Source organism: Esox lucius, chromosome 17 (genome assembly GCF_011004845.1).
Source record: "Esox lucius isolate fEsoLuc1 chromosome 17, fEsoLuc1.pri, whole genome shotgun sequence".
Lineage (NCBI taxonomy): Eukaryota > Metazoa > Chordata > Actinopteri > Esociformes > Esocidae > Esox > Esox lucius.
In genome coordinates, this window is record NC_047585.1 from 15,829,664 (window position 1) to 15,973,842 (window position 144,179).

The following is a 144,179-nucleotide window of genomic DNA, read 5'->3' on the forward strand; positions in this document are numbered from 1 at the left end:
TGTACTGTACTACTAGCATGAAAACAATCATAAATGACCAGAAGACATCTGCAGTTAATGTTTTAAGTTAGTGTTCCAAATATAATTTGTTCCAAATTCCTGAAATTCTGCCTGAGATATTCCCCATTTTAACTACCTCACCGGTCTGTCTATCAGTTTGCAGTGATTTGTAGTCTCCTCATACTGGCTTTAGAAACAGTAGTACGCAGTAGTTTGCAGTACTATTTCCCCACACATAACCACCCTGGACTAGATAATACTATTCCCCCACCCATAACCACCATGGACTAGATAATACTATTCCCCCGCCCATAACCACCCTGGACTAGATAATACTATTCCCCCACCCATAACCACCCTGGACTAGATAATACTATTCCTCCACCCTAAACCCTCCTGGACTAGATAATACTATTCCTCCACCCTAAACCCCCTTGGACTAGATAATACTATTCCTCCACCCTAAACCCCCCTGGACTAGATAATACTATTCCTCCACCCTAAACCCTACTGGACTAGATAATACTATTCCTCCACCCTAAACCCCCCTGGACTAGATAATACTATTCCTCCACCCTAAACCCCCTGCTGGACTAGATAATACTATTCCTCCACCCTAAACCCTCCTGGACTAGATAATACTATTCCTCCACCCTAAACCCCCTTGCACTAGATAATACTATTCCTCCACCCTAAACCCTCCTGGACTAGATAATACTATTCCTCCACCCTAAATCCCCCTGGACTAGATAATACTATTCCTCCACCCTAAACCCCCTTGGACTAGATAATACTATTCCTCCACCCTAAACCCCCTTGGACTAGATAATGCTATTTCCAGTTTCATTTGGTAAGGGTAGAGGAGGAGGCGACAAGTTGTCTTATTTTTTTATGTACACGTTAGTCAGGATTCTACGCAGTTCCCCTGTAATTAAACAATTGCTGTATTACTAATATAAAAACGTGTTGATGAAAGAATGTAAATGGGAAAGTTTTATTAGGAAGCTACATCTACTTGAGAACAAGGTTGACTTTCCCCTCCCCATACTTTGTATGTTATGATTAACAACATGATTACACCACAGTACAATAATGTGCCAGCTCAAACTTTTCTTGTAGTAGTAACTTTCTTTTACCCCTCAAGGTCAATGCAATTGAGCACAGAATGCCTTGATTGTAGTGCTCTGAAGCTGATCCTCTCAACTGTGAGGGCTTTTTAAAGTAGCAATGTAGGACTTAAGGCTCACAGCTTATCCTGGCCTAACTGGTGTGAAAAATGTGGTCAGAATGTTTAACAGCTTCTGTTCCTCCGGCGTGGTCCGCAGACCCAGGTGGGGAGCCTTGTACAGGTGGCTGGTTGAACAGCACAGCTCACAGCGGATAACCTCCTCCTCATCTGATTGGATCAGAGAGAATCACTCCTCTTGTGGTCTCCTCACCAGCTGTGAGCCAGAAGCCAGAAGCCCGGAAGAGGTGGCGGCTCTGTTCACTCAAGTCATTAAGTTGTTAGATGTATAGTGCTTTATATAGGTGTTCTGAAAAGCCAGGGACATGGCTACGTCTCTCGTCACAACATATTTTGAAGATCCGAGATTTGGATCCTTGCAGTGATACGCAGTTGTACATTTTGGGAAATGACAACTGTGTAATTTCCCAAAAATGTGGGACGCTGCGTAAAATCTAAATAAAACAGAATGTAATGATGTTCAAATCATTTAAACTGTACATTCAATAGAAAGTAATACAGCATATCAAATTTTGAAACTGGGACATTTCATTGTTTCTTGAAAAATATATGCCCACTTTGAAGTTGATGTCAGCAACTCATATCGCCCAGGTGGAAGGCTGTGTCGCTAACCATTACACCACAGAGCTCTACGTTCGAAGGGTGTAGTCTTGTGTCTATCCTGAACACATCCTCTTTTGCCATTGTTTTAACAGCTAATTGGCCATTTGTGAATGATATTCATACAGTTAAACTGACTAACGTTTCTTACTAAGTTTACCTTACAAACAGCTTATTAGCCTGTAATAGGCTTTACCAGTATCTACTAACTGATTGGACTAGTCATAGGAATTGAGCAAAGCTATTTCATTTCATGGCATAAGAACGTAGCTATTTCATGGCATAAGAACGTATATTTTCTTTCATGGCGTAACAACATACTTTTTTCAAATTTTTTGTCATTCGTGAATGACATTGATACAATAACTATCAATAAAGGCGACGAGAGAAAAAATTATGCAAGTGAAACAACGAGAGAATTGTGGAAATAAAATAAATAAATGGCGTTGTTCACAATAAATTCTAACTTGAGTTTTCCACGTGAGAGGCACTGTCTTTAACCACAACACCACAGCATTATGCATTTCAATAGTCGCTAAACACTATTGAGCATCGTGTTAAACTGACTAACATTAGTTACTAACTTTACTTCCACCACAAATAGCATCTATGAACTGTTTGCTTTTGCCACTGGCCATTTGAACAGCTTATTAGCCAGTAATAGGCTTACTAGTATCTACTAACTTCTTAGGAATAATCATAAGAATTGAGCAATTGCTAGCGAGACTGAAGGTGAACATTTCCATGCCAGAAACAGTAATATAACTGTATACAGTTTTAGTCTCACTATAACATAACTACTGTATGTTGTATCAAATTATTGTCTATCTCTAACCACTGTGCTATTTAACAAGAGTCAGTCATTCAGTCAGTCAGTGACATTCGCTTCGTTTACGCGGTCTGGCAAAAAGTATCCTAACATTTGCCCAATGGACAAATCGAGGCGAGTTGAGTTGAGCCAGTACCATGTAGTGCAAAAGCTGCCAAAGTGAGTTAAGGCGAGTAGAGTCGAGCCTGTACCATGCAGTGGAAAAGCGCCATAACATGTAGGGATTCTAACACACGTAGGGACGATCGGCGTTAGCAGCTTAAAAGTTTTAGAAGGTCCTTAAAAAAGTTATTGGCAGAGAATTCAAAAACACCAGCAAAAGTGCAACAATTTAAGAATAACTTTTTCAATGTAAAATTGCAAAGAGTTTGGGGATCTCATCATCTACGGTACATAATATACTTACAGGAGTATCTGGATGAATATCTTTATGCAATCTCTTTTCGATGGCTGTGATCTTTGGGTCCTCAGGCGGCACTGCATTAAAAACAGACACGATTCTGTAGTGGAAATCACTGCATGGGCTCAGGAACACTTCTGAAACCAGCGTCTGTGAACAGTTTTTCACTGCATCCACAAATGCAAGTTAAAACTCTACCATGCACAGAAGAAACCATATATAAACAAGATCCAGAACTGCTGCCGCCTTCAATGGGCCCAAGCTCATTTAAGATGGACTGAGGCAAAGTGGATAACTGCCCCCTGATCTGACGAATACAAATTATTTAATGAAATTATTTTTGAAATTATCATGGACACCACATCCTCCGGCCTAAAGATGACAGGCTTGTTATCAACAACAGCAGACTTTAATTGAGGAATATAAAGGTAGAGATCATTTTATACATTGACAAGATGTCAGACAGATGGAAGAATTATATTTCGATCCCTGATACAAATTTACATTTAAATATGTGTTAGCATGGTTACCTATTGGTTATAGCATCTGACCAGTGACAAAAAATTTGCTAGATCGAATCCTGAAGCCAACCAGGTGTAAACTATTTTGTTGTTCTGTCCCAAAGTAATGCAGTTAAACCTAAATTTAAACCTAAAGTCATTGATCTTAGTTATTCCAGGTAATATCCTGGTAAATAAAAAACTTACCTAGAACAGCTTACAGTGTGTGCATACATTTCCATACTTTTTATACTGGCCCCCCATGGAAATCAAACACATTCCTGGTGTTACAATCATAATGTTCTTACCAAGTGAGTTACACAGGAGACTAGTTTATATCTTGTAGTCTATACAATCCATAACCAAGCCTGACATTCAACAACATTTCACCCTTCAGCAAATTGGCTATTCTACATATACATTGATGGCATTCCAGGCTGTGTCCTAAGGGGGTGCGCTGACCAACTGTATATGGATGTTTTCACCTCCATATACAATCTCTGTCTGTAGTCCCCTCCTGCTTCAACCAGACCACCATTATCCCTGTAGCAAAAAACCTTCCATCACCTGCTTCAACAACTACCACCCTGTAGAGCTGACCTCCACCAACATGAAGTGCTTCGAGCGGCTGGTCAGAACTCACATCTGCTCCACCCTTCCTGACACTTTGGGCCCCTTTCAATTTGCATAACGCCCCAGTATGCCATCACCCTGACGACACACCCTCTCCCACCTGGAAAAAGGCAACACATACGTGAGGATGCTGTTCGTGGACTACAGCTCTACTGATGGTCAGACCTCAGGTGGTGAGAATGGGCAACCTCACCCCCTCTACACTGACTCTGAGAACTGGAGCCCCATAGGGCTGCATACTCATTCCCCTCCTGTAGACCCAGTTCATACACGACTTCATGGCCCACAGCTCCAACTTCCATCCATCCATCTTCTTCCGCTTATCCGGGGCCGGGTCGCGGGGGCAGCAGTCTAGGCAGAGATGCCCAGACTTCCCTCTCCCTAGACACTTCCTCCAGCTCTTCCGGGGGGACACAGAGGCGTTCCCAGGCCAGCCGGGAGACATAGTCCCTCCAGCGTGTCCTAGGTCTTCCCCGGGGTCTCCTCCCGGTGGGACGGGCCCGGAACACCTTCCCGGGAAGGCGTTCAGGAGGCATCCGGAATAGATGCCCAAGCCACCTCAGCTGACCACTCTCGATGTGGAGGAGCAGCGGCTCTACTCTGAGCTCCTCCCGGGTGACCAAGCTTTTTACCCTATCTCTAAGGGATTGCCCAGCCACCCTGCGGAGAAAGCTCATTTCGGCCACCTGTATCCGGGATCTTGTCCTTTCGGTCATGACCCAAAGCTCATGACCATAGGTGAGAGTAGGAACGTAGATTGACCGGTAAATTTATTCACCACGACAGACCACATTACTGCAGAAGCTGCACCGATCCGTCTGTCAATCTCCCGTTCCATCCTTCCCTCACTCGTAAACAAGACCCCTAGATACGTAAACTCCTCCACTTGAGGCAGGCACTCTCCACCAACCTGAAGTGGGCAAGCCACCCTTTTCCAACTGAGGACCATGGCCTCGGATTTGGAGGTACTGATTTTCATCCCAACCGCTTCACACTCGGCTGCAAACCGTCCCAGTGCATGCTGAAGGTCCTGGTTTGAAGGGGCCAACACGACAACATCGTCCGCAAAGAGCAGAGACAAAATCGTGCGGTCCCCAAACCTGACACCCTCCGGCCCCTGGCTGCGCCTAGAAATTCTGTCCATAAAAATTACGAACAGTACCGGCGACAAAGGGCAGCCCTGCCGGAGTCCAACATGCACTGGGAACAAGTCTGACTTACTGCCGGCAATGCGGACCAAGCTCCTGCTTTGGTCGTACAAGGACCTGACAGCCCTTAGCAAAGGACCCAGGACCCCATATTCCCGAAGCACCCTCCACAGGATGCCGCGAGGGACACTGTCGAATGCCTTCTCCAAATCCACAAAACACATGTGGATTGGTCGGGCAAACTCCCATGAACCCTCCAGCACCCCGTAGAGGGTCCAGTGTTCCACAGCCCGGACGAAAACCACACTGTTCCTCCTGAATCCGAGGTTCTACTATCGGCCGTATTCTCCTCTCCAGAACCCTGGCATAGACTTTCCCGGGGAGGCTGAGAAGTGTGATCCCCCTATAGTTGGAACACACCCTCCGGTCCCCCTTCTTAAAAAGAGGGACCACCACCCCGGTCTGCCATCCCAGAGGCACTGTCCCCGACCGCTGTTGCACAGGTGTGTCAACCAAGACAGCTCCACAACATACAGAGACTTGAGGTACTCAGGGCGGATCTCATCCACCCCTGGTGCCTTGCCACCGAGGAGTTTCTTGACTACCTCTGTGACTTCAGCCCGGTTGATGGACGAGTCCACCTCTGAGCCCTCATCCTCTGCTTCCTCAATGGAAGACGTGACGGCGGGATTGAGGAGATTCTTGAAGTACTCCTTCCACTGCCCGACTTCATCCTCAAATTTGCAGATGACGACCATCCTGGGTCTCATTTCCAACAAAGATGAGACCACTTACAGAGAGGTGGTAGGTATCCTGGCTGCATGGTGCCTGGACAACAACCTCTCTCTCAATGTCTGTAAGACTTTGTGGACTTCAGGAAACAGCGGGGGTTGGGGGTGTGGGGGGGGGGGGTTATGCTCCCATACACATCGATGGAGCTGAAGTGGAGAGTCTCCAAATTCAAGTTTCTCAGTGTGTTCATCAAAGATGACCTCACTTGGTCCAGATAAGTGAACTCTCACTAACTTATACAGGTGCGCAATTTAAAGCATCCTCTCAGGCTGCATTACTGCCTGATACGGCAGCTGCTTCGCTGCAGATCGCAAGTCCCTCCAGAGGGTGGTGAAGTCAGCAGAGCACATCATCGGCTGCCATCTCGCCTCCGTGCAAGGCATCTACCATACACGATGCCTTAGGAAAGCATGGGACATTGTCAAAGATCACAGCCACTCAGGCTATGGTCTGTTCACACTGCTGCCATCTAGTAGACTACATCGGAGCATCGGAGCCCCCGCTTCCAGACACACTTTTTATTTTTTCCTCAGGCCATAAGGCTCCTCAACCAGCAACACTGATCCATGATCATAATGATCACCCACAAACATAACAGATACTTTGATGTCCTTTCAGTTACTTATAATGGAAATTAGAATATTCCTTTGTATGTACCATTCATAAGCATATTACACTCATATGTATCTATTATACTAAATACTTCTACCATACCGTTCATACTCCCCATCCAACTCTTTCAGAATTGATACTAGTTTACATTTTTATGTATATTAATGCCAGACTTGCCATATCTATAATATTCAATACTACTACCTATAGTGCTGCTAGTTTACAGTGCTCTTTCTAAACTGCTGCTAGTGTACAGTGTTATGTAAAATATTACTTTATCCTCTCGCTATATTTTTGCAGTGTGTAAATTCTTCTTCTTAAATTCTCACTACGTAGTTGTAGTGTGCTATGCCACCATTCATAAGCTTATTGCACTCATTTGTTTCTATAAAATTAATTAACTTTACCAATTGCTGCTAGTTTACACTGTTATGTATATTACTGCCATCCTTGCCACATCTAAATATTCAATAATACTACCCAGATTTCTGTCAGTTTACAGTACTCTTTTTTTAAACTGCTGCTAGTGTACAGTCACATATATTTGCTTTATTTTATTATTATTTTCTGTTTAACTATATTTTTGCTTATATATTCTTATTTTTACTTCTCACTATGTAGTTGTCGGGTGCCATGTCACAAGAATTTAATTGTGCATGATGACTCTTTGTTGTTCGGGTGCGTTTGACAAATAAACCTTGAACCTTGATATTCATTCTGTAGAAAAAAAGGTTGCACTGTTACAGAGATCTTATGTAGATTTTTGAATTTAGACCCATGGATCCAGGTGTTTTTGCAGTCAATGCCATAAATAAATTAAGATCAAAGGATTTACCTGACTTTCTTTTGCCTGTGGGGACTTCACTTGAGTGCATTTGTGCCACACACGTTTGAGTGGGGGCTTTCTGTCGTGGGTCTCTGTTTGGTTGTCTAACGTCATTCACGTCCCTGTGGAGGTAGGCTATCTGTAACAGCACCATCTTCAATGTTTCCTTCATCTTCTGTCTCCTACAGAGATAGAGGAGTTAGGGGGAGGTGCTGGGTGCCGTGATGTCCGTGTTGGAGGGCAAGTGTGCGAGTATTGGCATGTCCCCTCCAGGGGCCTCTGCTGCCACTCTATGGTGAGTGAAGGCGTCTCGGTTTTCATCCTTATCTGGTGCAGCAAGATAAATAATGTCCTGCCATGGTGGAGTCACTTCTGCATAGCTCGCTTTCTTTAAACAGCAAATGAACACGTAGATGGCTGTGAGGCAGTTTTCACACCGGATCTACATTACAGAAATGTCCACATTTGCAGAATATTTACGTGGCCACAACCTCCATCCTCATATTCAGCGTAGCACAGTGGTGGAAACACATTGAACTTACAAAGTTTCTTCTGTCTCAGACATCATTTGTATGCTACTGTGGCGGTGTGATTCACTGCTCCTTTTACATTGTTGCTGTATAAGAGGTGATCTCATTGACTTGGAAAAAGAAATAGCACCATGAGGTGTGTCACCAAGTCTGTGATTTTCCCCATTGAATCATTTCACTAACAGACCTATTAAAGAGGCAGTGAGAGAACAGAACTATATGTTATGTTATTTGATTTTTGATGCCACTGAGCCAGAATTGTCACAGAACACACGACTAGCGTACTGCAATGCACTCATGTGACCTGGGAAGAGAAAGGGAAAGGTGAAAATTTACTTAATACTTAGTTATACTACTATCTATTTACTCTATTTCCCTTACAGAAATGTACCAAGGTAGTACAATGAAAGAAATACTGTGGTACTTTCATGGTATTCCTATCACTACCATGGCTGTAAAACAGCATGTTATGTGTGCAAACTTCAGGGTATTTTCCTGTAATGGTAGTGACCAAAAACTATGAATTATCTTGTTTGTTGTTTTTCAGTTAACATGATAATTTGGCTCAGGATTCATGTGCTCTAAACCACCAAACTGCCTGCCAGCCATACAATGCAACAGCATGGGAATATTAGAAATATGAAAGTGCATGGCAGTCTCAGACATCAGAACTAAAACCAATGGAAGTTTTCACCATTCAGTTGTGCTGTTCACCACAGGTTAATGTATGCAATAACATTGTTACTTTATGAATAATGGTAGTACCCCAAGTCTCCGGTGCTTTAGTGGTACATACAGTTGTTGGATACTGATCACAGTGAAAATAAAGATAAGGTTTGCTATACTTTGAAAGCATTTTTCCACAACTGGTGAGTACTCTTTACTTAATTTATCCCCCTCTGCACCACTGTCTTACAACACTAAAACTACGAGACACGATTTCATTCATTCCAGAGTTCTATCGTATAAATGATAGTACAAAAGCAGTAATGTGGTGCCTGTTTCTAAAGGGTTAGCTGTTGAAAAAGGCAAGCAAATTCCAGAGAGAAATACATTATTTTCTGTATTTGGAATGCTAATTAATCTTTGAAAAAAATATATAATTATCATTTGGGGTGTTTACGTTTAGGGCTATGTGGCACTTAGTCCTCTGTGTACACACCAAATTGATTTATTGTTCAATAAACCAGGACCTGTTTTGCTCAATTAGCTCTATTTATCGGAATAATAGTATTTCACTTGACTTGGTCAGCCCACTTTGTTGTATCCTGAAGCTGTACTACATGTTTCATTGAAGCTTGACTTCTCCATTCCTTTCCTGTAGTAAATCAAACAGATTAAAATAAAAGAAATCCTGGACAACTGAAATATTAGGCCATATATTATCTCCATTGCTTCTGACTGCAATGTAATGAAACAATTTGGGATTAGTTTCTGCTAACACATTTGTCAAAACACGTTCATTGATTGAGCATGAGCCTGTGCAGTTTAAATGTACTAGCAGTATTCACAATAACCACTAAGAAGTGTTATTGCTCATAAAATTAGCAGGCATGGTGCGCCTTGATCCTTGAATGTATGGAAAATGTGGGTTTAAAAACCATTGGGAATTTACCCATTTGTAAGACAGTCTGGCACAAGTAATAACCCTAATCCTGAGTACTCTGGTCAGGGATTTGCAGAACACCATTAGGGCAAAAATAAGACGCTGTTTAATGCCCCTTGTGAGCATATAAATAAATAAAACAGCGGCTCCTTAAATTGCATTCCTTTTATTACATTAACGTCTTGGCCATTTCTTTGATTACCCCATTCCTATTTGTCATTTCCACAGATTGAATGTTCACTTACAGCAAGGTGTATCTGTCCTTCATAGTCCTAATTAGGTGTGTATTTGAACTTCAGCAGATCCAGAAGTGTAGGTACACAGCAAATATTTCAGGTCGTTCATAAAGACAAACAGACAAGAGATGTACAAGTGTAAAAAGCGTTTTGATTGCATTGTGCATTAATAAAAAATACGATTAAATATGCAAATGCACTTCGAAGCATGCATCCCCTTGTACATTTGTGATAAGGGAAGGTCTCTGTGGAATTGTAATGTTCCTGTTTATTTATTTCACATGTTTTATCATTCATGAAACCCATGGATAATAGAAGCACAGGGAACAGTATTAGAGAAGGCCAAACTCTTAGCAATGCCTGGAGGACAGCCACTCGGCAGCCTAGGAGACCATACAGATGGAAGAAGAGGACGATGTGTCGAGACTTGGCCTCGAAGATAAACGGAGATTCCCGGGTCAAACACAGAGTCTTCCCAGTCTCAACTGAAGAAACCTCTGCCACTGTGCTCTGACCTGACAGTGTTTGGCAGCGTCCAGAGCAGGCCCAGAGCCATTTCAGATGTGCGATATGCCCGCATCTGTCCGCCTCCCGAGGGGAACCGCTTACCTTTGCCCCGCCATGTGTTCAGCCGTACCCTACATTCCCAAATCATTGCTACCATAGTCACAGAACAGCATCTGTCCGTGCTCGGTGCATCAATTCAGGGATGGGTCTCTTCACAGCTTCTCCGTAAATACTGGGAAGATCTAGTCCTCGAACTCATTGGTTTGGAAGAATACTCAGTGCACATTACAATTTCAAATACCACTTTTACTGGGGGTGGGGGGGTTCTAAAACATTTTAGATTGCACGCTATCAAGAACAAGTATCAGGCATTTGAAATCTTTCTCTAATCATCATTAGCCTCCGTGTTGGGCCACTATAAAGTGAACGCTAAAGCATCGCAAATGCCTATGCTACGTTTCTATGAAAAAGAAAAGTGTGCAAACAGCCAGTGTGTGGATAATTGGATGGAAATGCAGACATCTAGCTCCTCAATCACTGATTTGAATGATTACAGAAATGGTTTTGGTTCTCTCATAACAAAGATTACATCCATTCTTATGCCAAAAAGAGTGATATATGGTATTGGAGTACTTAAATATTTCAACAACATCCATCAATATGTGATAATATTATACCATTAGGCGGTTTTATCTGACCCAAGCATGCATACTAACTTTTGATATTGCAGGAATCTAACCAACCACCATGACATTGCAAGCACCATACTCTATCAACTTGACCACACGGTTTTTCATATTTTGAAAAATCCCTTAGAATTGCAAAATAACAGAAATAGAGTTTTCAGAAGCCTGGCCAGATGTATTTCAGATCATCTGGGACAAGCTCTAACTGCCTCCTGTCTATAATTTGTTTCTTAAAATGTCCAGTTGTGCTGGCAGCAGGATTTATGCAAAAAAAATAGGACAGGGCAAAAAAGTTTTGCTCATTTTTTTCCCTCCCATAAGTTGCTGCTCACACAAAAATGTATTGATGAATGAAGGCCTCATACAAAGTGAGTTGCTGACAGCTCCAAGAGACCTGGGGACCAATCCATTTGCAGGGTAAGTGCAATGTGTTGCGATCATTCCCTTAGATGTCCCAGCTGCATCAGAGCTTCGAGAGACTCAGAGGCCTGCACAGAAATTACCATTTTCGCCGCTCTCCAAATGAATCACCCCTGTTGAGCTCTCTGCACTGGTAATGCAAGCTCCCCTTATCTCAATATAAATATGGACTCACTTATTCTTGTTTAATATGAATGTTAATGGTAACTTCCTCTAGTTTAGTGTGAATATAGTTTCTAATTATTTTATATGATTATGGACTGTAACATACATTTTATAAGAAAATGGACTGTAACATACTATTTAATATAAATAGGGACTGCAACATACCATGTTATACGAATATGAACTGTAACATGCTATTTAATACGTATAGGGACCGTAACATACTATTTAATATGAATGTGGACTGTAACATACTATTTAATATGAATAGGTACTGTAATATACTATTTTATATGATTATGGACTGTAAAATGCTATTTAATAAGAATATGAATTGTAACATGCTATTTGATACATATAGGGACCGTAACATACTATTTAATATGAATGTGGACTGTAACATACTATTTTATATGAATATGGACTGTAACATATTTATAATATGAATATGGACTGGAATATGCTATTTAATATGAAACGAGACTGTAATATATTAGTTAGATTATATTAGATTCAACTTTATTGAATCTAATAGTTAATATGAATATGGACTGTAACATGCTATGTAATATGAATAGACTGGAACATACTATTTAATATGAATGGACTGTGACATACTATATAATATGAATATGGACTGGAATATGCTATTTAATATGAATCGAGACTGTAGCCTACTACATAATATGAATATGTACTGTAGCATACTATATAATATGAATATGGACTGTAACATAGCATTTAATATGGATATGGACTGTAACATAGCATTTAATATGGATATGGACTGTAACATAGTATTCAATATGGATATGGACTGTAACATAGTATTTAATAAGGATATGAACTATAACATAGTATTTAATATGAATATGGATAGTATAATAATAATAATAACTTACTCTGGCTAAGAAAAAGGAAGATAGTTAATTTGTATTCAGAAAATACTGAAATGATCCCAGCTAGATACACATGAGGAAACTTAATTTGGAGAACAACCTTTTAGGCACAGATTATGTTTGTTTTGATTTGACCAAATTACCTTTAAGTCAACGGACATTATTAAGGAAGACCATTTGACATTTTGTCAATTCAAGCACCAAAGACTATTTCAACTAAGACTTGCATATTTGATTCAAAGGATTACTTTCCTGGCAGTCTTTGATAGTGTCTACTGTTCCAAATTGTTCCACTGTAGTTGAATAGATATAATGAAATGGAAACAATGAATAAATAGCTACATAATGTTCTCGATTATTTCACAAATTGGCCTGTTAATGAGAATGCCAGTATATCAGCAAAAACATTAGTCAGGTCCAACATTAAGGATTTAAATAGCAATCCTATGAGGTAATAATCGCATCTAATGTTCCTTTGGTGGCTGCAACCTGGATATCAGAAAGAACCTAGAACTGGTGACACGGGAAAGGATTTATAGAGTGGGAGAGACCATTTTTCCTCTCTACTTAATCCAGCCATTTGTCCATGTGCTGGGCCTTCTAGGCAAATGCTGACATTGACCCAAGTTTTACATCATTTATAACTTTGCTGGTGATTTAGATGAAACGCTGTGGGAGTGCTTTGTCTAAAAAATGCTCTCTGGCGTCACTGGAGCTCTTAAAGGTTCACCTTGTGCTCCAAGTCATTGACCTCTCCTTTCCTGCATTCACTCCACAATAGCCACAGAAACAGTGGCGCAGGGGTTCAGTCCTGTTCCCTACTGTCAATTACATTACACTGAAGGTACAAGAGCACATATAGTGGGTAAAAAACTGCTAAAAATCCTTTTAGCAGAACTTCCAAGGGACCATACTGTTGACTGATATGTCGCTCGTGTAAGAAATGGCTTTCTTTTCCCCTCTTTAGCATATTCATTTTGTCTGCTGAGTCCTAAAGAACACTGTCATTTACACAGGAGAAAATATAACTTGTAAAGTTAGTCAAATGGAAAAGGCCAGCCCATCCTGACCTGAGCAGCCAGGGTCCTCAGCGCGATACTCTCTGCCGTCATGTGATTATAGCGCCACTCTCTAATCCACTAACTTTGCCCGCCCTAGCGACTTCCCATTTCCGTCTCCCGTGGCACAAGTTGTTTTAAACAACCCATTAACAACCTTGGAGCCAGGCGTCACGGGGCATTCACAGTAATGTCCCCACGGGTCTTATGCATAGTGTACAACAAAATGTCGGTCATACCAAACACTTGCCGCATTGAAACAGATGCAGAGTATTCCTTCGCATCACAACCAGTAGATGCATCGAGTCGTAACTGTAACACAAAGCTTTCTGCAGGATTCCCTGTTTATTACGAAGTCCAAGCACCAATCATGCTGGAGTGCTCTTTCTTTACAAGGTTTAAAGGCAGCGAGTCAGTCAATCGATGGCCAGTGTTTATGAGAAATAAAACAATTTAATAACACCAATAACATCCACAAACATTCTTAAACATGCAATAGCTGTCGAGTATTTGTACAAAGATGCAATCAAAGGCAGCTGTCAGGTTTAGGGTGACTTTACAACAGACCTACTAAGATTAGTTTTTCGGAGTTGAACGGCAGTGTCTATGATGGCAAGTTGTAATGAACAAGTCAGTATTAAGGACATTGAAACAACATTAAGCCATGGTAAATTGGTATGTTGATGAGCTAGATAGAACAGACAATCTAGAATAGATTAAGTGGTAACTCAGTTGATAATTGTATGCATGTTGTAGCAAGCTGGATGTTAAAACCATTGAATCACATCCTCACTGCGGAAATCTATCGGAAACTTCTACAGCAACGGTATAATACTTTTCCCGGTATCAGCCTTAGTTCTTTTAATATAACTGAGGCATATATTTTTTATTCTTATTTTGTCAAAACCAGGAAATAAGATAATGAATCACCCCTGTACACATATTAAAATCATATTTAATGAACGCATTTCAAACAATGTCAATAATATTTGCTTTAACTGAAATCTGACATCATAATACCACATACACATGTAGTTTCCTAACACGACTGGGCATGAGAGCACTGTGGATTGGAGATTTCTCCTTTTACATTTAAGTGGTTTACAAACAGTTGCATTTGCCAAAAAATGCAAAAGCGTCAAAGTTTTTCACTGATTTCTGCAGTAATATAAAACACCCCACACATATAAAATAATATATACATTTGGAAATAATGCATTCTGTTACACTTTGATAAAAACAAAGAGCTTTAGAAAATGAATGATGACAGTGCAGCTGACAATGACACATCACATTTCACGTGAGATTGTGCTTGGTATGGATTATGTCACATATTTTCTTCCCGTTGCCCCCATCCACCAGTCCTAAGGATGGAAGAAGGCCCTTTTCACTCCTCTCACGCTGTGCTCTGCTTGGTGGTTCCTTTGACTTCCATGGACACACGTTTCTCCTTGCGTCCGGCGTACTCACCGATAAAAGAGCCGTCCTCATTGAACTGGACGTCCTCGTCCCCATAGTCCACCAGACTGTCCCCACTGTCCTCTGCTTTGATCTGTCCACTCAGAGAGTGCTGGCTGCCCTTCAGTGGCTTCTCGTCGTTGTCACTGTGCCACAACACGACAGGAACAAAGACAGGGGATTTGAAAAGCACCTCATTTCACTCATGGCTTAACTCTGTGGGCTTTAGTGGTGAAGACAAGGACATGTGCGGGTTTGAACCTATAGAGCTCTAACAAAGAACCCCAGTGATTCGGCAGCAATGTTAAGCGACAGTTTGAAATTTAAAGCTGGCCTGAGGTCCAACTCAGGTGTCATAGAAAAGAAAGTCAAAAATGCACCTGCTTCTTTGACGTTATAAATATGTACTTTGCAATATTTACTTTGTATTTTATATTTACTGTGCCACTTCGGCATGGCTTTGTGGTATCCACAGTTGATACCACTAAAGGGCTACAGGGCAGAATCTTCAGGATTTGGTGACTATCATGGATGTATCTTATTTTCCCTGCCGGTCTCATTACACTCCGATCAGTGCCGGATGTGGACAGCTTTGGGGACATTGAATTTGTTTATATATTGATGCTATATCTCTAATTTCATCAAATATATGGAACCCGTTTTCCACCACCCAATTTCTGTGCCAACACACCACACAAACAATAATCAACGCATAACTGCATGATGTCAAGTGACTTCAAGCGATGTGCATTTTCAACCTTCAACAGTCTCTGAATGGAATTAAAATGTCTAGCTTTTGTAACACTGGTGTTGTTCACAGTTTGAATGCTGAAAACTGTAGGCTAAGTGGAGTGGACAGACATGGAGTAGTCTCCATTTACAAGTAGTCAAGCTGGATTAAATCATTGTGACGGGTTGTTTTTATGCCATACACAAAGGAAATAAAATGAAATAGTTAAATTAAAAGTATGTATGAAAGTTGCTGCTCTGACCATGTATATAACATTGGCCACACTATCCTGCACAGAAGAACTTAAAAGGGAAGCATTGGTAACAGTAATATTTTATGGATGGACAATTTGTAAATGCTACACATATCAAGAGCAACATTTAAACTATAGTGACCCTAATCCTAAACCTAACATGAACTCCTATCTTAACCCTAACCTTACCCACAGCAAGCAGTTGCTTATCAACCAACCTGGTCTCATTGGAATACATAAATTATTATACAAAAACTTTCGACAGACACATTTGAGAGATATATTACGTTAGGTGAAGTAACGTGGGGAGTAATAATCATAAAAAAATTTTCTAATCATAACCCAAACCTTAACCCTAACATTAACCCCAGTGCTGTGATACCTAAGGTTAACTGTAAGGTTAAAATGCATTTATTACATATTGTAGCGACCTTGGTAAGGCCTTTAAATGTCCACTGAGATCCGTTGTCCCTGTATAGAGCTGTGAGTAGGACGCCCGCAGGCAGAGCTGAACGTCGCCGATTTGTTTTGTGTAAATTTGTAATATTAGTAGCGTTGATAACATATGATATGTTTTCGTAGCATTTGTAAAATATGATACATTTGTCTAGCGTTCGTAACATGTGATATGTTTTTGCCAATTTGTAATATATTATGTGTTTTGGTAGCGCATTGTAATGTAGCCTAACGTAACATAATATATATGAAATTGAGTGCCACAGATTTACGTATAATAGTTAACGTATTCCAATGAGACCCGGTTGCATCAACAGATTGTTGACAGGATGTAGTATCTGTAGATGGACTATCTGGACTATCCAACTGAGGTTTGACCTAATAAACCCTAAAAGACAGCACAGCTGTTTTATCAGAAGAAAAAATAAGTCCTGCTAATTATTTTTATTTTTTTACATAAAAATCTGTAGACAGTAGACCAAATTAAACTGGTCCAAATGGAAGGATCAGAGGGTGTATAGTGCCATTAGTGAAATTACATTTTTAATGCAGTTCACCCACACGTCTCACTTGCCCTCACTTGAAGCGAATAATGCAATTATTCTTTGCATATCAGTGTTGTAGGCTAGTCAAGGTAAGATCCTTTGATGCTCTCAAAACAAGATCAATAGGGGCTTTTTGAGTTGTGTGTCTCGTCCTCACTGCTCTATCATGTGCAATGATGCACCTGGCCTCTTAGCTTCCTGTCAGCTATTCCTCAATGTCCTTGACTTTTCATAAGGAATCAGTGCAGATTTTAGTGATTGTACCTATGGTGGGATTGCTGGTTCACCTATTTTTGATCTAGCAAGCAATGCTATCGTCAAAGCCCCAAAAACACGACCATAATGGATCATCCGCTCCACTCTACTTAATAGCGTTACACAAGGCAAGGTGTCTAGGCTAACATCACATTTGATTGATAACATCCATTTAGGTTCTGAGTGTGAGACTACACAGATCGGAGTGGATCTCGGAGTTGCACTCTTCCAGTGTGTTCAGAATCGGACCGGCGGAGGATTAATGAATTGAGCGCAGATATTAACGCCCCGGAGATGAGCCCCATTCAATTACACAGATTGGTTTTAGCCTCCTGCTGGGTTGTGTTGCAGCCAGGCGGCTTTTATTCATTGAGCTCAATTCAGAAACAAATGGTAACATCTGAACGACAAGGCTGTTACGGCTAACGAGCTCTACCACCACACATCTACCTAATCACAATGCCCCGTTTAGGACGACACCACATTCACAAATACAGAAACAACAACAGCCAAGGCTGCTGTTTGCCACATACACATTAAGCCTACATGTTACTCAGCCCGTCACATGTCTCGAACAGGGATGTCTGTGTGGGTCCGTGTAAACCTCATGCATGTGGGGTTCTCTTTTCGGTTATAGGAAATGCAAGAGATAGAATCGTGAAATTTGACACAATTCAAGCCACCGTGTGCAACATGAAATGTTTGAGGTTTTACTAAACTAAATGGGCTGATGTTTAACTTTGTAAAGGAATGGTGACATGCTGGGGATTGAAAGTGTGATTTACCTGTATTCACAGAAGGTGTCATCGTGCATGCCCTGGGATTCTAGGTCTGGGTGGAGGTCCTCTTTCTCCTTTACTACTCGAGGAGAAAAGATCATTCAGGACACCTCACACATATGTTACCACAGTACGACATCAAACAGCATTTTACACAGACAACATTACGTTCAGTTCAAGTACGTTGCAAGTTCTCAAACAACACTTAGTAACAACAAAGTCTGAGCTTGATGTCAGCAACATTTCCAAGAATATTAACGACTGAATGCTAATATGCGATGGGAAGGCGAAACTATCAGGGAATGTGCAGCAAGCTAGTGTTTAATGAAGGCAAGACAACAAAGCCCTGAGATTTAGACTGTCTGTTCGACATGATAGGCGATTAGCTGGGCTGAACCTGGCGCCCAGTGAGTGCATGAAGATGAAAGGTGCGGAAGAAGGACCCCCCGTCCCTTACAGACACTACTGGCTTTAGGATTCCCGGGCGGGTGTTTATAGCATCATCCTCATCGCTTTCATGGGACTGCAACAATATTGTATCTTCTGTGTACTTCGCACATTGTGTGCTTTGTTATTCAAATTCCGCATTTACCAAATATATTGCATTTAAATAATATGAATAGAAAACTCACGTTTCCATTTATTCAAGATGACATTATGCAGTAAATATATCCAATTTGAAATGCTGAGCATTAGTGTGATGAGTATATTACCAAATATAATATTTCAGTCCAAGTATGCATAAAATGTTGTCCATAGTTACAGTGGATATAAAAAAAGTCTACACACCCCTGTTAAAATGCCAGGTTCTTGTGATGTAAATTGAAAAACAAACCTTTGAGGGGGAAAAATAAAAAACTCACAATAACCTGGTTGCATAAGTGTGCTTTGTTGAAGCACCTTTAGATTTTATTACAGAACTCAGTCTTTTTGGGTAGGAGTCTAATAGCATGGCATATCTTGACATGGCAATATTTGCCCACTCTTCTTTGCAAAAGCGCTCCAAATCTGTTAGATTGCAAGGACATCACCCCACATATGTATAATTGGATTCAGGTCTGGGCTCTGGCTGGGCCATTCCAAAACGTTAATCTTCTTCTGGTGAAGCCATGCTTTTGTGGATTTGGATGTGTGCTTTGCGTCGTTGTCGTGCTGAAAGGTGAACTTCCTCTTCATTTTCAAATTTCTAACGGATGCCTGAAGGTTTTGTGCCAAAATTGCCTGTTATTTGGAACTGTTCATAATTCCCTCCGCCCTGACTAAGGCCCTGGTTCCAGCTGAAGAAAAACAGTCCCAAAGAATAATGCTGCCACCACCATGCTTCACTGTGGGTATGGTGTTCTTTGGTTGATGTGCAGTGTTGTTTTTGCGCCAAACATACCTTTTGGAATTATGGCCAAAAAGTTCAACCTTGGTTTCATCAGATCAGAAAACATTTTCCCACGTGCTTTTGGGGGACTTGATGTTTGTTTTTGCAAACTTCAGCTGGGCTTGGATGTTTTTCTTTGTAAGAAAAGGCTTCTGTCTTGCCACCCCACCCCACCCCATAGCCCAGTACTTGCCAGCACACAGCCAGTACTTGCCAGAAATTCCTGCAGTTCCTTTAATGTTGCTGTAGGCCTCTTGGAAGGCTCCCTGACCAGTTTTGGAGGGGTGTCCAGTTCTTGATAATGTCTCTGTTGTGCCATATTTTCTACACTTGATGATAACTGTCTTCACTGTGTTCCATGGTATATCTAATGCTTTGGAAATAATTTTGTACCCTTCTCTTGACTGATATCTTTCAACAATGAGATCCCTCTGATGCTTTAGAAGCTCTCTGCGGACCATGGCTTTTGCTCTGAGATGCAACTAAGAAAATGTCAGGAAAATCCTACTAGAACAGCTGAACTTTATGATTAATCAGAGTCACTTTAAATGATGGCAGGTGTGTAATGACTTCTATTTAACATGAGTTTGAATGTGATTGGTTAATTCTGAACACAGACACATCCCCAGTTATAAGAGGGTGTGCACACTTATGCAACCAGGTTATTGTGGCTTTTATTTTTCATTTTCCCCCCTTGAAGTTTTCGGTTTGTTTTTATAGGTCACGTTAAAAGTGGAAAAAGTTCTGACATGATTTATGTTTGTCTCATTCTTTTACATCACAAAAACCTGGCATTTTAACAGGGGTGTGTAGACTTTTTATATCCACTGTATGTATAATTTCTCTTTGGTAATAACAAGTCTAAATGGATTTAGTGGTATAATGATGCCTATTGCGATAACTATTTAGCATTCAAAAAGTGCAGTGTTTGTGTGTGCTTGAGAGTGAGCCCCTACCGGAATATTTCCCTCCTTTATTTCTGTTGACAAAGCAGGCGATTAGAACAATGAGTGTAAGTAGAGCCACGGCACACATCAGCCCGATGAACCAGCCCTGGGTGGAGATTCCTCCGTGGATGCTTGCCAGACCTGAGAGGACAAGAGACAACAAGACAACGCTTTTGACTTTGACTTGACTCAGCCTTTCATGAGGACACTTGATTGAATGTTTACATCGTCAACGTTTATCTGATGCCGAGGCAGAGAGGCAGCAGGTTACACTGAAATGGAAATGTACCAGCATTAATATTAAACAGCTAATCCCCTTGTCTAATTAATCAACTGAGGAGGCTGTTCAAACAGAATTCGTTTCACAGAGTCACAGAAAAAAGGGGAAAAAAAACATCTTATTGACAATGACAGAACTATGCATAATACCTTGAGACCTGTTCAAGGACATTAGGAACACCAGCATGGGCCTAATACTCAATCAGACATCAGCTGTTATATTGCCTGAGTGAGTGGGAGGGATGAATGTGGTTGGGAGGGCTTTTGCTTTTTTTCTTCTTGGCTTCCCTACTCACCTTGAGCCCTGGTCGTGATTACATCTTCAAAAATACTTTTTAACCCAGCTGTTAGTCATAGAGCTCACAGAGAACACAGTCCCAGGCGCCAACCCCTCAATGATGCGGAAATTCTTACAAATGTTAATTCTTTCCGATATCTTCCAGTTAACTTTACCTACAGTATAAGGTGCACCTTAGGGAGGGTAAATATCCAAGAGAGGTAAAGGGTCAAATGGTTATTTACAGAATGTCTGATAAAATAACACTGCACACAATTTATTACATGTAACAGTAATGTGTAATAGAGTGAGATTTCTCAGATGGTGTCAATGCATTGAAAACCAACTTATGTTTATCAATATGAAATTGCATTGAAATGGACAGGAAATTAATCTTCGGTTAATGTTGTTCATATATGCCATGTAAAGCTCTAAATCCGTTAGTTTGCTTGCCAGAATTCCTCTGATATTTGCTAAGTTGTCACTGACTAAAGAACTAATATTGAACAGGGCTGGGATGAACAAACTGATGAGTCTGGGAGAATGGAGCAATGCAGAACAGGCTGGTAAAGGATCGGACAAATGGGTCATTCTTACTATGCATTGCCATTTCTGTCCGCAGTAAAATAGAATTTCTTATTGAGTGTGAAATAGTGGAAATGTAAATTGAAAAAGTTTTAAAACATGAGGGCATACTGTTTGTCCTTTACCTTGGAAAAAGTATAATGACATTGAAAGGGAAATGTATGCATTTTGGATTTGGTTTTCTTCCCAGTGAATGTAAGTGATTTTGCCATGTCCTAAGGTGTTACTCATCGACTTCTATGAGACATGCAAGAAGTGAAATATTAAAAGTCTTCCTTCATTATTTTGTGGACCTACTTAAAATCTCTCCCATTAAAAACACACTTTCCTATAAATATTGTATGCATTATTATTAAATGCTGAAATCTTTCCACCCTGTACATTTGTATGAGTTCTGATTTAATTTCAAAGCTGCTTTCCACAATGATTTTCCGTTCTGTGAGTATCATATTCTTTAGGTGGAAAAAGTTCAAAGCTAGGTAAGGACTAGTATTTTGGTTAAATTTTTTTTCAATGTATGTCTCTGTTCGGGTAAAATACAGAGAAAAATAAATCCAGTTTTCCAAGAGAAGTTAAAATCTTGACAAAGTGTACATCATCTTTCAAACCCAGTCTTGCTCACTCACAGGGCTATAGCTAACTTGGCCTCAAAATATTCACACCACACGGCAGGCTCGGGAACTTTCTTTCCATCCATTGTAACCCTGCCGAAATCTGTGACCCACCACTAACCATACCCACCCACCCACTGCTTAGTACTGCCTCTCAGGGACCTTGTTGCAATACTCCCTTGTACTACTGGTCTCTGACACTGCTTTGTCTGATAAAGAAGTACCAGTTCATACATGTACGTGTCTACCTCGGGGACCCACATTGCTGCTATCCCTCCACTTCAGTTGCACATGCCACCTTGCACCTTCAATTTGCCTGTACTGCACATTTAGAATTGCCATTGTACTTGCATTTTTCAGTTGTTACATGTACATATATAACCCCAGGAACTTCATTGCTATCCCTACATTTCAGTTGTATTTTGTTGTACTGTACTTGTACTTGTTCAGTGACAATAAAGTTAAATCTAATCTAATATACAGTATATAACTTACACATCTACTCATTCCATTGTATTGTAAAATTATAGGGTAGATATCAGACCTATGAAGTATCACATATGGAATTATGCCGCAACCAAAAAAAAGTGTTAAACATATCTAAACCTTTCATATTGTAGATTAATCAAAGTAGCCATCCTTTGCCTTGATAACAATTTAGCACATTCTTTACATTCTCTCAACTAGCTGGAATGCATTTAAATTAGCAGGTGTGCTTTATTAAAAGTTAATTTGTAGAATTTCTTTCTTAATGTATTTGAGCTAATCAGTTGTATTGTGACAAGATATACAGAAGACTATCAAGAAGAGCTCAGATAAGCAAAGAGAAACAAGAGTCCATCAATACTTTAAGACATGAAGATCAGTCAATCTGGAAAAACTAAGAACTTTAAATCAGGTCTGCATCGTTGAATTGCTGCAAAGAAACCACTACTAAAGGACACCAATGAGAAGAGACCTGCTTGGGCCACGGAACATGAAAAATTGACATTTGACCTGTGGAAATCTGTCCTTTGATGAGTCCAACCACCGAGTCTTTCTGAGATGCAAGGTGGTGGAACAGATTATCTCCACATGTGGGTTCCCATTGTGACACACAGAGGTGGTGTGATGTGTGGGGGTGCTTTACTGGTGAAACGATCTGATTTATTTAGAATCCAAGGCACATTCAACCAGCATAGCTACCACAGCATTCTGCAGCAAAAACGCAATCCAATCTACCAAGAGTGTGCAAAGCTGTCATACTTTGCAAAGTGTGGCTACTTTGAAGAATCCAAAATCTGAATACATTTAACACTTTTTTGGTTACTACATGAGTCCATAGTTTTGAGTTATTTCAAAGAATTGTATGAAATATTTGAAAATGTAAATCTATATAAAAGCTTTGAGACTTTCAGATAGTTGTGATATGTCTCTATCAGGATGTTAATATAACATACCATAACAGGATGGGAACATACCATAACTGGATGTCACGCTTTAAGGTGAACAATCCACCTACACTTATTAGGGTTTAACTCTCATTTGATATACAGCTCCGGAAAGAATTGAGAGACAACTGCACCTTTTTCTTTCCTTTCCAAAAAACTCTAAAATGAAGGTTTTGAGTGAAGAACAGAAGGGTTAAAATTAAGGGACCAGTGCACCTTTTTCTTTCCTTTAAAAAAAAAAGTAGAAAAGAAAAGTGCAGTGGTCCCTTAATTTTAACCCTTCTGTTCTTCACTCAAAACCTTCATTTTAGAGTTTTTTGGAAAGGAAAGAAAAAGGTGCAGTTGTCTCTCAATTCTTTCCGGAGCTATATATTTGAAATATTTGGACACACCAGCACAATGGATTTTAAATGAAACAACGGAGATGCAATTGAAGTGCAGACTTTCGCCTTTAATTCAAAAATGTTGTATTAAACGTTTAGGAATTGCAACCATTTTCATACATAGTCCCCTTATTTCAGAGGCTCAAATGTAATTCGACAAATGAACACAATCATAAATAAAATGTACATTTTTAATACTTCGTCGAGAATCCTTCACAGTCAATGACAGCTTGAAATCAGGAACGCATGGACATCACCAAATGCTGGGTTTCCTCCTTTGTGATGCTTTGCCAGGCCTTTACTGCAGCTGTCTTCAGTTGTTGTTTGTTCCTGGGTCTTTCGGCCTTAAGTTGTCTTCAGCAAATGAATTACATGCTTTTTTTTTTTTCGGGTTGAGATCAGGTAATTCACTCGGCCATAACTCAAAAAACGCCTGGGTTGCTGTAGAGTGAAACACCTTACAAACAACTTTGCTGAATTTGTCTGAATCTGAGTAGACAATATATCCCTATACACTTTAGAATTCATCCGGCTGCTTCCGTCTTCTGTCACATGATCAATGAACACTAGTGACCCAGTGCCATACATGCCCATGCCCTCACACTGCCTCCACCGTGTTTTACAGATGATGTGGTATGGTTCAGATCCAAGCCTTCTCCATACTTTTCTTCCCATCAGTCTTGCACAGTTTGATCTTCGATTCATCTGTCCAATGAATGCTGTTCCACAACTGGGATGTTTTTTGGCAATGCCTAATCTGGCATTTCTATTCTTGAGGCTTATGAATGGTTTGCACCTTGTGGTGAACCCTCTGTATTTGCTCTTGTTTAGTCTTCTCTTCATGGTAGACTTGGATAATAATATCTCCTGGAGAGTGTTCTTCACATGGCTGGATGCTGTGAAGGGGTTTTTCTTTACATGGAAGGGATCCTACGATCATACACCACAGTTGTCTTCCATGGATGTCCAAGCCTTTTTGTGTTGCAGAGCTCACCAGTGCATTCTTTTTTTCTCAGAATGTACCAAACTGTTCATTTGGCCACTCCTAATGTTCTCTCTTATGGATTTTTTTCTCTTTCTGCAGCCTAAGGATGGCCTGTTTCACTTGTATTGAGAGCTCCTTTGAATGCAACTTTTACATATTTAATTATTGAAGAAATAAAGGAGGAATAGCACACAGTTGTGAGACTACACATTAAGCCCATAATCATTATTTAACTGTAATATATAGTGGTAAACAGACAAAATATCAAAACTGTCATTGTCCAATTATTTGAAGACCCACCTCTCAGTGGCCCTCATTTATCATTCTTGCGTAGAAACGGGCGGAAATGTTGGCGTAAGATTTTGCTTACACTCCTCTCACCGCCTGATTTATGAAGCTGTGCGTACCTTTAAAATCCAGGTGTACGCAATACCTGCCCTTGATAAATGCCGCGGCTGAAAACGATCGTCATTAGAATAACACGCCCCTATATATTCAAGTCTCCGCTTCCCTCACGCCCTCATTTTACGCCATGGACACAAGGAAGACGGCAAAAAAGAGAAACTTCTCTGACGTGGAGATTGAGACGATCACCAGGGAGGTAGAAAGAAATTTAAAAAAAACATTTGCCAGTTTAAAAAGTGGAATAAAAGATGATGATGTGATGTGGAGTACCATTCATTCACATTAATAATTGCATGACAATTTGTAATATTCGTCTTATTTTATGATATTTATTATTAATGACGTTTATTGTTTTTTAGAAGAAGAATGTTGTTATTATTATTATTTTTATTATTATTATTTAAAAGAAGAAGAATGTCATTATTATTTTGTCAGTCTGAATTATATTTTGGTCATTAAAAGCCTTTTATTACTGAACCCAGTCCGTGCGCAACTGCCGGGCCTAACCCTGAAACGTCATGTAAAGTGCACAGGCTCGCATCTGAAGGAATACATTTAATCAAATGCTTTGGTAAAGTCACACAAATTAAACATTGAAGTCCATGTTGCACAAAAATAAACACTGAAGTTTGTAATTATTATGTTGTTGTTTTTTTTACAGTGGGTCATAATATATCATATCTTTTAGTTTGTCAGTGCGTTAGGATTTTTTTTCTGCGCATTTCCGCACTAACTCAAAACGTGCGTACACCACCTCCTGAGCTGGCGTAGGATTTGAGAGTGCCGTACGCCAACGTCTATATTGATAAATCTCAAAGTCACCGAGGTTTTGAGTGTACGCCAGTTGTACGCTGGAAATTTGGTGTACGCACTTTTGATAAATGAGGGCCATTGTGTGTGTGTATATATATACACACACACACACACATATATACACACATACAGTGGGGAGAACAAGTATTTGATACACTGCCAATTTTGCAGGTTTTCCTACTTACAAAGCATGTAGAGGTCTGTCATTTTTATCATAGGTACACTTCAACTGAAAGATACAGAACAAAAATCCAGAAAATCACATTGTATGATTTTAAACAATTTATTTGCATTTCATTGCATGACATAAGTATTTGATCACCTACCAACCAGTAAGAATTCCAGCACTCATAGACCTGTTCATTTTTCTTTAAGAAGCCATCCTGTTCTCCACTCATTAGCTGTGTTAAGTGCACCTGTTTGAATTTGTTACCTGTATACAAGACACATGTCCACACACTCAATCAAACAGACTCCAACCTCTCCACAATGGCCAAGACCAGAGAGCTGTGTAAGGACATCGGGGATAAAATTGTAAACCTGCACAAGGCTGGGATGGGCTACAGGACAATAGGCAAGCAGCTTGGTGAGAAGGCAACAACTGTTAGCGCAATTATTAGAAAATGGAAGAAGTTCAAGATGACGGTCAATCTGCCTTGGTCTGGGGCTCCATGCAAGATCTCACCTCGTGGGGCATCAATGATCATGAGGAAGGTGAGGGATCAGCCCAGAACTAAATGGCAGGACCTGGTCAATGACCTGGAGTGAGCTGGGACCACAGTCTCAAAGAAAACCATTATTAACACACTATGCCATAATGGATTTTAAAAAAAGGTCCCCCTGCTCAAGCCAGCGCATGTCCAGGCCCGTTTGAAGTTTGCCAATGACCATCTGGATGATCCAGAGGAGGAATGGGAGAAGGTCATGTGATGAGACAAAAATAGAGTTTTTTGGTCTAAACTCCACTCCGCCGTGTTTGGAGGAAGAAGAAGGATGAGTACAACCCCAAGAACACCATCCCAACCGTGAAGCATGGAGGTGGAAACATCATTCTTTGGGGATGCTTTTCTGCAAAGGGGACAGGACGACTGCACCGTATTGAAGGGAGGATAGATGGGGCCATAGCGAGATCTTGGCCAACAACCTCCTTCCCTCAGTATGAGCATTGAAGATGGGTCGTGGCTGGGTTTCCAGCATTACTTCTACATGCTTTGTAAGTGGGAAAACAAAAAATTATTGCTTTTCTTTTGAAAACAAGGACATATCTAAGCCACCCCAAACTTTTGAACAGTAGTGTATGTATCTGCAATTTCAATGAAATAAGTTGTATGAGCCATCTCAATCTAAACCATCACTGTCATGGTTCTATTGGACTATGAATCTGAGCATCCCTAAATGAAGTCAGTGGGTAATTCCAGTCAGTGTTATTAGCATGACCTACAGACATTAGAAAAAGTAAGTACACCCCTGGAATGTTTTCTGTGGTATTAAACAATGCATGTTTAAACCTAAGACTTAGCAACTTCAGAACTGCCTTAATTCTACGTGGCATTGATTCAACAAGGTGCTGAAAGCATTCTTTAGAAATATTGGCCCATATTGATAGGATAGCATCTTGCAGTTGATGGAGATTTGTGGGATGCACATCCAGGGCATGAAGCTCCCGTTCCACCACGTCCCAAAGATGCTCTATTGGGTTGAGATCTGGTGACTGTGGGGGCCATTTCAGTACAGTGAACTCATTTTCATGTTCAAGAAACCAATTTGAAATGATTCGAGCTTTGTGACATGGTGCATTATCCTGCTAGAAGTAGCCATCAGAGGATGGGTACATGTTGGTCATACAAGGGATGGACATGGTCAGAAACAATGCTCAGGTAGGCTGTGGCATTAAAATGATGCCCAATTGGCACTAAGGGGCCTAAAGTGTGCCAAGAAAACATCCCCCACACCATTACACCACCACCACCAGCCTGCACAGTGGTAAAAAGGCATGATGGATCCATGTTCTCATTCTGTTTACGCCAAATTCTGACTCTACCATCTGAATGTCTCAACAGAAATCGAGACTCATCAGACCAGGCAACATTCTTCCAGTCTTCAACTGTCCAATTTTGGTGAGCTCGTGCAAATTGTAGCCTCTTTTTCTTATTTGTGGAGATGAGTGGTACCCGGTGGGGTCTTCTGCTGTTGTAGCCCATCCGCCTCAAGGTTGTGTGTGTTGTGGCTTCACAATTGCTTTGCTGCATACCTCGGTTGTAACGAGTGGTTATTTCAGTCAAAGTTGCTCTTCTATCAGCTTGAATCAGTCGGCCCATTCTCCTCTGACCTCTAGCATCAACAAGGCATTTTCGCCCACAGGACTGCCGCATACTGGATGTTTTTCCCTTTTCACACCATTCTTTGTAAACCTTAGAAATGGTCCTCAGTCGGAAAAGGGTGGCTTGCCCACTTTAGGTTGGTGGAGAGTGCCTGCCTCAAGTGGAGGAGTTTAAGTATCTAGGGGTCTTGTTCACGAGTGAGGGAAGGATGGAACGGGAGATTGACAGACGGACCGGTGCAGCTTCTGCAGTAATGCAGTCGATGTATCGGTCTGTCGTGGTGAAGAAAGAGCTGAGCCGCAAGGCGAAGCTCTCGATTTACCAGTCAATCTACGTTCCTACTCTCACCTATGGTCATGAGCTTTGGGTCATGACCGAAAGGACAAGATCCCGGATACAGGCAGCCGAAATGAGCTTTCTCCGCAGGGTGGCCGGGCGATCCCTTAGAGATAGGGTGAGAAGCTCGGTCACCCGGGAGGAGCTCAGAGTAGAGCCGCTGCTCCTCCACATCGAGAGGGGTCAGCTGAGGTGGCTTGGGCATCTGTTTCGGATGCCTCCGGAACGCCTTCCTGGGAAGGTGTTCCGGGCCCGTCCCACCGGGAGGAGACCCCGGGGAAGACCTAGGACACGCTGGAGGGACTATGTCTTCTGGCTGGCCTGGGAACACCTCGGTGTCCCCCCGGAAGAGCTAGAGGAAGTGTCTGGGGAGAGGGAAGTCTGGGCATCCCTGCTTAGACTGCTGCCCCCGTGACCCCGCCCCGGATAAGCGGAAGATGATGGATGGATGGATGGATGGACATTCAGTTTGGAGTTCAGGAGATTGTCTTGACCAGGACCGCACCCCTAAATGCAACTGCCATGTGATTGGTTGATTAGATAATTGCATTAATGAGAAATTTAACAGGTGTTCCTAATAATCCTTTAGGTGAGTGTATATACATACACTGAACACATTTATAAACGCAACACTTTAGTTTTTGCCCCCATTTATCATCAGCTGAACTCAAAGAGTGGACCAACATTCCATAGGCCACAATCAACAACCTGATCAACTCTATGCAAAGGATATGTGTTGCAAATGGTGGTCACACCTGATACTGACTGGTTTCCAGATGCCCCCGGACCCCCCCCCCCTCCCAATACAGTGAGACTGCAATTTTTAGATTAGCCTTTTATTGTGGCCAGCCTAAGGCACACCTGTGCAATAATCATGCTGTCTAATCAACATCTTGATATGCCACACCTGTAAGGTGGATGGATTATCTCGGCAAAGGAGAAGTGCTCACTAACACAGATTTAGACAGATTTGTGAACAATATTTGAGAGAAATAGGCCTTATGTACATGGAGAAAGTACAAGATCTTTGATTTCAGCTCATGATAAATGGGGGCAAAAACAAAAGTGTTGCGTTCATAATTTTGTTCAGTGTATATATATTTATATACATTTTTCTTTTCTTATATGCTTTCAGAAAAGGGTCATGTTTTTCAATCAGAAAAACATATTGGTCAAACTCAGGCTCTTAATAGAGGTACCTGGAGAAAGAGTGAGTTTATAGTTGTCAGGGAAACAATACTGAACATTCTTCGTAAAAAAGTTTTGGAATGTTTAAGTCAAAGTGACTCTTCTTTGGCACAGAAAGGGGGTCCAAAATCTGGCCTTTCTAGTTAAGCAATACCACCTATTGCTTTGTTTTTTTAAATCACATTCAGGAGATTTACACTGCTGTAGTATGTATGTGCCAGATATAGAGACATAAAAAATATAAGATGTTGAGTGATACATGTAGTTCAACTGGGTTTTAGCACCAAGTAAACAATTAAATGGAAATACATACAGTACGGTGAAAATGTCTTAGGCACTTGAAAGTCAAAATAAGGCCATTTATATGGGTAGTAAGTGTTTTAATTAAAACATATATATATATATATAATGTAATCTTGTTTTTTTCCCAACAAACACCATCCAAATAAATAACTAGTTTGACTAGATTAGGTGCCTAAGACTTACAGTACTGTAAGTCCATGTGCATTACTGCATTTTCATCCGTATACATAGTGGTGAATGTGGGTAGCAAACAGCCTAGTGGTTATAGCATCTGACCAGTAACTGAAAGGTTGCTAAATTAAATCCCCACACAGGCAAGGTGAAAAGCTCTCCTTCTGTCCTTATCCCAATTGCTCCCGTACAATGTTAGAAACGAGCATCTGCTACAATGCCTACACTGTAAATGTAAAACGAATACTTCAGAGAATAATAACGTCTCCGACACTACAAGATATCAAAGAGCCTCTGGAGTTGTGGATGAGAATGCTAGATTGATCCACATTACTAAACTTAGTATGGGGGGATTGGATTGGACGGATTTGATCTGGGCCGATCAACGTCAAACAATCCCTGTAATTTCCCTCAGGGAAAGATGCAAATCTTCGACGGAGTCTCCTGCTCAGGTGTCATTATTTGCTTAGGTGATAATTCAGTACACAGGGACACCTGTGTCCGCGTTAGCCGTCCCTGTGAGCACAAATGACACACCGTGAGTAATGCTGATGCATGACTCCGTAACTATGGTAATTCCCATCATTCGTCTAGCATGATGACGCCAACTGACACTGGACACGTCTAAAAATATCCCAGGGCTTGGCGTTTTTGACGTGGCGCTGCTCGGTCTCGTATTAAAGGCTGCAGAAAGCATCTGCCACCACAGCAGGGAGTACAGGCCCAGCCCCGCCACAACGCCTGAAAGACGTCTCTCTTCAAAGCCAGGGAGCTCTTTAAAGGCAGAGCCCGGTACGCCAGAATATTCCGATCCACAGCTTTCAACAGCTTTCCACTTATCCACTTACTGTCCACTTAAATATCACCCTCTTCCTAAGAGCTCACACCTCCTTCTCCTCTTCATTCTTCCAGGCCGGTTTCGACATTTCCCTCAGCTCAAATGTTGCTATGGACTTTTGCTTGTCCCAGGACACGGTTGTTGTTTATCCGGTTAAATGTTACACAGGAATGTCAGGTGACTGTTCGGTCAATATTCTGCCATGTTAAAGCAGACTGGGGCCCAACAAATCAATCGTCGACAATTAAGACATATTTGTCCTGTTCGAACTACACCTGGCTACACTTACACCAAGGGGTGTGGGGATGGATTCAATGTAACTGTCCTTCTAGGAGTTTGCTAAGCTGCGTGCCGGAATTTAACTCAACGTCAATGCTCAAGCTGGTTTGCACTGTTCCAGGTTCAACTGAAAATAGAGTGTTTGAATCCTACTCCATCACTACGGCGTTTTCACCTAGGACTATAACCGCCACACGAAATTCAAAGATAACATGTGTTAAGAATTTTACGTGTATCAGAATTTCTGAAGAAGGACAAGGCTTCGGTCCAAATGGAAATTTAGCATGTAGATGTATTAATGAATTGATAAGTCAAAATACATGAAATACACTGCAGTGGTCAAATATTTGCTCAACCCTCGAGCTTCCACAAAATATTCGCTCCGAATCAAGATCGAACATTGGTTTTCATACTCCCGCCACAGGGGCGGTTACTTTTCATTCTCGAGAGTAAAACCCATCCTTATTGGCTCTTCGTTGGCATGGTGACATGTTGGACGAATCTCTTTGTTTTCGCTGTCCAATGAAGAAGGACATGCTCTAAACTTTTCCCATTTGGGGGTTACTCTCGGTCATAGATCAACAGGTTCTTTGCATACAGGTGTGAAATCTTAACCAGGTTACAGTAATTTACATTCTATTGTCCTAACCTAGACTAGAACATCAGGGGGTTGGAGACAGAAGGTCTCTTTGTGCTGTATAGGGGGCAGTTTCATTTGTATGTTAATTGTGGGGTTTCAATCCTGTCTCTCTATCTGAGCCAGGTGTAAAGTCTGAGTGAGTGTGGCTGAGTGTAATGTATGGAGTTCTAAACTTTTTATGGTTATTGTATTCAATCATATTTCCCTAACCTGGCTGCAGCATACAATTTAATAAAACAAAAACAAGAATACATGGTTATTAAATCAGCGTTATTTAAACTTCATTTATCTCAACACATGTACATAATTGAAAGGGTGGCATTGGTTGCAGTGGTTGAAGGTTAGGGGGAAGTAGACAGACCTGAAAAGAAAGACGGATCTTGAGATTATTGTCTTCTGGCCATGGCCAGGGAGGAGTGGATATATTGTCTACTGAGCAGGCTAGCACAATTGTTAGTGCACTACAAATACGGCCATAGTGGTTATAACATTGCTCAGGGTGGTTACTACAACAGAGTAATGAAAACCATTAAAAAAAACTGCAGAATAATGTCTGATTAGTAATAATTGGCAATACAGAAATGGACTATTCCACTGTTCAGTTTGAGGCAAAGACATGATTATTTGAACTTTTAATGACATTAAAATACAATGAAGATCTGATGATAGTCTTTCTGTATGGTGCAGTTAAAGCTTAATTTGATCCCAGTTTTTCTTTGAACAGAAGTACATTTTAATAAACAGCCAGGGCTGTCATTTTTAGAATGCCCTTTTAATGTAAAGGTGTTTTTAAGTCTGGAATTCCAGTCAGTTCATGTTCATAAACGTTGGTCTACTTTAAGCTGTTCTGATTGTTATAGACCAGAGCCTATTAATCTGGGCATGGGGGTAGGCTCTAAAATGTCCTATCAACCAGTCGGGGCTGTGTATGTAAATATTGTGTAATTTCTTTCCTAACAGGATCAAACAGAGTATTCCAAAGGCCATCCGGGGTTCAAGGAAATACATCCCCCCCTTAAATAAACACAGTCACTTATTAGACTTGCTATGATGACTCAAAAAAGACAATTATAAGGACTGCATGGGGGCTTTAAGAGATTCACTAATGAGATTGGATTCATGTGAATTAATAATTGGGATACTCATTACCATTGTTATTGCAGAGAAAACCACAAAGTTGTTCAGAAAACAGGGGAGTCTGTATTACCGTACTAATGAAAGGAGGCATCTGAGTGCTTAGCGCTGATGGCAAGGGTATGCAACAGACAAGGGCAATTATTCACAGATGAGGTGAGTATCGGCATCATCTTAGTCCCATATTTGCGTGAAATATTAAGTGTCTTAATTGTTGCTGACATAGGATTCAGTAACTTTTGCTAAACGCCTGCTTGACCTGATCAACCATGCAGGCAACAGGGCCAGGAGCTGCGTGATCCACCCCCCCCCCCCCCCCCCCACATCAACCCCATGTCCTATCAATGCACTCCCAGCTAGTCTACGTTAAAGAACATACACGTTACATGAAACACACAAACGGGCATATCCAAAGAGTAGCCTTACTCCGTCTCAGGAACTGAATGAAAATTGTAGCCTAACTATAACCCTAACTATCAATCAGGGATATTATCCAGTTAATTAATTGCACACTCATAATAAATTAATGTTGTTATTTCGAAGAGAAAATACCTGAAGGCATGTTTTACAGCATTGTTAGACTGGAGTAATTTTTTCCCCCCTGCATATAAACAGAATCCTACACACTGACATTGTCAGTACCGCTGTTGAAGCTGGTGAGGGAAGAAAATAAAGTATTGCCAAGCAGACACATGTATTTAACGTGGTGTCAGCTTCCACAACACAGCAAATGTACCAAAGGATGGACACTTGAGCCGGCATATATTATTTTCAGTTGCATAAAGATAAAAGCCTTATGTTCATTAGCATGGCACAGCAAAAGCATATGCAGACCCCAACTGCCCAATAAGCATTAAAAAAAAGAGGCTAAATGTTTCCCTGTGTGATCGGACACCCAATCGTGTACATAAAGTGGATTTACATTGGAGTCTTAATCTTTAACTTGAATTTACAGGATGTATTGTAGGTCCAAAATAATACTATCACACGATAATGCACAGAGAGAAAACTTTTCTTTTAGTGTCACACTATATAATTTCGTAATGGAAACACATCTAAACATGCATTCTTGTTTGAGTGAAAATATATTTATTTTTTTGTTACGATTCATATCATAGAATGTTTTTAAATCAACGCCAATGGCCTCACCATGACAGAGGACCCATGTCAAATCCTCCTATTGTTGAATAGGGACTGTGTGTGTCCTGGTGCCACAGAGTATAGTACAAACTCTCCATTACAAATTCAAGTGCACTTGCTTATTTTTTATTAGATTCTAATATGGTGCCACTGGCTTATCTACACTCCAACAGCCTCACTTGAATTGAGCTTGAGAGTACATATCTAGTACGTGTCTGAAGTAGAAATTACATATACTGTAATTCATAAAATGAAAATATGTCAAATGCATGAATGAAACAAAGCAATGCAATTCACTTAACTTACCAATTCTCATATCATTATACAATACCGGAAATCTACAGTATCACATGGCAAAGCCAATTCTCTTTTCCAGCTCATTGTTTCATAGCTTGCATTCTCCTTCAAATCAATAAGCACTTGCTCATGACAATGACAAATGGAACCCTTTCTCACACCATTATGATATTGTTTACACACAAAAAATTACTTACCCGGAGATATGAAAAGCCTGCCAGTATGTTATGCGCTGAAATGAAACGAGCTAGCGCCTTATTACATGGGCCGGCTGCGGCGTCCAAGCGTGGTCATCTACAGAGTACGTCCTCCTTCAAAAACCAACATCCCTCTACCTAGCTGTTACCCGTAACCCTGAACGCAAGCCCCCTTCCATCCCCATGAGTACTTTCCTCAGTGCCCTAGTATGCCCCGCCCAGCCCAGCCCGGCCTGCCTGACTTACTCGCTTCAGGAGTGGTGGTGGTCTCATCGCTGACCTGGGGTCCGCAGCCTGCCCTGGTGCAGGAACGCAGGTAGAACTTGTACCTGCTGACGGGCTCCAGGTCACGCAGGGTCCACGCGGTGGTTCCCGGATTGCTGATATTCACCAACTGCAGGACCCCCACCTCCTCCGTGTTATTGACTAAACAGAGAGAGAGAGAGAGAGAGATGCCGGACTAGATGCGTGCTACAGTACAAATAAGTCCATTCTTTTGAAAAGGACACTCAATATTCTAGGGGTTTTGTGAAAATACCACTGCATTATGTAAGCGTGCGTAAAGTCTAATCTGTGTTGTGTGTTGGTTCGGCACTCCCAGGAGATGGGACTGGCCTACAGTTTAACAGAGCAGGACCTGTGAAACATAGAGTTTGCGAGGCCCTGCAAGAATCCGGTCTCGGGCCCTGGAAACAACTGTGCCGCAGCCTTCAAATTCCACAGGCACTTCCGCCCTGCGCCACACTGACAGCCACGCGCATCATCTTCAACATTCCGCACATGACTTCCTGCGAGGGGAGGAACCTCCCACACTTTAAAAGAGACCGTTGGCTTTGTCGCACTCGTACGATAAAAGCTTCCAACCACAACCTGTACGGCCCTGTCGCGCAGGATGCCAAATCAGAAGCCCATAGGGAGTGCCGACCTTGTGATGCTGTCACAGAAACGTTACCTCAATCAATCAATCACATTTATTTATGAAGCCCTTTTTACATCAGCAGTTGTCACAAAGTGCTTTTACAAAACACCCAGCCTGAAACCCCAAGGAGCAAGCAACAACATTGTTCAAGCACAGTGGATAGGAAAAACTCCCTAGAGGGGCCAAAATATAGGAAGAAACGTAGAGAGGAACCAGGCTCGGAAGGGGTGGGGGAGGCAGACACATACACCGTGGATGTCCCGTTTCTTTTTCCTCTGGGATTAATCTGGACGAGGTCACTGACAAAGGGGCAGGAGGGGGTCAATTACAAAAGGGGCAAGACACTGACAACGACCTTAAGAGGCTGTGACACACTGTCCCTGGTTGGCGCTGCTGGGACACATGGCATTTCACCTGGGTCAATGTAGTCTGCTTCCTCTATGTGTTTCATTTACATGCCCCCTGACACCACACCAACCGCCTCAGTCACAAGAACGACCCGGTCCAGGGTAAAACGGTCTTTGAGTCGTACCGGATACCTGCTTGCACGCTGTCTCTGGCCGCATTCTTTTCCCCAATGGTCTTTTATCCAGGTTTTTTCCCCCTTATGTCTATATTTGATCATATCCTCGTGTGACCACTGCCGAGGCGTAAACCTGTGAATCTTCACGATCACAGCTCTGCGTGCATTTTCTCACATTTCTATAATTGGAAATAACTTGAACACAGATTGTAGGATCTAAAGTACAAAACACCCGGAGAAAGCACACACGAGCACAGCAATGCTCAAGCGATCGCTAGTAATACAGAATAAAGGAGCGGTTTGTTTGGCGCATGTAAGATGCTCCGGTTTAATAAGAAAGAGAAAAAGAGTCCATACTTAGCTGATACTCAAGCTTGTATCCTGTGAGGACTCCATTGGTCTCAGTTGGTGGTGCCCAGGTCAGGGTGACAGTGTGCTTCTGGACATCCTTCACTCTAAAAACTGGGTTTTTCTCCGGAACTGGGGAAAAAACATACGAGGATTAAGCAGGGTATGTTTTCTTGGTCTCGTCTGGAGTGCTATTTCGTTTTTTAGTAGAATGGCACAGAATCAATACATCCCACTGCGCCCCCCTCCCTCCCTATCTTACCTCCCTCGGGGGTTTTGAAGGTGACAGGGTGGCTGCCAGGCCCGCTGCCTCGCCCGTTGAAGGTCATCACCATGAGGCTGTACTCGGTGAATGGCGTGAGACCCGGCACGACAGCGTGGTTGCGCTCCCCCGGGACGGTCAGGGTATGCTTTTCCCCGTGAGTCTTCTTCGAGTCCAGCAGACTACGGAGCTTCCACCAGTTTATCTGTCACCGCCGAGACGTTGGGAGAGAGACAGTGTTAGGACACTAACACATCACGCGGGAGAAAATAAAGGCAGGGGATAATAGCCGTACAAAAAAAAAAGAAAACTACAGTCTGAATGGTTCTTATTCTTCCCCAGCGGCCGGCGTGAGGGAACAGCGAGCTGCCAGCCGCAGGAAGGGGAGGTGGGGCTGAAAGGCCCAGAAGAACCAGGCAAGGTCAGGCTCTATCTCCCTATAAACTGTGTCTAAAAGCTCCCGGGCCATTTTTTTTGGGGGCGGGGAATTACCCTGTAGCCTCCCAGATGTCCGTGCAGCTTGTCCTTGTGAACTGGCGTCCAGCTGACCTTGACCAGCGAGTTGTTCATCACCTCCACGGCTACATCGTCAGGGGCCGCCGAGGGAACTGGAGGGCCAAACACACAGCACACTGACCGTTCAGACCATATGTCACGCTGAGTAGTGGATGGGAGCAGCGTGTGAGAGGTGTGCTAGCGTTTGCAGCGATCGACCCGCCAGGTCAGAAGGGTGGTGCTGGGCGGGCTGAGTATGTAGGCCCTTTTTAAACATGCACATCTATAACACAATAATCTAGAGGTCAGTGACCGCAATGTAATAAATGGGATTAACGGCTTCCAGACCAGCGTGACTAGCAAAGCGCTCGCTACTACCATCTGAAAGAGGATACGGGACTGAATGACAACAAAGGAGTAGAAGAGCTCTAAAAGGAAGGCAGACGGTGTGTCTTTAACAAGGTGTTTCTGTATCTAAAGGGTAACGTTGTATTTGACCTGAGGTTACATCCTGAGGGCAAATCCAAAAGAAAGCTAAAGATATGAAGAAGAAAAAGAAGAAGGAAAAACATGTGTGAAATGGAATGGTTTATGACTTCTCAAAGATACTTTTCACTTTAGCGTAAGAATACATAGGCTCAGTGAAGCTACTGCCATCTACTTTAACTGGTGGGTTAGGATTCTGATGAAACTATTTAGGACTTTTTCAGAGCGCAGCTTTTATAGGCTTGCACCCTGCCATTCAGTGCTGAACGGTACCTACTGTACAATATAATATACATTTGCCTAGGGTTGTCTCATATGCACTCACAGTCCTCTCCCGAGTAGCCGGTCACCACTTTGGGCTCAGGCGCCCATCCCTGGTAGTTCCTCGCCTGGATCTGAATCTCATACGGCACAAACGTGGGGGTGTTCTTCACCACAAACGAGTGTCGCTTCACCACATGCTCCTGCCAGTCTTCCTCCACATCCTGCCTTTTATAGCTCACCTTGTATTCAAGGCCTGGCCCATTGTGTTCAATGGGGGACAATGGCTGCAACAGTAGGGATTGTCAGAACAACAGTAACACACAGATTATTACCATTTCACAGGAAGTTGAACACTGGAGCTTGGCGCTTTTGATTTTTTCCTTCTACGTTGTAGGCTATTGTGGGGTTATCATGTCAAGCCCATACACTTGGATCTCAGTCTTTGATAATATGAAATCTGTGAAACAATACGACTCAGTTGAATCCGGGCAGCTCTGAGGCAACCCTTTGATAACAGAAGCGGGCGAGGACTTCACAGATTATAGAGAGATCTAGAACTTTCCTCACAATGGCCTGACCACAATGGGAAATAGAGTAAGATACTATTATCCACAAAAGCAAATCATTAACAATGAGTGGAGCTTATGAATTCAGAGGCTAGGGCAGGAAGATAAGTGGGGGTGAGATTCATCTTTTTACAATAAAGTTATTACTGTACATTTCCTCTCTGCTCCATTCGTTTTCACTTCCTAATCAAAGCAGTACAATGAGGTTAGGGAGTTTTACAATTCACTATGCTCTATCAAAAAACACAAGTTAAACTGAGCATTACAATAAGACCGATCAAAAGCAAGGATACAATATTTCATTTATTTCTGAGGTATTCTTAATGACACTTAAATAAAATAGACAGCACTATCGGTTATTTTCCTGTTGAATGATTTGATTTCTCTAAAATGTAACTGCAGTGAAATACTCAGAGAGGTGTGTACATATGCAGGGAAGGAATATTAAACCACATTCTGTTCCTTACCTCCCAGTTGATATCCAATTCATGTGGTAAATGACCTTCGATTTTGATATTTTCAGGGTTCTTGTCCGGGGCTGGTGGGAGAGAAGAAATATGGATTTTGCCAGAATTGAAATTGTTAGTGGAAGAAATCTACTGTGAAATGTGCACATTAGAGACCGTAGTTTCAACAAGAGTGGAATCAATTATCTCAGACGGTTGAGTGTTTTAAAGTTCACAAGCGGCAGAGGAGGTAGGGCTGTGTGAAGGCGGAGGATAAGACAATGTGAGCGAGGACGAACTTCCTACCTGAGGGAGGGGTCTTGTATCTCTCTGTGGGCTCACTGGGCCGTCCCCTGCCAATTGCGTTGACTCCTGAAACTCGAAAGCGGTAGTCGACATGTCCGTAAAGTTTGAGGACTGCCGAGTCGTGATTTCCAGGAACTCTCTGAAGCTCGTTCCAGTTCCCGGGCTCCCACTGGCTCTCCTCATATTCAATAATGAAATCTGTTGAAAGGGTAAGACACAGACTGGTCCCCAATCTGACAAAGTCCTTTGCCAAAAAGGCTGCTTATCTAACAGCCGGCTGTGCAGGGAACTCGTCAGGACCTGCGTTAAGCTGGAAACTTGTTTCAAACAATGATGAAAAATGGGATGTTGACATGAGACTTACACAATAAGATTGCTGATGCCATTTTCTTATAAAATATTTTCCCTGGATTTATCATTGTGTATACTACGGCCCTGATGCATGTCAGCTGCTGAGTGGGTTGGTTGTGTTTTGTAGGGCCTGACTATTACCAGTGATTGAACTGTTGTGGTCCTTCCCAGGGATCCATTTGAGCTTCACACTTCTGCCCTTGCGTTCAGACAGCACCAAGTCCTCTGGCGCATCCGGGACGTCTGCAAGACAACACCAGCACAAAAACAACGCTGTGACAACAAAGGTGTAGCGTCCCCGGGTAGTGGAAAGGGCCCGAGGATAAACGTCAAAGGCACAATGAAGCTGTACACAAAATTGACGGACGAAAAGGAATGCGAGGTTGTGACGCAACCGGTGTGAAGTCTTTGTGGCGTTAACGCAGACAAAAGGTCTGAATTGTGGTGCAATCGCGTCGCGCTCTACTAAGGGTGACAAGCCATGATGTGCTCGGTTTCCACGTTTGGATCCATATAGGCATGGGCATGAATAGTCGAATATCCGAAATGTAATTAGTATTCGAGTACTTGTGTGTGTTTTTGCCCCACAATGTTTTTTACATAGCATATGTATTTTTTTGTTGTTGAAATATATAGACTTGAATACTATCAAAATTGCACTCATTAATTTTTACATATGATGATATGCCATGACATTTAAAAATATATATAATTGTTCATGTCATTTTTATAACCCACATGTTTATTGTTTACCATCGTCAGTTAAATCAGTAGTAGTGTGTTCGGGCCCAGTCAGGCAATACATAAAGCATAGCCTATTGTTAGTGGATTAACTGTAACTAATTCAAGGGAATTAATGTTACCTAAAATATTTAGCCACAAAACACTACGTACATTTCGGATCTGGAATCTAAAGGTGGTTGAGAGTGCAGAAAACGGTGAGTTACGCAAATAGCATATATGTGGCTAGCTTAGCTAACTAGCATTTTCCATCCAGTGTTCATGGGAACTACACCCACTCCTTTGCGCGTTATGTTGTAGCGCTCATGTTGTACCGGTCGTTTTTAAAAACATGTATTTCGGTTAACTGAATACTATTTGAATAATAACACATTTTTGGGATTGTAAAATGTTGTCCAATGCACATAGACAATCCATACTCTGACAAGCTACAGTGGGGTGAACAAGTATTTGATACACTGCCGATTTTGCATGAAGAAGTTAGAAATTGTTATCCTAAGTACTCTTCAACTGTGAGTGACAGAATCTAGAAAATCCAGAAAATTACATATGTATGATTAAGTAATTAATTAGCATCTAATTGCATGACATACGTATTTGATACAGCAGAAAAGCAGAACTTAATATTTGGTACAGAAACCTTTGTTTGCAATTACAGAAATCTTCTTCCTCCAAACACGGCGAGTGGAGTTTAGACCAAAAAGCTCTATTTTTGTCTCATCAGACCACATGACCTTCTCCCATTCCTCCTCTGGATCATCCAGATGGTCATTGGCAAACTTCAGACAGGCCTGGACATGCGCTGGCTTGAGCAGGGGGACCTTGCGTGCGCTGCAGGATTTTAATCCATGACGGCATTGTGTGTTACTAATGGATTTCTTTGAGACTGTGGTCCCAGCTCTCTTCAGGTCATTGACCAGGTCGTGCCGTGTAGTTCTGGGCTGATCCCTCACCTTCCTCATGATCATTGATGCCCCACAAGGTGAGATCTTGAATGGAGCCCCAAACCGAGGGAGGTTGACCGTCATCTTTAACTTCTTCCATTTTCTAATAATTACGCCCACAGTTGTTGCCTTCTCACCAATCAATCAAATCAATCAATCAAAATTTATTTATAAAGCGCTTTTTACAACAGCAGTTGTCACAAAGTGCTTTACAGAGACACCAAGCTGCTTGCCTATTGTCATGTAGCACATCCCAGCCTTGTGCAGGTTTACAGTTTTGTCCCTGATGTCCTTACACAGCTTTCTGGTTCTGACCATTGTGGAGAGGTTGGAGTCTGTTTGATTGAGTGTGTGGACAGGTGTCTTTTATACAGGTAACGAGTTCAAACAGGTGCAGTTAATACAGGTAATGAGTGGAGAACAGGAGGGCTTCATAAAGAAAAACGAACAGGTCTGTGAGAGCCGGAATTCTTACTGGTTGGTAGGTGATCAAATACTTATGTCATGCAATAAAATGCAAATTAATTATTTAAAAATCATACAATGTGATTTTCTGGATTTTTGTTTTAGATTCTGTCTCTCACAATTGAAGTGTACCTATGATAAAAATTACAGACCTCTAGATGCTTTGTAAGTAGGAAAACATGCAAAATCGGCAGTGTATCAAATACTTGTGCTCCCCACTGTATGTGTTTCTGTTGTGTTGTGGGCTGTACGTTCAGGCTTCAAGGTATTTTACTCTGCTCACCAAGCACTATGAGTACTGCAGAGGCAGTATCCAGGTCCACTGGAGTTCTGGCGACACATTTGTACATGCCCTGGTCTCTGTGGCTTACGTTGACGATCTGCAGCATACCGTCCTCTATTAAATATCTATCGTGGGAGAAAAAGGCAGACAGCCTATTGATCTGTGCAATCTAAAAAGCAAGTGAACTTTCCGGCTAGGCTTGGATCTGTGACACCGCACGAAAGGCTTCATCTTACCCGGAATTCTCTGTGCGGTTTAGTGCTATCACCGTATCGTCTTTTTCCCAAACAATCTGAAAGTCGTCACTGAAGGAGTTGTCATACACTGACAGGCAGGAGAAGTGAGCAGTGCTTCCTACTGGGACCTGCAAGTCCTTTGGGGTCTGGTATATCTTTGTGGGATCTTGGACAAAAAAAAAAAGGAATGTTACAGTAAATGACTCAATATGTCTGGGCATGTGACTTAAACAGAAAAAGCCAGACAGTTCACCCATAGTTTTTTCCTCATTGGGTCACAGACTATAGTCAGAAAGATCACATGGTTCTATACGCGTGGAGCTATTTCGCCATACCTTTAACTTCCAGCACGGCAGTGATTGCAGACTTCCCTTCGGTGTTCTCGGTATCACACGTGTATTGGCCCACATCCTCCTTCTCTGCATTATGGATCTCCAATGATCCATTCTCGTGAACTGTAAACCTCGGTCCCTCCACAGACCCTGTTGAGTCATCCTTGTTCCTGTACATTTAAAGAAATCAATTCAAGTCTCCACTTCCAATTTAATTTCAATTACCCAGGTGCCTTGTTAAGCACAACAACACAACGTTGCTTTAATAAAAGATACTGGTAGGTGGAAGATGTTTTCCTCTGTCTACATTATTTCAGCTAACAGCGGTGGCCCAAATGACAAATCCATTCTGTCTATTGACTCATTGATATCTACTGCTCTCTGCTGGAATCTGAGAGGACTGGTCAGAACTGGAGCAGCTTGGCCCAGCGTTTTTTCATGGGCTTCAGCCAATGACTCTTGGCATGCCAACTGAAGTAGGATGAGTTGTCAGAAGTCGATTCTAGTCTGGGACCAGGCCCGTTCACTAACCAGGTGACGGTGGAGGGCGGAGAGCTGAACACCTTGCAGTGCATGACCACACCCTTTCCCTGCACTGCTGAATACTCCAGACCGTTCTCTGTCAGGATCATAGGAGGCTGGTCTGCAGGGAGAGACATTCCAGGCAGTGATTCAGCATTTGTGACATTAACGAGAAAGATAACAGATTAATCTTCTAACACTGACGGATGTGATGACAGACAAGAATGGATTTAAATGATGTCCTCTGCCCGGACCGACTCTGTCTTGTAGAATTTCTTTACAAAGATATGGAAAATGTGGATAATAAAATGTTTAATAAATGAGAAGACCAAGTGGGGTAAAAATTTGATTATCTTTTTTGTTAACAAACAATCCCTCTCGAAGAAGGGCTGGACTGGAACACTAATCATTAAACAATTTGAAGATAGAAAAAATTAATAAAAGAAAGTGTAAACAAATGGAAAAACGAGTGCCAAATTAAAAATAAATGTTTCTTATCATTTCCAGCCAAACCATCCGCCAGTACGTCTGTCTCGATTCATTATTCAAAACAGCGGGTGCTGTGATTTCGGATGTTGAGGATCTGCTGAGAGTTTGCATCCAGAAAAAGTGCAGTCAATAACTTTTTGTGTCACCGGTGACAAACTCCAGACGTTTCGGCAAAAAAATACCCTGTTTATATAAATCTGCTTTCATAAAAAAAAAAAGAAGCCTTTGTTAGTCTTACGGGACTTAATTCTGAATGGACAAGAGAAACCTGTTGTCGTGCCAATGCCTGGGAGCAGACAGGTTGACCCGCAGGGACGTGGGCGGGTTTGGCCATACGGACGGCTGTGGCGCTGAGACAGCCATCAGTTCGCCGCGGCACCGGAGCTGCAGGCGCCACAGACGGCTCTCGAGCCAGACACAACACCACTCACACAGTCTTTCGCCACATCACGCCGATGTCTTTCAATTACAGAGACACAGATGCAGCCCGTTTCTTTGCCAAGCAACCGCTCGGATTCCTCAACGCGCTTTCCTCCTCATAAACCGCCACTCTTAATGGGTGACTAAATGAGAGGGCACATCTGGTAAAACCCAATATGTAAGGGACAGATGTAGAGCAACTATTTATTGCCAACCGTTAAAACCTAGTAAAACCTCAGATGGTGGAACAGGATTTTTGGTAGTGGAGAGTTAAACCGGCGAAATCATGTGGACTTACTCATGATCATGATATTGGCGTTAGCCAGGAGGGTCCCGTGTCGGTTGGAGGCCTCGCACTGGTAGACGGCGCTGTTGGCAGATTTGGCGTTGTGCAAGACAATGGCGTTATCGAACTCTTTCCTGTTAGACGCTGGGACCTCTGCAAATGATGACGAAATCCGTTAACTGTGAACCCGTTGGCGGTTACCCGAGATATGACGTCCGTGTCTGCTTGGGGTGGGTGAACGTACCTTCGAGGGGCTTTCCATTCACCATCCATTGGATAGTGGGTGGAGGCGTGCCAGAGGCAGAGCACTTAATGTGCACGTCTGAGCCGATCATACTAAGCTGGCTCTCAGGCTCCGTCACCCACCGAGGAGGTTCTGGGAAGAGCAAAGACAGACCAGGGAGTGAACCAGAGCTCAGTTTACACATCTCAATAAATGCCCCGGCTTTCAATCAGATTCTGCATTGAAGTCGATTGTCGGATTGTAACCTTCTGCACTTGAGGCCAAATGAATAGCAGTTCATGCTATGTACAGTAGATGGCAGTCTGACTTCTGAAAACATGTTACTGTTGTGAAGTGGTGGTCTCTGATTTTGTACAGTAACACCTATAAAAGCATTTAAAGCCACACAGCAGTTTGTAACAAGAGTAATCCAGTTATATATTAAACCTTTTTGGACCCCCCTTTCTGCCAGGAAGAGTCATTTTGACTAAAACAATGTTATATTCTAATAGACATGTTTATAAAGGTAAATATTATTACGTATTCTTTAGAATACCTAATAATATCACTTATGATAACAGAATATAATATACATGGTTCTTGGGGAAAAAGTGAAATAGAGCTTATCTCACATTTTTTTGGAAACGTCAGCCTCCAAACTGCATATGAATGTTGAATATAATAATTTAGGAAACATCCTTTACAGAGCGGGGGGGGCATGACTTTCAAATTGGTCACGATATTTACATTTTTAATTAAGTCAAAAAGGTTAACTTGGTCTGGTTAATGTCCTCCACTTACCCTCCACTGATACATCAAAGTTGTGGACGGCCTCTCCATGGATGTTCTTAGCCTTGCACCTGTACTTGCCACTGTCCTCCTCATCAACATGGTGAATGGTCAGTAGTTTGCCATGGTTTTCTATTGACACTTTGTCGGGCAGCCTGTGATCGATCTTCACCCATTCAATTTTGGGAGTTGGACTACAAGGTACAGAAAAATAAAAGATGTTTCTATATATTCCTGAGTTTCTTCATTAATTATTAAATGTTTAGAAGATATGCAGTTCTTAGGAATAGGGAGAGAGAGCTTTACTTACAAGCCTTCTGCAATGCACTCCAGTTGTAGTGTTTCCCCTTTCACCAGCCGTGTCTCTGACTTGACACCAGAGGGCACCAGAAGACTAGGTTTTCTCTTCAGGATTGAATTGGCTTTAAGGAACGAGTTGAAATAATCAGTGTCTTTTCAGTGTCTGCTATCCTAAAATGTAAAACATTTTGAAGCCCATATCCACCCTGATATAAAAGAAAAGCCTATAGGGTGTACTAGACTAGGGTTTGTCATATAATGTAACTTGAAGTCCAGTATGGGGTGTTTCAGACAACGGTACGGTATTTGGAATGTAACTTAAAGTGCGGTATGGGGTGGTTTGGACAAGGGTATGGTATATGGAATGTAACTTACCATCACTACTGCTACTTGAATTTCCTGAAATGAAGGTGAGTAACATCAACATTTAAAAACATCCATAAAACTAAACAAACATGACAGAATGCGGTGGTTTAAATTCATGAAAGCATCAGTGGTCTTGACAGTAAGGAAATAAAAACCGGACTCGACAAACAAAAACCAAGCCAACCCTTTCACCGGAATCTTCCCTAGACTGAGTGACCGTAACGAGCCGTAGCTGACACCGTAAAGTAATCGTGTCTTTTAGTCGGACACCTACTGCTCTTGACTATGAGGGACATGGCCGTCTTCTGTACGATGGTGCGGATCCTGGGGAAGGCGGCGAAGCAGCAGTAGTCCCGACGGCTGTCCTTCCACAGTGCATTGGAGAAAAACAGGTCACCGTTCAGTCCCATGGACACTCTGTCATCCTGCTCAATGTGCCGAAGGTCTGGGGGGGGGGGGACATGCCAATTAAACCGCAGGGTGGTAGCATTTATTTGAGCTTTTGTGATTCAATATAACCGCAGATGTCAACACAAAGCCTTGGACATAACTGGGACATGCCTCTCCGGGGGTGGGGGGTGCGATAGCCTGTTCGTCACTCACCAATGGTCATCCAGTAGATCTGCAGGGGAGGGATTCCTTTCGGAGGGTTGCACTCCAGAATGACGGGCTGACCCTCCTCCACTTCAATGGGATCAATCTTCTCCTTAGGAAACTTCGGAACATCTGATTAAATAAACAAAACAAAAAGAGCGTGACACGCGGTCGAGTGTTCGTCACGCGGCGTAGTTGCCGGCCTATCCAGTAGGTGGCGAGTCCTACAGCGCTAGCATTTCGGAACCCTTGACGTGTGGATGTTCTCTTGACGCGACCGGTGAATTGGGGTTCTACAGCGCATTGTTCAGATCCCGGCTTGCGGGAAGAAATAGATGTCATTACCGCATGTCAGCCACACTGAATGGTTGAAGCATGGCCGCATTTAGTCACTGTTCCCCTCGGTCTGGGTTTCTGAAGATGTATGTACTACGGTTTCAAACTAAATGAAAAATGTACCGAGGGAAATGATGGAGAATCTAGATGGGTCTACCTTCCGCCACACACTCTATAGGTACTCATGGGAGGCAGCTGAGGGGTGGAACACTGACTTTCTGCCGTGGCCAACACAACGATGAGGTCAAGATGGAGCGACTCGGTCACTAGAATGGGTCCCAGGCTCTGAATCAATTTGAAAGAACTATACGGAGAGCACCTCAGAGCTCTGAAATGTATGAATGGAGGCTACTCACGGGGCACGATGAACTCAATCTCCTCCGTTATGGCTGTTCCCAGTTTGTTGGTGGCGTAACAGCGGTACGTTCCCTGGTACTCTGTGAGGTTCCCAGTGTTGGGAATCACAAATGTCCCCGAGTTGTCCTCTTTTATCAGCCTGGGGTCCTGGTAGGGGTCAAAGTCTTCCCCGTCTTTTGTCCATCGGAATCTATAACAAACGATTTCAACCATTTCGATTCACTTGCAGCAAACCATTCCATGTCAACCGTAAAATGGGTTTCCGACAAATAAACACTGTTTAGTATCTGAACTTGTTCCTCAGTAGGTCCAAGACTTCACAGCATGACATGAAACATCCACACTCTCTACACCGTTTCACCGAGCGGGCGACAGGCGGATAACAAACCCTCCCGCGGTGTCCCTTCCCCCAACCGGGCCCGGTGCGTGGTAGCACAGCCAGTACTCACTCTGGTTCGGGGTTGCCTTTGGCCTTACACGTCATGGGGAAGCTCTCGTCGAAAGGGAAGGCGATCATGGAGCCAGGGGATGCCTCTGTGATGGTAGGCAGCTGCTCAACTGGACAACAAACGACAGACCCAACGCTTCACATTCAAACAAATCTCTCACACAAGGGTGTATTGGCTGATTCATTTCCACCACGGTGATATTTCATTGTGTAACAGTAAAACTACAGTGATAGACAATATTCAAACAAATAATGACCCCTGGTGAGAGTTAAAACGACATGCAATTAAATGGTTGGTAATTCATTTCTAAGATGTGGACTGTGTTAATAAATGGGTGATGACACATGAGTTGCTGTACGTGGCGGTGCCGTGGAACAACAACTGTGGCGCTGACCACTGAGCCAAGAGATTAAGCAAGGGACAGACAGCCGCTAACGTAGGATGGAACAAGGCAATAAGAGCGAACTTACTGTTTACGTGACCTAAGACTAGGTATCCACGGCAACAGGAAGGCAACAAAAACAGACAAAGGTTTACACATGATCCGCTTCTTTTGTCTCAGATATAACCCTTTCCTATTTATTTTTTACAAACAGAAGTTTGTGAATTGCATTTGCAGAGAATAAATCTGCATCAACAAAAGTGTGCTTTGCATTTTCAAAAACCTTTTTTGGAGCTGTGTTTTTCATACGGGCCCTTAAGAGATGTTTTCTGAATAATTTAGAAGGTGAAAAAACTTGGTACTCGTTTCCAAGGAAACTGTAAGATACATAGCCCCAATACAAGAGAATGAGGAAACCTGATTTAAAACAAGATGGAACATAGCAACCTAACTAAACCAAGGAAGTGTTCCATTCATGGATATTCTGTGGCTGAACAGCTTTTGGTATGACACCGAGTTACAGACTGTAATATTGCAAAGAATTGGCCTACCTGTGGATTGCCCTGACCATTACATGCATTGGAAAACCAAATCAATATACTGTACTTTACAAAGGTTTATTATATTCCACCCAGGTCACTTACCCTCCAGAGGGATGTCTATGGCAGCGGTAAGAGTGAAGGCACAGATACTGGTGACCACGCCCATTAGGAGAGCCAATCCGGGGCTCCACTTTGACGACCTCATCCTCATCGCTCTGCAGAAGACGGAAATCTCAGTGTTCATGGAGGAAGTGACACGCGCTGATCCCTTCCCGCTCTCAGATCATCTCTACGGCGTGCAGAAAACACGGGACCTGCAGGTGCGACACGGACAGAGGGAGAGCCACGGTGAGAGAGGCCTCCAGATCGGCCCACGCAACAGGCAGCCAGGCGGTCCGGACCGAGGCGAGCCAAGGCTGGGGATCCTCGGTGACTGAGTGGGAAGCTTCACCAGGTACAACACACGCACTCGGCGCAGCAGTCGCTCGCATCGAGGGGGACCACATTCTGGGCTCCATACTTAAAACGCTACCTCAGCAAAGATCTCCATACCGAACCACTATATCACCCGATTCCCTTGAGACACAAATTGTTTCCTTGTTTGTTGTCTGTTGGAGTGTGTTGGCTTGGCTGACAGAGAGTAGTTATTCATGCACGACAGAACAAGAGTTTGAATAAATAAATATGAGGCAGCCTGTGGTTATATTAATACGTGGCAGATGTTCCACTTTTTCAAAGTGAAAATTAGGAATTCATCCCACAAAGGAGCGAAAGATTTACATCATTAAGACACAACGATGCTGCAGCGTCTGTTATCAGGCTGTTGCTCTTCTGTCTGCGCCTTCCTCTGTAAATGTTTAAAAAGACTTCACAATGTTGATCGGAGGAATCTGCATGCATGGTCCGCAGACATAGCAGCAGTGCCCCACTGAATGATTGCAACCGTTTCTTCCCACACAAGCACTAGGCTGAACAATGCAGAACATACTGCTGAACAGACCACGCTAAGCTCCTCCAGTGTCACTATTCACCCCATCTGAACTTCAAGGTCCCAGAGAGCACGGGCACTCCTGTTGTGTACAGGTAAATCCTGAGAAAATCTCTGCAGATGTTCCAGCTCCCCCTTTCCATATACTGTCGGTCTGCTAATCTGTGACCTCACAGGAGTACAAAAGGACTCGACTATCTCCCCGTCAGTCTAAATATGTCTTCTCTCTTATCCTTGTCTTCTTTGCCCTTTTCTGTGCTCAGCTATTACTAGGATATTAGGGAAACCACCTTTTAAGTAACAGTGCCTATTCAGTATAAAGAGCCTGATAATTGAACACATTTGGACACAGCCTCTGGAGCTCAATGAAAGAGCCTTCGGGCAAAGAGACTAGAGCAACAAGACCCCATGTAAAGGAATTCACAAGGAACCCCCCAAATCAGAGGAATCCAGAGTAAACAGCAAACTAAGAGGATCCAACAAACTAAGAAGAGCCCCCCGGAACCGAGGTTAAAGGAACATTCACAGGAGCCACCAAATCAGAGGAACATCCACCCGAACCACGCAACTCAAAACAGAAGACCAGAGCAACAACAATGGGCAAACAGCCATCAGGTCAGGACCAGAGGAGACACAGCCCTCTCCACCATTTGGCCTAACCAAGGGTCCTAGACTTTGCCCACAGATTGAAAATAATTGCTAGTACCTGTAACACTGAGATATCTTAAGGTTTCTTAAAGGTCTGCGCCATAGATGCGATCAGATTGGCAATCACGGCCATGACATCACAACAACTCCACTGAGGGCGTGGTTTGAAGATCCAGACGTAGAGGCGTGGCTAGGATCACAATACATTTGGGGCTTAGCTCATCCCCCCGTCCCCTGGGACAGAAAGTACTGCGTTTTGAATGTACATGTAAATTTGATGGCCTAAACGTCTACATTGTCATAATGTGCAATCGAAATTATAGATGAATAGATCAGGGGCAAATTTTCTTTTTTGGTCAATTTGAGTTGAAAAGATAACAAAGATCCGGGGCTATAGCCCGGATGCCCAAGCTTAACGACGCCACTGTCCAGACGTATCCTTCTAAAACATCTCACCACGCAGTCATTCTTTTCATCACACTACTTGTTTAACTGTGAAGTACTTGGCATGGAGTACAGCAAATTCCCCGGCCAACCGATTCAGCTTGCAGGCAGTCACCTGCTTGATATCCACACATTCATCCGGTTGCACTGAGCCACTCCAGTTTCCTGTGGGACCCCTAGGCATTTTGGTGATGCAGTGACCAGGATTTGAACTCCTGATTGCAGTGACAAAGCGGTACTGCGAGTCTGTGACTTAGAACACTGCACCACTCGTAAGTGTACTTCACCAAGTATTCTTATTATTCCCTATTTTACAGCTGACTCAGAGCAAGTAGTGCCCCAATTTAATTGTTTATATGTTCTCTCAGCGTTGTACGTCGACACTTGCTTCCACAGGGTTGGCAGGGAAGCGGTCATCCCCCACAGAATGGCTAATGTTAAGCAGTTATAATGGATCATAATGCGCTACACAGTACTGTATGACTAGAGAAAAGGATGCTGGGGGAAGAGGTCTCTGCAGTAATGTCCACCTTGACCACAGACTCTACTACATTATGTAGTAGTCTCTGGGGTGTTCATTAGCTGCATTCATGCTGGCTTTGACCCAGCGCATTGGGTCATTCTAGTCAGGACTCTAATTATTTCAATAGCACAGACAGACTACATAAAAAGCTAAGATCACCTTACCAAATGATAATGCTCATTGGTCTTTGGGGAGTCTCCAAAATGTCCACACACAGATATGAAAATAGGTGAAAACACCTCATCCTCAAGCATCTAAATTTAGTAACAACGGGTTAGAACTGGTGTCTTTTGTGATGATGATCCAATTAATGGTAAAACAATATTGTTACTGGGAGATGGAATCCATGTATGTTAAGCTTGTTATTTCAGTAGTATGGAGCGAGAACCAGACGCAAGAGATTTCCAGTTAGCCACACTCCAACAGGCTCGCTCGTTTTAACAAAGAGCTTGCTTTTTACTGATGTGTTCAACATATTGACTACAAAACCTGCTCCTCTTTTCCGTAATCTTCTCCCTCAGTTACCAAATTCAATAGGAAACACAGAGGTCAAATGGCAGTTCATGAGAAGTAATTGAATAATTGACCATGGAGTGAAAGAGTCGATTGAATTCATTTCATTGCGAGGCTCTGTTTTCAGATGGAGACGAGCCCTGAACCCTCTTCCCGTGCCTCATGCTAATGGTATTAACTCTCTGTGGCCTTTGCGACTCCGTCCCGGTTATTCTGACCCACTGCCTGACCTGCCTGATGGCACAGACAGAGCCCCGCACAATGGAGTATGTAATACACTCACCCCACTTTATCACAATTTAGGTCATATACGTTTCCTCCGATCTCATATTGACATTGCTTTGATATGATCCCTGAGTCTGGACTGGGAAAATGCCTCGGGCATTATTTGTTGCTCCCTTTCCGCTCTTTTCCCACACACTGTGATTTATGCAAGCAAATGACAGATTAGAATCAAGGTAGGACGCTGTGCTGTGCTAATTGGCCTGTGCTTTGTTGGAATTTTATTTCCGGTGAGTTTAAAAGCGACATTATGTTCCTCCCAGGGACCTTATCAACCTAGCCCTACTTAGATGGATTATGTCCTGTTCAATCTGTGCTTGATCATTTGCCATCGGATTTAATTTGGTCTCGCCCTCGCTGAGCATTTACCCAGATCCAACTTGGCCATCTGGCTGAGAGAGGTCCATAGAAAACACAGGGGTTAGACAAGCGGGAGATTGCAACGCCCAGTTCGAACCTGGCATACTGTACGGTCTATATGAATCGATTGAATTGGCTCCAGGCAAACCTGCTCTGAGACCGCGGGCTGTTCTTAATCCTCTCCTTCAGCAGCAATAGCCTGAGCCTGAGACTGATGAAGCTGGCAGGAGGTTAAAAGCTGCTCGCCGCGGGAAGACCATTATGAACTCCGACCTCCCTTAGCAGCAGCTCAAAGGGAACAGAAGCTGTTCTGGTGTGGAGGGAGAAGGACAGGGGGATGTGGGCTAAATGTGGGCCATGTGCAATCTGGAGCCACGCTTAAGTTTGAACTCAAGATTCTGTCGAGTGCTGCTCTTACACTGGTCTCCTTCATTTCAGTGGGCTACTTGCCAAGATGTGTAAGAAAACATATCTCACTGAGAATGAACAGCAGGCAAAGGCCTGATAACAGTGGAAATGTAGGAGGCAAGCAGAGATGGAGGGTTTGTCTGCCACGTCCTCGATCTACCTGCAGGTTCATTTGACATAATTCAGGCTCCAGACTGACTCCAAGACACCCACTTCTCTCTTCATGCAGAGATGTTGCTGGCACAGTGTTCTGGTTGGCATGCTCGCTGTCCCTTCAGTCTCCTAGTTCAGCCATCTGGGCTGGCATAGAATCCTAACCTTGACCTATACACCAAAGTCAAGGCTCTGTTCACATACTGCAGAGTAGATTTTTTTGATGGCTAAACAAGGATTTTTGGTTGGTGGGATTATTCCACATGTTACTCAACACTTTACACCAGACTTTACATGACATTTTTCAGATGTGAGTTTAGGCATTATCAAGAAAATATAGACACAGCAGTCAAGTTGGCTAAAGGAAAATGAAGTTCTGATGGCCAGCAACGTGCAACTGTTGCCAATCCAAGACCCTATGTTGTTCCACCTCTTGCCGTCTGCTTCTTTCACATGCACAACTCTACAGGCTCTGCAATACAACAAAGAGACAGGCAGGCAGGAGAGTGTCTAGTCTACTGTAGTGTGATGTGCTGCAAGCCTGTAATGGGATTAAGCAGGTCCTCGTCTTGTCAAAATGGATACAAATATTTTCCTCACAAAAGACCTGCAACGGCAGGAAGAGAGTTTCAACCTGCTCCACACAAAACCCTGGAAAAGGCTCATCAGTGATTCCCAGTCAATCACAGAATCACAACTCAAACAACGGAATACGTTATTAATGTTAAACATAAACCTACATTTCTGTTGCTAGTCAATCGCTTATTTTGTAAAGTGACTTGAGACCAAACATATACTTAACAGATTTAGAGTTTACTGGCAATAGCAAAACATTGAACAGGTTTTCTGTTAAGTATAGCCCTCGACGAATGTTGATACTCATGTCATTTCAAATTAATCTTAATAATGAACTACTTACAGACTTCAAGTATATCCACAGGACTGTAATTAAAAAAGTACCTTTATTTGGGGGCCTGCAGTTACTGCATGTAATGTAATCATACAAAATATCATGGTGACTTGCAATTGGTTACATTCTGACCTTTGGCGAACAAAGGTGGGGACAAGATTCAGATTACTCTACATTCTTATGAGCAAGAGGACCTCATTCATTATTAAAATGTTAGTAGCAGCAACAGCAGGAGCAAAACAGAAACAAGGCCCCTAATGAGATTAGGAATTCAGAGCAATATTAAATAATAACCTTGTCTAATTGAGATTTGGCTCAATTTCACTCTGCTTCGCCATGCGTGCCAGAGAGTGAACAGTTCAATTACTAAACCATTAATATTGCAGGAGTCTTTCTGCACAAGATGCAGGTAGAGGGGTACGGGGCGGAGGGGAAAAATGACAGGAGGTAATGGGACGTAGAAGAATGATGCTATTGGTCCATCGATATGGAGTGGTTCCTGAGATGAACTGCAGGGTCACCGACCTCTGTACCAAGTGGGTCAAATGACCTTACTGACCCCATATGAACTACAGTGACCAGGGACCGAGAGAGACACCAACCCAGGTTACACCACATGACCCAATATGGATCCAATCATCATTATTTCTATACCTATTTTTCTGATTGGTTTCTTTTTCTTAATTGGACAGACACAATAGGGAGATATAGAGGTGAGAACCTGTGCTCGAAGGGTTCACGTGCAGCAAAGGCAGCGGCTTAGTTCGTTGGACCACCACCAGTAGCATGGATTAGCAATACGCTAAGGACAAACAGAATAGTGAGACATTAAAGAGCAACATAATAGCTTTAAGGAGAAATGTAATAGCAGTAGAAATACAGTATGTTGACACTGAACATAGCCAGGTTTTACAAATCATTGTTGTGCATTAACATAATTCCGAGGACACAAAGTTGTCTTTAAGACAGCCTCAACAATCCTGCATGAATGAATTGTTTTGCTGTATCTATTGTGTCTAAAGCATTGTCTTTTTTTGCATTTCCTCAACTGTGTTTCTTTAATAATTGAATAAATGATTATTCCTCCTATATGGTCCTGCTATGCACATCATATTAAGCTGTTAGGGTTCTTTCCAGGAAGTTCTCTCTGGCGCACACACGCGAGGAGGTGAGCGCATTCTCCGGCCAACAAGCACCCTTGAGCTTGCAGGTACTCTAACTACAACAGGAGTAGCTTGAGGGCAACAAGCCCAGTTGTTATGCTGTGGTATCCAAGATATGAACTGCAGGCCGCAATGACTCAGCTGCAGTGTAAAGCAGTGACTTAGACCACAGCATCACTTACAGTATATTTCATGAGTCAAACAGAAGTGGGTATTTTCCTCCTCCTCTAATGTGTTTTTCCATTTTGAAACTCCGCTCTGCTTCCTCCTGAAAGCTCTGTTTGTCTAAGTGAAATATTGAGACCTGTTGCACATAATGGGACATCCAATGTAAATACTGCTGCAAGCTCTGCTGCAATTGCCCCCAACCACCTAGCGTCATTATTCTTAATTTAAAGATATGGTGATTTTCTATCTACAAGTATGGGCTAGCTGCTATAGTTTGTTATTTATTTGCTGAAAGGCACTTCAGTGGATTTGGAAGTGAATTTGGTTTAAATTGCGAAACAGGCCATGTTACACAACAACTTATGGTTACTGGATTATAACTGAAGTGTTCATCTGAGAGTTTGAGCAACGAGTCTGACACTGTCACAGTGTTGGGACAACAGCATAACGCCTGATAGAATAATGTGTCACATTTTAAGTACAACTGATGCGAAAGGTCGACTTCTCCCATCTCTCTGACTGTCCATCCCTCTATATCCATCTGCTCAAATGTAGAAAAGCCAAGTGCTTCTTTCCTGCTAACGTCTCTTTGAAGTCCTGAGCCAATGATGGACGCCCCATGCCCAGGACAATCCTCATATTAGTCCGTGATCCTCAACGAGTAGCCAAGAGAGGATCGTAACGAATTCACAGCCGGCACCGCGGGGACAGGGATATTATTTTGTGTGAACTAGCGCAGCGAGGTCCTCCCCACGTTCGTTCACGCCATCTGACTGATGTTGGCAATTTCCCAGGACGAAACTGTGGATGAGATGTTGCCACAGCCTGACATGATGGATGGGACTTATATACCAAATCCCCTCCTCCATCAAACCCCAACGCAATTTACTTCCGTCCAACACTAGGAAAGTATGATTCCCTTGATGCAAATACAGCAGAGTAATATACTGAATTGGGACAGGGATATAAAGAATACTAGGTTGGTTGTTACCCTTATTCCTGTCCCTGAAGAGACCTCTTCACATTGATATTCCTGCTCCCACCTGATTTATGGGGAATGAGGTGCGCACAATCCATTTCGGATTTCTCAAGCTCCTACAGCAGGACATCTGGACAGTGTTGGCGGGGCGAACTGTTTGACAAAGCTGTCGGAAATATCCCAGTCCTGGTCTTGTCCGTCATTTTATGGTGTAATGGTGTGTAAGTGAGTGTGTGTGTGTGTGTGGGTGGGGGGGGGGGGGTGGAGTGTTAAATAGACAGATGAAGCTATGGAATTCCCACTGTATAGAGAGGTTTTAGGGGTATCTTACTCCTGACATGCTGCTGTTGTGTATTTGACATAATGTCTTTTGATATGTCCCTTTGTATTCGCACTGTCGGGTTGGAACTTGACAAAAACAGTCAGGCTTTCTGTAATTTGCCTTGTGTATTCTTGCGTAAAAGTTGAAACATTAACTTTAGCTTTACTAAGTAAATGTAATACAGACGGTCAGGGTTGAAGAACACCAGCCATGCAATCTGCCTAAACTTAACAGAGGCTAGACTGAAATAGTTATGACTTATACACAAAAACACTACCTGGAGGTACCTAGAGAACCCTGGAGGAGACACTGACTGAGAGTCATTACAAAAATGGAAGCACATATCATATAAAAATGCAATGTACATGTCAGTTCTATGTCGTACAAAATAAAAAAAATTACTAGGACACTGAGCACATTGATATGACTAGCAAAAAATATGTTTTCCTGGTTGAAGTTACAACTGGTATAAGGCAAACCAAACATTAAGCAGGACATTCATATGACCCCTAAAATCCTGTTACGATCCAAAAGCATTGTGAAATTCACTCCTAACAAACATGTAAACAGAGGGTGCTTTTCACTGCTGCTCTGCAAAAAGTCTCTGGGATCTCTCACCAATACGCAGTGTATTGCTAATGTTTGCAAACAGGCGAACAAGGTTTATATACTAGTTCACAATCCAATTAGATTGTCCTTGTGTTTACCAAAGAATGAAATGGATACAAAAAATATATAATCTAACCGTGATCACAATGTTGGCCCAGTCATTTCCCCTGTGAATTCAACAGAACAACTTCAATATGACCATATTTATTGTACTACAACAAGAGGTTCTATTCAAAGAGATTCAAAAAGTCTGATAGATTCAAAGCATGAACGGACTAGCTCCTCTCTTCTCTTTGAGGGGGATATTCGATAATACCTCCCGAAGCGCCTCAGTACACGTGCAAAGACCAAAACATCCAACAGGCAGCTAAAGTGTCGCACGCACACACACACACACACACGCTGAAACCTCACAAGATAAGACATCACTTACAAGACTTAACTTCATTCTCTGTGCTGTTCCCTCGCAAGACACAAATGAACAACCATTCCCTTTAGAGGCAATCCAATTCCGTTCAAAGGAAAAATCTGAAAATAGAACAGTGAGGGTTCGTCAAAATCCCAGTGACGGCTTTAGATGTGTCCACTCAGACTGGATCCTGTCACACTGACTGGAGAAGGAGTGAGAGAGGCACTGTAGACACATACGTTGCCAAAGCCTCAAGCTTGGCAAAGTAGCTCATTAAGCTACTGACAATCATTCTCACAAAGCTTGATCTAAAGGCTATTCACTGGCTGTGTATGAAAGAGAGAGGAGGAAATGTGGAGGAATGCAAGTTCCTGACCAACAATGTATATCTGCCACACCTGAAGCATTGCTTAAAGTGCTGTTTGAAAAAGAGTTAAGAACATATGTTTTACAGAATACACACAGTTACAGGGCAACTTTTGACGGCTGTCTGCTTGGCTAACAGTTTTACATACAGATCTCAAGGAGTGATCCTCTTTGTAGGCAGGGACAATCTCCTTATTTCCTATCACGCTGGTTGAGATTGTCTTTCAGGCATTACAGAAGACAAAGCCAGCACTATCCCTTGGTTACATCTGCTCCCAGGCCTGCTCTTGACTTCGCCCACCCAGTCAAGGGAAGCATGATCTGTCCGAAGATGATGTTTTGTTTGTTTGACCATAAGAACCAACGAACCTGTGTAATGAAAACAGGGATGTTCTGAGCGAGCGGTTTAGAGACCTTGATTGACACAGATTGATGAGCACAGACATGGGTCCAGTAGCCCACAGACCGGGGCGAGCAGAGCCCATGTGACCTGTGGGGAGGAAGCAGAGAGAGCAAGAGAGAGAGAAAGAGAGAGGGAGACAGGAGCAGAGAGAGAGTGCTGAGACTGCCGATAAGGGCCCTCCACAGCCCAACAAAAGCACCGCCTCCATCCCACGGCGCCGTGGGAGGCGGGGAGGCGGGGGCGGCGCAGTCCGGATGATGTATGGCGTGGACCCGGTCTGAGACTCAGGCTTTAACGGGGAGAAAAGGGAGAAAATGAAAAGGGGGTGGGGCAGAGGGTCATGCTTGAATTATGCTGATGCGGGTTGTAAAACTGCAGTGAAAAAAGAAAAAACCTTGGCCTTTTTAGTGGTGAACTATTTGTGCAGGCCTGTGCAAGGTTATTATTGCCCGTGTTTCCATGTGCTGACAGCAGGAAAATGGTGGGAATTGGATTGGATACCTGGATTGTATTCCTGCTTTGAATGGACACATTAGATAATTGTTACGGTTTGCCACTAGATCAATGCACGTCAAATACAACAGCCATCAAATAAATGGAGGCTATTTACCACATATTCATTAGAAAATGAAATTATGATTTGGTGCATAGTCCATTCTGAGGTCAAATACATTGCCTCTCCGACTATTACCATTATTATGAAATTGTGTGAGGCCTACATTAACGGTTCAGTGAAATGTTTTGTGGTAATTCACTTTCATCAAAATGTGTATTTCGGTTCTTATCAAACTGAAGTTATTTTGTATGTGTGGTCTAGGTAATTGAAGTATTACCTAACAACATTGCTGAAAACAACCATCTGATGACTAATCAGAAGACCAAGTAAACGTGTGAACCTTAGTTTTTTTTCTTTGCTCATTTCCAGAAAAAAACGAACATGAATTAGCCCCAATTCAAAGCCGACGTAATGATCGGATGTGTTCTGGACAGTCGGAGGAGAACATTGGCCTTTTGGATAATTCGAGCAACTGATTGCCAGCGCCAGTCACGGAGAACACTCACACGCCAGAGACAGCGCCAGCCGAGCCCTCCAAGGCCCTCCGCCCTCTCTCAGAGCAGCAGCGGGATGAAGTCGCCATTATGGCAACACAAACAGAGGGAAGCCTTATGAACTTTACACAAACACTTACTGCTTTGGAACTGGACCGCTCTGGAAACAACGACGACAGGAGGGAAGGTACCGGGGCGAGCTGCCAGTTCCGAAAAGCTTAGTGTTCACGCACTCAGGCCAGACAAACCTGCCATTGTCCCGGCCAATGCACCCGGGGGTTGCCTTTTCCCCTCTGCCTTTACGGACAAGTCAATAACACATTCACACCTCGTTCCCCACACATTACATGAAGCGGACCTGACTTGTTGTGCAAAAGCAAACGTTCATTTACACCTAAAGCAATAAAATGTGTTTGTTAAAATGCCACAGAGAAGGCTGTGGTGGACATAGGTCACGTGAAGATGAACTAGCAACGTAGCGACAATTTTAGGGAGATATCAGCGTGACAGACATTCCATTTGCAGGAATATTGGAATTGCTCAGGAAAGAAAATCAAAATGATTGTTTCAATGAGACTGTGTCATGGTCTTGTTGGCTGGGTATGATTAGTATAATTTAGGTGGAGTGAAAACTGACTTGTAAATATCGTAATGTTCTAAAACAAAGTAAATTAGAAGCGGCATGGATGCTATATTTATTGGAAAAGCATTTTGAAAAGATCGAACATTTTAACGATAGTCTGTGTGTTTAAAGGGTTAAAGCGAGCATTGCTGAAGTCTTAGGTTTAAACATGCATTGTTGTTTAATACCACAGAAAACATTCCAGGGGTTTACTTACTTTTTCTAATGTCTGTAGGTCATGCTAATAACACTGACTGGAATTACCCACTGACTTAATTTAGGGATGCTCAGATTCATAGTCCAATAGAACCATGACAGTGAAGGTTTATAGATTGAGATGGCTCATCCAACTTATTTCATTGAAATGCAAATACATACACTACTGTTCAAAAGTTTGGGGTGGCTTGGATATGTCCTTGTTTTCAAAAGAAAAGCAATATTTTTTTGTCCATCAAAATAACATCAAATTTATCAGAAACTGAGTGGGGAGAACAAGTATTTGATACACTGCCGATTCTACAGGTTTTCCTACTTACAAAGCATGTAGAGGTCTGTCATTTTTATCATAGCTACACTTCAATTGTGAGAGACGGAATCTAAAACAAAAATCCAGAAAATCACATTGTATGATTTTTTTATAATGAATTTGCATTTTATTGCATGACATACGTATTTGATACATCAGAAAAGCAGAACTTAATAATTGGTACATAAACCTTTGTTTGCAATTACAGAGATCATACGTTTCCTGTAGTCGACAGTGTATCGAATACTTGTTCTCCCCACTGTACAGTATAGATATTGTTAATGTTGTAAATGATTATTGTAGCTGGAAACAGATTTTTCATGGAATATCTAGATAGGCGTACAGAGGTCCATTATCAGCAACCATCAGTCGTGTGTTCCAATGGCATGTTGTGTTTGCTAATCCAAGTATATCATTTTAAAAGACTAATTGACCATTAGAAACCCTTTTGCAATTATGTTAGCACAGCTGAAGCACAGCTGAAGCAATAAAATTAGAGTGCGTATTTTGCGAAACAGACGCCTCACAGGTCCTCAACTGTCAGCTTCATTAAATATTACCCGCAAAACACAAGTCTCAACATCAACAGTGAAGAGGCGACTCTGGGATGTCGGCCTTCTAGGCAGAGTTGCGAAGAAAAAGCAATTTTTCAGACTGGTCAATAAAAAGAAAAGATTACGATGGGCAAAAAACACAGACACTGGACAGAGAAAGGACTCTGTCTAGAAGGCCAGTATCCCGGAGTCACTTCTCCACCGTTGACCTAACAACTGGGGTTTTGAGGGTCCTATTTGGAAGCTGCCAGTCGAGGACCTGTGAGCAATACTGTGCACAGACCTTCCGTTGGGCATGTGCTGAAAAAGTGGGCGGAGTTGTCGGATCACATGCACAGACAATGTGTTGGAGTGAGTGACACAGTTAAAAAAGATGGGCGATGCATACCTGTCGGGTTGCGTGATGCGCGTCACCAAGGCAGACGGGTACATGTCAACTGCAAAGGGCACTAGATAGCAAAGGAGCATGTGCCCTGCACTGGTTGAGCCTTACCTGTGCATGTGCCGGCCTGTGATGCATCGGTTTCTCAAACTAGACACTCTAATGTATTTGTCCTCTTGCTCAGTTGTGCACCGGGGCCCCCCGCTCCTCATACTATTCTGCTTAGTCAGTTTGCGCTGTGCTGTGAAGATAGTACTGTTGAACATTATCTTCAGTTTCTTGGAAATTATTGCATGGAATAACCCTCATTTCTCAGAACAACAATAGACTGAGTTTCAAAAAACGTAATTTGTTTCTGGCCATTATGAGCCTGTAATCGATCCCACAAACACTGATGCTGAAGAGACTGAACTAGTATAAAGGCCAGTTTTATTGCTTATTTAATCATCACAACATATTTTAGCTGTGCTGACATAATAGCAACAGGGTTTTGTAATGATCAATTAGTCTTTTAAAATGATCAACTTGGATTAGCAAACACAACGTGCCGTTGGAACACAGGAGTGATGGTTGCTGATAATGGGCCTCTGTGTCCCCATGTAGATATTCCATTGAAAATCGGTTTTCAGCTCCAATACGTCATCTACAACATTGACAATGTCTACAGTACACTGTATTTCTGATGAATTTGACATTATTGTAATAGACAAAAATTTTTAAAACAAGGACATTTCTAAGTGACCCCAAACTTTTGAACACTAGTGTATATTTGCGCTTTGTGATATAGTTACATAGATTGTACACACGCACAGCACCAAGAAGATATCGGTAGACCTACAGTGGATATAAAAAGTCTACACACCCCTGTTAATATGCCAGGTTCTTGTGATGTAAAAGAATAAGACAAATATAAATTATGTCAGAACTTTTTCTACCTTTAATGTGACTTACAGTGGGGAGAACAAGTATTTGATACACTGCCGATTTGCAGGTTTTCCTACTTACAAAGCATGTAGAGGTCTGTGATTTTTATCATAGGTACACTTCAACTGTGAGAGACTGAATCTAAAATTAATTTGCATTTTATTGCATGACATAAGTATTTGATCACCTACCAACCTGTAAGAACTCCGGCTCTCACAAACCTGTTAGTTTTTCTTTAAGAAGCCCTCCTGTTCTCCACTCATTACCTGTATTAACTGCACCTGTTTGAACTTGTTACCTCTATAAAAGACACCTGTTAACACACTCAGTCAAACAGACGCCGTGTTTGGAGGAAGAAAAAGGATGAGCATCTCAAGGTCCTGGAGTGGCCTAGCCATTCTCCAGACCTGAACCCAATAGAAAATCTTTGGAGGGAGCTGAAAGTCTATATTGCCCAGCGACAGCCCAGAAACCTGAAGGATCTGGAGAAGGTCTGTATGGAGGAGGGGGCCAAAAACCCTGCTGCAGTGTGTGCAAACCTGGTCAAGAACTACAGGAAACGTATGATCTCTGTAATTGCAAACAAAGGTTTCGGTACAAAATATTAAGTTCTGCTTTTCTGATGTTTCAAATACTTATGTCATTCAATAAAATGCAAATTAATTCCTTAAAAATCATACAATGTGATTTTCTGGATTTTTGTTTTAGATTCCGTCACTCACAGTTACCTATGATCAAAATTACAGACTTCTACATGCTTTGTGAGTGGGAAAACCTGCAAAATCGGCAGTGTATCAAATACTTGTATAACGTGAACAATTCAATTAAAAACAATCTGAAATCTTTGAGGGGGAAAAAGAAAAAACTCACAATAACATGGTTGCATAAGTGTGCACACCCTTAAACTAATATTTTGTTGAAGTGCCTTTTGATTTTATTTCAGCACTCAGTCTTTTTGGGTAGGAGTATATTAGCATGGCACATCTTGATGTGGAAATATTTGCCCACTGTTCTTTGCAAAAGCCCTCCAAATCTGTCAGATTGTGAGGACATCTCCTGTGCACAGCCCTCTTCAGATCACCCCACAGATGTTCAATTGGATTCAGGTCTGGGCTCTGACTGGGCCATTCCAAAACGTTAATCTTCTTCTGGTGAAGCCATGCTTTTGTGCATTTGGATGTGTGCTTTGGGTCGTTGTCATGCTGAAAGGTGAACTTCCTCTTCATCTTCATCTTTCTAACGGACGGCTGACGGTTTTGTGCCAAAATTCCCTGGTATTTGGAACTGTTCATATTTCCCTCCGCCCTGACTAAGGCCCTGGTTCCAGCTGAAGAAAAACAGCCCTAAAGCATGATGCTGCCACCACCATGCTTCACTGTGGGTATGGTGTTCTTCGGGTGATGTGCAGTGTTGTTTTTGTGCAAAACATACATTTTGGAATTATGGCCAAAATGTTCCAACTTGGTTTCATAAGACCATAACACATTTTCCCAACATGCCAGGCTTGGATGTGTTTCTTTGTAAGAAAAGGCTTGCGTCTTGCCACCCTGCCCAATAGCCCATTCATATGAAGAATACGGGAGATTGTTGTCACATGTAGCACACAGCCAGTACTTGCCAGAAATTCCTACAGTTCCTTTAATGTTGCTGTAGGCTTCTTGGAAGCTTCCCTGACCAATTTTGGAGGGGCGTCCAGTTCTTGATAATGTCTCTGTTGTGCCATATTTTCTCCACTTGATGATGACTGTCTTCACTGTGTTCCATGGTATATCTAATGCTTTGGAAATTATTTTGTACCCTTCTCTTGACTGATATCTTTCAACAATGAGATCCCTCTGATGCTTTAGAAGCTCTCTGCGGACCATGGCTTATGCTCTGAGATGCAACCAAGAAAATGTCAGGAAAATCCCACTAGAACAGCTGAACTTTATTTGTGATTACTCAGAGTCACTTTAAATGATGGCAGGGTTGTAATGGCTTTTATTTAACATGATTTTGAATGTGATTGGTTAATTCTGAACACAGCCACATCCCCAGTTATAAGAACACAGCCACATCCCCCTCGAGGATTTCAGTTTGTTTTTCCATTTAATTGTTCACATTATAGGTCACATTAAAAGTGGAAAAAGTTCTGACATGATTTATTTTTGTCTCATTCTTTTACATCACAAAAACCAGGCATTTTAACAGGGGTGTGTATACTTTTTATATCCACTGTATCTGGAAAATAAAGTGTAGATGCGCTCCACAAATGTTCTCCAATTCTCTTTTATTTATTGCACATCTCTTATCTCCTTCAGGCAGTGACCAACAAATAGTGGGGTGAGATATAGACCTATTTATCCTATCTTGTCAACGTAACGGAATTAAAAACAGGATCCAGACCCCAGGTCCCTCAGGCCACCTGAAATTAAACAAGAGAGGGGAACAGAGGCAGGAGAATAGCTTCCATTAACACTATTCACATCATACACCAAGGTGTGTTCATTAGCAGTGTCTCGCCCTGGCTTTACCCCCATACTCCAAGACATTTTAAAACAATAGTTGATTTATGAGCAGATGGGTTTTAAGCAACTCGTTCTGCACCGTCTATTAGAAACATGCTTAGGCACTTCAAAATCCAGACTTTAAGTTCGCTGGGGTCAAAAAACGATCAAACCATTAAGACGAGTGATCCCGATGAGGCGTAAATGAAGCTAATTTAGACGCTCAGATGCTTGGCAGATATGCAGAATTGCACACAGTATGTCTCATTCAACTTTGGGCAAATAGCCCAGTGTTGGTGTCTTCATTCCAAACTTGTCAGCTAGTCAGTGTAAAAAATAAACACATCCTAATAATGGAATCTGACATCCGCAGAGCTGTACGCAGTCATCTGAAAGTGACTACAAGAAATCTGAAACAGAATACGCTCAAAGTGTTTGCCCTGGACGTTGATACAGTGGCATTAGAACAGCTAATGAAATCACAGTGCAGATCACTGATCATTGTCTCTGCGGATAATGTGTATGGACAACTGGCCGTAATCCAGTTTAGTGGATGTTCTGTTCACGGTTTGTATTTTCCATCACAAACAACCCACACCTCTCTTTGAACCTTCAGCAATCACTTCGCTGGGTATCTGACTGGGTACTTTGCATGACCTCTGACTGAACATGAAAACCAGATGAAATTCCACCTATTCAATTGCCCATGTTTATGTGCAATTCTCCATTATCCCTGGCACTTTAATGGTCTCTCCAATTGTTTCCAGATCCAGGTTGAGAGTTGATTTATCTAGCACAACACTACAAAAACGGCATCCGATCAGACCAAAGGCATAAAGTTAACACAACGTAAATCCTCTAACAACCAAGGGAGAACACCCTTTCAACATTGCACTTATAGTACAACCAGTACCTATTATAAATCCACAATATTACAGGTATTTTCTTACACTTAAAATATATCCTCGGATTCAGGAAGTGCATAGTGTTGTGAAGTTAAGTGCTTCCAGCAGGTGGTATACTGTGCTGTGTGTGTGACACCGCGGGTTCAGCAGCAGGTGAGTCCGTGAGTCGATCACTGCAGCCATTCTGATGGGAGGACAGACAGGACAGGACCAAGTGAGCCAGCAGGGTAGGAGAAGCGTCCGTCGCCCTCAGGAGACACAAGGCCAATGGAGAGACCGGCAGAGACACACAGATGGTGCTCTACGTGATCACGGCAGCCATTATGGCATCACTCTGTGTGATTAGCAAACCTACTGAAAGCTGTGCGCGCAACCTTCTGTTGCGTATGCATCCCTGTCTGAGAGACCGCAATGGAGAAACTGGAAATGATTTTGTACCAACAGAAGACAACATTTCCGTATGAGTGCGTGCTTGCTCGGCATTACGATTTCAGCCGCTTGTCTCCGGTTGAAGATTCTTTTCACAGTCCTTAAAAAACATGCGTACATATACTGTATGAATACTGTGCGAAAACAACAAAAGCGAACACGATAGAGCAGACGAGGACAAAAAGAAAGAAAACAAAATCCTGTACGCCTGTTTGCCGAAAGGCGCATTGTTGACAAGTTCAGAAGAAATGTCCACTTACACCCCATTTTAATCATGTTACCCCAGGAATCAATGAACTATTTCCCCGAAGGTCACTACTAACAAAAGAAAGGGTCCCCAGTGCCAAGATGTTTTGTGTGTGTGCACAGCTGATTGGGAATACAGTGCAAACAGAAGTCTGAAAAGACAAACTCATTAAAATAACCGTGCTGTCTTTCAGTCAAATCTGTAGGCATGGCAACCCGGCTCCCGTGCTTCCCTCAACCTGGAGTACGAGCACCCACAGCAGTCTGGACACACAGCATTCCAAATGGTTTGAGGGCTCGGCAATCACTCACACACAAACACGCGCACACACGCGCACACACCGCAGACTGCCTTGAATCAGCCTGCCTCTAAATGGAGCGGGTCAATTGTAATTTAATGGTTGGATCCTGCAGGCAGAGAGCTGTGAAGCCCAGAACATCATCACCATCTACAAAACCCACCTGTCTGTCAGACTGAGGGGTTCTCTCATAAACGACGTCAAGCAGAACCCCTCCACCCAGCCAAAGGCCACTATTGTTCTCTTCTATCTGATTCAGCCAAACAGACAGATTAATTATTTCCAAAAAACAGACCCCCCCCCCCCCCCCCCCCCCCCCCCACCCCCAGTCCTATTAAGGGAAAAACATTGCGGGTAATTTACTTAAGCTAGAGGCCTCATGATAAGCAGCGAACATGTCAGGCCATTTAAGGTGTGCCTTAGCCTGACTGCCTGCTGCCCTCTGTCCAGACAGACAGCTTGGAAGGCCAGACCACAGAATGAGGAGCCTGTCTTCCATGGCACACTGCTTAATCCTCCCGTGGAAAGAGTCCCAGGGATATGTCTCACATGAACGAGTAGCTGGAGCTGAGGAGGTAGTTCCATATTTCTGGGGAATTAATAGTGTGTGTGTGTGTGTGTGTGTGTGTGTGCGTGTGTGTGTGTGTGTGCGTGTGCACATGCGTGAGCGTGTGGACCTGGTAGCTACAGCAATGAGACAGGTGGTCTCACCAAAAGCCCAAATTCACAAACCCTCTGGTCTCAGAAGAGTCCGGTGATGCTGACAATAATGTGTTTTTTGCGCTGCACCAAATACGCCCAACGGTGTTGTGGGGGGAGGCCAGTGGGACGTTCACATCTTAGAAACGTGCTCCCCGATTTAACCTCTAAATGGAGTTGACCTTTGCTGGCTCGGTCCTTAAATACCAGCCCCTCGTGTTATGTTGGACCTAAACGGTCTTGGGTAACGGCGCAGACTGGGGAGTCCCTGCCATGCTCGCAGGCTGATAGTTTGTGGCCTCCAGGATGCAGCCCTGTCTGAAACCAGGGCAAGACAACCAGTGAGGTACCACACTGTGTCAAAGGTCACAGGCAGTCCAGCGGTAAAGAATAAGTGCTCTCAGAACCCATTGGTGTCAGTTGTAATGTGATTTATGGATATAAATGAATCATATAAAACGTGTGAGTGTAAAGAGAGAGCAAGAGAGTGAGAGTAGGCATATGTCTCTTCATATCTACAGTCCTTCAAGCTGCACGGCTAATGTCAGTAGATGAGCAAATATGATCTGTTTTAACGTGAAGTCAAAAACATGTTTAGTCATTCTTTCACTCTCTGCAAGACTGTTAGAAACATTCATGGCCACATTAGAAATGGAGGCCGTGTCTAATTCACGGGGTACCAAACGGTCATTTGAATTGTCAGCCAATGTGTACCCCAACGTGGTGGGAAAGGCATAGCTTTGCTGTTCTCAGTGATAGGCCATTTTAACTTTCCCGTAGCCAATTAGCTATTGTCAGGTACAGGAGCCCAGAAGCACAATTCAATGAAGTTGCACCGGGAAACTGCTTTACCATGCAAATGATGTCCCATGTGGCTTCACGTTCACCTAATGGATTGCTCTAATCGATTGCTCGTTGTGTATTTTTATTACACTCCAAGCATGTTGTTGGGGAAATGATGTGGAGAACGGCTAAACGGACTCTCACCATAGAGCCGTATTGTACACTGACTTTAAACCAACAGCAGTAAGGCACTTGAGCCTTTGTCTCTCAGGGGTCTTGTTGCGATACATGCTGATAGCGTGGCAAGATATTGAGTAGCACATTACTAGGATAGTTAAGGAGATACAAAATACCACCGAATGAATGTATCGAGGAGAAAAGAAATTGCACCCACAGGTTTCAGGTGGATATGATGTTTCAGAACCCTATGGACCTGTGTTGTATTTCAAATAACTATGTCAGATTGCATGGGCCTACAATCTGAGCTGTTATACCTTACAAATGGATTATATTAGAGAGCAGCAAAGAAACATTTCACACTGCTGGAATAGAAGATGATTAATATTGCAAAACATCCCTACTAATGTGTTATGTACTAAAGGCTTTGTAGTAAACAACCAATCATCTTATATTCCCACTTGTTCACAAACAATAAATCTGTTTTCAAAATATATCCACCCATACATCTATTTATCAGGCACAATGTAGAATATAATGTCAGATATCAAATGATTGAAAAGGCTTCTAGTGTCTGAGAGCCTGTACCACTTAAAAGCATTCTTAACAGAGATGAAACAAACTGCTGCAATGAAAACCTATGCACACCCGTTTAGCTATCTTCTTGAAAAGTTAAAAGGACAAAGAGGGAATGTAGTCAAAGAGGCCTGTTAGAAAGATGCCTTTGTCAAGCTCACATCAAACGCCCCGTCTGGAAAGAGAATAGTATTGCTTTGTGTTGTCTGTCTTCACATAGGTGGAAGTTAGCTGTTTCCTATAGTGAAACTAGTTACTTTTCCCACACATGCTGTATTTTCCACTGTATTGTTGATAGGATTTGTAAGGACATTTTAGTCCTTATGTGTATCAGAATTGTAATTTCTATAGCCTAGTCTATTTCTCAGTCAGACAGATGGCCCAAACTGTGAGTAAGGAACAGATACTTAACTAATTGTTTAGTACCAGTGCACAGGCCATCTAGAAAATGATTTAAAATTATACAGTACTGTGCATTCTGATGTACCTATTATCTGCCAAATCAAATCACATTATATTTGTCACAGGCTTGGCGAACAACTGGTGGAGATTAACAGTGAAATGTTTACTTACAGGCCCTTGTACAACAACGCAGTGTTGGAAACTAACAGAAAGAGGTACTGTCAGAAGAATTGCAGAAGATCGAAAAATAGTAATGTACACAATGAATAACAAATAATAAAATATGGCAACACTTGACTGTATACATGGAATATGAGTACAGAGTCAATATAGCGGAGTGCGAGGTGGGGGAGGGTTACTCACATTCAGGTGGTGGTGGGTGAGGTTTATGCAAATTCAGGTGGTGGTGGGTGAGGTTTATGTACATTCCGATGGTGGTGGGTGAGGTTTATGTACATTAAGGTGGGGGTGGGTGAGGTTTATGTACATTCAGGTGGTGGTGGGTGAGGTTTATGTACATTCAGGTGGTGGTGGGTGAGGGTTATTTACATTCAGGTGGTGGTGGGTGAGGGTTACTTACATTCAGGTGGTGGTGGGTGAGGGTTATGTACATTCAGGTGGTGGTGGGTGAGGGTTATGTACATTCAGGTGGCGGTGGGTGAGGGTTATTTACATTCAGATGGTGGTGGGTGAGGTTTATGTACATTCAGGTGGTGGTGGTGGTTGAGGGTTATTTACATTCAGGTGGTGGTGGGTGAGGTTTATGTACATTCAGGTGGTGGTGGGTGAGGGTTATGTACATTCAGGTGGTGGTGGGTGAGGGTTATTTACACTTAGGTGGTGGTGGGTGAGGTTTATGTACATTCAGGTGGTGGTGGTGGTTGAGGGTTATTTACATTCAGGTGGTGGTGGGTGAGGTTTATGTACATTCAGGTGGTGGTGGGTGAGGTTTATGTACATTCAGGTGGTGGTGGGTGAGGGTTATTTACACTTAGGTGGTGGTGGGTGAGGTTTATGTACATTCAGGTGGTGGTGGTGGTTGAGGGTTATTTACATTCAGGTGGTGGTGGGTGAGGTTTATGTACATTCAGGTGGTGGTGGGTGAGGTTTATGTACATTCAGGTGGTGGTGGGTGAGGTTTATGTACATTCAGGTCGTGGTGGTTGACTAGGCAACAGGATGGATAATAAAAAGCATTCTTACTAATGTAAATGTGTTCTTACATCGTCAGAGGGCTAACTGCTTTGTCAAACACTTTCCTGTCTGTCATTCAGTAGTCAAGTAACATTTGACCTTGTGAGGACATTTTGTCGATCCCCATGAGGAATTTGGAGGTATGTTTAGGAGAGTTAGTTAAGGACATTAGTTTTTGGGGGTTAGGAGTTACAGTATGTTTGACATTAGGGGTTCGTGGTCTTGTTATGGGGTAGGGTTAGGTTAAGGGTTTAGAATGGGAATATAACTTTTGGTCCCCTGTCCGGGGCACCAGTTGCCATGCCTACGATGTGGCAGTATTGAGAACAGTGTGGTTGGTGCGTCTGACTAGTTACTGAAAGGTTACTCGATCAATTATCCAAAGCTTGTAAGATGGTGCAGCCACTACAGGCAGCATTTGACAAGAGTTGTGCAGACAAAATGGAAAAAGCATTATCTATTAGAGTTGCTTTTGACCCAAATTTAAATGTGAACAGTCGCATGACTTTAAAAATGTATAGGCGCCCCCTCCAAAAGAGACAGGTGTAGAAATCTTGGATGACAGGGAGCTTGGCCAATGTGATGAACTCTGCCATTTGCATCACGCTCCAAAGCCCTTGCCAGGTGTCGCACAGACAAAATTAAAAAGTCACTGTTTATCAGTGTTGCCTACGACATCCACGAAACCTTTTGTAGTATTCTGCCTCCAGCGTTCATTGTTCTGGGTGGGTGCTTTTTGCTTTCGCACAGAGACACTGCTTTGGGTTGACATAACGTGCCAAAATACTGGGAGTACTGTTCCAGATTCTCATTCAGAATTCATAAAACGGATATCAGGATCCAAGTGACATGGGGCATGTATTAATCTGCATAAAAGCTGTTGATGATAGGGGCTGTACACTTTCCACCCGTGTGTCAGTAGAAGGGTTAAGAGGGTGGAGTTAAGTGGTGTGTTCAGGGCTGGCCGTTCAATCGAGGCCTCTAGAGGTTTTGTAGTGGTTAAGTAAAAGGACACTTATGTCCCTAGTCTCAGTGTAAATGTTACAGCAACAGCCAGTGTAAAAAGCACTAAGCTGTTTAGCCCTGATATAGAATCTGAGCTTTAAGTGGCATAATCTTGTTTAGGAAATAATTGCTTAAGCATAAAATCGAAACTAGCAAAAGGTCACGGTGGGCCTGGGCTGGGTTCGGATATCATCCTATGCCATCTGTAGAGATAGCTCGGCCATGAAAAAACAGGGCAGGGTGCGGATATCATACGGTACCATCTGTAGAGATAGCTCATTCATGAACAATGAAGCTGGGTGGGATAAGTCATAGTTGTTGCAGGGTATACAGACATTGTTAGAGCAGTTAAAATTTGCTTTGAAATACAGTATTAGGCACTTCACTTGCCTGAGGTCAATTACCTATGAGGGTTGGCTAGATGGCAGTGGCATATTTACTGGGAGCAGCTGGGTAATCACATTAGCTAAGCCTAGTGACTGAACAGGAAGCATTGTGAACACAAAAGGTAATCTTAAAGCAAATACATTTAAGATATGTGATGCAGAAGAGGTTTCATGCAGGACACTTCATAGTCAGTTTCCTAACAAAAGTTTAAATAATAAGGTAGATTATGTATTGTACTGTATGTATTAATGGAACTCTGTCACAATGACAACAAAAAGAGTTCTAGTGTAAATGTAAATGTTAAGGACCATTTTCTCTACAATGTGTTAAGTCTGGGCAGAAGCCACAAGTTGCTGTGAAAGTGTGTTTGATCATGATGGCATCCTCAAATATTTGACTGAGCCACTCCTGTAGAGGTTACAGATGCATTGAAGCAGCAGTGTGTGGGAATGAACACATTGTGTCCACAAACCAACCAATAACATTGGTTTTGAGTGAAACTCTGAATCACATAATAAACATCATTCAGAGAATTCAGAGTTATAGTCTCAGTTGAGCTTTTGAAACTTGTAAGGTAAAATAGATATTAAGAGGAAGAAATAGGTTAGGTCCCCTGACGTTTCTCATGAAAAATTCATATATGCTAATAGCGAGGGCTTTGATCCGTTTTTATTCATTGAATAAAAACATTCTAGATAAAATCAGAGGCAAATGTGTTGCATCCTATACTTCATCATATGGATTGACAATGGAACTGAAATATAAGAAACATTTCAGGAAAACTTGAAATACAACAAATATATTTCTGGGACTCGGGATTTGGGGGAATTTGTTGGGAGATCAAGGGGGAAATAAGTGGAACCCCCCCCACTTCCCAGCTGGCACTGATGACAGGTTTTCACTCTGTTGCTCGAGAGAAAACATTCCATTTACCCTAATGTTGAGTGTGCAGAGGATCAATCAGGACACTGTTGTCAGGGCTACATCCCCTGGAGCTGTAGGCTTCTCCAATATTCAACCCCCAACGTTAACTCAATAAACAGCCAGTTCAGCACTATACAACGAATAAGGACTGCAATGTAAGCACATGTATAAAACTGAGGAAATGTTCGGGGGTTTTTGGAATTTTAAACACTTCCATAGTGAAAACTCACAGTAACACAGAGAAAGGAACGATGACCCATCATAAGGTCATCTTGGAAAAGTTTAAAAGCCTCTCTGCTTGCTTCTGCCTAACAAAGCACACCAGCATCTCTTTAACGACCAACGTCACCCATATTGACCAGGAAATACGTAATGATTTCGCCCTGCAATGGCAGTTCCGTTTATCACATGCATTTCACTTCAAGGCAGAACTGGTAGTGCTGTGGTTAAAGACAAAGAGAACACAAAGTAGCTGGTATTACATTGCATCTTCAGAAAATGCCTTGGGTCTCAACAACAGCACCTGTTCTGTTGGCTCTGAATCTCCATTTTCCCCCCATCTAACCATCATACAAGGTCCCACGACACCTGGGAAATATGCCGAGGTTGTTATAGCGACAAGGGGCCTCGATGCCAATAACATCTACTGCAGATTTTAAATGTCAATGCTCTATACTTTAATATTCTTCCAAACATTCTAAATGTTCGGGAAACCAATTTAGGGCCTCACTTCAAGAACCTGTCAGTCCCTGTGAATTAGACATATAAAAAGGTTTCCACAAACCTTAGACTGTCTGTATTTTGTTGTCAAAAACCTCTTCTGCTGCATATCCATGTTTTGAACGAAGCACAGACCCGACCAGTTGCCACCATCAAGGCAAACCGTGCCGCGTTGTGACATGGGAACCCCAATAAAAAATGTTAAGAGCCAGAGGCATTAGCATTTTGGAAGAGGCTGAATGGGGCCGTTTGTTCCTCTTCCTGCACCTCCCTGAAAGACTATTAAAGGGCGGTTTAGAGATCGCACTGTTTTGCTCATATTAAAGTTGGGATTGCAAGGGGAGAAAGTTTGACAGAGTTTCCCTCTCAGTTTTTTTTTTCATTTACTAAGTTAGAAAGTTCTTCTTTCAACGGTCAGTGAAGTTCCCTTGGTGATCTTTTGAGGTCCTTAAGAAATGGGAAGCTTTGTCTTTAAATGAGGTGGAACAATAATTGTTTTCCTGAGGTTAACAAACCAAGGAAATCATGAATGAAGCATCTGTCATTCTTTGTAATCTTCAAGGATATATTTCTCAAGAATGTGCGATGCATTTTTCCTAATTCCAAACAAGGATTGTTCAAATAGTGTAAAATATTTTACAATTTGTTTCCAAAAAGGTTGGAACGCTGTGCAGAATGTAAATAAAAACAGAATGCAAAGATGTGTAAATAATTTAACTATTAATTAAATAGAATGTTGAATCTGGGGCATTTTATTGTTTCTTGAAAAATATGTGCCCACTTTGAATTTGATGTGAGTAAAGAAACACATTTCAAAAAAGTTGGGACAGAGGCAACAAAAGAAAAGAAACGTTGTGTAATGTTTAAAAAAATGTGGTGGAATATCACACAACTAATAGGTCAATTGGGAAAAGGTCAGTAACATGAATGGGTATTAAAAGATCATTCTAGAGAGGATGGGTCTGTCTGGAGTGAGAATGGGGAGGGGTTCACCACATATTTAAACAAGATCCAGAACCGCTGTTGCCTTCTCTGGGCCCAAGCTCATTGAAGATGGACTGAGGCAAAGTGGAAAACTTCCCTGTGGTCTGACTAATCAAAATGTATCGAAATTATTATATACACATATTATATATTTTTTTTATTTCAATTTTATTTTTGGGAAACATGGACGCCACGTCCTCCAGGCTAAAGAGGCGAGGGACCATCTGTCTTCTTTTCAACACACAGTTCAAAAGCCAGCAACCGTGATGGTATGGGGGTGCATTAGTGACCATGGCATGGGTGCCTTGCACATCTGTGAAGGCACCATTAATGCTGAACTAAATATACAGGTTTTGGAGCAACATATGCTGCCATCCAGACAACATATTTTTGTCTGGATGGCAAGAGAATGACTTTCTTATTTCAGCAACACAATTCCAAACCACATTCTGCACATATCACAACAGCATGGCTCCATAGTAAAAGAGTCAGAGGGCTTAATTTGTCTGTCTGCAGTCCAGACCTGTCACCTATTGAAAACATTTGGGTCATTATGAAACAATAATATCACAAAGGAGATGCTCAAGCAAGAATGGGAATACATTTCACGTTCAAAAATACACCAATTTGTCTCCTCAGTTCCCGAACACTTACAGAGTGTTGTTAAAAGAAGAGGTGATGCAACACATTGGTAAACATGCCCCTGTCCCAATTATTTTGAAACGTGTTGCTGGCATCAAATTCACAATGTATTTTTCCCAAAACAATTAACATTTCTCAGTTTCAACATCTGATTTGTACTATTTTCAATCAAATATAGGGATGAATGATTTGTACATCATTGCATTCTGCTTCAATTTGCATTTTATGTAGCGTCCCAACATTTTTGGAAACAGGGTTCCATTATAGTCTTCACCTGGCGTATGTATGGTTATGTGGAGGGTAGGAAGTTGAAAGTGAACTTTTAAATAAATCAATGAAGAAGTAATAAGCAATTTTTTGACATTTTCTACTGTGCCACTGAGAATAAAAACATTAATAGAATCTATGAATATACACCTGACCGAAACAAAATTTGCCCTCAACATAGCCTTTTGGCATTTTATACTTCAATCTGACATGTATGAACCCTACTTTTGCATACACCAAAGGATGTGAAATTTCATCGATTTTAATCTTAATTTCTTTAAAGGGGAAATATACAGAGGCAAATTCCCTACTGCTGATATCAACACTAATGAAAGAATCCAGGCGATCTCCAGTTTGGGCTCCTGCTGCGGACCCAGCAGGATATCTGGTCATTCAAGGACATTACCTGAGCTGGTTATCACTCACACTTTCATCCTGGTTACACCAAAAGCTTCAATGGTGGAAAACTATGCACTGGTATGACCACATCATGCATAATGCATACACCCTTTAGATACTAGACGTCTGGTGTAATTATGGCAGTGCTACGAGCACTGTGCTCACGAGTCCAACTCACAGTGGGTGGGTTTCAACCAGCACTAATGCCTCACAGTATATGAGACAGGCCAGTTCATCCTGAAGGGAGGTTACTGAAAAACAGAATTGATCAGAACTGAATATGAACTAGATTCCTCCAGAGAGCCAGTATAGCCTGATCCACTGAGTTTAGGATGTTGTCCATTTTTGATGTGGGCAGGGGTTCCCCCAGCGTGGTTCTCTCTTAGTTTTAATCAGATTAACATACAGGGATGTCCATGCATAATTCAGATGGTATCAATGTGAAGATTACAATGGTATCCCACTCATCCTTTAATCCATAGTCATTGATAGTATTATATTGTATCCCTGTCTAACTGGAAACATCCTGACAAATAGGTAATTCAAATGAGTCCATAGCGAAGGAACGGAAGTTATGAACGATCAGAGAGATAAACAAAGAAGCAAATTTTAACACTCACTTTTCAACGTTGCTATGTGAGTTGCTATAAGGTCAAAATATTTAGTTCAATGGTGGAAATGTTTTCCCTTACAATCTTTGCTTACAGTCAGCTGAACATATAAAAATGTGTTAAATCAAACTAAGTTTGTTTGCCATCATTGTAAATTACCCTCCAAAAAAGAAGCGCAGTTCAACAACATTAAATGTTAATGAAACATGTTCATTTACACCCTAGCTGTGAAGAATGGTTTTGGATCTTTGAGTGGGCTGTTTTTCTTCCAAAGGCCCTGGACAACATTTTGGGATACATGGTACCATGGACTCAATCAAGTACCAGCAGATATTAAATCAAAACCTGACAGCCTCTGCCAATAATATTAAACTGGGTCATTTTGTTAGATCTTCCAGCAGGACAATGACCCAAAGCACATCTCAAAATCACAAAACACAAAAAGTATTCACTGACCACAGAATAAAGGTTTTTCCATGGTCATCCCAGTCCCCTGAACTCATCCCCATAGAAAAATCAGTATGATGAGTTAAAGAGGAGTCTGCAAGTGTGGAGCTCAGGATCTGAAGGACCTGGGGAGAATCAGTATGGAGGAATGATCTCAGACCCTTTGCCATGTGTTCTCCCACCTCATTACGCATTACAGGAGAAGACTCAGAGCTGTTATCTTGACAAGGGAGGTTGCACACGGTATTACATGAAGGGGGGGGCAACAATTGTGGCACATATCTATTTGAGAAATATGTATTCCATTATAATAATGTATTTTTTCTTTCAATTGTTTTACTTTAATTGAAGATAATATTTTTTTTTACATTTTGAATGATAGATCAAGAGGAGAAACAGAATATTATTTTTTTCCACAGTTGGTTTTACACATATTTACCAAGAGTGCCAACACTACATTTTGCTTTTATATTTTGTTCAGTTAAATTCTAATTTAACTCACCAACATTCAAATCTCTCACCAACATTATGTTTCTTTAGAAAAACACTATTCTATTTACTATGTAAATGTTCAGACCGAGAACAGTGGTTCCTAAAATAACTCCCCCGTCCTAGTACAAATTTTATGTGCAGTTATTATAGTAATTTCCCGAGAAAGGTGGGAAGGATGTAGAATAAGTTATTTTGTGAAAATTCAATAGCAATATAGTGTGGTAAAACAATTATTATTCAAGCATCACTTTGTGGTTGAATGATAATTCTAATAATAAATAAAACGTGTCAGTTTTGTCCATGCACAGACTCTTCACAGACTGGTGTACCATAGCCAATCAGAGCTACAGCAGACATACCAAATATGCAAATAAGCCATTTGCCACATGGGCCATGTCATCCCTTTGAAATGAACTGTAATTTACTGGCCAACAGCCAGGCTCTTGCCTTCACTGAACAAACTTTGCTTACAGTAAAAATTCCAATTCATACTTGCTTTTGGAGGCAACACTGTATATTAGTCTTGCTATATGTTTTAATGTTGAGCAAACTCACAATGTTATTACACCTGGTGGTATGGCTGTCAACTTTTTGAATGATAAACAAAGTCGGCTCAAAGTGAGCTGAATTTGGACAGGCTTGTTGAGCAAAGCTACATTTGGTTGCTAAAACCGCCCAGAAACAGATGATTATTTCCCAGGACGTTTGATTGTAGGTTGCTTTTTAGATATTTTTTTCTATAGCTTGTATTTTTCCACAAGCATTGGTAAATGAATAATTTGCTACACAAACATGAATAACAATGTTTCCAAATGTTTCCAAACAAATCTAATTGATACATTTTTGGAAATGTTGCACCTGTTCCAGGACACAGGAGTTTTGATACTCTCAGACTGTAGTACTCTCAGTCTGCACAATCATGTCATTTTTACCCCCTAAGCCCTCACCACTTTCACTCTTGGGAATCACTTTCAAAACTGGATGCAGTTTTGATTGCCAATCTCAAGTGCTGGTCCAATTCACAAAAGCAGCGCCCCTCTGGCCTTGATTTAGCTCGAGCGGAGGAGTGAACAATTTTGCTCACTTGCAGGGTCGCCAACAATTCAATGCAAACTGTAGTCAAGTGTCAAACCCAGTAGCTGCGAGGTATCAAATTTAATCAACACGACTACATTTTTGTGTGAGAATCAATCAAACCTTATTGGTCAGACACCTTGTGAAGTGCATATCTGGTTAGCTTGCTAAGGCAAGTGCACTCACAAGTACACTCTGATGTGACAATGTAACATTTTCATTCAAGGGTTTTGGGTGTAGGGCTGAAGAGCTGTCTACTTCGCATTTGAACTGCAGCCTTAAAGTTCAATCTTTTGTTCCGAGTTGAATCTAATTTCCAAACGGGTCATCAAGAAGGCTCAACTAATGAAGTTGGAAGTGTTTTTTGAATAAATTAAAATCTTTAATGCCTAATCCCAAATAAATGTACCAACTCTAGACCCTATGCACTTGTGAAAATCTGACAGAATTTCAAAGGTGTAGGCAAACTGGTAATAACTCTACTTGAACTGCAATATTTTGGCTAATCACCATATGGATGGCATTAAAGAATACCTATATCAATATCTATTTTACCTGGTACTCGTCTTACATTTAGATTTAGAGGTTTCGTGCATTGTACAGAAAAAACATCCTTGTGTTCCAGAAAAGCGATTCCGTTGAAAGAAAATAATTATGGAGTTTGTCACTCCATCAGTTAGGCTGTACTGTTTGTTTTTGTGACAAGACTTTCAGAAAACAGTTGCCATTGACTCTAAAGAGATTTGTACTTACTGTGCAACTTGCTGTAAAAATAACTGTGCTGTGAGTTTGATCAACAAAATGTCAGGTTGAGTCAACATACGATTGTACAGCTACACCAACGATCGGGTTCTGGGTTTGCTCAACATTTTCTCAGTAAAATGTGATGATCTAAGGAGGCAATAAGGAGAAAAGATAAACAGAGAGGCAGGGAGTTAAAGATTCACAGCCTTGGACAAATGAAGGCTCCCTCATGTCAGTGCACCTAAAGGTTTTACCACAGAATATAAACCAGGCCGTTTTAATAAGATTAGACCTAATCTCTGGTCAGGAATCAAAGGGGAATGCCATTAAAAACAAATAAGCCAACGAGAGTCAGGGATCAGAACCTCTGTTCTGCATGACAACTCTGGACATCGATCCGTGGGATTGTAAGTATTGATCAGCATTAGGTTGGCCACAGTACAGCCACAGGCTAACAATTATGAACGATGCCCCAGATGACAGATAGAAATCATGTCAAGACTCAGCCTGAGATGACCCATTCACTGTCAGAGGGCAGTCCCAAGTTGATCGAGAGCCAAATCAGGAGCAACAGCCTCATGTGTTTCTTTCATGGCTGCCTGCAATTTCAATCACTCCCTAATATAATACATACACAGAGAAAGAAATGTTGGCAACTGAACATGTTTCTTCCTGGTACTATGGAAAACCAGCCTCTTCAAAAGCAACAACAGTAGGTTAAACCAAATTGACTCAATGAGTACCTCAATGACCATGGAGTGAATTGACCTCAACCTCTCTGGAGCGAACAGCGTTAAATTACTTTGAAAGGTTATTGATTTGTAAAGTGTACCTTTGGAGGAGGGGATGAGTGTGCTAAAAAGGGAAGGCAGCTAAGCACAATGATTGCAGACTTTGCAAACAGTTCATTTCGCCAGGTAGAAATTTATATGACTACTTCCTTCACAAAGATGACAAAAGTGGGGAAATTATACTATACATCAATCTCTGGAATTAAATTAAGTAAATGCATTTAAAGCATTTCAAAATGACTAACAGTTGACTAATGCGCTTTGTTATGGCGTTGTATTGATTAAAAAGAAATGGCAATCAACAGAATCCTAATGAAGGCGATAGATCTTTGTAAGGCAATATCAAAGAAAATAATCATCATCTTAAAGGTTTATCCTCAAAGTACACACTTTTTTTCAGATGCTTCTCAAAATATTTTTTCTTCAGTCATGAAGCAGCATTAGTGTTGCCATGGTCAATATATTCCAGAGAAAACATTTCTATCTTTACTGGCCTTTTGGGCATTTTTCTCTGTCTCTGACAATCTAATGAAGAGTTGTCAGAGCCTGTCTTAAAAGAGCATCAAAGTGTGGGTTTTGTTGTTAATATTAGTTTTAACAGCACATTTAGCATGTTGGTTGAAAACTTACTGTAAAGACAAAATGCTATTTGTAAATTGAATAGACTATGGTAACGACTATGTAACGAGTATATAATTTATAATTTATATCATTTTTTTTAGAAAGATTAAATGACTACAGTATTTGACGTTTTAAAATGTTTTTTGCAAAATAAATATGTGCATTACCAGGTGGTGCAGCTGTCCATCAAGATAATGTTTTTATATCAATGCTATGCCGTAATGGACATAATGATGAAATATTGTTATGGATTTTTTTTGTCTGCCAACACAAAAAAAAAGAAAATCCATATTTTAATGTCTGCCTGTTATCTTCAATTTGTTTCATAATATATTTTTTCAATGCATATGTAATTTTACTGCTATTCTGGGTATAAACCTTTAACTGATTTCATTCATTCCTATTTTCCTATTCATATTTCACTTATCTTTCATTTAACTTGGCCTATCTTCCATTATAAGCCACTGAAGTGGTGTTTGAAGAGGTATGTTCCACGATATTTGAAATCTCTTCCAATGTAATTAGGAGTCAAGGGATAGCGCCTCCTTAAGCTCACCAGCAACTTCCAGATCCCCTTCCCCCAAGCCAAACACTGGCTCCACTGTCCACCCCTCCTCCTCCCCGGCCCGCTCCCCCACTCAATATTGAAACCAGTAAACAACGCCATCTTCTTTCCAGTCATTAAATGAAGATAAATGAGGACAAAAAGCTCCAATTAGCCGCCTTTGAGGATGTGGGTTTGGTGGAGAGAGGACATTACCTCTGATCCACTCACTGTGGTTTGTTCCTCTAGGAGCTGTTCCGTGCATCCTAAAAAGGGTCGAGGAACATGGCATACACAGCTGTGATGATGACCCAAAAAGGATTTACGTGCAACGCATTCATTTGTCTAATCATTCACTCCTATACGTAGTGGGTGCAATAGAAATGTGACATTTGAAATGAAGTAAACCTGCTACTACGTGAGATTTGTTGGTGGAACAAATGACAACAGAGCAATACAACCATGAGCATTTGGCGCAGAGTAATATTACAAAGGTATTGTTCTATTTATCGTTATCGTGTCCATTTTGAACTGTATTGCAATATGGATTTTTGTCCATATCGCCCACTTTTAATAGCCCATTTTTGTCCATATGGCCCACCTTTAATAGCCCATTGATTCATGGCTTCACAGCGGCCTTCAGAAATTGCCGAGGTGGCAGAAGAGAACAGAGCAGGGAGAACATTATAGTCTGGAGCCACAGAGCTCTAATGATGATGGCTGCTGGAGTTCTAGAATGCTGCGCTCTGCATTTTGGTCATACTGAGCCCAGAGCCTCAAGGCCCCTGACAATGGGATCCTCCTCTGGGGTCTGTGCTGCAGATGGGAATGTCTCTCCACATTCCCCGGCCCAACAGCCAGGAACCGGTCAGCCAACTGTGTCATTGCTGTGGCCAGTCAAAGCACCGGCTCTCCGTTGACGGTATTGACCGGCCAGACCGTTCGTTCATTGTCTGACCCAACCCTGTTTGATCAAGTCGGCTGCTGCCTCCTCAATGTAAAGGCCTGGGTTCTTTTAGGAGTAGTATATTCACCACACCGATGCACTCGCACTCACTCAATTCCAAACCCCGAACAGTAATCCCCCCACCACTCTCCATCACATCAAATCTAGAAAAAGAAATGCAATCTTGTACACTTCAGTGTCTGGATTCCACAAATTGAACAAATCAAAGCATCAGACTGAAATTGGCAACCTCCCCCGACAGCAAATCGACAGTGCCCAGTGGTGACTGAGAGGAGCGTCTCTCTATGTCAGCCTCTTCCCTCTTGCCAGTAGCAGCAGGGAGCTGGAGAAACACAGGCCCGCGTGTCGGGCGCTCCGTGGGGGGAAACCATTTTGATATTATTTGCTGCTCTCGTTGAGGAAAACAAATCCCCTTTGGTTCCTGTCTGAGCCGAGAGCAGAATGATCTCCCTGGCTGAGCGAAGTAATGGAATTCCCCCTTAGCATGCAGCACCAGTACTAGCACTCTGTGTCTGCTCACACAGTCCCAGCTCCACTTCACAGCCCCGCAGCTCACTGACAGGTAGACGTGACTCCACTGACAACACGGAGACACTCAACAGGACACCGATTTGACTCATCCTCTTTGTAGTACGCACGCACAGGTACTCTGAGGCGCGACGCTGAAATAGACACAGAGCCTCTTCTCGTTGATTTTCTCAGCTGAATTCATGAGGTGGAATTGAACCAAAATCGTACATAACCGATTTCGCCCACTGAGCTCGTCGGCCTGGAAGCCCGCTTCCGCGTTTCTCAATGAGCTGGCACTAAAATGGAGGACACGAATGTCACACGGGTTCGGTCAGAACAAACTGGGCTGAGGGGAACATCGTGTTCTAAACCTCATCATCACCTCAGATGCTCCATCAGAACTCGACAAGTTTAAAATGTTAACTCAAGTACCCCCCCCCCCCCCCCGATGACACACATGTGGGGCCAAAGGGGGTGAATTTACATGTTGTTTACTTCATGTTTTGGGCTGTGGGGCCCATTGCCAAGGAGGAGTATATTTGTTCCAAACGAGGCTGAACCATGAGGGTTATGTATATGGGGGCGAACAGTGGCGCCACTGTTCAGAAGCACAATTGTAACGAAAGCTTTTCGAGGGCCAGCAAACCATGTCCATGTTCACTGGAAGGAATGCGACCCATTCTCTAATGAATGGGGAAGAGGTTGCCCGAGTGCCCTTGATACACTGGAATAGAGGAAACAGGATAATGCAGGGTTAATGGGCGCGCTGGCACACTTGAAATCAGAAGTCCCAAGCTCTACTCACACCACAGGTGGCAGGATTCAGTGCGGTGGGGTGATCGGGGATTGTTGTTTCACTCTCAGATGCAAACAGAGGGAGGCTACTGAGAAAGCCTCTGTGAGTCGGTAATGACATTAGCTATGGACCAGCGGGTGGGTGGGGGGAGGGGGTGACCATGGTCATGGCGCCCTCCACAAAACTAGTTCCGCCTCCAACGATGGTGGGTGAACCCCGACAGGAAACGGGGGGCTTCCTAAACACAGGCCCCTTGCTGCTAGAGGGGGCCATCAGGTGGTCCAGGGAGTATCAGGACATGCTCCTAACATGTCAACTGCAGGTGAGTTAACCTAAGGGAGGGGACACTGGGGCAGGAAAGTGTCTGATCAGCAAGAAGGCTGTCCTCGGGGCAAACACACAACAGCATCTGGGCTAAAGCTACCGGCACTGCAGTCTCTGATCGTTTTATCACGTGTCCCTACTGGCACATGTTGCCAATGGAAACTGGCTCAGCTGCAGCCAACAGTAGTAAGAGAGAATTACTGAGGTGTAAAATACCTTAAAAACAGGAAGCCTGAATGATTTAGTTAGGCTGTAGAAGAAGGGAAGAGGCCAATGGGTAATTGCCTTTGGGAATTGGCAAGTCCCAGAGGCCTTGGGTTGTCAATCATACCTGCTTTCTGGTGATAAACTCAGAGCTCATCCTCCGTACAACCTGTCATCTTATTGTAAGGGCAACGCGCTCTCCCAATTATCATGACCCCCTGTCTGGGAATCTCAACCCGTGCGTTGCTTACTATGTGCATGTCGAAGGGGTTCTGGAGCATCTAAATGTCAACTGGTAACGAGAGCTGCAGACAGAGCCCGGTAACGCCTCTGGTCTCAGACATATTCTGTTCACGCAGGATTTTGTGTTTAATTCATTCATGAGAAACTCCTTTGTGTTTGACGCTGAATAGATATAATGGGTCGTATTCAGACAATAATTGGTGAGACTGTATGATTGCCTGAAACGGCAGAATACAGTTTGATCTGAAATACAAAAGACAACTGAAGATGACAGCACTGGATACAATGCCGGTCTAATCCTGATCATTATGCTAATGACAATTGGACATGTACTGCATCGCCATGCCTATATTTCTCTCTCTCTCTTCAAATGGGAATGACATGAACAAAGTAAAACTTTGGAAATTCCTTTCATGGATTGTTATCATTCGGAAGGAGACAACGAAGACCTGCAAATCGGGAACTGCGTCCTTATTTGATGTAGCGTCTGAGGTGAATCATGCAACAGAAGTCCTCCCCGCTGCTCCCACCGGAAGGATTCTACACGGAGCCACTCAGAGAGACTACAGGAAACTGGCAATGTCAAAGGAACAGCACAAAGCAAGCGCAGGCTGCCCATCCAATGGGGGACTGTCGCTCTCACCAAAGACTGATGGGAACATTTCCTGACCTTCAGTAGCCCCAGATATCAAAGTGGGACTTCTCTTAGATCAACTCTGTTGATCAGTTGTTGTTGTTTTGTTTTTCAAATCCACAGCCTGGAGCTTCACAGCTATTTCGAATAGCCAAAGCACTTGATTGAGTGAGGACTGTCAGTGTGCTGGCTGTATGAAAAACCGTTGAGCCCAGAATTTTAATACATTTGGAATTAAACAGGTTCTCTACAGAGTGAGGCAAATCAAGCATCCATTTTCCATCTACAGTATATCTCTGCTCATTTCTATATTTACATTTATGTATCATTGTTTCCATGGCATTACTATTCTGTTTTTGATTTCGTACCCCTCCCCTTCAAGAGGTTTCCTTCTTGGTTGGTGCACGCTGTTGGATCGCTTCTCAAAACAACGAATGCTTTTATCTACAGAGCTCCAGTGTAAGCGGTTTTTAAGAAACTTTGCAGGGAAAATATAAGCAACAACTCACAAGTATCTCTTGGGGCTTAGACAGAATGAAATACCTCCCAAGCTCAATTCCAGCGAGAAATATGGCACAGATGCTACTTATAGACCGTTTACTTTGAACAGAATATGAAAACATAAGGGCACGTGTAATTGCTAATTTAAATGGACAAACAGAAAGCAAAGCATTAAAGTCTTATCAAATTTTGTTAAACAGTACTATTCTAGTAGATGCTCATTTGGTACACTTCTTTGTTGCATGGACTCCAGTAGGGTCAATCTGTTGCAATGTTCAGGGAACCTGCATTGCACTGATAAGCAAATGCCATTTACTTTATTTATCATTGAGATCAAACTTCTATGCTATTTGCCAATTTGTGACTAGAATGGCACATTTGGGTGGCAAATATATATTTGAACTATAGCGTTGTCATGACATAAAGCCTTTTTCTCAATTCTTCTGAGGAAGGAAAATGAAGTTACAGTCTTAATAACAACAGATGGAACTCAATGTGGTTACTGTCCCAAATTCTTATCATTATGCAGGATTCGATTACATTTTATTAAGTTTATTTGGAAGAAGATATGTAAAATGAAAATGAAAACATTATGAATAAATCTGAATCTAATCAAAAGTACTTACAAATTACTTAATCGAGGGACAGAAGGAAATATAGTTTAATGGTTTAATGGAGTCATCCGGTATCAGTTTGCATGCTTTGACTGTGAGAATAAGTCCCACAAAAGATGTTTATCTTTCCACATGACAATGACCCTGAATGACCCTGTCATTCCACACTGACACAGACAGTTGAGAACTACTTGGAGTGTACTGGAAGCCTGTAGAGTTATGTAGAGTTGGTTTATCTCTTCAAACAAAGAAACACTACTAAATTAAAAGATTTTCTCGGTTTGGAAGTTTGGACGCTGCATAAAATGCAAATAATAACTGAATACAATGATGTGCAAATAATCTATCCCTATATTTAATTGAAAATAGTACAAAGACAACATATCAAATGTTGAAACTGAGACATGTAATTGTTTTTGGAAAAATACATTTTGATGTATAATAAAAGTTGGGACAGGGGCATTTTTACCACTATGTTGCATTGCCTCTTTTTTTAACACTACTCGGTAAGCATATGGGAACTGAGGAGACCAATTGCTGTAGTTTTGAACATGAAAAGTATTCCCATTCTTGCTTGATATAGGATCTGCTCAACAGTTCACAGTCTCCTTTGTCGTATTTTTCATTTCATAATGCGCCAAATCTTTTCAGTGGGTGACAGGTCTGGACTTCACAGTCTCCCATGCCATGTGCATAAGGCACCCCTATAACATCACAGATGCTGGCTTTTGAACTGGGTGCTGATGAAGTTTCACCATGGCACTGACCATATCCATAAATTGCCACAAAATATTAGAACATAATGAATATATTCTTATTCCTAATTATCAGCTGTTTTTCACAACACAATTGAAATAAATGCAAACACACTGGCGATGGCTGCATCTATTTTCTTTGCACATTTTCAAAATGTGAAAGGAAACAAAGCTAGTGATACATTTACTATCATCACAGAAGATAACTGTGGGCCCTGCCTAGAGGGGTGATAATACTGAGATGGGACATCATTGAGAATATCAGAGTAACTGCTCGAAAAGTAAAACATCATGGAGTTAAGTTAGTGGTGGGTCCCCTAATCTATAAGAAACTGAAGACCTACTCATTCTGGAACACCTATAGCCAATTCACACAAACCACTTCCATGTCACTAGCAAAAATCGAGCAGTAAATTCTGGAACGTGATAAGTGGCAGGCTCACCCACTATCCAATCCAAAATAGTGTCACAGAAATTAATGGTTACAGCAAGGAATGTTGTTATTTACCCAATCTGGAGTTGGAAAAATAATGAGGTCAAAGAGTCTTCAGTACTTACCAGGTGGTCCCACAGATTAATTAGTTGAAATGGGCAGGAGAGTTCCCCTCTAGCTGATAGATGGTGCTGAGTCTCAACCAGTTTGGCAAGGCTTTTGCTCAACATTTGCTGTGTCTGGGGGCCAGAACATTAAGAAATAGACTGTAGTTGTGTTCTGGCTATCAGTGCAGTTTCCCCCAAGTAAAGGACAGGCTATCAGATAAGAGAAAGATTTTCAGATCCCCCAAATATTTGACAAAAAAGCAGTCAAGATACAAATTGTTGGCAGATAAAATGTACTTAAAAATAAAAACTGCAACCCAACATTCAGCTGAGAGATAATTAGTCCTAGGGTGTCATATAATCGTGAACTGAGCTGATAAATCAATCATTTATCATAGCGAACATATCGCTATGATAAATGAGAGAGCACTCATTTCGGCACTGAAAGCACTCACTCAGCCAAAATGATAAAGTAATTTACTTTCAGCCGTCGTACCTCAGCAAACATTAACCAACCAGCAAAGGATAACGGCTCAAAGTGATCCCTGGACCTTCCGACTAAGAGAAGATTAAGGTAACACACACACACACAGACACACTGCAGCCGTGCACAATCCAACCGCTTCGCATGCCCCTGTTTCATTAGTCTAATTACAGTTGATCTACGCCCTGATCCTCTTTTACAGGAGAGGCCGTGTTTCAATGTGTGCGCGACTGGGCTGATAAACATGCTCTTGCCATGCAGAGCAGCAGATGTTGGGCTGCTGTATAGCTTAACCCAGTGATCCAACATGGGGCTTGTAGCTCTGTGCCATAACTGGCTAAAAGAGTCCCAGGCAGCCGGGCGTCTGCTCTGCTTACAGGCCCCCCCGGTGGAACCCCCCAACACTGCATAATGAGGGCCCCGAAGGACGTGACGTGTCGGGTATAGCGCTGCCCTCTCACAGGCCCTGCCGGAGGGACAGACATTACATCGCCGTCATTGTCCCCGGGTCCGACGTCGGCTGGGACTTTTATGAGGAACATACCTCATTCCAAAGGAAACCAGAAGTTGTATTTTAACATTATGGGACGCCGCCAAACGGCAAACGCAGGTGGGTGAGATGGTTATGGGAAACACCTGGTGTGTGTGCAGTGGGATGTGTGGGATCTCTGTGCAAACTGCTGTTGTTTGTCGTAGTCTGTCAACCCATCGGGCCGCTCAACAACAGAGCCATATGCTTGCGCTCACAACACGGAAATATAATGGCTTTGCCCAAACTCAACGGATAGTAAGTCTGTGAGGTCTATGACGCTCTATTTCCTCATAGAGTAAACGCAGAGTTAAACCATGTTAAACTCTGTGAGGTTTATGACGCTCTATTTCATCACAGAGTAAACGCAGAGTTAAACCATGTTAAACTCTGTGAGGTTTATGACGCTCTATTTCATCACAGAGTAAACGCAGAGTTAAACCATGTTAAACTCTGTGAGGTTTATGACGCTCTATTTCATCACAGAGTAAACGCAGAGTTAAACCATGTTAAACTCTGTGAGGTCTATGACGCTCTATTTCATCACAGAGTAAACGCAGAGTTAAACCATGTTAAACTCTGTGAGGTCAGTTCGCCCCTGAATTACACTGTCTTGCTTTCACTAGCAGTTTATCTTGAGCGGAAATGGGGGGACGGTGTACAACCTGCTCTTATCATGACTCTAGAGACAATGGCTGTTTTCCGTCTCTGAATCTGCCTGTCCCATGTCTGTCTGTTCCATCTGCCCCGTCCTTCTCTGTCCTTTCCATTCCAACGTCCCGAGGGGGTCCTCGTAACCTTGCCACGCAACAGCACAACACTCCACGCCAGGACACACGGCCAAGGACAATGGGATCCCCATTATTCAATTCAGGATATTTGTCACTTTTATGTCTTTGCTCTTTTATTCAGTTTGCTTCTATATTCATGAGTTATCCGGAACTCAGACGCCAATTGAAATGGGAATAATGGTTATATTCCCATGGCTTTCATTCAGGAGCATAACTTCTTACTCTTAGCGCTGTCAGGTTTTGTCGTGCCTTTGAGGACCTTATGGATGCTCTGCGCTTTCATTGTGTAGAGTTTCACATATTAGAGTCACTGGTGAAAATTCGGACCACCACAAAGGCACCATAAATCTGGATGAAAACAGGCATGCAGGCACTGCGGGGCTCAGTGGCACATAGTAAACCGTGTTATTTCAGAAAGGCACAGTTGGCTCCAAACTGCCTCCAATAAAACCTAATCTCGTGGTCATGGTTCTCATTCCAATAAAAAAACATTGAACAAAGATGAAAAACGCTGTGGATTTGTTTATCATGAAACAGTTAAAGAAATTTGATTTGAAGTCGCCATTTTTACCATGTACTGAGGCAGATTGAATAAGATGCTTTCCTGTTTCATCGAGCACCACAAGAGAAGACCAAAATTGCCACGGAAAAGCTTTTCACAAATGGCCCAGGGCAGAGGGTAAACCATAAAGAAGAGACTTGTATAACACGGAGCTAGGAATGCCTCAGCACTGACACAACAAGAACGGCACACTGCCTTCTGTGAATGATGACTAATAAACACATAACAACACCGGATATACAGCAAGACTGGCCTGTGAGCCCGTGGCTACAAGTAATTACTAATCTGGACTTCCATAAGACAAGAGCACTTCAAGAAAAAATATGAAAGACGGCTTTACTCTTTGACATGATGTGTCCTTTGGTCACGTCACATGCTAGTTAGTACCGTGGTACTAGAGAATGGGCGCAGCCATTGCCTGAAGCACCGAGGTGTGCAGGGGAACTTGCCAGATAGAGAGACCAGCCTACTGTGGCCCTCCCACTGGCTTGTTCCAGCAAAGGAACCTCTGAACATGTGCGATAACATTGACCTCATTGCAGGGTTGTCCTTCAGTATTAACTTTGGAGATTAATTGTCCGTGCAGCGCAGACCGCCATTGATCACGTTCTGCCCGAAAATACTGTGGTCTGTTAAATAAGATAGGAAGGTGAATTCTGGCTGATCACCACCTCGAATCATTACATCTTTTTCCTCCCCCCCACCAACACCCAAAGGCTGGACGGAATAATTCCTTTGCTATTACATCTCCCCTGAGTCTATTTTACAGACATTATAATAAAATCAAATACAGTACGCACATTTCTAGAAAAGCAGGCAGGGGTTGCGGAGAGTGATAAATGAATATTTGATGTAAGCAAACATGTTTCCAGAACACACAGGGCAGGCTGCTCCTTCCGTCTGTCACCAGCAGTAAACATGAAAGAGGAGGGCTCAGGTAGAGCCGCAGTACTTTGAAAATGCCTGCAGCAAAGGGAACAGGATTGTCACTGTAATTGCTTGTACCGACAGAAGCCTGAGCTGAAGTTCAATTAGGGCTGGGCACTTGCAGGCTCCAACACACACCTTCCAACACACAGTTGATAAGATGCAGTCTCCTGTCTGGAGTATAACTAGGTGTCACAAGAGTTTGTGTAATCGGTGTTCATGATTTATGTATCTCTTTTATTTAATCAGGGCAAACCCCATGGAGACCATGGTCTCGTTTTCAAGTGTTTACTAAGAAAAACAACACAGAACACAACCATTAAAAATGATCACCTTAAGAAACGTTTATTTTACAACTTCTAGGATATACAGTTTCAATGACACAAAACATCCCCAAATGCAACTCACATTCAACACATCAAACTCCAGATTCCTAAACTGTCCTAGAACCAAGGAATCAAGATGCCAGCTGACAAATAACGCCTTTTACCTTAATCAGTAGAGACTAGTAGGACCTCAATAGTTAACCAACAATATGACCATGTTTGAAACAGCAACACAGGGTGTGATGGAAGCAGAACAGTGCAGGAAACAAAAATGGAATAAGGCCATGATGTACAGGAGGTCAATGAGAACCATCAGACCTTTTGATAGAGGTAGCGATTAGTACTCACCTGTGATCATTTTAAGAACGCTGTGGTAGCCTGCATCCAAAGGTTTTGGGCTAGTTGCGCTGCATTCTGATAAATGATGTCACTGTACTGTCAACAGCTTTACATTAACAAGGGCTGTACACAAGAAAACTAAATCTGATTGCAGCTCTGAAATAGCCTGTCTGGGCAATAGCCCATCCATAACAGTATTGTCTTCATAAACATTAATGCAACAGGTAAAATGGATTATGACAAATATATATAGATTTATGTCCACTTCAGTTGTCAAGCTCATGTGTAAATAAATACTTATTAGTCCATCACAGGAGAGTCTCTCTCTTTCTCTATGTCCCTCTTCTCTCCTTCATCTTTTTCTCTGATACACACATATGTAAACAAACAACTGCACACGCAAACGCAATGTGCAATGTCTAAGATTCAAAAGTAATTCTGTCTCTGTTTGTATTAGGGATTGCATGACTATGAAAAAGAAATGCGGTACATTATTTTACAGTTGCTGCCAAAAGTATTGGGACCCTTGCACTTCATGCAAAAATGTGCCGTTTCTTTGAAACATTTTAAATATTTTGGTAACCACATACAGGTACTCTTCAACTGTGAGTGACGGAATCCAAAACAAAAATCCGGAAATTCACACTGTATGATTTTTTTATATTTAATTTGAATTTTATTGCATGAAATAAGTATTTGATCACCTACCAACCAGTAGGAATTCTGGGTCTCACAGACATGTTAGTTTTTCTTTAAGAAGCCCTCCTGTTCTCCACTCCTGTATTAACTGCACATGTTAGAACTTGTTACCTGTATAAAAGACACCTGTGTACCCACTCAATCAATCAGACTCCAACCTCTCCACAATGGCCAAGACCAGAGAGCTGTGTAAGGACATCAGGGATAAAACTGTAAACCTGCACAAGACTGGGATGGGCTACAGGACAATAGGCAAGTAGCTTGGTGAGAAGGCAACAACTGTTGGCGCAATTATTAGAAAATGGAAAAAGTTCAAAATGACGGTCAATCTCCCTTGGTCTGGGGCTCCATGCAACATCTCACCTCGCGGGGCATCAATGATCATGAGGAAGGTGAGGGATCAGCCCAGAGCTACATGGTAGGACCAGGTCAATGACCTGAAGAGAGCTGGGACCACAGTATCAAAGAAAACCATTAGCAACACACTACGCCGTCATGGATTAAAATCCTGCAGCGCACGCAAGGTCCCCCTGCTCAAGCCAGCGCATGTCCAGGCCGTCTGAAGTTTGCCAATGACCATCTGGATGATCCAGAGGAGGAATGGGAGAAGGTAATGTGGTTTGATGAGACAAAAATAGAGCTTTTTGGTCTAAACTCCACTCGCCGTGTTTGGAGGAAGAAGAAGGATGAGTACAACCCCAAGAATCATCCCAACCGTGAAGCATGGAGGTGGAAACATCATTCTTTTGGGATGCTTTTCTGCAAAGGGGACAAGACAACTGCACCGTATTGAGGGGAGGATGGATGGGGCTATGTATCTCGAGATCTTGGCCAACAACCTCCTTCCCTCAGTAAGAGCATTGAAGATGGGTCGTGACTGGGTCTTCCAGCATTACAACAACCCGAAACACAGCCAGGGCAACTAAGGAGTGGCTCCATAAGAAGCATCTCAAGGTCCTGGAGTGGCCTAGCCAGTCTCCAGACCTGAATCCAATAGAAAATCTTTGGAGGGAGCTGAAAGTCTGTATTGCCCAGCAACAGCCCCGAAACCTGAAGGATCTGGAGAAGGCCTGTATGGGGGAGTGGGCCAAAATCCCTGCTGCAGTGTGTGCAAATCTGGTCAAGAATTACAGGAAACGTATGATCTCTGTAATTGCAAACAAAGGTTTCTGTACCAAATATTAAGTTCTGCTTTTCTGATCTATCAAATACTTATGTCATGCAATAAAATGCAAATTAATTACTTAAAAATCATACAATGTGATTTCCTGGGTTTTTGTTTTAGATTCCGTCACTCACAGTTGAAGAGTACCTATGATAATTACAGACTTCTACATGCTTCTACAAGTGGGAAAACCTGCAAACTCAGCAGTGTATCAAATACTTGTTCTCCCCACTGTATGTATTTCTTTGGTTTGCAGTAGAACAAAACCAAAACATATCTGAATAATTTACTAAATTTGTATTCTACAAAGAAATCATAATGTCTAGACAATAATATTGGCACCTTCAAGAAGTAGTTACACATCATTATAAGCAGGTGATTCTCCATTACATTGGAATGAACTTCTCTGTTACATTTTTATATCTTTATGTCACTGTGTGTATCCTAATTAGCATTAAAAAAAAAGATTTGTCTGAGAAGGTCAGACACAAGATGAACAGTAGCCAAGAACTGAAAATGTCAAGACTACAAGTCCATTTCCAGAAGCCCTGCTGTTCCTGTTTCCAACATACGTAATGTTATCAAGAAGTTTAAGGCTCATGCCACTGTAGCCAACCTCCCTGGATATGGCCGCAAGGGAAAACTTCATGTAAGATCACAGCAAAGGATTGCTTGAATGATGGTGAAAGCACCTTGACAAACAGCCACAAAGATTCAAGCTGACCTTCAAACACAAGGTACGAAACTTTCAACACGCACCGTTTTCGACCACCTCAATGAAAGGAGGTTGTATAGTAGGAGACCCAATGCTGAAAAAACCATAAGGAAGCCATAATGCAATTTGCCTAAAGACACCATGCACTGTTTACCTTGAACGTACTCATGCCATCAAGAAATTACAAGAATACCAAGGGATTTTGGAGTACAATTTTGAACTCAGTGTCAAGAGGCTGGGTGTGTCAAAGGTCAGGGGTCTTCCTGCAGGACAACGATTCCAAACAAATTTTCAAAAAGACCCAGGAATTTTTCATTATACAATTCTGGGCTATTCTGTCAGCAAGCCAGCAAAGCCAGCAATGACTACAGATCAAAATCTAGATCTAAATCATTAGAAAAATGTGAAGAGGACTGAAAACAGCAGTTGGAATGGATGCTTCAAATCTGGGAGAAGTGGAGCAGTTTACACAAGAACAATGGGCCACATTGGCAGCACAGAGGTGCATGAAGTTCTTCCATGGTCATACGAAGAGCTTGGTTGCAGTTCCATTTTTAGTCAAAGGCTGTGCTACCAATAATTTTGTCTAGGGTGTCAATCATTTTGTCAGTTAGTTTCTGAATCCCTGAAATATTTTGTAATATTAACATTAAAAAGAAATCTGTTCAGACCAAATACTTTGGACAATTTCAATGCCTTTTTTCAAAACAATTTCGAGTTATTTTAAAAAAGAGCAAGGGAGCCAATGTATTTGGCCAAGATGGCATTCACATGCACAAGTATGTTGTGCAGTTGTCAAACTATTTTGAAAAACCCTGAAAGTAGCCTGTCTCTCTAGCCTCTCACCATATGATATTTTGTATGCTAATTCGTTACCTCAAAAGAAAATATCCATGAACTCTGTGTGGTCAAATCGCATGAGAAGAGGTTGGAATAGCAGCATAGCTGGCATGGACCTGCAGGGAGTTGGTGGTGGAGGCCTTTCTTGTCTAATTACACTGGACCTAATTCGAGTTGTTTGGTTAAAAGTATTCGACCTACTTTCAGGCACAAAGCACCAATGGCCTGAATACTGAGAGGCTTGGGATGGCCTGTCACCACAAAGTGCCATGAGACTCCATATTTAACCTGGAATTATAATGAGCTACCTGGTCTACAATCTTAACTGGATGTCATACAGTACTGTAGTTAAATTTATATACTCATTGTACATATTTCAGACTCCAAGAAGAATGATTCATTCCACATTAACCAGAAAAAGAGGTTTCAAAATAAATCATGTCCAGATATGGAAGTGCGACCTTCACCAAGTCTCTCCAACAGACTTGGCAAGTGTTTCTGCACACAAGCACAAAGACGAAGTGACACTGAAAAACACCAAAAACGGGTGCAGAAGTTAAGCAATGGTTGACACGGTTTCTTCCTAGGTTCTCTGAACAATGTTCCCCCAAGACGCACTGGGAAAAGACTAAACAAAACAAAAACTTGTGAACGTTGAGTATTCCCCTTGAGCTATTTTTACTAGTTAGCTGTTTTAATGAATAGCACACTGTGAGTGGAACCACTGAGGCAAAGCCAAGTATGGTTCATTACTATACATATTGGTATCTTTTGACTCGCACAAAAAATAATCACCTGTTCCATCTTGCTCAAAATCAATTATAGAATGTAGAGGCTTCGAAATACCAAACCGCAATCTGCTGCTTGTAATGTGACTTTAATTGTACTCATTAAAGAAAAATCTGTCATCACATTGTCATGCAATGTGCTCTCCACAAAAAGCACTTGTCTCATAATCCAGAGTATAGAATGTGATAGTGATTAATGCAATTTGATAAGGAAATGTAATCAAGAATCTTAGAGTGGCTCTCAGTATCAGATTGCATTGGATTGCAGTGCTCAGAGGTGTGGATGGGACTGCTGTTATTCGGACCCTCCTGAGAGATGAATGTGGATGGGGCTACTATCATGTTGACGCTGCTCAGTGATGGATGTGAATGGGCCACTATCATTTGGACTCTACTCAGAGATTAATGTGGATGAGGCCACAAGCATTTCACTCTTGCATTTGTCTGTATTTTTGGAGAAAGGAACACTCTCAGACTATTGTTGAAAAATGCATATCAGCATATATTTCCAACATAATAATAACTTGAAGTTGCTTCACTACAGGTTGAAAGACAGTTCTGGAACAAGCACCTGAAATGACCTCAATTCGGATGCAACTTAGGCTATTTTACAGATATCAATAAGCTAGAAAAAGATATTGACAATGAAAGGCGAATATATACAATGTAAAATAATTATGAAACAGAGCTAATGTTCACAAACATCTCTAAGAAAAGCACTACATTTGTCACTGCGTATGTGTTTATATCCTGGCAAGATCTAGATATGGAGCCATGACAGATTTTGTCCTCTGCACATGACAGCAACTATTAAATATTTATAAAAATGCAAATATGCAAATAGTTTTCAATAGATTTTTTCTATATTACCACTCTCAACTCTCAACTCAGTACAATTGGAATTGAGTTTATAGGCCAGAGAATTCAAAAGTTGGAGTGAAACAAAATTGCACTGGTAACATCCTTTTGGCAAGTTTGCAGCCTACCATTACACGTTTTAACTTTTGTTTCGGATAATATAGCACCCATGTTGTCAATACAGCCCATATTGTCAATAACGGCCATATACTGTAGGTGACCTTGTCAGATTAGATAAATTGCCAATTTCTCAGCACCTGAATATTCCAAACAACAAAACACATCAAGAATAGCTTTACAGAACATAATTTGATTTAAATAAAATTAACAAAAGATGTAAATATAATTTTCAATTCACACTGGCAATGAGTTACTCTCACTGTGTCATAAGGCGAAACATGAAATTTGTATTTACAGCGCTTTGGCCAGACCCCCGACCTGGAAGTCTTAGAAACATGTGCTTTACCTGGTGATTAACATGGCGTTCTCCCGCAAATATGTGCTTTTGCAGGTGATAGTACAACTATTTTTGTTGCCAATGTGAGATGTTTTTAGTTGCTTCCCAACACCATTTTTTTTCTTCCACTCCAATGCACACTGAGCAAGACATGGTCCTTGTACCTCAGTGGCCACTGGGAGTATCTGTCAGGAAAGTGTACCACATAACCTCAGGAAGGTCACTTGCGGCAATTAAGATTTTCACTTGTTTGCACAATAAAATAAAAGTGTCTCTGACACAAATCTGGAAAAATGTTTCCTTCTTCTAGATTGTTCTTCAGATAAAATAACGCAACCCTTAATGCAATGGTGGACACATCAAGGATGGTAGAGATTGCCACTATGGGTCATGGCCTGCGGGCCACGCACTGAAGATCACTGATATAGATTAAACTACCACAGTGTAAAACCCTTTAAGTTATAAATAAAACATTTGCAAAATAGTACAAAAATATCTGGAAAAACATGCAAACATTTACCTGTTTTGTAAAAAGTCAGCCATAGCATTATGACCACCTGCCTAATATTGTGTAGGTCGCCCATTTACTGCAAAAACAGCCCTGACCCATCGAAGCATGGACTCAACTAGACCTCTAAAAATTTGTTGTGGTATCTGGCACCAAGATGTTAGTAGCAGATCCTTTAAGTCCTGTAAATTACGAGGTGGGGCCTCCATGGATCGGACTTGTTTGTCCTGCACATCCCACAGATGCTAGATTGGATTGAGATCTGGGGAATTTGGAGGCCAAGTCAACACCTTGAATTCATTGTTGTATTCCTCAAACACCCTGAATGGTCTGTGGCTACGCAGCGCCATACACAACAAACTGCGATGCACTGTGTTCTGATACCTTTCTATCAGTACCAGTATTAACTTTTTCAGCAATTTGAGCTACAGAAGCTTGTCTGTTGGATTGGTCCACATGAGCCAGCCTTCGCTCCCCACTTGCATCAGTGAGCCTTGGCCACCCATAACCCTGTCGCCGGTTCACCGCTTTTCTTCCTTGGACCCCTTTTGATAGGTACTGACCACTGCAGACCAGGAACTCCCCACAAGGGCTGCAGTGGAGATGCTCTGACCCAGTCATCTAGACATCACAATTTGGCCCTTATCAAAGTCACTCAGATCCTAACGCTTGCCCATTTTTCTTGCTTCTAACACATCAACTTTTGCTGACTAATATATCCCACCCACTGACAGGTGCCATGATAACGAGATTATGAGTGTTATTCACTTCACCTGTCAGTGGTCATAATGATATGGCTAATAGGGGTATAGTGTATTTTTCAAATGTTTTAGAACTTTGGAGAAATTGTTGTCTGGCGCATTTAGGAATAAAAATATGTTGCTGCTATAAGGATTAAAGGAAAACACTCTTGCAGTGTTTGCTTTCAATAAATAACATTTACTTTTTGGGAATATGATGAAAGGGCTGGTATGTGATCCCGGAGACTATATTCCAGCATCTTGGAATTCAGAAATGTTGAACACCATTGACTCTTTTATCTTTACTGAAATCATCAGTAACCAGTAATGACAAGCAACTAATGAACAGCAAGAAATACATGTAAAACTGACCATGGTACTGTACTGCTGTTATACCTAAAATAGCCATGGTGTTGCATCCATTAAACCAGGGTAAACAGTACATCTGAAACAAGGAAGATTATTTGAAGAATATTTGACAAATCAGAGTATAATACAAAGGTATGAATACTCCTGTAAGCAATTAAATGTAAGTCTCTCTGTATAAGAGTGTTGGTTAAATGACTAAATATTACAGGAAAAAATAACTTCTTGTTTTTTTGTTTCTAACATGGCAGGCAAATAAATGGTAGAATGTGCAAATATTGCCCAATGGGATCTGACAAGCTGATGCTTTGCACTGCCCAACTCCTTTTGTAAGTTCTGCCCATTCTTGTTCAATACCCTTCCATTGGAAGCAACAGCTAGTAGGATTTCGTGGTTGAGTTATAACAATCTTTGGCCGTACTAGCGTAGTCAGATCTACATTATACCCTGGTATAAAGGACCTTTGTTATTCTTAGGTGCAATGGCAGCACTATGGTTGTACAGTCATACTCCAAGGCTAAAACTAAGGGTGTCTAAAATGTTCCTGATTCAGACTATACCATCTGTGGAAGACTTTCCCGTAAATATGAGTACCATAGCACTGTGACACACATGAAAGTACTTCAGTATTGTTTGGTAAGGATTTTGTAAAGGGTGGCCAAAAAATAAGTTATTCTATTTTCTCCAGTTCCATTTTTTGTTTTCCTGCCATGATGGTGACCAAGATACCATGTATACCAAGTATTTGTGGGTTTTCACTGCACTAGGAAGGAAGATTTTATAAGAAAACGGGGGTCACTTTCTCCTATAATAATACGGTGTCCACGGGGTGTCCCTGAGCGGTGTGGACTATACAGTCCAAGTTTTGAAAAGACGATCCTGCACTATTTACTCAGCAAGGCATCCCCTGGCCATGATAGTGTTGCTACGCAACATAAAGCACTGTGCATGCTGTGTGATCAATGGATGCTTTCGTTTTCAGAAAGACAGAAATCAATGAGATGAACGCATGTAAAGCGAACAATTGTTCATGATTTCATAATGAAGCAAACCACACAGAATAGAAGCAAACATCCACAGGCTTAAGCAGGTGCCATGACTCATTTTAAATTCAGTTTGAGATTTCTGTTTGATTGCGTTCACACCTTTACATTTTCTATGACTTTTATTAATTACTTCAGACTGTCCTTTCTGTCATTCAAATAGCAGGTTATTTGACCTGTCTTGATTATACAGTAGTTGCCAACTTTAGAGTGTAGGCAATGACGAAATTACCAACTAATGAACAATTAATGATGGAAACATTTGCTGCGGCAAATGGAAAAATAATAGAAAAGTAAATGCACTTACCTTTACGAGCAGTTACTGTCGCTCCAGCCGTTTGCAAAGGTTGAATTTCGTTTACTACGTAGCTGGCTGAGATGCTTAGCACTCCTGAATCTCAAAAACGTGCGCTATTGGTCAGACGAAACTAGAATGACATGAGAACGCTTTCACCAGGCGTAGATGCTATCACTGCCGCTGGAAGGAAAAAAAAGTAATAGGTTCTCTTCTACAAAGACATTTAGAGAAAGGGACCCTATCGCAGTCAATAGCTTTTACAATTCCATGGCAACCAAGAAATCCCTCCACAACTTCTCAACGTTGTGACCGGGTTAACACACCCTCAATGACAGCAACATTATTCCGCTCACAGAATGGTCAGACAGGTTTGAGGGAGGGGGAGGGTGTCGGCAGCCTCAACCAACTCTGCTAGTCAGGACCAGACTAATAGAATGAGGAGAGAAATTGAATGGGTGACACATTAAATTGTGAATGTAAATCAATAGTCTCACAGGACATACATTATTCAAGGGCATGGGGAGAAAGTACAGAAAAAGTATATTGTAAAGAAACAACATTATGGATGTAGGATTAATATGCAACCACGTGATACATATTTTTTTCCTTCTTTTATAATCCAAATGAGCATTCAGGTAATATATGAGAATGTTCACATGAGTGAGGGTGACACAATACTATAATATGTGCTTAGGGGAGAGGTTGTTTCAGCACTCTAGACAGCAGCATCACTGAATCACTCTGTCTTTGCACCACTGATTAGGCATGAGGGTGGGAGAGGTCAGGAAGCAATCAAATTAGGTTTTTAACCTCCACAAATTACTAGGTGCTAATTTGGATTTCAAGGGACCTGTGCCATGAGCTCAGTGAAGAGTTATGTGGTCCTAAACATTGCAAATGCATGCTGTCTACTACTAGCGGGTTAATAGTAATTGGACACAGTAATTCTGGGTAGCTGTTGGTGTGGTCTGTCTGTATTGTATGTTTCTGGTAAAATGTTACATCTTTCAATGTTCACCTCTCCAGATCTCCACATTGACCCATTCTCTGAGTACAGCGAACCTTGGCGTGACCTTAAGAAAACCCATGCTTGTTCACCACAAACATGCTTGTTCCCCCCAAAATTACGTTACCTCGAACAGAAAGCGCATAATTATCCAGGCACCTGTCACCTCACACCTGGACTACTGCAACTCAATGTTGGTAGTGCTCCATGCTGTTGCCATTCCACCACTGCAGTTTACCCGAAAAGCTGCAATCTGCTGAACCTTCACATGTTTTCAAAATGTCCACACTACACCTGCTTCCGGCTGAAGTTCTCATCTATTCCAAGACCATGATGATAGCCTACCATATCTAAGCATGCTGTAGTACACCCTCTCCTCTCTTGGCTGTGCCACCCTACTCAGCCCAGTCTAAGTTCAGTGTCCTGGCACCCCAATTCTTATTTTCAGAAAACCTTTGAAGTCCAACCTATTTTTTCTAAAATAGTGTCTTAAGTATCTAAAATTACTCTACAAAAGGATTTTTTTTATCTAATTTTCTCTTCTAAAATTGACTTGGTTGATACTTGTGGACCCGAGTGTAATTGTCCACTATCGGAAGATGTATTAACTGCATTAACTGTAAGTCCCTGTACTTGAATTACTACAGTGTAAAATAAATGTAAAAAGTGTACATCACTTTTGCATCCTGTGATGGACCTTATTTACAAGTACATTTGATCCTTTTCCCTCAAGTGCTAAACCTGACACGTCTGAGAGAGGAAATGAACAGACTGAATAGAATCAAACCTAATCTAATTCATCCCATTTTAATCACACTGACAAGATTACATGATGCCATTCACTGAGCACTGAGTGTAATAGGATCTTTACACTAGGCACACTCCAAATTATAAAGAGTGCAGCGCTAAATACAATTCGATTTCTTTCTTCTCCGGCCGAGAACACCAGTCTTTGAAGAGCAGAAGGTACTCTGCAATGCCATGAGGCATCACCAACCACCACAGAACAATTCCTGTACCATCTCAAGTAAGCCTACAGAGAGCTATCAGAGAGAAGTAAGCAAAGTATGAGTCAAGTTCAAACAGAAGTAAAGGGAAAGGAAGGGTTGTAATACCATCTTGCGGTTGCTGGAGTAGTCTTGATCACGGGTAACTGAGTAACTGAGAACCAATATTTTTGTTACTGTAACGGATTACCTTTTCCGAGATATTGAACGTCTGTCATTTTACCAATATTATAATTCAAGTAACATTACTAAAGAGGGTTTTGAGGGAGTGATTGAGGAAGAGTGAGTGAAAGTGGGTTTCTTTTTTCTATTTAGTGTATGAAACCACTTTATGAGGGAGCTACTCATTTATTTTACTTGAGTAGTTATTTTTACACTATTCATTTACTTTAGTCTATCTACGGAACCCATCCTGCAGAAGACATCTTTTATTTATTTGGAAGTCATCCATGAAGTGTCCAATCAATCAAAAACATTTTACTACAAATTGCGTTAACGATATTTATATTTACAGAAGGCATTTGTGAAGATTTTATGAATAGGTGAATCACGTTTAAAACAGATTTTGTATTCCACACTGTATACTACGACTAGCGAGATATGATATCACGGCACCTACAGCATCACATCCCCCACCACCAGACACAGTGCAGTCTCATTATCAGTCACAATGCTGAATGTCTTCTGGGCTCCGTGCGAGAGGAAATGAATGAGCTCATGTCGTCAAAGTTGGGCTTGCAAACAGTGGGTTTCTCTGTCATAGGTGTCAAAGTTCACGGGCTTAGCATGAATGAATGTACCCCTCCCATAGCCCTGTTTCCAGTCTGTGTCTCTGTATCACTTTGACCCCCCCCCCCCCCCCCTTTATATATCTTTACATGCCTCGCTCTCTTGCACACTCTCTCTCTTTTGCCATTGCTGGTTCTCTCTCACTCTCTCCCCTCCCCTTTCTTTTTTCTTCCTATCGTGGGTATCTCTCTGTGGGGCTGAAATCCCCCAAAGAGGTCTTGAGGGCTGCATAATGACAATAAATGAGCTGGAAGTAAATATGCAGCCTGTTTTCTGCCTACTGCTCTTTTACCAGTCGGCCCATAGGCTTTCATGGAAAAAATGAAGACAGATTGTGTTGCCAAAAGGCTAGCACAATGTTGCATGGCGTTCTGTTCACCCAGACCTGACACACCATTGTTGACGATACAGTACAATGAATATGTTCTGCAGTAACAGTATATTGTAAAATGTTCATTTGCTCGTTGCTGCTGATGATCATGTCATTACACAGTAATTGAACATGAATTGTATAATTGTGCTATCCACACATATAGAACAGAACATGTATATTGGATTTAAAGGTGTGAAAAAGATGAATGTGATTACTGGCATTCACTTTCCATTCAATTCAATGGCTGTCTGTCATTTGACTTTTACCAGCTTTGAGGGAGGGGTAAGCAGTCAGATGGAAGAGCAGTCTAGCTACTTGTCTGGAAGACTCTTCTTGGGAGGGTCTGCTAATCTTTCACTTAGCACACCACTTTTGATGTTCGAGAGGAAAGATAGCCACTTTCATATTCAAGGGGCTAAGAACACATCCCCTGTGGAGGCCAAGCACACACCCTTAATAGGGATAAAATAGACAAATACATGTTTCTTGAACATGTAAGAGCCCATGACACAAACAGACATGGACATTGTCCAGCCTCCTTAATGACATTGTGATGACATTAAGGAGGCTGGATTAAACGCATGCTGAGTGCTATTTGTTTGACATAAAAAATAAACCATTCACAGATTTTCGTGAATGAAAACAGGGAGACTAAAAATGGCTGCATAACAGATTTCTGCAAACAATTAGTTTGTATATATATATTTATACACACTGTATTTGTACTGTGTATGTTTTTTGTATCTGTCAGCTCAAATAATCTGCGGTGAAAGCATGAATATATTTTGAAATAGAAAGGCTACCAAGCAGTAAATGTGTGTCAAATAGGTAGAAACAGTTCCTCATCCGTAATTACTGCACATACCACAAAATAATACAGGACTTCACATAAAGCACAACTATACATTGCGTAGGATTCCACTTCTACTAAAGATAGCCCTTCAATTTCAACCATTTGGCCTAAATGTGTAATAATGTATAATAGTTTTTTTTTTTTTTTTTTACATGTGTTTATATTTGTTCCAAATGCAAATTAAGTAGAGAACAGTATACACCCTGCCCCCATCTGGCATCAGAATGTTCCTAAACCATCTGTAGCTTTTCATGTTCATCTGAACACCCCCGCAGCCCCACAGCCAGTGCCAGAACCAGAACCAGGGATGTTGCCGCCTTGAGGCACCACCATGCATCCGCACCTTGGTCCTAGGTTCGTAATTAGTATCAGCTGCAGGCGGGGAGAAGCAGGAATCTTCCTAAGGCAGACTGTAGTCTGCGTAGGCGAGGTCCCCTGGGGACAGACCCAGCGCTGGCGTGGAGCTCCATCAAGCAGCCTTCGCGGAATCATTTACTCTTAATGAGGAAAATAAGTTGCATCCTCTCGCACAATACGAGCTGGGAGACACAGGCGGTGGTGAGATGGAGCAGGACTGGGGCAGTAACTGTCAGAAATGTTGGTCCCTTAGCTATCAAAATGCTGAGGAAATTACATTTGAGGTGAGATAGCAAACAGAAGCCAACAGACTGTCACCTATTGAACAATAGGTGCGCTGTGATATTTCCTTTTTGTCTTTGGAATAGCTCTGCTGTTACTGCACTCCCACACCATTTAAAATGCTATGGCGTGGGACGAAGACCAACGGTGCTGGGTTATATAGGCCTCACATATATTGTTGCCATTGCGTCATTTACTGAATGTAGGGTCAAGTTGAATTGCATAGTTTGTGTATTACGCTATGTAGCCTACCGTGAGAAACCTGTAGTCCGCATTAAAGTGGCTGACAGACAGTCTTCACCTCCGTTCTCGTCCCTTGAAAGAATTTACCATACTATAATTAAATTTCTCAATGGATGGATGCAACACAATGAATGTGTGATCATGCAAATAATTGCCTTTCCACTCATGCTCAGCCAAATTGGTGGGCAGGCATGGCCCTATCTGATCTTGGTGAATACAGCGAAGACTTCATGTTTCGAGAGAGTAATCATCCTGACTGATGTTGTACACTGGAGCTCATTATAGTTTGAATGGTTGCGCAAAAAAAAAAACATAAAAGTGAGTCTTGTAGGAGGAAGTCATCCAGCGTTATCACTGGAAGATTGACATAAGCCATAAACAGCCCTACGCCCTCCGAGATGCGCTTCTTCGAGCAGTGTTTCCTGACTAATTCCCGAGGTGAAGTTTGAAGATCAAGATTATGCTGCGGTGTGGGTACTGCACAATTACCCAGAATGCACAGCGGTTCTCTACTCCCAAGGGAAGTTCATAACAAGGTAATAGAATTGGGCCCGCGGGACAGCAAGGGGTGTTATTTTGTCAATTTCAATCAAATTGTTTCTGGCCCCATCAGAAGCAGACTACATGTTTGGTAACACGGCAAACCCCCCCCCCCTCGCGGAGTCAGCGGGGGCATCTAATAAGGAGGAGAGTGGATTTAGAGGGTAGACCAAAAATCAATATCGTCAGAGGCACAAGCTCAATCTAATCAGGACTTAAGCCCTCAGGCTAATTAAAAATAAAATATGAAAATCAATATGAATAATCCCTCGTGCGGACCATCTTCAAGCCGGCCCATGACATTTCGTAGTGGGAATGCAGGAATGGCACCACCTGTTTCTTCATAGGGCTGTTGGGACCGAATTGCAAAACCCCTTGAGGAGGGCTTATTGAGCCTTTCAAAGGTAGCTCGCATCATAGCGAGAAAGACAATGTTCAATGGCAATATTACATGATTGTTATTTTTCTCATAATTCTCTTTTGCGCTTTGTTTTAACCACTCCTATTCCCTTCTCTACAACAGTGTTCCTGCATAGTATTCTCACCTCCAGTTCTCACCGCTGGTGCTCGAACCCCAAACACATCTGATGTGATGTCATTTACTGCTGTGAAGAGACAGCCATCACACAGCGCTCCACCCTGCAGATATATGAGGGAGGAGGATGATGACGATGACAAGGATGACATTTCGGTGATAGGTGCCATGTTCCCCTGGTGTCTAATTTACGTCTGCAAATAGAAACACGTGATCACATTTGCCAGGATGTTCCAGTGTGTGAGTAAGTCCACATATTGGCCGAGGACACAATTGAATCAAAGACGTTGTTCGACGATGAGCAGATCATGCAAGTTCCGTAACAAGATCAGAGGAACCCGGAAAATAAAACATTGCCCCAACGTAGAAGGGTTGTTTTCAAATGGCGTTCTTGTCCTTATGCAATGACCCCCCCCCAGTCAGTGCTTTATTCATTCAGTTTTACTTTACAGATGTAGACACGTGATCTGTTGGGGTCAGTGTCTTGGTGAGTGTGAGGGATTCAAAGTGGCTCCCAGAGGAGGAGAAGGACGCCAGCCAGTGAGTCAGGCCAGGGCTGGATGATCTCACGGTGACAGAGAACAGAAAAAGCCGTGTTCATGTCAGTGGGGACTGAAGTTCTGACTCTGACAACTACCCCCACCACACTATCTCTCCCTGCCTGTCCTACGCCTGCCATCTCCCTGTTCCCAGTGTCCACGCGTCATGCCAACATGACACATCCTTTACCAGTCCTCACATGCCACAGGCTGCTCTTTGTGATATTGTGACTTAGTGGAATTTAATTCAATACAACTGAAAACCGAAAGGAGAAATGAAGACAAAAAAAAAGAGTTGATGTATTATTCAGAGAATGGAACGATGTGAGAGAGAACACAAGTATTTTGACCTTTTTTTTCTTTTGCTGCGACTGTGGAAAAGGGTTGCCATGGAGATATACGTTAGGTGGAATGCAGGAAGTCAATTAACCGTCTAGCTGCATATCATTATTGTTTACCATGCATTGGTAAGCAGCTGAATATATGATTTTCCAGCCCTATTTTGAAACACCTCATTCATATAAATGTTATGTTTTTTTTATCCTATGGTTTGATTAATTGAACAACGATAATATCAATAGTTTGGAATCGGCATCAGCAACCTGTCAACACTGTAAATAAATGGGATTCAGAAGTCCTTTGGAATCCTCAAATGAAACCATCATACATCTCAAATGAGGTATAATCTTGATAGACCAGCTGTGATTGTCTGCAGTTTTTCTGTAGAAGCCAAAGGTGATGGAGGCAAGGAACTCTCACAAAGGCCTGCTGATAAATCTGTCTCTCAAACGAAGTCCTGCTTGACACTCAGACATTCAGAGGACACACACATTGATCCACAGACAGACACATACAGGCTGGTAGTATTGTTTGTCATTTGTACGTGCTTCCCAAATACTGCAAATAAGTAGCACACATTTCTGTCAGACAGCGGCTTTTGTGTCTCTTAAGGAATAAGGGTGGGGCATAGCAAGTCATCAGCGCATTGGAGTTGAACAAATCTAACATCTAACACGTAGCATTATAGGACCGGTTCTTTGGTATGACCAGAAGTAGCAGCAGCAGGAGAAGTACTAATTGCAGAAGAACTTACGGTTCATAGAACTGGTTACTTGTAGAACGTGGTAATAATACAAAATAGACAGATTTGGATGGTTCTACAAGGCTAGATCAGGGTGATGCTTTGAGGTTCTATGAAGCTAGGTTGTAGATCAGGATAAGAAACACAGCACGCGTTAGATCACTAAGGCAACAGAGGGGGGGTGGCTGTAGAGTTTTAGGTAGTCTTTGAAAAGGGGACTCTGCCGTTCAAGTGGATACTGGTTCCACCACCAGGATGCTGAGACAGACAGGTTTTGACCCGGCTGAAAGGGAGCTGCCTTCCTGTAGGTGTGGCTTGCTTACTGTAGGTGTGACTGGCTTCCTGTAGGCGTGGCTGCCTTCCTGCAGGTGTGGCTGCCTTCCTGTAGGCGTGGCTGCTTTCCTGTAGGTGTGGCTGCCTTACTGCCCGCGTGGGATGAACAAAAAGCCAGAAGTGGCAGAATGAAGAGCCCGGCTAGAGGTGTACATTTAAGCATTGCCTGAAGGTAGGGAGCTGAGGCTCCTCTTACTGCTAAATAGGTAAGAACCACGGCCTTGTGCTGGATGAGAGACTCAACAGGATGTCGATGGACTGAGCGGAGGAACAGGGGTGACAAGGGAAAACTTGGGAAGGCTAAACACTGGGCCGGCCGCGGCATACAAGGCTCGGTTAAAGATCAGGAGGGTACTGCGAGTCTAGAATATAGATCAGAGTGGTTCCACGAGGCTCAGTCATAGTTCCGGATGGTTCTACAAGTCTATGTTATAGCGGTTGTGACATAGGGATTCCTGGAGCAGTAGGCAAAGTAGTGAATATGCTTATATAGTCTGGCTGTTATTATTGGGCTTGACCAGTCTCACTGAGATCAGATGCAGCGAGCAGCAGACTGAATTCATCTGCGCCCGACTCTTGGCAGCGGCGAGGTTTCCAGTCATGGTGGGTGACAGGCTGATGACATCAGCATGCCCCCGGGGAGGCTCTGGGGATGCAGCATCGCTTCCTCATCAAGACAAATAAAGGAGGACTTTGATGGTATCATCAGGGAGTCACAGCCTGCTCCCACATTGTCACTGTCAAACTGACAGGAGACGAACATCTCCCAGTAATCGAGTTTCTGTCTGCCTTCATTGTGCACAGATGAAGCTCCCGCACACTCTTTTTCTCTCCCTCCCGCATTCTCTCTAGCTCACGGCTGTATCCAGACTGAATATTGAATACGCTCAGTATTATATAAACACCTTATCAATGAGTGAGAGTGTCCTGTAATGTAATTCATCAGTTTTTCAGCCGCCTCTAATTCTATTGTTAAATTGAAATAGTTTGAGTGCAAAATATATGTTTTGTTCCTGGTTTCCTGGCTGGTGCTCTCTTGGTGTAATCACTGTATGTGTTTGTGGTCGATACTAGCGAGGCTATTGTCTAGCATTGTGTTAAAAGGCGAATGGGTGGGACATTCTTCACAGGTGGTCTGTTTTGATTAGCAATGGCTCCACAAAGACTCCCCCTCGCCTTTTGTGTCTCTTTCAGAGAACCCCAGTGCCAAGACCATCTATGTGTGATTTAGTGTTATTTCTGTGGATTTCAATCGTCTCATACCTTCATATGAATTAAAGGTCAGTGGAGTTTGATGATTAACGTTTCAAATATGTCTTTACCAAGAAATAAAACAATAGAAATATAGATTTTCATGATTTTTAATCAGGCAGTAGTTTAAAAAAAGGTATCGAGTAAGAATTGAAAAGTCCTACAGCCTAATGTAACCTTCCTGTGTCATCAGTCTTCTCATTAAATTGGCTTATGCTGCCCTCCCATGGTAGAATTGACAACTGACAAGAGCTTCCCTCACCTGCTGAGTGGACTAACTAGGGATTTGTTCATAAATCAGAAGACTGAATAACAATCATCACCGTCAGTAACACTTCATCTGTATATACTTTTATTTGTATTAAAAAATAAAATACTATATTCAATATTACCATTGTTTCATTTGTTCTCTTCTATACCCCCGTCTGGACAAAATATGCATTGCACAAAAAACAAAAACACTTATTGCTAACAATCCCATTATGTACATTTTCTGTACATACGGTTACCTTTAAATGGTGAAATAGTTTGTGTAATTAATGATATCAATTAAAAAAAGTACATTCTTACACTGTCAACACTCCTTGTTAAAAGAGGGAAGCATTTTGTTCTGGCCTGCCAAGTAGTGGGCTATGTTTGTACCGCTAGCTTCTCTTGACTTTGAGGTCCCCTTGCCTTTGGGCTTTATCATTATTACTCCGACCAATTTTACTTGAATGTATAATTAAAGCATTTTCCCACCATGTCAGCATGGGGTGTTACAGAGAGCCAATAGCCTGGTGATTTAACGCAAGATAGAATCCCAAGAAGGACAGGTTTTTTCGCCCTTGAGCAGGGTTCTTGTCCTTAATTGCCCCTTTAAAGATACAGTTGTTCAAATGGGTTACAGTCTGTCTGAAATGTATCATGCACTCGAAAGAGTTATTGGACTGGGACTGTAATAAATTAGGTTTCACTATATCATCCCGGTTTTATAGTAGCCATGTCATTAGGACGGCCATTTCCTCTTACACTGCTATGCAAAGTAGGCCTGGTCAGTGATTTCTTCCGTAATTCATCTTTTGTATAAATAAATAACCAGCGCGCAACACAGACCACAGGGGAAATGGAGCATACAAGCCATACAGTATGCTGACTGTTTGGATTCCCTTCAGATAGAAAACGTTGCATTTAACATTCCTCCCCCGGGCTGAAGCGCCGGTGCACATGGCCCTGTCTGAAACACACGGTGAACCGGCTCTGCAGACACACATCGGAGAGTACAGTCAGCGTAAACACTAATGCTAATCTGCATACAGAGGAGGAAGTGCATCCTGCCTCCACCCACGGAGAATCACACCAGTGCAATCTTACGCCATGCACCAGGGCCAGTGTAATCTCACACCCCGCACCATCTGCCGGCAGCCCCCTAATTTGGCATCCTCCGCTCTGTGGGGAAGGACCATCATGCATTGCACTCCTCCTGAGCACTTTTAGTGAAGTCACTTGGGCGTGTGGGGTCATCATCATCAGAAAGACCTGCAACTTTGCGGTTTTTCCCTTTTTTGAATAATACATATGCGTTCCCTAAATTCACTCCGCCGGGGAAACTACATGGTAGCGTTGCTCACACTATGACTCTAATATCAGCTAGCAGATTTTTTTTTTTTACATGCACTGCAAGCTTGCAATATAAATGAATCTTGAGCAGGCAAATCTGTTTATTTCAAGGCCAAGCAACGCATAATATATACACACTAGCTTTCATCTCAGTCAAGGGTATTCCATTTAAATATGTAGCTAACCTTCATGTGAAGCTGCTTGAGCAAACAGAAAGGTCCTATATTGAACATGCACGAGTTATGTACCGTGTGACGTGAATCATGGTAGTAATAATGTGTGTGCCATCACTGCAACCTGCGGCATTGTTGCAACAGTCTCCGGTACCTTAGATGCCAAACATATAACGCTGGCCAATCTTGGGCTTTAAATTCCAGAAACCCAATTAAAAAATTTAATCATCTACATGCTCTGCTATCATATTTAGCCTTAGACAAAATGTTTCACCATTTTCTTCTCAGGACAACCAATGCCCAAAATATATTGCGTAAACAGCTGCTGTTGCAATCATGTGTCTCGTTGACAAATGTCAGTACAAACAAACGAATGACAATGGCGACTGAAAGGAATCTGATTAGTCAGTGACAACTGTGTGGGGCCTGGAGATTGTGACATCAACTACGTGAGGTTGATTGCCATGGAGGACACAGCTAACACTTTACCCACAAAATAGAACTATAGACCCTTTGGCCTGAGATGTCTATTATCTTCTATTATATAGTAACTCCTTACCTTTAACAACTCCCGCATGCCTTGTATCATAGTGCAAAACAAACGAAGCAATAATGAGAGCCGCAGCTTTCCTGTGACATCTTACGGTTTATCACTGAATTCATTCATACTCTACAGAAGTTTTTGTAACAAAAAAAAGAAAGACCCTGCCCTGGGCCCTTTCTAATCTGCCCTTGTCTCACATAAAACGCTCCAGCTCAAATCACACAGTCTAATGGCCGGTATCAACGGATGTGGAAAGAACTTGACCAATCCAAGACTGTAGTGTAAACACAATATTTTATAGGGGTTTCAGGTCCAGGCCAGCACGTCCTTGGGACTCATTGGGCTAACAGAGCCAAACTGAACCTCCAATTACACAGACCGTAAGGACGACTCGCCAGTGCCCCGGTCTGTGGATGGCCTAAAAATCTGCAAAAGGGCTTTAAAAAGAAAATCAGTTTAGGTAATCAGTGCGAGGGAGGCGGGAGGGAAGCGGGAGGGAGGCGGGAGGGTGGCGGGAGGGAGGTGGGAGGGAGCTGGGAGGGAGGTGGGAGGGAGGGAGGGAGGCGGGAGGGTGGCGGGAGGGTGGCAGGAGGGAGGTGGGAGGGAAGCGGGCAGGTCCGTAGGGAGCATGGGCTGCGGGTAGGGAGTTAGGGGGATGTCGGAGGCTCTGCAGTGCTGGCCTGCCAGTGGAGGGCTGGGGAGGCCGGGCTGTTGACAGTCCCCCACCTCATTAGAGGGGCCAGTCGGAGGCTCTACAGTGCATTGTGGTGGAATGAGTCTTCATCCGAAAGACTTGAACGCCTGCAAAGCCCGCCTGAGAGGACACCAAGGGCCTGTTTGGACCAGTGCACTGTTTTGACATTAATTATACCTCCCCCATCCTCGGTTCAACCTCCAATAAAAAAAAATCTACACGCTTCTTCATCTGTGTCGTCCACTTAGTAGCTTGTTATTTCAGATGGGGCGCTTGTTATGGTTTTTCAATAAGCCTCTTCTTCACCTGTCAAAAAGTGACACGTCTCCGTTTACATAAGCTCGCGAGGACAATGCTGTGAAGACAAAATGCCTCCAGCTTCTCACAAGTAGGGCGACGAGCTGTGATCTCCCAATATGTGGCCGCCATTGATACTGATGGCGCCAGTGTAGGACGGGAAAAGGCAGAGTAGACGATGCATGGAACTTTGTCCCACGGATTATGACGGTCTGAACATAACAGATAACAACGTCTCGAGCTGACCTGGAGAGAGAGGCCGCAGCGACGGCGACGCCCCCCTGAGCACAGGTAATATGAGAGCCAATTGTGGCAGAGCAATAACACTTCTGCCTCACAGCCAGGAGCCGATGGGGGGAGGCGGGAGCCGCTCGTGTGTACCCTTATTGGAGTGTATAATAAAACGGGCCAACAGTGAGCCTGCTACTACAAACACGCACTGTCCGACCTTAGCGTTCAGCGCTCCAAAACAAATTAATACACCTCCGCATGAGAAAACACACATCACCACCGAATAACCTGTCGCTAGATAAGAAGCACCGTTAAACGAAGAGAGTCCTGGACGGTGTTCATTTCTCCCCTTTGAGCAATGGTGTTGTGATGCCCCCAGATTGGGAGTGTGAACGCAACAATGCTTCACTGGTTTTCCCTCTGTCCTGAGAAGCGCCCAGAAAAAGTGCCACTTCTCTCTTTCCAAGTGGGATCCAGGGCTCAGTGGGAATGTAGTGCAAGAGGCAATTATCAGAGCACCTAGTAGTGTGTAGAGGGGTTGTGGTACCTACCTTCCACTTCGCTGTCCTCTGCCCACACTTCACAACAAGTTCACATCTGTCAAGTCCACGTCTAATCACCTCAGGAGGACTCTTGATCCGGCGGTGCAGATGAGGCCTCCCACTGAATCAGATAGGCATTCATTCGTCTGGCAATTGAAAGCCTTTGGCCAGGCAGTCGTTGAATATGAGAACTGGTTCTCGGGTTGAATTACGAAAATGATGAAATGTATTACGGTTAAATAAATAAGAAATGTTATAAGAATTACATTTTGATGTATGTTTTGAGTGTTTCAGTAAGGAGTGCGTTCTCGGTTTTTCTGAACATACCTGGCCTCCGCTGTCCAACAGAAATGAAATACCTAATGCTCCAGAATGATATGAGAGAATGTGCCATGTTCTTTGAAATCAATCAAAGCAAAGATTTCAAAGGGGCTCATACTTCTGGTTCTAGCCTATATTAGCAGCACAAGCTTGTTGATAACAATGGCTTTTGTTTTCATTGTGGCTCATTGTGATCACTCTACATTTCACAGCCCTCCCTAGTCCAAGAGTTCCCAGCTCCCTGCTCTGGTTTCGTCAGCACTGGATACACAAAGGGAATAGAGAAGAGCCGGCTCCTGGAGATACAGGGCTGCCCATTGATGTCTGAAGCATTTGAAGCCTTTTCAGCTCCAGTTGTCATAGTCAAGGTGTTGAGGGTAAAAGTGAATCCACAGTACTGCGCAGTACTGCGGCAGAAAAAGACACAGAGGTCTGCTGTCTAAAAAAATAAATAATAATAAAAGATATTTGTTGTAAGAAGAAATAGGATTTGGATTTCAAACCATGATTTCATCCCGTCTGCTGCCTCACAGGCAGCATTAACAGAGGCAGCCTGAATAAAAAGGCATTCTTCACATTGATCTGATTGTTCAAAAGACCAGTTAGTGGAAGTAGTATGAGAAATGGACAGCCCATGCAACACACTCATCCTTCATCCATCCTGAACAAATCCATTCTTGCTATTATTGAAGACTCACAACAGTGTCATTCGCCTGGGGTCAGAGAACACCATGCAAATATTATTCTCTAATACAGAATAATCCATAAGAATTGGAGAGTGAAGCATTTTCTTGTTTGTTTCTTGTTTTGCACCTACACTCCAACATTTTGAATTTGAAAATGAACAATTAAAATGAGGTTAAGGCACAAATACCCAGCTTCTATTTGAGGGTGTTTGTGTACATATATTGGTTTCAACCTGTAGAAATGAGGACACTGTTTAAACAGTCCTCCTACTTCAGGGCACCAAAAATAATGGTAGACTTGGCTAACAGGGGCTTGTGGATGGTCAGATGTGTTGCATTGCATCATTAGTGCAGTCAGAAGAGAATTGTCTATTCCTAGATTCCAGGCTTTGCATTTGCCTTTCGAGTCTGCTAATTATGTCTGTCAACATGAGGCCAAGTAGTGTCAGTGGAAGTTAAGGAAGCCATTAGGAGGCTCAAAATTCTGAAGGCCTAACACTAAACCAAAAACAACATTTTGGAACATAATAATGAAAAAAAGGAAATCACTGTTGAAGCTAACCCACCACAAACACCTGGTAGGCCAAGAAAGAACTATACAGTTGTTCACAGAAGGATGCTTGCAATAATGAAGAAAGAAAAAAAGAAACTCCAACAGACCAGAAACCCTCTCCTGGAGGCAGGTGTGGGTGTGTCAACTAACATTGGCGGAAAATTTCAGCAGCAGAACTTGAGGCTACGCTGCAAAGTTGTTTAAAAGATGGATGGCTAGATTACAGTACCTGTAAGAGACAGCACAGTCCTGGAAACAGGTACTGTGGACAGATGAGCCTAATATCAACACATACCAAAGTGATTGCAAGGGGAACGTGCAGAGACAACCAAAGATGGCTGCCATACTGCGGATGGGTTGCAGACTACATGTTGTTATTGCATACAAAGGATATACAACCAAATATACCAAACAGTAAAATAAACATAACGTGAAGCGTTGGTCCCAAGTTGCATGAACTGAAATAAAACATCTCAGAAAAAGTACAAAAAGCTTCTATCTCTGGCATAATTAATATACTCAATGAATTGACTGATATCCTCCCCACGTCCTGTAAACTCCTTAAAACTGTTGCATGTTGCATTTATACTGAACAAAATTATAAATGCAACACTTTTGTTTTTGCCCCCATTTATCATGAGCTGAACTCAAAGATCTAAGACTTTCTCAAAAGGCCTATTTCTCTCAAATATTGATCACAAATCTGTCTAAATCTGTGTTAGTGAGCACTTCTCCTATGCCGAGATAATCCATCCACCTCACAGGTGTGGCATATCAAGATGCTGATTAGACAGCATGATAATTGCACAGGTGTGCCTTAGGCTGGCCACAATAAAAGGCCACTTTAAAATGTGCAGTTCCATCACACAGCACAATGCCACAGATGTCACAGGTTTTGAGGGAGCGTGCAATTGGCATGCTGACTGCAGGAATCTCCACTAGAGCTGTTGCCTGTGAATTGAATGTTAATTTCTCTACCATAAGCCGTCTCCAAAGGCGTTTCAGAGGATTTGGCAGTACATCCAACCGGCCTCATAACTGCAGACCACGTGTAACCACACCAGCCCAGGACCTCCATATCCAGCATCTTCACCTCCCAGATCTTCTGAGACCAGCCAACCGGACAGCTGCTGTCTAATCAGCATCTTGATATGCCACACCTGTGAGGTGGATGGATTATCTCGGCAAAGAAGAAATGCTCACTAACACAGATTTAGACAGATTTGTGAACAATATTTGAGAGAAATAGGCCATTTGTGTACATAGAGAAAGTCTTAGATCTTTGAGTTCAGCTCATGATAAATGAGGGCGAAAACTATAATTTTGTTCAGTGTATATATATAGTCATTATGTACTAATGTACCTCTAAAATATGTTGCTTTCCAAATGTAAGTGCTCAATTATGACATTTTGGGAAGCTGTCCCAATACTTATTCTGATCTGGAAGAGCATTATCCAGACCTTTAGTGTATACAGCCAAAACAAATGCTGCACTGTCCCAAAACTTATGGAAATCCCTGAATATTATTCAATAACACTTTGAAAATGACTCATATTCAGAATAGCATAAACATTTGCAAACACCCTAGTTCTACAACTGACCACCTTCACACTGTTACTTATTACAGTTAACAGCTGTGGTCATTCAGGACTGGTTTCATCAGACTGCCTGTAGCTATGTCTGTTCAGTAAGTGATCTTGGTTGTGTAAACACATCAGATTGTCAAGCCCTTTGTCCTTGAGCTCTGCTCCCTGGAACTCATTTGCAGCAGACTAGCAGTGATCCGTGTGGGCAGAAAACACACCAATTAAGCTGACATTCTGCTTTCTGTTCACTTGTCTTTCCAAAGCAATATATTGGACAGAATGATAACTATAATGGTGAATCCCAACGAGGATACATTGCAGATTGAAATCCCAGCAATCCTAGTGAAAGTGAATGTAGTCTAATACTTACGGGCCAGATGTTTGTGATTTACTGTGCCTGTAGATTCCCCTTTGCCAAGTTTTAAAATACTGGACATACCAGGCATGATGGGCTATGAATAAATCCTGTTTCTTCTGATGTTTTGCACGATTTTCTTTTTCACCAGTCATTTCATTATTATAAATGAGCTTATACTGAAATACAATTAATATTGTATTGTATTTCAACAAAGGTAAGCTAGAGTGATGGACACATTGCTCATACATGATGGAACGTCATTGGAAATGTAATGTATAATTGTTTCTCACCCTTTCAAAACTTTCATCCCTTGATAATGGGTCGGCCCATATGATTGCAGTACAATTCTGAATGAACCAGTCTTGATTTGAAAACCTTCCATCTATATTTACCAAAGATAGAAGTGATACCAAAGGGCCCTCTTCACCTACAGCAAATACCAAAATATTTAGGAGATTTCAATCCCCTGAAGTAAATTTTGTCACCAGCAACACAGCACGATAATTGTCTTACACCATGTGTATGTGAATAATTTTTTCGCTGTATCCATCTTTTGCATTATTATCTATTTGTGTTTTGAAATGCATATGGCTTGAGGAATATTTGTTTGATCAGATTAAGAGAATCTGCAAGTGGGTAATTAGTGCGAAAATCATTCCAAAGTTAATGTGATCAAAAAATTACATGTCAAAATTGAATTAATGATTTTCTTTAGCTATGTTACATGTACTTCAAATGCAATTTTATGCACCAAACCAGTAAAAACAAAGTCCCCTGTAATTCCAATAAACACATCTCCTATTTTACACAATTTGAGGTGGTATGCAATTGGCCTAGATACAGCGTAGTCTTGAATACAAGGTAGTTATCAAGTGGTTCTAACAAAGATAACCACACATCAGAAAATGTATATGTAGGTAATGTTGCTTGTAGGAGGCAGGACACAGGCATTGGGAGAACAGAGGACTGTTAAATAAAAATAAAATAAAAAATTTAACAAGACATGAACTGAACAACCTTACAAAAGTAATGGAATCCAAATAAATAACCCAGAAGGTACACTAGGGAAAGAGGAACTTAAACAGTGATAAGGAACACAATAGGGCAATAACAACTCACAGGTGTCTATGCTACAAATGCGGGAGAGGGCCTTGGTTCTCACTGGGACCACAGGCCTGACCTACCAGGACGTGAAAATGTAGACTGGAATATCTCCATCTATTGATATCCATCTAACTGTCATCACGTCATGGAAACCTACTGAAGTCATGGAAATAAAAGATTCAAATGGTGTACAGCACCTTATACAATAGCGTAAATGACATCCACCCTCTATTCCAGACTCAACTCTCAATCTGCACAACACTTGTGCCCTGGATAATGTGCAATACAGCCTAAATGTTAACATCAATGAAGATGTTTACAATACTTGTTAAGGATGCTAAACTAGATTGTTTTTGTTATTGTTGGATATTAGCATTGTAATATCCAAAACATGTACATAATACATCTGCAGTAATAGTGGAATTATTGAGTGTCACTAGTATATTACTTATTAAGCAGGAGCGTGCACAGACCTTTCCAGAGGCATGTGCTGAAACTGAAAAATGGGTTGCCGAAGTTGTCGGCTCACACGGATGGACGAGTGCGTGATGCGCATTACAAAGACGGAGCACGCATTTGTGTGACGCGCGTCACGGAGACTGACGGGCACATGTCAAATGGAAAGGGCAGTATATAGCAAAGGGGCATGTGCTCTGCACAGGTTGAGCCATACCAGTGCTCCTTGCCTGTGTGTTGGTGGTGATATTCTCCCATTGATGTCAATACGCAAAATGGAGCAGTGAAAGTGGAGATTTGTTTTGAATAAAGCATAAGGCTCTTATAATACACCTATCTTCCAGGATGAATCCCTGGAGAATGAATCCCATTTGTAGCACTTTTAAATATATTAGAGGACAGAGAGGAAGTAAATAGCTGCTAAAATTGTCAGTCTCACTGCTTCAGATATTTTTTGGTCACACATAACGCACTCAAGAGCTTTGGATATCAGGAAATCAATAATATGATAATAATATAAATCATAATAAAATGATTGATTGGGATATGCAATACTAAGCTATAGGAAGTACTAGAAATGTCATTTTGAAAATAGGACACGGATAGAGTGATGAAGCCTGACAGTTAAATTTGAGATGAAACCAGAAAATCCTTTTACTGGAAATCAATTCTGGTGCACACTGGGATCTTAAGCACACCGTGTGCTTTGGTACAAATTTCTATGTATACATATGTTTACCTACAGTGCCCTGAATTATTGGCACTCTAGGTAAATATGAAGAAAATTGCTTTGAATGTTTTTTTATTGTTGTTCATCAGCTTGATCTGACTGTACAAAAATAGGGAGTCTATCCTATTTTTGAGAGAAATGTTTTTGAAGAATAAATTATGAAAAATATATTTTATTAAACAACATGATTACCAGAATTATTGGCAACTCATGAAAATTGAATTAACAGAATCAAATTAATGTAAATTCTGATTAAGATTTTACATTTTAAAGTTCATCTGAGTCTTTGGGAACTCATAAGTGTTTGAATGTTCGAGCGTGGAGGCTTAATGCTAGCCCCCCATTGGCCTTCACTACCTAGCCTTTTCCTCTCTAACATATGGTCACTAGCGAACAAAACTGACAAAATACGACTGAGAATCATCTCACAAAAATGGATAATGGATTGCAGCGTCATGATTTTCAAGGAAACCTCAGCTCTGGTTAAAAAGGCACAGCAGCGCTGCACTGTTTGCCCTCCTACCATCAGGCAGGCGGAGCAGGTGTCTTCGGTCCTGCACCAGCAGGCTCAGGAACAGTTTCTTCCCATCCACTGTAACCATACTGAACACTGTGACCCAGAGAACTCTGTGAGACATCACTTACCACACCCCCTGACTCTCAGGTCCTTGTTGCACTACTCCCTTGTACTGCACTGACACTGCCTTGCAAACACTGATAATGGAAGTTTTTCAGTTGTTGCAGGTATGTGTCTACCTCAGGAACCCCACCGCTGCTATCCCTGCATTTCAGTGGCACACTCAGTATGCCTCTTTGCACATTTAGTATTGGCATTTGCACTGCATTTCCTTCAATGCACATCTGCACATTTCATTTGTAATATATACATACACAATACTTGTAAATACTTGTACATTTTCTGCCCTCGATTTGCACTTCTGGTTAGATGCTAACTGCAATTTGTTGTACTGTACCTGTACTGTTAATTGACAATAACGTTGAATCTAATCTAATCTAAAAGTGATTGGCCATGACACAAATGGAATGAAACAAAAGTTGTTGAACTTCACAAATAAGACGATGGCTATAAAAAGCCTATCACCTGAATAATCCAATCCCCAATATTTGGGCAATCATTAAGAAATGTAAAACTTGTTTTAATGTAAAACTCTGATACTGATGTTGTTCTTTTTGTTATTTTATTTTATGTTAGAAAATATTTACATATAAAGAAAATAAAAATGCAAAAATGTTGCTAGAAGAAGTTTTTTAACCCCTACACATTTATCTATATTTTGCTCCTTCCATTCTTTGAGCGTCAGTGAACTGCAATCTTCAGGTCTCCCCACAAATGTTCAATGGAATTCAAGTCAAGGCTTTGGCTAGGCCACTCAAAGACATTCACATACCTGTCCCAAAGCCACTCTAGCATTGTCTTGATGTGTTCTGGGTTGTTTTTGTGCATAAAGCTTGGCATTCAGGTCTAATAGTTTGATTTTGGAGGCATCCGACCAGAGAATATTCTCCTCATACTCTCAGAGTCCTTTAGGCAGCATGTCGAATGTCTTTTTCTCAGGCGTGGCTTCTGTCTCCCCATCACTTGGAGTCCTGGGGAGTTGGTTGTCCTTCTGGCAGGTTATCCCATCTCTGCAGAGAAATTCGGAAGCTTTCTTAGAGTAGTCATTGGGTTCTTGCTAGCCTCTTTGCTAGACGTCTACGGAGAGTTCTTTGGACTTCATAGTTCTCCCCAGCTCGGTTCCCTTCTCCCAAAGCATGGCTATCTTTAGAGTATTTTGTTCCAGGTATTCTTACTTAACCTGAGCTACTCCTTCGGAGCCTTGACATACCTCCCACTGTAAGACAGCAGTGCAGTGGTGGAGCTGGCCCTGCTGGCTGCCCCCATAGGGTTCATAAGTCGTCAGCTTTCTCTAGTGGGGTTGCTGTTGTATCGCTGATTCAGCAGGTGTGGCACATTCTCTCCTCAATATAGATGTTTCAATCAGCAGCAGAGACAGAGCCCATGGAGGTGGGTTCCGCACACTTGGTTACTGTGAACCGCCAATGTCACCATATCTTCCTAGTCAATATCTCTCTCACCAACCAACATTTGGCCTGTCCCCAGCCCCATTCGACCCTGGAGCGCCGGGCAACTTCCTTAACCAGGACCTCGCTGCATCGCTCCATCTCACCTTGTCACAACTCGCCACTCTCATCCCTATTCTGGCCTTAGACAGCTGTCCCATCGGAACAGGAAGAGTCAAATATCACTAGCCCCCTCGCCGTCACTGTCAACTCCACAGAGGGTGCCCTTGAGCCAGACATACCATCAGAGTATCTTCAAGACGCCTTCTCTAAGTCACGTGATACCTGACTCCTTCCTCTCCGTCCCAGGGACTGTTCCATTGACCTTCTGCCTGGTGCCGTGCTCTGTCCTGGTTACATGTACCCCCTGTCTTTCACTGAAACCAAGGTTATGAAGGCTTATGTTCAGGAGGCACTGCAACAGGGTTTAATTTCTTCTTCCTCTCCAGTATCATGAAGCTTCCTCTTTGTCAAGAAGAAAGACGGGGGCCTTTGCACCTGTATTCATTACAGCCTAAACAGTGTTATAGTGAAGTAATGGTACTCTGTAAATGCTCTCTTGAACTCCCACCATCATAGGGGCCAGCACCAGTACCTGGTGGACTGGGGGGGCATACGGATCCAAGGAACGGCACTGGATTGGACATCATGGACCCTGTGGTGTTGTACCAAGAGAATGCTATTTTGTGTCTTGGTTTGTCGGTTGTTTTCACACTGAGCTTCTAACTAAACAACATTGTCAACTCCCCAGACTGGATTTTATGGGCAAAGAAATATCATAGCCAGGCTGGGGTTGTCCATAAGGTCGTAAAGTCATCAGGCAGCGAAAGCTCAAATAACGTGTATGGAATGATGTACTGTATTAAAACACAGGACACATTTGGGATAATGAGCTCCACTTTTACAATTACTGGCTGACATTTTACAAAAGCTCCACAGTAAAGCTAATACTTCTCATATGAATTTCTCCTTGAACACGCTGTAACTCAGTTTGGTCTATAATTAAATATATCGGTTGTCCCTGATCATATTTACATCATATTTAGACCTGAGAGGACAAACAAGGTATCGCCTACGTAATATACTCAAAGTAGCTGTCACTCATTATTTTATAAGCTGTGAGCTCAGTTCAAATCACCCTAAATCAAGTACTTTTGTCTGTATGTGAAGTGGGGAGAACAAGTATTTGATACACAGCCGATTTTGCAGGTTTTCCTACTTACAAAGCATGCAGAGGTCTGTCATTTGGACAAAAATCCAGAAGATCACATTGTATGATTTTTAAATAATTCATTTGGATTTTATTGCAAGACATAAGTATTTGATACATCAGAAAAACAGAACTTAATATTTGTAATTTCCACTGTACGTGGAAATTACATGTTCATGTTTGCAAAAACATATGAGGATTTAATTGCACTTACAGTAAAATTCTCAGGCACCTGATATTCAAACTAAGTCCATATTTGGGCAGTCAGTCTTTTAATTAAATATATTATATGCCTAATACTTCTGCACCGTACTATATATAAATAAACGTAGAATGATCTACAAAACAAAGAGCTGATCTTTTTTCATGCAAAGTGATTTGTAGATTAGTCAGTTGGCGGTTGCCTGCAGTCATTTTTATCCTCTTAAACACAGTGTCTGTGTCTAAGCTAGGGGAAAGAGGTGGAGCAGAGATCTGTAACCTGCTCCAAAGGGTGTCCTGACTAAAATAACTTGCCAGACTGCCAAGGGATGCGTTCTACAAAGTGTCAATTCCAATCAAGATAAGAATGATTTGCTATGTTGATTCAGAAGGTTGATTGGTATGAAATGAAATTGTTAATGCACGCAGCAGGTTGGTAAAAACATCTTATATCAAAGTTTTCCTATTGGCCACATGGTGTGTTTTGGCTAATTCTGGGACAAGGAGTTGGCTCCTTCAAGTATTTAACTGGAGTCAATTGGCGCAGGGTATATGGATGGTTGGCAAATAGGATAGTGGAGTTTGCGCTGGGAGAGATGGAGTTACTCAATCTTATGTGAATAGGAAGAAAGGATGGGAGGTTGATTTGTCTGTTATTAGATTTTATATGTATATTATATATCTGCCCTATTGTTTTTCTTCTTGTATGTTAATGAATGAAGCACCCATTCTGTCTGCGTTTGTAATTGTTTATTTATTTTGCAGCTTCTAGTACTTGTTCTTTGTAATATCCAATTATTTTGGAATCCTGACATTACACTCTTAGAAGAAACTGTTCCAAAAGGGTTCTTTGGTATCCCCATACTATATCAAGAATATTTTCCAGGTAGAAACTGTTTTGGTTATTACCAGGAACCCCAAAAAAGTAATTTAAAGGGTTAACCCCTTTGTTTATTTCTAAGAATATTGCCATACCCAGACTATGCAGAAGGTATTGTATTCCAATTAGCTTAAAAATCACACAATGCAGCATAACATTATGCAGAAGGACAACCTGAATGCAATTGGTCATACATTGCTCCAGTCATAGACCACTTACATTCCTATCGCCTCATTTTAAAAATGTCACACGTGAATTTGTGGATGACAATTCTCAATGTTTTGGGGGAGGAAATAGCATTTTGTCATTACATAAGAGTTTACAGTATCTAGACATGTTTATGGAAGATACATTCAAAATTGAGCTCTTGTACTCTAAAATTGCTATGTTTGATTGTATTGCACCATCTGCTTTGTAAACAGATCTCATGAGAGTTTTGAGATAAGCAAAATAACACATGCTTCTCAGGTTTATGCAGGCAGGATATTTTGCTGTTAATCAATTCCCTTTGTTTATAGACATAGATGAAACATGTCCCTGACAGCTGTTTATTATTCAACCATCTTGCTATAACTTCCATCATAACAACTGACCTGCCCCCAGGAAACTGATTTCACCTGAGTGGGTTTAAATTGTTTTGACAAAACCCTGGTAGATTTATGGGAATAAAAGAAAGTGGCTAATATGACAGATCGCAAACAGACATTTCTCGGGAGCAGTGCGGTCAATCAAAAGCAAAAACAAAAGTGGAGCATTACTTTCCTCCACACAACAGCTGGCGTGAGCCACAAATCACAGCGGTGTCTAGATCACAGTGCACTGCGGAAGTCGTTTAAAACGCTTTCCAAAGTCTTCCATTATGTAGCGTTAGGTGAGATGTTGACCGTTTACACAGACTGTTCTGACCGAGTTACATAAAGACACACAGAGGCTTTGCTAAAAATCAAGTTGTGAATGGTCCCCTTGGTCCGTGAAATAGTTTCGGTAGTTGAGTGTAGTGCCTAGGAAGCACAGGCTGCCCACCGCGTCTGATCTCCATGATGAATTGATGGGTTATTTCCATCCTGGCTCCCAGCAGAGCCCACTGGCAGAGCTCCAGAGAGGGGTCAGGTTAAAACCTCTGACGGGCCCCAGGGAGGAAGAATCAGCCGGGCTGGGACTAAGCACACCAGGCACCCGCCAGCCCTGTGAAGTGCCTCCTCTAGGACAGCAGATGGAGGACTGCGGATCTAGAGCCACACTCCCTAGGGTCAGTCGATTGCTCTAGTGGAGTCAACCGGCTGGGCTTTGAATCACTCTCATCTGGCTCCCCGTCTCCATGGGTCTCGGAAGTGAAATCAAAACTTGGTCTTCCAGATGGAGGGACAGACAATGCGCAATATGTCCTAATGCACTCTGAGCAACAGATTTATGTCAGCCATAAAATCAAAGAGCAAAGAAAATCTAGGCGCCTGGAAATAGACTGGCGAGTTTTGGACACATGATGTTGAAAACGTCTGCAATATATGTTTTTAGGTTCTGTTAAGGAAACAAACAATGATTAGGGCATTCTGCTAATATGTATACTTGTGACCAGTTAACATGCAATTTATCTGATTAATGTACGTGCCAAATTCTGTATAGCATAGGTGGACATTCATTTAATGATGAGAACATGCAAAAAAAAACAACTTTTAAAGCCATTGCTAATGAATTTTGTTGATAGAGAAGCCTGCACCCTATCCAGAGCAATGTTGTAACGGTAACATTCACAGACATGAGTCCCACATACAGCTCACCTACACTGGAAGTCCTCGGCCTGCCATTCTGTCACCAGCAGTTCAAGGGCACCACACACCTAATCCAGACCTAACACGATGGACCTTGAGGTCTGTCAGATTGCCCATGTGTCTGTGTGTAGGAGGTTCTCCTGACAGCGGGCCCACTTTTAATGAGGCACACCTGGCCCTCATTCATAATAGAAGGCGGATTTCATATTCATTTGGTGGCAATCTCTCTGTCGAGGGTGATGTTAAACAGCTGTAGAAACCCAGTAAGCGCTGCATAATGTATGATACTTCAGATTTGTTTGAACCAGAAGATGCAATCTTCATTGTTGACCCCCACTCACTATGCATCTAGAACCGGCACTCCAACACAATCAGAAATAAACAATGACAGAGCAGCCACCCCGACAGAATTAGATCATATCTAATTCCAAACTGTATAGACAAGCTTCACGTACAACCACATTCGTAGAAACAGCACTGTGGCTAAGACAGCATGTACTGCGACAAGCTACTTTATTCAGTAAGGTTTCTTGTGCTGAGATCTTATTCCGAGGCTTCCATCAAAAACAAGAGTGTCATTAATGAAACAGTTGTACATTGCAGCAGGTTAATAATCAGGGTCTATTCTTCTCAGGGTTGTTTTTCAAGTTATTGTTAGAACACCTGTGATTGTGGTGCTTTGTGTTTCAAGTAGAGCTGGATGGTGGGAGCTGGATTGATTATAAAGGTAAGTAGACTCTGGTAGATGCTTATGGAATACGTGGATGTATATGTTGATATGGATGTATCATTTGTTATGTGCCTAACCAGTTACAGCACTGGACATGTTCCACTGAAACAGTACACATTTATCTGATTGATATTCCTCATTTTCCCTTAACGTGAGATGGACATCGACGCAAATGGTAGCCTCTTATCTGACTAGGTCATCAGTTAGGACAGATCGTTGATAAGGGTGGTACAGTTTGGCCTCACTCAGCCTGATTGATGATCGCCCTCTCAACAGATCGAGAAAATTGAAACCTTTCGGACATGAGATATCACAGAGTGAATAAGTGAAAAATGGAGTAGGACATCTTGACGGCATGAGATTAAGTAAAAGTAGGAAATAATTTATAGAAATAATAGGATAATAAAAAGAAAATGTAGCATCTGAGATAAATGAGATATATATAGTATACTCTGGGTTGCTGGCCTTCTAACCAAAGTTCTTCCTCTGTCCAGTGTCTGTGTTCTTTTGCCCATCTTAATTTTTTCTTTTAATTAGCTTGAGATAAGACTTTTTCTTCGCAACTCTGCCTAGAAGGCCAGTGGTGTCACCTCTTCACTGTTGACATTGAGACTGGTGTTTTGCTCAGTTGTGCAACGAGGCCTCCCACTCCTATTTCTATTTTGGTTAGAGGCAGTTTGCGCTGCTCTGTGAAAGGAGTAGTATACATTGTTGTACGAGATTTTCAGTTTAATGACCATTTCTCACATGGAATAGCCTTTAATTTCCCCGAACAAGAATTGACTGATGAGATTCAGAAGAAAGTTCTATCTTTCAGGCCATTTGAGCCTTTAATCGAACCCACGAATGCTGATGCTGACGCAACTGAACTAGTCTAAAGGCCAGCACAACAGTATTCAGCAGTGCTAACATAATCAAAAAAATTTTTTTTTCATGATTAATTAACATTTTGAAATGATAAACTTGAAATAGCAAACACAACATGCAATTGGAACACAGGACTGATGATTGCTAATAATGGGCCTCTGTACGCCTATGTTTCTGCCTACAATGGACATTTACAACATTAACAATGTCTACACTGTATTTCTGTTCAATTTGATGTTATTTTAATGGACTAAAACATTTATTTTCGAAAACAAGGACATTTCTAAATGACCACAAACTTGTGAATGGTAATGTTTATGTGTATATACAGGTCAATGATTTCACTGTGGTGGTGTAATGGTGTGGGGGATGTTTTCTTGGCACACTTTAGGCCCCTTAGTGCCAACTGGCCATCGTTTAAATGCCACGGCCTACTTGAGCATTGTTTCTGACCATGTCCATCCCTTTATGACCACCATGTACCCATCCTCTGATGGCTACTTCCAGCAGGATAATGCACCATGTCACAAAGCTCGAATCATTTCAAATTGGTTTCTTGAACATGACAATGATTTCACTGTACTGAAATGGCCCCCACAGTCACCAGATCTTAACCCAATAGAGCATCTTTGGGATGTGGTGGAACGGGAGGTTAACCAGGTAAAAGACCTGGAGTTGATTGAAGGTGGGGCATTTGCATTTGGAAGCTGTTGTAGCGAACCCACAACATGCGGTCAAAGGAGCCCTCAATGCAAGTGAATTGGCCATCCTTATGCTGCAGAAAAAATGTATCCATCAGAGAGATGGCAGGAACACCAGGAGTGGCCAAATTAACCGTTTGGTACATTCTGAGAAAAAGAGAAAAAATAAATAAAAAGAGCTCATCTCATCTTCATCTGCTTATCCGGTATCGGCAGCAGCTCCAGCAGAGGACCCCAAACTTCCCTTTCCCGAGCCACATTTGCCAGCTCTGACTGGGGGATCCCGAGGCGTTCCCAGGCCAGTGTCGAAATATAATCTCTCCACCTAGTCCTGGGCCTACCCCGTGGTCTCCTCCCAGCTGGACGTGCCTGGAACACCTCCCTTGGGAGACGTCAACCACCAGGATGTTCAAGGGTTACCGCCCCTTGATGCACCTAAGACCTTTAGACCACAGCTCCCTGCCGCAGCTTTAGCAATGGAGGCTTTGAACATCGACCACTCAGGTTCAATGCCCCCAACCTCCACAGGGATGCCAAAAATGCTCCGCCGGAGGTGTGAATTGAAGATCTTTCGGACGGGAGCCTCCTCCAGACGTTCCCAGTTCACCCGCACTACCCGTTTGGGTTTTCCAGGTCTGTCCAAAGTCTTCCCCCACCCCTTGACCCAACTCACCACCAGATGGTGATCGGTTGACATCTCCGCCCCTCTCTTTACCCGAGTGTCCAAAACATGCGGTCTTAGATACGATGACACGATCACAAAATCAATCATCGACCTTCGGCCTAGGGTGCTCTGGTACCACGTACACTTATGAGCATCCTTATGTTCGAACACGGTGTTCGTTATAGATAATCCATGACTAGCACAGAACTCTAACGACAAACGACCACTCGAGTTCAGATTAGGGAGTTCCTCCCTATCACGCCTCTCCAGGTGTCTCCATCATTGCCCACGTGTGCGTTGAAGTCCCCCAGCAGAATTATGGAGTCCCCTACTGGAGCCCCATACAGGACTCCATTCAGGGTCTCCAAGAAGGCCAAATACTCCGAACTGCTGTTCGGGGCATATGCATGAACAACAGTCAGAGATTCCCCCCCCACAAACCGTAGGTGTAGGGAGGCGACCCTCTCATCCACTGGGGTAAACTCCAACAATGCGGCACTCAGCTGGGGGCTTGTGAGTATCCCAACCACCGCCCGGCGCCTCACACCCTGGGCAACTCCGGAGAAGAATAAAGTCCATCCCCTATCCAGGAGTACGATTCCAGAACCGAAACTGTGAGTGGATGTAAGCCCCACCAGATCTAACTGATAGCGCTCCACCTCCCTCAGAAGTTACGGCTCCTTCCCCCACAGAGAGGTGACGTTCCACGTCCCCAGAGCCAGCCCCTGCCGCCCGGGTCTGGTCCGTCGAGGCCCCTGGCCTTCACTGACCCCAGCAGTTCCTCCCATGAGTGGTGGGCCCATAGGATGGAGAGGGGGGTGCCACGTTGCTTTTTCGGGCTATAAAAAGAGCTCTGCACCACAAACAGGTCTGGACGACTAGTGGTGGATGATCATAGGATCCTTTCCATGGTAAAGAAAGACCCCTTCACAACATCCAGCCAAGTGAAGAACACTCTCCAGGAGGTAGGCATATCATTATCCAAGTCTACCATAAAGAGAAGACTTCACAAGAGCAAATACAGAGGGTTCAATACAAGATGCAAACCATTCATAAGCCTCAAGAACAGAAAGGCCAAATTTGCCAAAAAACATGTAAAAAAAACAGAATTTTTTGGACAGATGAAACTAAGGGGAAGAGAAAAGTATGGATAAGGCTTGGAACGGCTCATGATTCGAAGCATACCCCATCATCTGTAAAACACTGTGGAGACAGTGTAATGGCATGGGCATGCATGGCTTCCAATTGCACTGGGTCACTAGTGTTTTTTGATGATGTGACAGAATACAGAAGCAGCCGGATGAATTCTGAAGTGTATAGGGATATATTGTCTGCTCAGATTTAGCCAAATTCAGTTAAGTTGATTGGATGGCGCTTTACTTGACAGATGGACAATGACCCAAAACATGCTGTGAAAGCAACCTAGCAGTTTTTTAAGGCAAAGAAGTGGAATATTATGCAGTGGCTGAGTCAATTATTTGATATCAAGCCGATCGAGCATGCATTTTACTTGCTGAAGACAAAACTTAAGGCAGAAAGTTCCACAAACAAACAACAACTGAAGACTGCTACAGTAAAGGCCTGTTATTGCCTGCAAAGGATTCTCAACAAAGTATACAACATTTATATTTTATTATTGATTTTGTACATTTGTCCAATTACATTTGAGCCACTGAAATAAGAGAAATGTGTTTGAAAATGGTTGCAATTCCTAAACATTTCATACATTATTGTTCAAACTCTTGAATTAAAGCTGAAAGTCTGTACTTCAATTGCATCTTAGTTGTTTCATTTCAAATCCATTGTGGTGGCATACAGAGACAAAATTATGAAAATTGTGTCAGTGTCCAAATATTTCCGGACATAACTATATATACAATGTGTGTATACTATATGAATACTATGTTGATAACAGTTCTAGCCTATATGTGGATAACTATATGCTGATAACAATTACTACAAAGTATTTAAATAGAGAATGATCAGCCAGTAATTTATGCATTCCACAAAGCCCTCTTCACTGTACTCAGCGAAGACAGTTTTTTTAACTTAATAAATCCTCCAGTTGACCCTGTTACATGCTGTAGGCAATGAGAGATTTTGGAAATGATCAATGTTGTACAAGAGGATGAACACCACTGCTAAAGCACTCTGAATGAAAGCTGCCCTGGCTCATGTGAGTTCATTATTTTATGTAAGAGAAAAGTTCTGTTTTAGTATGTCATGTTTGAACTGTGGTGCAGAAATACTTTCTTCAAATGTAAAGAGACGTAGCCAGCTTTCCTAAAAGGACTGATGCTTTGATGAGCTGAATCAATGTTTGTTGTTGCTCTGCAGAATGAAAAGCCTTGACTTATGTGTATCTCAATCCTCAATATCTGCTATTCACTGATATGTTGCAAGATATAAATGGAATAGACTGGCTTTGAAACTACAGTAAATCTGTAGAACGTTTGAAATAATTTGTGCTGAACATTGTGCTATAATAATTTTTTAAACACATTTTATCCCATCCCACCCCTTCTCTTTGTTTAAATCATTGGCCTTTTAATATGAAAGATTTCCAAAGGTTGTGGAGAAAACATGATTCATACAAGGAACGTGTAGACAATTTCTCAGTGATGCTCACAGCCTTTGTTGGAAGGAAGAATTTCTTACAGTAAGAACCATGCTGAAAGTCAATCAAAACTGCAATGCAGGAACAAGTCAATGAGAAAATGCAACATCAATCCTGGGAGGAAAAGATGGTGTAATTCCATTAAATGTCAGAATTAGCTAATTGTTAAATTAACGAAGACACGCATCTTCTGGGACCGGAATTACAGTACGTTAGTGACATTAAAAAACAGACTGGAATTCAATTGAAACTATACTCCAGGAAACATGCACTGTGGAAATGTAACATTGATCCCCAGAGGGAAAGATGCATAATTCCATTAAATGTCAACATTAGATAATAGTTAAATTAAGGAAGACATTCATCTTCTGGCGGCAGAATTGTTTGGCATTTTCTAATGTAGGTTTATTACAGTGCAGGTTTCATGTTTTTGACCGATAGAAACTCATCCACTTCTTCAAACTAATACTATAATGCTTAAACAGTCATGCAGTACAATGCACCATATATTTGAATTGATCACATATATTGATCCATGGTATAAATACTCTAATGACAGTATGATAATATACTAAATCTCATGGCAAAATCAATAACCCATCTGAGATTATTGGATCTGAGTTATTTAGTCATTTCCCAACACAATAATAAAATTGACAGTGATGTGCTTTTCAGGCTATCCCTTTTCAACACATTGTTTAGGCAGAGAGACCAGTGGCCTTTCAAATTTCTTTCCAAGACATTTTGTTAACATGCTGAAAGACTGTTACGGCTATTCACAATCAAGGGGAATTATCCTCCAATATGATTGTGCTGTGAAGCTGAGCTATCAGAGCCAGCACATTGGGGTTTGTCTTACCAAGTGAAATACATCCGGTTGAAGCATTAAATCAATGATCCTTTAGCTGTTAATCAATGACATATCTTGCCTTCACTCTCATAACACCACTAGCCTCATTACCAGCATGAATTGACACAGCCTACAGCCTAAAGTGAGAGTTTGTAAATGTCATATGATGTGTCTGAATAATTATACCTGAAAGAACATGACGGTTAACAGGAAAGTGCAACTTCAAAAATGTCAATTACCTTGATAGCGTCTATTCGGTTGGATTCGGTGGTATAGCCAACGTTTCAACAAGCCAATCGTTGCTTTATGTAGTCAATCCATTAACTATACACTTGACTATGCTGAGTGCAGGTTTAGTTTTGAAGTTGTACATCACAGGGGTGTTAACAAAGATAGTGCAAGGTTATTCTATTTGAGTGTACAGATCTGGTAAGAGTCATCACAAATCACTGGGCCTATTCATTTGTGTTCTAAAACTTGCTGATAAATATGTTGTTTTTGAGCAACACAAAGCCTTGAACTGTTGCTATTGATTTGCAGTAATTAATAGGTTGGACTCCCAAACCTAACACCTAAATTAAAAATGTAATGGAAGTGAAGAACTTACTTTCTTGAAAAAGTTTGGCATTGTGTCAAAATGTACTACTACGGATTAGCAGGATAATTAAAGTCAGTCCAATACAGTCTTCTGAGACTTTTCATCAAATCAATTTTAATAGTGTCCACTAACAAAAGATTGTGGTACAGTAATTAAGCAGATAAAAATATTTAGACTTTCAAGGAAAAATGAATGCACTGAAACATATTAATCAACATAATGACAGTAATTTATTTTGAGTCCAACATTTCACCAACACGGGTGTTTTTCACCCCATGAGTTGGGTTGAGTCAGCTAGTAGAGCCCAGAGTCCAACCAAAACATGGAGAAGCTGCATTTAGCAGTTATGCCGTACACAACTGGAATAAACTACTAGAAGATCTTAGACGTGCCCCAAATGTATCAATATTTAAATCCAGGTTAAAAACACTTCTCTTTTAACTTAACCACACTGTTTAGCCTTATAGCTTCCTTATAGATGTTTTTATCCCATTTTTATTCTTTTGATACTTTCTTATTTAATTTTTTATTATTATGATGTTGTTTTGATGTTTTCATTTGAGTATTTGTTTTTATGTTCTTATATTTTTATATATTTTCTTTTTCTTTGTAAAGCACAATGAATTGCTTCGATGTAGGAATTGTGTTATATGAATAAACTTTCTTGCTTTTTTCCAGAGATTGTATGCATTAAACTGTATTTCCACAAAGGTTGTTTTGAGATTAACAAGACTTATTGAGAGTTTTGCATCAGATATGTTTATTAGAATACATTTTGTTTTTGAAAAGTAGCAGAGTTATTTTAGTAAGGGGAGGCAAACTCTCAGTGACACAAACAGATAGCTTGCAAAATAAATATTCCCAAAAAGTATTGAATATCAGTCTGTCTGCCTCTCAGCACATTTTCTCAACAGTGGCTTCTTTTGATCAGCTGCATACACTGCAACAGCTTGCAGTTGAAGAATTCACAGAACTCATGTTAGCCTACTCCGCTTCAGCTAGTGTAACATATTCAACATCTTGTGCTGCACTATCAACATCTCTGTTATCCCCAAAATATTCCCTTTCACTGAATATTAAGTTAAACTGGCCATCTAAGTTACATTGTTAGTATGCTACTTTCCATTAGTCCCCCTGACTTCAGGAGGAAAGGCTGTTTCCACATGGTCGTCAAGAGGTGGCGATAACGAAGGGGATGCCGACCAGAGGTTGGATATTATCATCTTCAACGATGGAATCCAAACTTCTGATTGAACTGTGTCTTGAGACTTATTCACCCTTTGAGAGATTTTTCATTTCCTCTCTGAAGAAGTCCTGTTGTTTGCGCCTCATAATTGTGAGTCTTGCTTGAGAAAGTTCATCCATTCTCTGTTTATGGTCTGTATTTTTGGAGTAGGCTCTGGCCTTTTGGATGAGCCTGGCTGTTGCATGGGTAAGTGATTTCCAACTGGAAAATCTACTAAACCGATGAGAGCTGAGAACTCCAACTGTAGCTTTTGTAGCATAGGTTGAAACTTGATGGCGAATTTCTGCATCAGACTCTGGAGGTAGAAGGTCAAATATCTCTGGCTGAGGACACTCATCCGACTCAGGTTTTGTCAGAAAAGCTGGACCTGAAAACCAGTTGGTGTCTTTTAGGAGAGTGACTGGCACAGACCTTGATCCATGATCTGCGGGATTATGACTGGTACTGATGTAGTGCCACTGATTAGGGTGCGAGGATTTCCTGATTCTTGTCTCTCTGTTTGCAACATAGACATTGAAATTCCTGGACGTGTTATGAATGTAGCCAAGTACAACCCTGCTGTCCATGTAAAACCTGACTGTTTGAATCTCCACATCGATTTCATCCATTATCAGGTCTGCAAGCTCTGTTGCCAAGACAGCTGCACACAGCTCCAAACGAGGGACAGTGTGCGCAGGACGTGGAGCCAGCTTGGACTTCCCCATGATGAACCCGACATGGCTGTGTCCTTCTGTATCAACCGCCTTAAAGGTACAGCTGATATAGCTAGAGTCGATGCATCCGCGAAGACACACATTTCTCTGTGTACAGTGGAAAGCAGAGAAATGGAAAGGTAGGTCCTCTGGATCTGGAGCATCTTAAGTTTCATCAAGGAATCTTTCCAGGTTTTCCACTGGATTATTTTGTTGTCTGGTAGTTGAGTTTCCCAATCGTACTCTTCTATGGAAATATCTCTCACCAGAGCCTTTCCCTGAATTGTGATTGGTGCCACAAACCCCAAGGGATCGTAGAGACTGTTGACTGTCGAAAGGATGCCCCTTCTAGTGAATGGCTTTTCCTCATCAGACACACAGAAGGAGAAGCTATCTGTTTGCAGGTCCCATCTGAGGCCTAGACTGCGTTGGAAAGGCAAAGGATCAGATGACAGATCCAGATCCTTAAGATCTTTGGCCCGATCTTCAGATGGAAAAGCATTCATAACAGTGCTACTGTTTGATGCTATCTTGTGCAACATGATGCTTGACTCAGCTAACATCTCCCTTGTTCTTTTGAGAACGTCGGTGGCTTCATCTGCAGTGGAGAATGAGGCGAGTCCATCATCCACATAAAAGGTCTGCATGACGAACTGCATAGCATCTTGGCCATGTTCTTTTTGTCCTTGCGCTGCCCGTCTCAAGCCATAAATGGCCACAGCTGGTGAAGGGCTGTTGCCGAATACATGTACTGTCATTCGGTACTCAGTCACTGGTTTTGTGAAGTCGTTATCTTTGAACCACAAAAACCTTAGGAAGTCACGGTGGTCCTCACAGACTGAAACAGTAAAACATCTGTTGCACATCTGCTGTGACTGCAAAGGGCTCCCTGCGGAAACGAAGAAGGACGCCAAGAAGAGTATTATTGATGTCTTTTAAGAGGATGTCGTTGAGGGAGACACCGTCATGCTTGGCACTGGAGTCAAACACCACCTGTATTTGGTCTGGCTTCTTAGGGTGGTAGATGCCAAATGTTGGTAGATACCAGCACTCTTGATTCTCTTTCAAAGGCAGAGCTAGTTCTGCCTGGTTTGACTCGAAGATTTCTGCATGAAATCAATATATTGTTTTTCTCTTTCAAAGGCAGAGCTAGTTCTGCCTGGTTTGACTCGAAGATTTTCTGCATGAAATCAATATATAGTTTTTTCATGTCTGGCTTTCTTTCCAGTGTACGACACAGAGATGAGAGACGTTTGGTTGCTTGCTCTCTATTATTCGGGAGACGGCGCCTTGAGGAATGCAAGGCGAAGGGAGCTACCCAACTGTTTGCATCATTTATGTGGACGTTTTTGTCCATGAGCTCAAGGAAGGCTTGATCTTCAATAGACAAAGCTATTTTCTCATCCTCTTTTGTCCTTTTGAATACTGTGCTTCCAAGGTCGTCGGTGTCGTCTGCCAGTATGTCCATCTCTTTCAAGGTTTGAATACTGTGACTTGATATCCTCTTGTCAAACTTCTCTTGGATGTGAATAACACTAGGACATGGTCTAAGGAAAGACGTACGCCCATTAGGTAGGACATCGGTCTTGTAAACATTGACGCTGCTAGGCTTGTGGACTCCTCTGAGACATACTTCTCCAACAATGACCCAGCCAAGGTCAAGTTGTTGAGCATATGGAGCATTGTTGGGTCCATTGTACTGTTTACGTACTTTTTGCACGCCCAGTATGTCTCTGCCGAGTAGAAGAAGAATGACGGCATCCGGATCAATGGCTGAGATTTTATCCACCACTGGCTTGAGGTGGGAATAATGACGTGCTGTCTCTGCTGAGGGGATCTCTGAACGGTTGTCCCGCATCATGTCACACTCTATGAGTGATGGAAGCGGGATCTGTACATTTCCATCTATTTACTCAACTATGAGGTTGTTTGCTGATGTTTCCACAATCCCTGAGCATGTTTTAAGGGTGTACGGTGCAGCATTTGCTCCAATGCCCAAAAGGTCGATTAGCTCGGTCTTGGCCAGGGACCTATTACTCTGCTCATCGAGGACAGCGTATGTTTTAACAGCTTTCTCTCTTTGACCTGCAGGGTAGACTCAGACCAAACATATTTTGGAGCATGATCAGGAGCCGAATGAGTCCCCGCAGACTTCTGTGAACTTTGATGTAACCTCTAGAGTCTCATTTTCCTGCAGAGCTCAATGACTTCCATGGCGCTGGCCCTGGGTGAAGTGCAGCTAGGTGTTTGTTGCTGTTACACTCTTTGCACTGCACAGATTTGTCACAGTTCTTGGCGAGGTGACTTGTTGAGGCACAACACTTGAAACAGATATGTTTGTCTTTGAGGTAAGCTTTTCGTTCATCTGAGGTCTTGCTGCGAAAGCCACAACATTTTCTTAGAGGATGAGGCTTATTATGTAATGGACAATCTATCTGGATCCTCAACCTTTTTCTTCATAATGTTTTGCTTATCTTCACTTTCTGAAGAAACCTAAGTCTTCCTGGTGAACACAGATGGTTTGGTGGGTTTCAGAGGTTTATCCGTCTTCCCTGAACCACTCATAGTCAGTTCGGCAAAGTTGGGATCATTCCTCGTCTTTGCTTGGTGTCATGTTCCTGTGAGTTTGGGAAACATTGTATTTGCTTGAAGAGCTGTTTTTCTTCTGTGCTTGTGTGTGATTGGTAGGTGCAGGTGGGCGTGACTGTGCAGGGATTGGTCCGTCGTTTGGCGCAGCTGCTGCTGATCAGCTCATCAACCACCTGTATAAGAACTTCCTGATCCAGCCAGCCTGCGCCAGATTGTTCTTCGTCCTCCCGTGGTAACCTTGTGTGTGACAGCGTTGGGTTGTAATGTTCTATAATCCATGTTTGTTACTTACCCTGATATTCCTCTCGTGTTCCAGTTGGATACCTTGGACTCTGCACTGCTTCTCATCCGCCTGCCACACCACAGCCGAAGACCAATACCTCCTCATGAATCATCCTCCCAGAACTGGGATCGCCTTTCGTCAAGACTCTATCATTAAATCCTTATTTTCTTTTTTTTACTTCCGTTGTCTGAGCCTGTTTTTGAGTTCGCTATTACAAAACATAACACTTGGTCTCTGATGAACTTAACAAAGATGCAAAAGGGAGGATATTGAACCTGATGGTCGTCTTTATAGTTAGAGCCAACTGAGATCCATTTCTCCAGAAGGTTATAGGGGAGCTTCTGTGCGATGGGATTGACTCCCTGTGGTGTTTTAAGGTAGGATAGTCCAGGTAAGAATCCATCTTGCCTAGCTGCCTCCAGCTCTAGCAACAGGTCCCCTAGCTCCCACAGCTTCTCATTGTCCTTGTTTGATATTTTTGGAAACTCCTCTAACTTCTTAAGCAGAGCGTTTTCTATCATTTCTGCTGATCTGTAGCATTCTTCCAATCTCTGCCACAACATTTTGAGTCCTGAGCTGGCATTATTGATGTGAACTACACGGATGCGTTTGGCCTACTCTACAGACTGTGGTCCCAGCCATTTAGTCAATAAATCAATAAAGCTCTTCCCTGGGGGTTAAGTTCAGATCACTGGTGGAGTTCACAAAGGAAGCTTTCCAGGCCCAGTAGTCGTCAAACTTTAGTAGTCCAGAGCTAAATATTTCTTTGCGAATCAGGTATCTGTTGTGTCTGACTGCTCATGCAGGGGTGCTCTAGAGCAGTGTTTCCCAACCTTTTTTGAGCCGCGGCACATTTTTTACATTTACAAAATCCTGGGGCACACCACCAACCAAAATGACACTCTAACACAGTACATATTTGATTAGATGACCTTTATTATAATACATATAGTTAATTATATAGTTTTTTAATGTATTTATACTTAGTGGGAAACCTGGGGCTGTTTCGATGAACACAAAATGGATATCCTGGCAATAATGGTAGAAAGACACACATGAAGCTCTTCCTCAACATCTCTCAGTCTCTCTCTGTTTTTAGTTTTTATCGCAGTCAAGCTTGAGAAGCCCAGCTCACACAGATATGTGGTTGAAAACGGGAGCAATGTCAAAATAGCTTTGTTGGCTAGAATGGGGAACTCCTTGGCAACAGATAACCAAAAACTGTCCAAAGGAAGATCAGCAAAGTTTAGCTTTAACCCTTTGACGCGTACGATCACATCGGTGTGATCAGTCTAGAGTGGTCCCTGAAGCGTACGATCACACCAGTGTGATTAGAACGTATTGTTTAGAACGCATCATTAGAATGCCTAGATACGAGTGACGTAACAATGGCTGGCCGGACCGCGCTGTTATTTACTCTCATTTAGCTCAAACAGCGTTTATAACTTTATTTCTTGATTGTCCTTGTTTCTACACCACACTATGGTATTAACCAGGTAGCAAGCATAAAAATGGTTACTTATGTACCAACAGGCAGCCAACACTAGCAGTTATATTTTCTACCATTAACATAATACGCAAAAAAGAATGATATTAGCAAATACTATAGAGCATCTAACCATTTCCTGAAAGAGCTGACAACTGGTCAAAATCATTGTGTAAAAACTTTCTGGAAGTTACGTTACCCGTTGAGGGTGCTGCTATGCTTTTTATCAACCAAAGGTGAGTAACTCTAAGACCTGATGGTAATTTACATTTGCCAGTCTTTCGGACAGATTTGCCATCCTGGGAATACCATGATCTTCATTTTAGCTGCACTGCATTACAGGTCACACTTTGATAGTTAGCGGTTAGCTGACGTTTGCTAGCGGTTAGCTGACGTTTGCTAGCTAGCTACAGTTACACATAAACCAGCTTTTGCAGCTCTTTGAATTTGAGTCAAAAAGAGAAGCTTCCAATGCAATGTACAGTATGTAGTTTTCCTTACCTGGCAAAGTGACTGTTCATGTCAACAGTCTGAACGCCACTCAATGCATGTAGCTAACGTGGGGTTAATCCAGTCAGTTTGTTTTGGTAGGGTTCACGCACAATAGCTCAATTGGCAGATTTAGTAGCGAACCGATGGCGCAAACAAAAACAGTATTACAGCACAACTTTTGTTGAGAAAAACGTTATCTTCAAAAATCTTTCACTGTTCGCATTTGCCCAAAAATGCAAGAATCGGAATTTCATATTTTTGAGCGCTTCTGAATAATTACGTTAATAAAAGTACACACCACCTATTGCCTGATAGATTGCGTATGTTTTATTGATAAAACAAGTGAAGTGTTTCAGTATGTCTTTCTCGCTGCGATCTTTAGAAAAAGGACTGCATTTTTAAGATTGGTTCATAATTATTCAATATACATTTTTAACAGTTACTACCGGTAGAGGTTTGTTAATATAATTGAAATAAAAAAACTAGATGCATAACTAGTAAGCAACGTGGTGTTTTGGGGAAGCTGCAGATTAAATGTATTGTGACGTCACAATCAAATTCTGGAACTATGAGTTGAACTCACGCGCAAAAAAAACTCACGCTGGGGGGCCGTTAAGGCATATTTGAAACTCACGCGTGAAAAGGTTAAACCGCGATCTTGTTTCAATTCAATGAGTTCCTCTTGCTCCTTTAAAGTCATGTCCTTTCCAGCAACAGATGCTGAGCTGTATGGGTCCCTAACCCAGTCAAGGCACTCTGTGAAGGCTGAATAGAAATAAAATGACAACTTCTCCTCAAGAGTTTTCAAATATGTGCAAATCACCTTGCACACTGCAGCAGTGTTGCCATCATGCAGTTTCTCTGTGAGTGGGAACATCTCAAGGTTGCCACGCTGCACATGTTGTTGCCAGAGCTGCACCTTTAAACGGAATCTGTTCATTTTATCAGTGCTTGTAAGCAGGTTTTCATTTTGGCCTTGCATCCGTGTGTTCAGTTCATTCAGATGATTAAATATATCTGCCAGGTATGCCAGCTTTGCACACCACTCATCACTTGAAAGCAGCTTTGAGTAATCGGACCTCTCGTTTGTCAGAAAAACTTTAAGTTCCTCTCGTAGCTCATACACACGGGCCAGCACTTTGCCACGCGACAGCCATAAGACTTTATGCTCCGCTCCTATTTCTTCACACAAAGACGCAAATAAGCGACATTTCAAAGGTCGCGTCTTCACAAAGTTCACTATGCGCACAACATCATCCAACACAGGAGCTAGATCTGCTGGCAAATTTCGTACTGATGCGCATCTTTTCTAAAACAACAGTTTTGATATCCGCAGACATGTCATCAATACGTCTGGCAATTGTGTTATTAGAGAGAGGCACTTTATCTATCTCTTTGGCCGCACCAGGGCCAATCATCTCGTTTACAATGGCTTTACAAGCTGGCAGTATTAATGTTTCTACCACAGTGTGGGACTTTTTTGATTTAGCTACAAGTTCAGCAACAAGGTAGCTAGCTTTGAGGGCTCTCTCGTTTACCTTTGTGGTTTTTCTAAAAAAAAGTTGCCTGTTTCTCATTGTTTGTACGTAAGCATACAAAATAGTCCATCGGCTTGTTTTGAATGGAAGGGTGTTTCGTTTGGAGATGGCGTTTAAGCTTGCTTGGCACCATGGCGTTATTGGATAGCTTCTCACCACACACCAAGCACAGCGGAGTCGGTGCCGTTGCATCCCCGGTGAAAGTAAATCCAAATGAAAGATAGCTTTCGTTGTATTGCCTCAAGCTCACCGTCTTTTCTTTTGTCGACCACTAGGGCCTTCATCTGGGTCTGAATTTTGTCCAGGGCCCTGTTCGGCATTTGCATTTTCTCTTCTCAAAAACGTCTCCATCACTGTCACTTGCTCGTCTTGCTGTGACCCCAAACTGCCACTGTGACCCTCCTTAAAGGGGAACCAAAGCACTCACAAAGTGTATAGTAGGCAAAAGCCAAAGCATGAAGAACTGTTTTTGGGAAATATTTGTTTTCTGTTTTTTAATAAATGCGTTTTTTTTTTATCTGCCACACTTTATTACAGCACAGACACCCGACAATGGTTAATTAGGTGATATTAGATAATTTCCCACGGCAGACCTGACAATCTCTCACGGCACACTCGTGTGCCGCGGCACACTGGTTGGGAAACACTGCTCTAGAGGGCATGAAGTAGGTTTTACCTTTAGATTGTGGGATGTGAGTCTGTAGGAGGCGATGTTCATCTTGGTAGAACTTCAAAGGGCGAGCGTGGCTTTGCTGAGCGTAGGCTGTGCTTGTACTCTGTTGTTGTGCTGGTAATTCTTGGAACATGACATCGCTAATTTCTTCCACACTGTGTATTTGGTTACCACGATTATCTGTATCACCGTTGGTTTTCCAACTTCTTCATCATAAGCTACTTCAAGGATTTCAGCCTCTGTAATAGCTGCTTCACCAGCGCCCTGAATTTTCAGAGCTTTGAGGTTGGCCTGTAACTCAGTTGCCCTACATTTCAGTTCCACTTCAAGCTCAGTTTTTCTCTTACATTCTTCTGCCTCTATCCGTGCCTGCTTGATTAGCATGTCTGCTTCTTTTTGTGCATATGAAGCCTTGACCTTTGCAGCTTCCGCTTTAGCTCCAGCTCTTGTGGCAGCAGAACCGTGTGATGAGGCACGACTAGAATGGGTTGAGCATCTGGATAGGTAGGAGTATTGAGACTGTTCATCTTCTATGTATGGCAGAGGTTTTTCTTTGTTTTGTTCCTCCATGATAGATTGTTGAATCTATGCTGAGCTTCTGTACTGCAGTATTGATAACTCACTCTTCTTTTGATAGCAGACTGAATTATAAGTCTTTTTACTATTCTGCTCTTGCTTTAACAGGTTACCGTAGCAGATAGCTAACATAAGATCCTTGAAATAAAGACCCAGGAAACTGGAGTGAGAGAGGCCTTTTGTATCTTTTATCTGTAAAACTGTAAAAACATAATATGGCATTACAAACTGCCCATATATACATGTACATGAATATGCAACTTAAGTCTAACATATAGCTATCCCTTAGGACAAATTAGCCATTATCATGACTAGTAAGCATTTAAGCTAACTTTAACATGGATCTCTATGGAGAAATGCTAATCGCGATTAGCATCTATCAACACAGCATACATGTTATGCTAAAACGGACAATACACAAAGATTATTTCAAAGTAGATATGCGTCTTACAGACATACTTACAGACTTAGACCTTCAAAAACTACCAAAGTCGAAGATAGAAAAGTTACTGCAGCATGTCCTCTCAGTAGACCAGAGTCAGAAGCAAAAAAGGAAACCAACGGCAAGAAAGGAGGGACTAAAATCTGAGAATTCAAATGCAATACAACTTTACACCACAAAATACAAATTTACACTAGATGTCTTTAATTCAACACAAAGTGGGGGCAGAACAGAAAATATTACTATTTTCAGCTAGTTGGTTAGTAACATGGCTAAAAAATATGACCCCTATTATCGGCCACCATCCTGTTATCGGTGCCTTATTATTTTGTCCAATAACATTTAATTTCCTCTTTATCTGTGTTACAAATGCCTGATCACAGTTTCAATTACTTGTTTCCTAGAAAGTTTTAGCAACATAATGCCTTCTGGTGAAGAAGGGAAAAAAGTCAGATCACTGATAACAGCCTATGTGATGATATCTGGTCTCTCACGCAAGTCGAAGTTCACGATTTGCTACAAAAATGTCCAGTATTTAACCTCCATACATTAATGTATCAAATAGGGGGTGGCCGATAATAGGGGATGTTAGCTAGGCTAACATCATTGATGTTCCTGTAGCTAACATTGGTTTTTGTCTAGAAGAATAATAGCATGACAAACAATAACATGTAGTATACAAATATCCTGACTTTTCCAAAACATAACGTTATGGCATTTAACGTGCATCATGTAAAAAATTGTGATTTACCTTAAACCGACTGGTTATCCCGTTTCTGTGTCTCACCATGGCTTCCAACAACGCAGCAGCCAAGTCAATCGTTGCTGCAGCACCATAGAAGTCCGACATGTGACCCAGCAACGCATGTAGACATGCTCCGCCAGTCAGAACTGCTTGTTATTGTGATCCTCGATCTTCTTGTAATCTGGTTTTCATTTTGTAAGCTTCTCCCGGCACTGTATCCCGTTGTGAATAATGTTCAGCTCACCTAACTTGTAGGATATTTTCGTGTACAGCACATCATTACGAATCGCCGTTTCGAATTCTCACTGGATTTGGTCTTCAGCATAAACAGTCAATAAGGCCTGGACTTCGTCGTCGGTCCATCTGTCGCTTGATTTCCTCTACATAATATTGTCTTTTTTTTGTAAGCAAAATAAACTCCTTTAATAACACCTGTAAATTTACTCCGCTGAGGACATTTAAAAATGGCGGTTATTCCTGAAGGCACAGAAGGCGAAAATGCTCACATTTTTTTTTAACGCTGGCTGCCAATTTTCCTTGGCATGGATATGAAGGGTGGCCGTGTCAAGCTTGAGCGTGCACATTGCTCCCTCGCACCCAAACCCGGGGATGGCCAGTGGCCGCGCCCGGTCATTGTCAGATTCCACTCGTTTCCAGATAAGCAGAGAGTGATGGCGGCAGCGCGACGGAAAGCGGCAGAAGGCGACATTACTATGGGCGGCAGGTGGATTTATTTCTACAATGACCTCTCTGCTGCAGTGCTGCGGAAACGAAAAGAGTTTGCGGAGGCTAAAAAGCGTCTCAGAGGTATTGGCGCACAATACTCCATGCTCTACCCAGCGAAGCTACAGGTGTCGTTCAACAGGATACAGAAAACCTTCCTTTCGCCGCCTGATGTTTTTTCTTTTGTGTCCAGTGTTGCAAACCAAGGTTCAGGAACGTTTATTCACTATGACGCGGTGGGTTATATCATGTGTGTGTTCACACA

General features: G+C 42.1%; 1 protein-coding gene across 7 annotated transcripts; it reads right to left on the reverse strand.

Moving 5' to 3' along the window:
* Positions 1 to 14,126: 14,126 nt before the first annotated feature.
* chl1b (cell adhesion molecule L1-like b) lies at positions 14,127 to 100,532 on the reverse strand. Of its 7 annotated transcripts, XM_034287326.1 has the most exons (28): positions 100,206 to 100,532; positions 49,222 to 49,433; positions 48,666 to 48,683; positions 48,196 to 48,304; positions 47,746 to 47,936; positions 47,063 to 47,185; positions 46,734 to 46,904; positions 46,469 to 46,492; positions 46,104 to 46,215; positions 45,806 to 45,987; positions 45,026 to 45,157; positions 44,794 to 44,934; positions 43,596 to 43,707; positions 43,068 to 43,234; positions 42,733 to 42,898; positions 42,497 to 42,621; positions 40,205 to 40,306; positions 39,713 to 39,910; positions 39,428 to 39,498; positions 38,456 to 38,678; positions 37,642 to 37,757; positions 37,150 to 37,354; positions 36,897 to 37,019; positions 35,344 to 35,523; positions 20,495 to 20,626; positions 18,176 to 18,248; positions 17,937 to 18,013; positions 15,195 to 15,297 (listed from the first exon to the last, which is right to left on the reverse strand). In XM_034287326.1, exons 2-27 carry the CDS (start codon positions 49,361 to 49,363, stop codon positions 17,944 to 17,946), a joined length of 3,408 nt encoding a protein of 1,135 aa, XP_034143217.1. In that variant the 5' UTR covers positions 49,364 to 49,433; positions 100,206 to 100,532; the 3' UTR covers positions 15,195 to 15,297; positions 17,937 to 17,943. The 7 variants fall into 7 exon arrangements, with proteins under 7 accessions (XP_010880246.1, XP_019911402.1, XP_010880245.1 ...); XM_010881944.3 differs by lacking the exon at positions 17,937 to 18,013 and having other exon boundaries at positions 14,127 to 15,297; positions 100,206 to 100,531; XM_020055843.2 differs by lacking the exons at positions 17,937 to 18,013; positions 100,206 to 100,532 and adding an exon at positions 74,122 to 74,182 and having other exon boundaries at positions 14,127 to 15,297.
* Positions 100,533 to 144,179: the final 43,647 nt, after the last annotated feature.

Excerpts from the sequence above, each read along its gene's own strand:
- chl1b (XM_010881944.3), bottom strand. The coding sequence starts at position 49,363 with ATGAACACTGAGATTTCCGTCTTCTGCAGAGCGATGAGGATGAGGTCG. Across the intron at positions 37,020-37,149 it reads CTTCAAAACCCCCGAGGGAG|TTCCGGAGAAAAACCCAGTT; the intron begins GTAAGATAGGGA and ends TTTTTTCCCCAG. Across the intron at positions 20,627-35,343 it reads CACCACCACTCCTGAAGCGA|GTCTGGCAAGCATCCACGGA; the intron begins GTAAGTCAGGCA and ends TTGTCCTCTCAG.